Consider the following 144179-nt stretch of genomic DNA (forward strand, 5'->3'; position numbering starts at 1 on the left):
CTTTAACTTCTCTTTAGTGTCTAGGTCGTCCTGTGCTTTTTATGTTGGCGAAAATGGTGACTTAAGTAATTCTGTGACCTAAGGTGGCTGCATATGTGTAGTTCTAGATTTGTTTGTGACATATTCTGGTTTTTGTTTTTCAAAATCTGATCATCCAATCAAAGCTTCATCTTCAATAGAAAGTGTGCCATGAGCCACAATGTACACGGAAAATGTGACATTTATGCCTAGTTTTAAAAAAACATACAGAATTGAGATGTGTGATAGTTAGCGGTCTAGATGCCGCTGTGTTGCTGCACCACATCCACAGGCCAGGCGTGGCCTGCGGGGTTAAAAAAAAAAGCGAGCGCCCGGTCGTGGGCGTCACTTCTGGCACGGATCACTGGTGTGGCGTGATTCCCTGCGCGCTCTGCTCCTGCCCCCGCGCATGCCACAAACCTGCCCAGGCCCTGGTATCCCTGCAGCGCACTGGAGACGAGTGGGGGATTCCAACCCTTGCTCACTACACGCCGCGTTCCCCTCTTCGGCTAATCAAATAGCTGTTGGACACGGCCGCGAGCCGCACGACGAAGGGTGCAAGTGAGCCTCCGGCGTAAAGAAGCACACCCCCACACGCTGCATCGGGAGGCAGAGAGGTTAAGGCACCGCCACGCCAGCCCTACACAGAAGCCAGAAACCATGCCTGCACCCATAGTTAGGCTGCAACCCCGCAAGAGGCCTCAGCAGCGCGTGTAGCCAACAGAAGAGCTGGCAGGAGGCGCTCATGCCCATGACCGCACCCTGAAAGAGGAACACCACCCTAAGCGTCAAAGGCCTAGAAAGGAGCACCCCTGAGCCACCAAGAAGCTGGGCCCATTCAAAACAACGCATGGGCTAGGGTGCAAGACTACCTCTGCCAAGACCATTGTGCAAACAAAAGGCGAAGCACCTACCTCAGCACACCTACCACCATCTGCAACCAGAGCGCCATGGGGACAATGACCAGACAGCAGCTCCGGCCCACACACCATTCAGTGAACTGGAAGACTCTGCGACAGCCTCTCCCCGGTGGAAGATTTGGATTGAACGCCTCAATAACTATTTTGTCGCAACCCGGGAGAGGATGAGGTGGTGAAAAGATCCCTACTGCTACATTACGCAGGAGACAAAAGATTCAAACTATTCAAGCACCTGCCCAACACAGGTGCGGCACCTGATTATAATGCGGCGGTGACCGCGCTAGACGCCCATTTTGACCCACAGCTGAACCTCGATTTTGAATGGTTCAAGCTACGCCAAGCCCGCTAGAGAGAGGGAGAGTCTATGGACACCTTCTATGCCCGCCTTCGCGAACTCGCCAGTACATGCACCGAAGACGACCAACCGAAAGAGATCAGGGCACAGTTAATCCAGGGATGCCACGACAAGACCTTAGGAGGCCTCATCCTGCGCCAAGCGAAGATGTCACTCGAAGACATGCTAATACTGGCGAGATCACGCAACCTATCTGCAGCCAGGGCGAACGAGATGGACCAAGCACTAATCAAGCCCCAAGGACGGTCTGACACCATCAAGACAGAACGAGCCGATGCCCTCAGAGCCAGGCAAAAGGGAGACTCATTCCGGAGACCGAAGCCGGACATCTCCAAACCAAGATGTGGATACTGCGGACATGAACCACATGCTGTGAAGGACTGCCCCGCACAAGGAAAGACCTGCACCAACTGTGGAATACCTAACCACTTGGCCACGGTATGCCGAAGACGCACCAGGGGCTGGGACTTCCGAACTCAAAGGCCCCCGTCACAGGCGATACGACAACTGTCCGTGACAGAACCCGCACTATCCGAAGATACACAGAGAAAGAGCAGGAGACACCTAGAGATAGTGGAAGACTCCTCAGAAGACGATGACGAGGAGGTGTACCTAATATCCTTTGCGAGGGAACTCAAACAGCACCGCAGGCCCCAGCCAACGTGTGTGGTTCACGTCGCGGGAACAGAGATAAAGGCGGTCCTCGACACTGGAGCAACAGTAAACGTCATGGGCCTCCAGCTATATCGCCGTCTTCGGCCACGCCCTCCAGTAATGCCATCCAAAACCAGAATCTACGCCTACGGGGCAGACACACATCTCCTGCTAAAAGGAAAGATTTCTATACCCATTAAAGCAGATGATCTCGAAGTAACGGCGACAATCCATGTCATTGACAGGGAAGCAGATACTCTACTGAGCAGCCACACCACTGAAGACCTTGGACTCATTTCTTTCACAGGGAGGATCCAGAATTACCAGGTAGAAGAGCTCCTCAGCCAATTCCCCGAACTCTTCCAGGGGCTCGGGCGCATCAAGTGTGACCCCATCAGACTACACATTGACAAGACAGTCGCCCCAGTTGCCTTGCCACATAGAAGAGTCACGTTCCACCTGCGGCCGCTGGTGAAAAAGGAGTTAGAGGCCCTGGAAAAACAAGGAGTAATTGAAAAAGTTTTCGGGCCCATGCCCTGGGTGTCCCCAATGGTCATCGCCGAAAAGCCGAAACAGCCAGGAGCCATACACCTCTGTTTTGACATGAGGCTGCCGAACAAGGCCATTCGAAGGGAACGCGATATAACACCGCTGATGGATGACATCATCGCAGATGTCAATGGAAGCAAATGGTTTTCAAAAATCGACTTGAACGCAGGGCATCACCAACTTCCCCTATCAGAGGAAAGCTGTTACATCACCACCTTCAGCACCCATCTAGGACTAGGAAGGTACAAATGTTTGAATTTCGGAATATCCTCTTGCAGCCGAAGTGTTCCAGAACACGATACGAGAACTGCTATTGGGCCTACCCGGAGTCTTAAACGTGGGCGACGATATCCTGATCCATTCAGCGACAGCCGCGGATCACCACAAACATCTCCGCGACACACTGAAGCACCTCGGCGACTATGGAGCAACCCTGCACAATGACAAATGTCAGTTCTTCCATCCATCCCTTGAGTTCTTCGGGTATTTGTTCAACCAGGAAGGCATCCAAGTCGACCCGAGGAAGTTGAAGGCCATCAAGGATGCCCCCGCACCGACAGCACCAACGGAGGTACAGAGTTTTTTGGGCATGGCCACGTACTGCGGGAGGTTTATCCCCGGCCTGGCCGTCTGAGCTGAACCGCTGCAGACCCTCACAAGAGCAGATGCCACCTGGCAGTGGGGCGAAAGAGAGGAAGAGGAGTTCTAAGGCATAATGGATGCCCTTCTGGGAGAAGCAACGCTTGCATACTTTGATCGGGGGAAACGAACAGAGGTACTGGTCAACGCAAGCCCTGTAGGACTCGAAGCAGTACTGGCTCAAGAACACGAACCCGGTCACTGTGCAGCCCTAGCATTCGACAGCAAGTCGCTAACACCCACCAAAACGAGGTACGCTCAAATCGAGCGGGAGACCTTAGCCATCAAATGGGCTTGCAGCCATTTTCATCTGTACCTCAAAGGACAGCCGTTCACCATGGTCACTGACCATCAGCCCCTCGTTCCTCTCTTCAAAGGGATGGCGCCTCACCCGCCTCCACGCATTGAGAGCTGGGCAGTTCAGCTCCATCACCGACGAGTCACCCCACAGTGGCCACAGCCCAACGGCGATGTTGAACGCTTCATGCGTACCCTCAACAAGATGTTCTGCATCGCAGTAGTTGAACAGGCGGACCCGGAAAGGAGACTCCACGAGTTCTTGAGAGAATACCGGAGTACACCCCACTGCACAATCCAGAGAAGCCCGTGGGCACTCATGCTCCATGGCCCGAGATGAGACCTGATCCCGACCTGCCCGGGGTGGTCACCACCCCCACTGGAAGCTGAAAGTGTGCAGGATCAGAGAGTCCGCCGGAACCAACAAGTAAGCATCCGCCGCCATGCCACACCTAGGATGCTCCGCACAGGGGACACCGTCCTCCTGCGGGACTGCCGTTCGGGAGAGAAGTTCAGAACAAACTATGAACCGGGTACCTGGACAGTCACCGAAAACCGTGGAACCATGGCAACTGCACAGAGAGGAGGGGAAGAGGTGCCCCGGAACATCTCATGGTTCAAAGAAGTCCCGGCAGAACACCCTTGGGATCCCCTCGGATGATCAATCAAGTGCCACCGCTATCCCAGCGCCAGAGAGCCCCAATGGAAGCGATGGAGACAGGGAGACGTCGGAGACCACCACCCCACCTCTGTCCGGCCCACATCCAGAAGACCAGGGCCCTGATAGTACGCGGCTGCATGGCTGCCCCCAGAGATACAGCTTGAGGCCGAACCCTGGTCCGAGCCAGCGCCTGCGGATGTGGTGCAGCAACACAGCGGCATCTAGACCGCTAACTATCACAAGATGGAATGGGCCTCTCACACCCTGGGCCCCAGTGCCACAGTCCCTGTTACACCAATGTTAGCTCTGCCCACCCAGGCTCAAAAACTTCCTTAGCAGCCTTCACATTTTCGGTTTTCAGCAAAATCTACACGAGCCATCCGTGTGAGTAAATAAATAGGCGCCCATTCTTGACAAATTTGGGCCCCACCCCGCACCGAGGCGATTTGTGAGTAAAAACAGTCGCCTGCCACCCCCTTTCGGGGCTCTAATGTATGCAAACTACAGGCCGCAGTAACGTTACCTTAGCCGGCCCCTCCCGCCCTGCCTGCTTCTTTTGAAACGGTGATTTCTTCAGAAAGGCATTCAGAGAGGGCAGGTGTAACCACAGCGGGTGGGGCCCTGTCATGCCTGCTGCAGTTTCTCCCCTCCCGGAGAGAGAGATCCACCTTCTGGAAGCGGCTTGGAAACCGGTATTACAGGTACATCCGAAGACGAGGATGTCACCGTTATTTCTGCGCGCAGGCGCCTCCTCCCCTCCCTGAGCCGGTTTATAGCCTCTCTCCTATCACTAGTCCTGAAGTCAGGGCTCTTCCTGCTGCCTGCGACACTGCACGCCAGAGGTCCGGTCACCTATACTGCCGCGAGAAATAACAGGATGCTGCAAACCGTGAACCCAAGCAAGGGAAGCGAACAGTAAACAGAATTATATATAAATCGGGGTAAGAAAAAAAGATAAGAACGTGAAAGAAAAAAATGCGAAATCGAACGGAAAACAAGAGGAGACATTAAAAGAAGTGAAAGGAGAATATAAAAAGAAGTTAGAAGTAAAATAGAAGACGCTTAGCGGTCGAAAGAAAAACAAGAATAAAGAACAGAGAGTGAAAATACAAAGGTGGGAGAGGCAAAAAGCGGAGCGATCGAAGAGAAAACAAAAGGTGAAGAAAAACCTAAAGTTCCAGGAGTTGGAAACCAAGCCCCTCACAGAAGAGAAAAGAAGCGAGATGGAGACCGTGTAAAAAGTCTCACAAAAGGAGAGAGCGCTGCCTGGACCAGCCCGGTGCACCTTCGAAAGGGGCGGGAGCCTGCCACCCAACGCCTCCCTCCTGTGGGAACCTCTGCAGAGACTTACCTACCCCGGAGCAGGCGGCTGAGCACCCCGAGAGAGAGAGAGGCCGGGCACCCGCAGGGAAGGCACACACCGCGGCGAGGCACTAGATCGAGGGGCGCGACACCCCCAGTAGAAGCCCGCACACTGCCCGGCACCCCAAGAAACATGCCGCGGGCCTTCCTGATCAAGAAGTCCTCGGCGTCCAACAGCAGGAGGAAGTGGAGCGAGCTGCCGGACGAGGAGCGGGGCGAGGTCTACATTCCAGGTGAGCCCGGGCTCCGCCGGCTGGACACATGTTTGTTGCCTGGGTCTTACTGTTGGGAGATAGGGCTCGGGCGAAGGGTGGTCTGGCACCCTCACACCCAGGGCCGCGGTGTCACTGCACCTGCTGCACTGCCAGTCACTTCTTTCCTAGGGGAGTAACGGGGCTTCAGCTCTCTGGGCTCTGTGGATGGGGATGCCCTTGGGGGGTAGAGGGTCCGACATTCACGCTCCAGCCACTATTCCTATAGGGCTGATCGCAGAGATACAGATACAGGCTGTTGAAGAAAGGCTTGCGGGTGTGGGGACGTACGGTAATCAGGAAACGCTTGTAGGGTGTTTTAAAGGCAAATGAAACCTAACCTTTCTTACAGACCCTGCAGCCCTCAGATGATACCCGTTTAATGGCCCTAGGCCATTACTGCTCTTTTATGGCGCCAACCTGTATGCCTCACACTGATGTGTGCAGCAGGCACGCAACCCACTCAGACACCTAACTGTACCTGGGCCTGCTGCAGGATGCCCTGATCGGTTGGGATTTGGTGTCGTAAGTGATGGAAGTAACGGATTTCCTCTGAGGCTGCTCGGTTTTGGGGGAGGAGGGGTGTGCGGGGTCGGGAGGAGGGACTCTGCGTTGGGCACAGCATACACAGGAGTGAAGGGTAAGACGTTCCCGAGTGTTTGCGTCAACGTGTGCAGGTCATTCCGCAACCCGTCTTTGTCTCATGTACGCGTCCTGGCATAAGCAGGTCCCGCCATTTTATAACAGCTGACAGGTGTCACTGCGCGAGGAGGGTGCCCTGCAACAGGCACTGATTTGGTTCAGATAGAGGAGCACTGAGCATCCTGGCGCTAAATGTAGGCCTGCTGCGAAACGTTTAACTCCAAAAGAGCACTTTAAACATAGGCTTATTTGCTCTCTCAGAAATGTGTCGGAAAAGCATTGTCTGCCCTATCAGTCCCTGATTACTGATGGGGTTAATTCCCCGCTTTCCACTTGAAAGTTAATAATGGGACTAGGGAGGCCTTTCTCACACCTGGCAAATAAAGCAGCCCTTCTCGGCCCACTAGTAATCAGGACTTAAAACAGCCGGCGCTGACATCCTATGGCTTTGTGCAATGTCACAAAAGTTGCTCTGCAGTTTCAATATTCCTGTTGCAGAAATGTCCAGGAGTCTGCTCTGAGCGACTGACAGGCCGTGCGTTTGGAATCAAAACGGTCCTAACAGTAAGAGCGCATGACATCCCTATTGATGTTTTTTTTTTTTTTTTTAAAAACAGTGCAAGCCTTTTTTCTCAGCTTTAACGGGCCAAGCCTTTGCAGGTGTTTTTTTTTTTGCCAACGACAGAAGCACGCAGGGGCCGGCAAACTTGAAATGGGGTTTCTGTTAAAGGGCGACCTATACTGACCTGTATACTGTACCTTGTATATAAAACTCTTTCTCAATAAAATTCACTTGAAATAAAATAAATAAATAAATAAATAAATAAATACATTAAAAAAAGAAAACCTATTCCAAGATGGCTAGGGAGTTCATGCGTGCTTTATGGCAAGCGTGCCTCCTGAGGCTTGAGTGGGCATGAGTCATGAAGCATAGAGGCTAATTTAAACTTGCCAATCCAAAATGGCGGAAGGCCAGGCTAGGATGGCAAATTAAAATGTTAAACAAGTGAAAGAATGTTAGCAAAGCGGAAAAAAGGGACGCAAGCAGTCCTGCAGCACTTGGCACTTTATTGCGTGCCTGCCAGCTGAAAAAAAAACAACATACAGAAATAAAATAATTCAAACGGGGGGGGGGGGGTGTTGATATGAGAGCATGCAGAGCGCAGGGTAGGAGGAGAAAACAATGAATAACATGCACTTCCATTGAGTGTTGAGTACTTAAAACAAAATTAAAGAAGAGGCTCCTCCGGTTTTCAGTGGAAGAACACAACTCATCCATCAGAACACGGCAAGACCTAAACGCCCCTGAGCGAGGTAAACACAAGAATAACGAAGAAAGCCATCGAATCAGGAGCAGACAACTGAGATGGGCAAGAGAGCCATCCGGTTATGAGCATGGGGCTGGTCCACACTCCACTCTGTTTATGGTGTGTATGGGAAGAAAGGTCTGCCTACACACCTTCAAAGCTCTCTGTGCGGAAGACCTAAAAATAGATCTGGCGACAAATTCTTTTAATAATTTTGCAAACTGGCAGGTATGGTTTCGTTTCTCATGGAGAAGTGAAAGCTCAGAGTTACACCAAGAAAACTGACTGGAGCTAAAAAGCGAGGACGGACTACATTGTAAGACAAAATGAGAGCCATGCTGTGCACACCAATGAGCTGGCCATTCACATGGCACAAACCCCTCCCTTTGGAAGGTTCACTTCCTGGGCTTTGGTAATGGCTCTTGACCCATGGGTTTGGGTTGCTGAGAAGGGTAGATGAAGGGCATACTGTGCTTTCAAGGATGGCTCAGTTGAGCTAACAAACCTCAGTGAAAGCATCGGCTGGCCTATAGGACTGTCTGGCAGTCCTAGAAGGGCTGATCTGACAGGTCAGTGTGTGGGCTGTGTTTTGGGCTGCTTGTGGACCTGTTTCATGGTCTAGTGGGCTGATTTTTACTGATTTCTCTAATATTACCGCACACAGTGCCAGAAGCGTACTTTCAGGGGGGGGGGGGGGGGGGGTAATTAATTTGCACAAAAAAAGGTGTCAGGGCTGTCGTCAGGAGGCCACTGCAGCTTGCACCACACATTGTCCCTGCTATGCTGCCAATGATAGCAACAACACAACTACTAACCTTCACTCTCCTACAAGTGTGACAAATCGGACTATTCCAAGCGCCCGAAGCTATAAAAATGACTTGGGCGGCAGGTAATAGTCATTTTTAATGTATATTGAATTAACAATTAACTGTTGTTGTGGTCATCTCTAAATTTGCCTGACAGATTCACCTTGTGGCAGACTGTCACAAGCGCTGGTGTTGACTATTAAGTGCAAGTGCAGAGCACCAGAAACCACTGGCTCAAATTAAGCACTGGGTGTTTGCAGTGTTACAACGCCCCCCCCCCCCCCATAAATGTATTATTTAGTAAATATTTTGGTACAGGAGCTTTCAGTTGAGTATGGTAAGGTGTCTGCCGGATTACACATGAGATTTTTAAATACTCACTCAGACACAAACACACATAGACTCATCTGTTTTGAATGTCTTAAAACTGGGTATTTTAATTACCTTTCAAAATTCACACTCCTTTCCATTGGCCCTTAAGCCCTCCTCAGACGCTGCTTTTCACATGATAATTCATTTGATATCCCAGCCTGATTGTCAAAAAATCAAAAACTCACACCCCCTCAGTCTTACTGACCAAGCTACGCCCCTGCTTATTTACAAGTTCATGGGGGGCACTTTTAATTTATTATCTATGTGATTAGCTAATCAGGAACACTTTCATTTTGGTGTCTGGGCCTGCTTTCTGTCCCAGTCCGACCCTGAAGGCCTACTTTGGACAGTCTTTGCAATAAGGAACTGGAAACTGTTCCCTAGAAGCAGTGCCTTAAATGGGCTGGTACAGTCCGGTACGGAGTACCAGCACTTTTTTATTTTGAGAGGGAGAGTACCAGCACTTCTCAAGAGAAACGCAATACTTTTAATTGGAGAGTACCGGCACTTCTCAGAAACAAGCTGGTACTCTGGTATAGAGTACCTACATTTCTTTTTTTACTGTTTCAAGTACTGCCTAGAATGACCTGTATTTATTACATTTTGGAAAAGGGTAAAGTGCAGCTCTGCAGTTAAACTACTTGTAGGTGCTGCTAACCAGGAAATAGGACATAATAGTCAATTTTAGAGAAATCAGGCTGAAGGGACACTCCAAGGGGCCCTTTATTCCACATTACTTCTGAAAAGGGTTAATTACAATCAATCGTCCTCTACACGACCTACTCACCCCAGCAATCATTCGCATGAACTGCCGCAGCTCTAGCCTCAAGGCCACATCCTCTCCCCTTGCTACAATGGCATTAAGCCCTTCTACTCAGGTTTACACACACCTCTCAACGCAGCAAGCATTTATTTTTATTTAATGCAGTTTTATATAGCGCAGACTTTACCCAAAGGTGTCGGAGCGCTTTACATTAAAACCAAGACCGTTACATGAGGAAATGTACATACTTACAAGTTACAAAATACATGGAAGAAGACAAAGTAAAATAAAACCGTAGATGGCACTTACACAAAAGTCAAAAGGCTCACTAGGACTCTGAACGTACAGGCACAGATTACATATTTACAACATTTTAAGAACTTCCTTGAGTGGCAGGAAAAGGGATGCATTAATTCTGGAAGTGTCTTTGGAAAAGAATTAGTCGAATGTGGCAGAGGGCTGCTTTGCTAAATAAACCCTTTGAATGAAAGTGTCCCGTTTGCAGGAGCAGAAGGGGACTTCATCATAGGGTGACCAACTGGCATTGGTGCAAATTCAGGACGGTGAGTGTAAAAATTCAGGACAAAGGGTCAAAATTCAGGACACAAATTCAGGACAGGAGGTCAAAATTCAGGACAAAACTTCAGGACAATAGGTACGTTTTACAGACACATCAGAGGTCGCGCAATAGTATATAAGTAAGCCCAGCCATTTCCAAACATATTCAACCGTTTGCAAACCTATCCATCATGTATCCTTCCATCTATCATTTCACTCATCCATCCCTTCATCCATCCCCTCATCCATCCTTTCACTCATCTCCATTATCCATTCATCCATCCATCCATCCATCCATCCACCATTTCACCCTATCCATCTGTACACTTATCCATCCACTCTTTATCCCATCCATCCATTCACTTATCCATTCAGCCATTTACCCTTTCACCAATCCAGCCATCCTTTCACTTCCTAATCCTTCCACCCATCCACCATTTTAGTCATCCATCCATCCTCCCTTTCTCTCTCCATCGACCCTTTCACTTAGCCATCCTTCCTTCCATCCATCCATCCACCCACCCATCCATCCATCTACTCATCCACTCATGAATCCATCCATTGATCCTATCACTCATCCATCTATCATTTCACTCCTTCACACATCTATTCATCCTTTTGCCCATCTACCCTCCCTTTCACTCACTCATCCATCCTTACATCCACCCTTTCACTCATACGTCCATTCATTCACCCTTGCACTTATCAATCATCCATCATTTCACTCATCCACCTACCCACCCATCATCCACCCAACCATCCACCCACCCACTCATCCATCCTTTCACCCATCCACCATCCAAACCACTGATCCATCCTTTCACCCACCCACTATCCACCCACTCATCCATCCATCCTTTCACCCACCCACTCATCCATCCATCCATCCTTTCACCCACCCACTGATCATCCATCCATCTTTTCACCCACCCACTCATCATCCATCCATCCTTTCACCCACCGACTCTTCATCCATCCATCCTTTCACCCACCCATCATCCATCCATCCATCCATCCATCCGTCCTTCCCCTCATCATCCATCCTTCCCGTCATCATCCATCCTTCCCCTCATCATCCATCCATCCTTTCCCCTCATCATCCATCCTTTTCCCTCATCATCCATCCATCCATCCATCCTTCTACCCACCCACTCATCATCCATCCATCCTTCCCCTCATCATCCATCCATCCTTCCCCTCATCATCCATCCTTCCTTTTACCCACCCCCTCATCATCCATCCATTCCCTCATCATCCATCCATTCCCTAATCATCCATCCATCCATCCTTTCACGCACCCCCTCATCATCCATCCATCCACCCTTCCCCTCATCATCCATCCATCCACCCTTCCCCTCATCATCCATCCTTTCATCCATCCCCTCATCATCCATCCATCCATCCATCCATCCCCTCATCACCCATCCATCCTTCCCCTCATCATCCATCCTTCCCCTCATCACCCATCCATCCATCCATCCATCCATCCATCCATCCCCTCATCCATCCCCTCATCCATCCCCTCATCCATCCATCCATCCATCCCCTCATCCATCCATCCATCCATCCCCTCACCCATCCCCTCATCCATCCATCCATCCCCTCACCCATCCATCCTTCCCCTCATCCATCCATCCCCTCATCCATCCATCCTTCCCCTCATCCATCCATCCTTCCCCTCATCCATCCATCCATCCTTCCCCTCATCCATCCTTCCTTTCATCCATCATCCATCCTTCCCCTCACCCATCCATCCATCCCATCCATTTATCCTTCCCCTCATCCATCCATCCATCTCCTGATCCATCCATCCTTCCCTTCCATCCATCCACTCCATCCATCCTTCCCCTCATCCATCCATCCTTCCCCTCCATCCATCCATCCATCCATCCCCTCCATCCTTCTCCTCATCCATCCATCCATCCTTCTCCTCATCCATCCATCCATCCTTCTCCTCATCCATCTTTCCCCTCATCCATCTTTCCCCTCAACCATCCATCCATCCATCCTTCCCCTCATCCATCCATCCATCCTTCTCCTCATCCATCTTTCCCCTCATCCATCATCCAGCTACCCTTCCACCCATACATCCAGCTATTTACATTTTTTCTCAAATCCTTCCCCTCACTCATCAATCCATCCATCCTCTCTCATTAGCCATTTATTCAATCTTTCATTCATCCATTCACCCTTTCACTAATTCATCCAGCCATTCACCCATCCCTTCACTTACTCACTCGCCGACCTTTCCATATTAATTTTGAGCTGAGCCCTTTTGAGAAGAGGCCCATCAAGAACTTCACCCTCGCTGCAGGGGCTGTTCCAGGACTGGGACAGAAGCCACCCAGGGAGGAGAAAGAATCCACCACAGGGGGGACAAGAGCCTCCACAGGTGTGGGTGGACTGGAGCCACAACATGGGGGTACAGGAGCCATCCCAGGCGTGGGGTGGACTGGAGCCACCACATGGGGCCACAGGTGCCATCACTGAGGGGAGGGCAGGAGCCATCACAGGAGAGGGAACACAGGGGTGGGTATGCAGTATTCTAGTATCATCTTGGGCTCCTCTCCTGCACAAGACAACGAGAAGACAGGCTCTCTGTCCAAAATGCCACCCCCCACTGTGATGGACAGTACTTACAGGAGTTACTCTAAGAGAACTGATTTAACTGATTGTCCTCCATACTTTTTTAATCAGTGTGGGTGCGAATGTGCCATTTCTTTATTTTCTTACATTATAAACTGCATGTTTGAAGAACCGAGGTTTGCTTACATTTTAGAGACAGAAATTACGCTCTGTAAAGAGAACCACGTGCTGCCTCTGTGTATTCAGGGGTGTAATCTGGCCGGGTCTGGATGTTTGGGGCCCTGGGTAGAAATGGAATGTGTGAGCCCCCCTCTAAATAGCAGAGACATGACACATTCAGGGCTGTTTGCATGTGAATAGATGTCACTGCTCCTGAAGCTGCAGCCCCCTCCCTCTCAGTCACCTTCGAAGCACCTCTTAACAGCTCATCAAGGGCTGGAGGTGTGAGGGGTGTCTCCCGCTGTGCCTCTCCAATGCTGCAGGGCATCTGAGGAGCTTTGGTGCAGCATTGGAGTGAAGAAGGGATGTGGGTGCAAACTGTGCCGGCTTTAGGGTTGAGCAATCGGTGCCCTGTTAAAATGACGGACAAATGGCGTCCGTTAAAGATTCCTTCACGGACAACGGACAGACGGCCGAAATTACGGACTGTCCGTGAAATTTACGGACGGTTGGTCACCCTACTTCATCAGGTAATCGGGGGGGGGGGGGGGGGGGGCGATGTGCCCCCTAAACTAACAAAAGTGCCATTTGGGTTGAGAGCTGCGTTATCCGGTGATTGAACATGCCCGGGGGAGGCGGAGGGGGTTACAATGCCAGTAACTCGCACAGGCAGGCGGTGTTTGACTGGCCTCGCCCGTTAGCTTTGGCGCTTCCGCCTTTGTTCTGGATGAGAAGTTCGAGTAATCTCCGGCGCTTGGTGTAACTGGAGGAGGCTCAGATAATTGGGTTTGGGGAAGGGGAGGGCAGAGATGTGGGTCCGTTCTCACACAGGTGGGCCTGGAGGAACACTCCAGCCAGTGGAACAGTTTCTGTGGGATTTACTGGTGGGACGTTGGCCCTCTAAACCGCAGCAGTGCACATTTTCCTACAGCGAGCATTTTTTGACCGGTTGACGCTGGTAGCGCCCGTAAGAGTCCGAGGCTCACGAGTGAGCCCAGTTGTATTTTCTTTGCCTTGTAGGACTAGTAGCTCTGGTAAACCCGTTATAATATCTGAACTACAAGTCCCAGAATGCAAAGCAAACAACCAGCCTGGTCGAGCTACTGATGAATGCGAATAGAGCTGTAGAACTTAAACGCTCTGCACTGGTAGAACTGCACAGGGCGTCAATAGTTACATTGGTTTCAGCTTTGTAAACTAGATTAATTGTTACACAGTTTGAAGGATTACAAGGTGTAACTCATGACTTCCAAAGACAATTTAAGGTTATTAAGTTTGTCAATGACACCCGAAGTTTTCCAAGTTTAGGCTTTTCTCTAATGACCTCCTAGTGCTTTCTGCGCTTTCTAGTCTAGGCTCACGTCAACTAAACCCGTCTGCAGTGAGTTTTGTGTGACACCTTAATCGTGGACTGAACGAAGAAGTAATATGAGATATACCTCACATGTTACCGCTTACTTGATGAGCAATATAATTGTCTAGAAATGTTCTTAAAACAGCACCAGTGCTCCCAAAGTGGATATGTATAGTAAATATCCTATGTCAACTGTTCCGCTTGTTTTCTGTTACAGTTTTTTGATACCATTTTATAATGGGAAGAGCAAGAGTTATTTATCTTATGCAATCAAAAACAATTGACAAAGCCAATAATCCTGACTTGTAAGGTATGATGTTACTTGTACCATATCTGGATGCAATGACAGAAACAGCAACATACTAGTCAGGCGGCACACTATGCTTAGCACAGATTTTTAGCTTATGTGCTTTTAAGCCACGCCCTTATTTACATTGACCACGCCCCTTTGGGAGACTCACGCCCTCCCAGTTTTTTTCATCCCACTTAAAGCCCTGAGTAGGACTAACTCACTGGAATGCAGTGATTTGAAAAGGGAAGCTCAAAACTGGAATATGGGGCCCCTGCATGTATGGAGTCATCTGATAACCTTAGTAATGTTTCTGTCTCTGGAGACAAACCAAAACAGCAAAACTCGCGGAGGTCTCATGTTTGTGAGGTTCATATATGAGCAGCTCACCCCAGTCAAGGTTCTTGCTTTGCATTCTAGGTTTTGTAGTCCGGTTTATACAGTGCTTTGAATGGAAAAAATAAGTGCAGATACACTCCAAATTTAGTCGCAGACTATGGGTGGGTTTGGGGGGGTGGGGCTAGGTTGGGGTTACAGCTGTCTTTAGGGGCGTGGTTAGGGGTACACATTTATTAAGAATCAAAACATTTAATATTTTCCATTATGTACAATAGCAAATAATATGGGCTCTTTAAAATTAAACAGCATGTTAGCAGTCTATTTAACAAAAAGCCTCATCTGTTAAACATAAAAACTGGACACACACAGTGACATACAAGCAATCCTCCTGACTCGAATCAAGCGTTGGCTTACTCTGGTACACCGTCGTGTAGTCTTCATTTACAATGTATACGCGTCACAAGATGTGGCAGTCAGCAGGCCCTGTCACACCACTACATGGTATCGACTCCACAGGGTCTTATTGGACCCAGCGCCATTAATCATCATGTGACACAGGCCCATTCCAAACTCCTGGCAGCTCTGAATACATTCAATAAGCATAGGAGGAACAGGATTCCACTTAACATGTGTGAAAAACCCAATTTCCAGACACTATACGCATTACAGTTAGGTCTTTCCCTAGTATTAACCCCTGATTTAAACATACCGACTAGGAGCAGGAATACAATATTAGCTCACTAGTTAGGTATTTTTAACCCATTGTTTTGTCACTCCGCATTACTGCACCACACATATTTTCAAAACTAAGTGATCCTACGTAGTTTTGCAAGTCACAGCACGCCTCAATCCGCAGCGGATTGAGAGGACCCCAATGATGAAGCATTCCACCTAGGGGCAACCCTGGTGGGCGAGGGGACTCTAGAAAATAATTTGTCTACCTGGAAAGATGATTTTTCACACACGTTAAGTGGAATCCCTGCTCCTCCTATGGTTAGGTTTCTTATTCCGATATTCCGGATGTTGTGGAACTGTATTCAGTAAGGAGGGTGAACCTAACCTTAACCTCTACCTCCCCCCATTTTTTGATTGTAAATTCAATAAGCCACTGCTGAATTAGTTAGCAACAGCACCGGACAACGTAGATTGTCACTCGATTGTCAGAATGCAGCACAAAAACGGACACACTAATTCGTTGTCAGCTAGCGAGCAGCAGCAACTACGCTAATGTATATATCCACTCCACTAAGCTTGCCTTGGTGCCCCACGAGTACCCTTACTCTCTTTAGTAAAGGAGAAGTTCTGGTACTCAAGCGCAAAAAATCCAGAAGTGCAGATACTCGTACCAGTGAGTACTGGCCTATTTAAAGCACTAGATTTATACCATTATAAAATCAGGACTACAAATCTCAGAATGCAAAGGGAAAAAACGTGGCCTCAACGAGATACTCACGCATGGTTTGGAAAACCTGAGAGCGCCGTAGTCCTCACTGAAGAAGTTCCTGCCTGTGCCTGGGATCTGGATAGACATCCAATACAGGGAATGAGTCCAATCTCAACAAAGGCGGCTTACTTGCTCTGTGTATCTGGCACGAGAAGACTCAAAACCCTCCTTTTCTGTTCTTCTATTGACCACAAAGCTCATTTTCTACAGCAAGTTTCTTGTTACATAAACACATAGATGCCAAGTGGACCCATATCACGATGTGTGACATTTTCGGCCAGTCCTGGCTTTCTAGCCAACAAATCTTTGCATGCTGGGACTTGTAGTTTTCTTTCAACCATTAGAATTATGGGATTAATAATCACAGCATGCAAAGAAACTTTGGATAAAAGGCAACAACTGGCTAAAAGTGTTACTTGTGAGCAGGGAGCACTTGTTAGCTATGCTCCCTTCATTAGAGACATACCATCCAACCTGTCACTCTACCCCATACCTGGCATTTGCACGATTTTCTTTGACGCTCAATTAATCAATGCTTTACTATCCAAAGCTTTATTTGATGCAATGGTGCGAGCATGACAGGCAATGAGTTAATGTGGGTGGGGAAGTCTGATTCAATGTGACAGCTCCACACTAACTAAAGTAAACCCTGGGAATGGCACTCCTTTCAGACTCAAGTCCTTCTTCTATGATTAATACAATATAACGGCTAACCACCAACCACCCTTAAACCTCCCTCATAGACACCACCCACACCAGCAATCCTTGAAATAGCTTACAGTGCTTTAAGCCAAAACTGCTTGCGGCCAATCTACTACCTTAAAGTCGCGTTTCCTTTAAGATCTACCTGACCCTGATAAGTTTCCTCGGGGTCAGTGATTGGCAAGTAGCCTGGAACCGGTAAAGTGTTGTTGGCAATCACAAACTCCTTGTGGGAGGCGTTTTCCCTCTACTTGGACTGACCTTCGTACCCAGGTGTGGCTATAAAGTATTCTGATTTTGGGCAATTATGAAACAAAGACAATTCTCTCAAAATCCTCTAGAACAAAATGTTGAACCTCAAACAGATAGTAAGTGTCATGGTACTGTGTCGTTAACACACTTCTTGTTTCAATACGCCTTGAAAAAGTTCGAAGGTAAACAGAATCTGGGCGAAGCATGTGCCACCTGCGCAACACCTCTACTTATAATGCCCGAGGGAGAGTTCCCTGGAGGAGGTGTTTCAAGACAAATAAACGAAAGTTTTCTCCAAATTAAAGAATATCTTTTTGGATTCTGACAAGAAGGTGCTGCAATATCTAATTCAACATTCTGAGCATCTCACTTTGCTACCTTTCAACTCCCACAGAGTTCAAACTCCCCTTTTTACCAGAACATCTCATAAAGGGTGACCAGATGTATTCAAGCCTCCAAAGCGCCACTTTTACATTCCTGGACTCTACTTTTACATTTCATTGTTATCAGTTGTGCTGTTCCAATTGGCCCAATTAAATGAACCATCACTACAGCTCCCAGAATACACTGATATGTTAAATCCAACCCGGAACTGAAAGGTTGTATTCTAGTAGCAAGGAGACATATGGTCATCCTAATGACAGATCAACTCTACCCATCACCTGCTACAAGTGGAGGGAATTGTCATAGAAACAACATAAATAAATACATTATATTCAGGTTGATAACAGGAGGCATGTGGTAGTTCCTGGGTGATGACAGTAAATGTGTTTCTTCTGCATTTCCAACCCTTTGAATAGTGCCGCCTGATGCGCACGCGTGCTTCACCATCAGTAGGGGCAAGTTTTTCATGGTTCCTAGAAATGTCTCGACCAGACATGCCAACCCTCTCGATTCAGGCCGGAGACTACGGATTTCAAGGCCAGTCTCCCACCTCCTGCACCTTGCATGCATAAACCCGTTTCCTCAGCGGGCTCCTGCCAACAGGGACTGGTCTTGAGTGACTCGGAGTATGCTCTGCCAGTAGCCTGCTCCCACAGGCCAGCGCATGACATGTTTGTCGCGCCCTCTCTGCCTGCCATAGCGCTTTCTCCCTGCTTCTGACAGGTGTGGAAAAAAGTGTATGTTTGCATTTCTGATATCTGGTCTTGCAGCAGCATACGTCCTTCTGGTTATGTTTTTTTAAATCTCCCACTTCACCCTAAAATCTTGGCATGTATGCTTGACTGCCGGCCGGTATAGGCCGGAGCCGCCACCAGTGAGGCAACATCTGCGATTGCGGCGAGGGCGTGCTGTGTGTTTTGTTGATATCACAGCAGGTGTGGTCAGGGCCCAGAACAAACATATGGTAAAGTCCCTGCTTTCCAACCTCTTACTGCTGAGCAAACGTGCCAGTAACAGGTACACCAGGGTTGTTTCTTGCTCACCAGAGCTTTGTGAGAAGAATGCTGCTCTCCAATGATGTCAGTTAACCATAGAACTGACCTCCAGGCGCCCCTAAAGCAGCAGCTGAAGGGTATTGTATATTCTATGCTCCATGTACATATATATTTTTCTACAATAAAAAATTACAGAATTAAAAAAAAGACATATGAGGGGGAACTCTGATATTGAGTACAGTGAATTTGAAAGCAAGGCCGGAGACATAGCTAAAAAGAACAAAATGATCCCGAAACATTAATACAGACGACTGCATATTTAACTTAATTGACACAATTTTAAATGAAAAATAAATGCAGGTTAAACCTATCTGTTGGAAATGCACTGATCTGGTAAAAAAAAAACTCAAGTTGATCAATGCAATCGCTTCAGGTGCCTGTGATTGTCAATGGAGTTTCACTGATTTGAATCCTGGTTGGTGCAGTGGGGACTAGTGCCATGCGTATTTGTAGAGCCACGAGCACCGAGCCTAGTATTGAAAGCACTACAAATATGTTAGTCATTAGTTTAAAATATATGAAACACTGTATGAGGGAGGCTTCTACAGTTTAAAAAAAGTACATTCCTGTATAAGAGGCTGCACACAGTATAAGATAGGCTACCACATAATGTGAAAAAAGATTCAGCGCTTTAAGTGCTTGCTGTGCTTTCAACTGTTATATTTTTAGTAATATACAATCGGGCTTTACACAGTGCAAACATGTTTTCTTTATTTCAGCTTGCTGTTACAAGTAGCCATTTCAGAACTGGTAACATCCTTGACAGTATCTCTCAGAAAGAATATTTTTTTTGCCACCATGAAACTACAAATTATTCTATCAATTAAAGCCCATAGTGGCTCACAAGCAGTGTGTGCACTTGCCGATCAACCAACTGCATACATGTATAATTCTTTCAGGTAGCAGGCACCCTGAGAAGACGGGTTGTTCCTTTTTCAGCTGTCTGTCCCTTCTTTCAGGTCACGAGATCCTTTCCACCCCCTTCCATTTGTCAATGTTTGCCTCTCCTTCTCTTTCCCCCCTTTCTGCAGTTCACGTTCTTGCAGTGGTTGAAAGTCTGATGGTGAAAAACAAGTCCTGGTCCTTAAAAATGAGAGAAATTTCAGAAGGAGAAAACACTAGCTGAAGAATTCGTTTAAAAATGAAGGCTACCTAGGTGTTCATGGTCTTTGAAAGGGAGAGTTATTTTGATATGGTAAAAAGGAGTTGATGGTAAAATGTGTCAAAGAACCCTCTTACTAGCGCCTAGTACCAGAAGGAGGTTTCAATTGCTTTACTCCAACTGACCCTTGAAAGGTAAGGCTCAAACTCTTGGAACTCCAAACTAATAAATCCATAAAAAGCCAATTCTCAAAAAAAATATGCTTCAGCGCCTCGTGTGGGCTAGTAAGTGCTATATAAATGTTACTACAACCTTACACACTACAATCCAAAATAGAAAAATATTTTCCTTTCTGAATAATGAAGAGCTTTTAAATTTTCCACATGTATGTGTGAGAAGCTCAGCCAGATGAGATTTAAGCCGTACTCTGGGACATGGCGACCTGTTTATCCCATTATAAAATCAAGACTACAAGTACCAGAATGCACAGTGAAACCCTGAAGATATGCATGGACCTTAAAGAGACTCGTTCTTATCGCATCCCCGCTCTGTTATTGCATATTGTAAAAGTGCCTCTGCAAATCTGCATGTGCTGGTACTACTCCCCATTATACATAGATGCAATTTGTTTTTTTAGTACCCTTTACCACTCTCTGCAACGTCAAACTCATTTCCTTGTTTTCGGCAAGCTGGGATGGCTTTCAAGGAAACGGAGATGCTAGATTGGCCAGCCAGCTGCCACTTCCTTAATGGTAAATTACTGAATTACAAAAGTGCACCATTTGCTTTTGTACAAGCAAGGAGGTATTCGGTCCAATAATCAAAGCACTGGTCTTCAAAGTCCCTTCCACCCAGACTTTTAAGATTCTGTGAGTGTGAACACCTTAGAGAAGAGAAAATTTACAACACTTGCTTGTGTTTTATTTGTTCTAGTGGTTGCCGATGGCTGGCACCAACTCTCATTTTTGGCGACCTGGCTTATTTTTCGCAATCTACCAGACTTTGACCCTAGAACAATAGTAAGAAATAGAGGTAGACGAGTCAGCAGAATAACAGGGAGAGCAGAGCCACTCCGTGCACAAGCCAAGCCATGAAAATATTTGCAGCTACATCAAGCAACAAACATGTACAAAGATGTCGAAAATTCTTCAAAATTAAAAATAGTGTATTTCTTTCACATACAGTAGCGCTTCACCATAGTACATCAGATTATGTCACTGCACTGAGAGGTATTTATTAAACGGGCTAGTTTTTAACCCTGAACTACTCCACCCCATTCAGATGACAACGTCATTAGTGAACTAAAAGACATTCTTGTTATATCTGGAGAAACATTGTAGGCTATTAACCCGTTTCCTGCTTCGAACGTTCAGCGCCAGTGCTGAACGTTCGAAGAAACGGGTGCGGCCGCGTCGGCCGTTTGACGTGCGCAGCACCAGGGAGGTAGCTCGCGCGACGTCCAACGGCCGACGGCAGCAACGAACGGGTTAAATAAAGACAAGGGCCCTTATTTACAGGGATTTGACTTAGGGCAGCGCAGCAAGTCATCTTTCTGTGCTGCCCTATTCTAAAGTCAAAGGGCAAGAATACTCAGTATTTATGCAATACGGTGCATTCCAGTCCTTTCGCCCTGCTCTCGCGCTGTTTTGGCAGCCTGGTGCCAACGCATGCCCCCTTGCACTATGGTGCAAGGGTGCCAGTGTTGTCAGCAAGATTGTTTCTGTGCACGAAGGAGTACCTTCCTGCGCAGAAACAATCTTAAAGGCAGCACACATAGAAAGAAGAAATAGCGAGGACAATTAAAGAAATTTCTCTGCGTTACGCCTTACCTCGGAGGCGTATGCCTTTGGCACTTCCCCAGCTTTACATACTCTTGTGTATCTGGGGCAGCTTCAAAATCCATGGGTGCTGTGTGGGAAAACCCATCCCAACGCCCATGAAAGGCTCCCGAGCACAGAGTAGGGCAATGCTGCGATTTGCTCTGCCTTGCCTTACTCCCTCTCTATGAGGCCAGTCAAAGCCACACATAGTGGTACAAAAGGGGGTGGGATGGACGGAGCATCTGAACCAATCAAACACTCACACCCAGTCAAAAGATCTGGGTTTGATCCATCACCGTTCTTTAGCCGACTCCGCCACCCCAGTTCAGACAGAGTGGCTTTGCGTGGCTGCAATGCTGGAGCCTCATAAAAAGAAAGGCTCGGGTAGCGCAGAGGGCTCGTAAAAAGGCCCCAAGGGATTTTTGGTACAGGGCCCATCTTGAACACACATTTTTGCAGGTGGTCCTATATGTGATAATGAATTAATAAAGAGGCTCTGCAAAATAAAATATTTGCCTAGAATTGCACATGTTGTCAAACTGGGAAACTGAAATTTATCTCAGTTTTTCAAGTTCAGATTGCGCAATTCAACTACTAGATGGGTGTATCTTTCTCTCTCATTTTCACTTTACTTTGTCTTTAATTTTTGGCACAAGAGGTTGGCATGTAGGTGGCAAGTAGAAGGCACATAAAATCTTGGCTCATTTTGGGCTTCACGGTCCATAAGGACCACAAGGTGATCTAGAACCAGGCTTTTCCTGGCTCACCCGCTTCTAGTGAGAAATGCAGAAAAGTGAGAAAGAAATAGGAAGTGTAAGACACAAACCAGTGTCAGAGGAAGAAAGCACAGGTGAAAAGAACAGCAACAAGTCAAAGTTACGGGAAGTGTAGGGTGAAGGATGAAAGAGGCATGAAGTGGAATCTGGACTGGGCATCCTCTGTATTTGGCAGCTCCAGCAATCTCCTGAGTGAGCGGTTGGGGTCCTAAGAAAAACTTTGGGCCACTGTGCTTTTTTTTGTTTGTTGTTTTAAAAATAAAGTTAAGGGCTGGTTTATCCTTTGTGATGACGTATGTCAGCTCTGTCCTCACTGCACTCATGATTTAGAAAAACGTCCCATGTAGCATGTGAGAAGAGCTTTCCTACATCAATAATGATCGAAAATAATAAACTGCAAAATTACAAATCAAACAAAATATCTATATCCAAAAATATTAATATTCACACAGTATCAGCATCACGCACTTGTACCCAAAAATGATAGTGCTTTGCAAAACTATGGTACAGTGACATAGCAAGGGTGCCATGGGCCCTCATGCACGCTTAGAAAATGGGCCCCCTTTATCAGAGCTGTGTAGTAAGAGACAGCCATTGAGAAGTGAGTAATACAGGATTTGGGAATCTATTAACAGGTAGCCATTTTTGTAGCGACCTACTGCAAGTCACCGAGGAGGTCTGTGACAGTAGTGGCTGCTACCGGACTTGGGTGGTAGAGCGGGGTGGGCGGGGAGGGGGGTAGGTCGAGGAAATAAAAAAGATAACATTTTTAAAAAACACTTACCTGGCTACGACGGGTGTTGCCACCAACTCTCCTCCGATCCGCTTCATCTTCTTGTCTTCTTCCTGCATGTAGTCCGGCAGAAGGAAGCACCCAGGCTCCCCTGACCAATCACAATGCTGCAATGCAGCGTTGTGATTGGTCTGAGCGCCATAATTCGGCGCTCAGACCAAGGTTGGGAGCCTGGGGCATGTTCCCCACCCAGTCAGTAAAGCAGCCTGGATGGAGAACATGGCAAGTGCGCATAACTGTTTTGGACTGCCCAAGAGGACCGGTCAAAATGTCATGTACACTTGGAGTGACACCACTCCTCTCCCTGCAGTGCTCTGGCGTCACAGGGCCCAGCCCCGCCCCAGGATACAAAGGAGCCACTGCAGCAGGAAAAAGAAATGATAATAACGTTATGTTATTAACATTTCTTTTCCCCTTTTTCAATGCTCGGAGAGCAGTGGGGCGATGCTCCTCCACCTTAGCAGAAGAGCCGTCACTGGTCGGTGACCATATTCCTTTAAAAGGTCATCGAACTCTGAAGTGGCTTGCAATATCATTTCGTCGAATGGCAGATGTTATTTTCTTATAATACGTGGTCACACAATCACTCTTTCCACAAGCCTTCTAAATCACTGAGTTCTTGCTCCTTCACATAAAAGAGATATTATGGTGGCAGACATTAGTAATAGAATTAAATTCTGTAGGGCACAATTAAACACACTAAAAAGTAATTGTTACTTTGTGGCAAAAATATATTAAGATCAGCCTAAGGTAAACTAGGTTGAAAAGGGTTGTACCTCACAAGTGATAACACACTTAGAAATTCTTTCTTTGCAGTGTGCAGAAAATAAACATTACTTTAAATTTCCTTTCTACTAATTACTGTTCATTTTAGAAAAACAGATCATAAGAACGAAATTCCAGTACTCATTGTTTTCACTGTAGATGCAATGATGCCATTCACCTTGGTTGCTGGCTATGCCATTGTGATGTTACAATTCTACTTTAATATTACAGTTGAACAACTACTTTCTTATTACAGGCGACTAGATGCGTCGCAACTGGACTGTGATAAGGACGTTACAGACCGTTTTTTTTCTGGGAATGCAGGCTTCCATGTATTTTATTTGTTTTCTAGAAGATACATAAAACCAATTGTGGCACTTTTAATTCAAAAATGTTATCTTGTTTCTTCTTAGCGAGAACTACTGAATTATTGTCACAAGGAGGAAAGCAGCTTCTTCAAACTGTTGAATAAAAGACTGTGCGTGTTCCACACAGGTGCATTCTCTCGATGCTCGACCAGCTGCAACTCTTGAAAGAGTCAAATGTAAATTAAGATTTGAATTGAGGATAACATCAATGGAACACACGGTACTGGATAAAAAACAAACAGTGCTGAAGACAGAGCCCAAGTGGTGCTGTTTCCAGCACCCCATCTCCTGATGCGAGTCGAATATCATTCACAGGGAAATATGTATGTGACCTGGTTCTACCATTTCACCTCTATCTATGACAGCTCGATTTTCTTCTGACAATTTTGTGGCGCGGAAAGATGGGAAGGCTTTTAAATACAACAGGCTGAGGCAGACACACGAAAGCAGGCATTGACAGACCCGGGAAATGCATAGTGGCAAACACAAGCATGGACGCATAGGGCAAAATCACTGGGCCGCATTTAGAGTTTGACAGAAGTGATACTCCGTCAAAACATGACAGACATCCCATCTGCAATACTACCAGTGCCATTGGCTATAATGCACTTGTGTTACAACACATACCAATACCCTGTATTTTTTACTCTGCGAGATCTTGTACAATGCAGGGCTTTACACCGCAAACCATTACAACGCATTCCCCAAAGTAACGCCCCAGTGGAATTAGAATAGTAAATTGTGTTGTATTGGGGAATGCGTTGTAATGGATTGCGTTGCAAAGCCCTGCATAGTAAACGATTTTGCGGAGTAAAAAACATGGGATAATGGCATGTGTTATAAAAGCACGCGGGGTAAAGTGTCCTATTCGGCAGGCACTATGAAGACATAGGAAGACACAGGCTAGGACAACAACTGAAGAAACACAAACTGCACAAATTGTGAAGGTAGTAAACAGACTGAGCAGGCAAGACAAGGGAAGACACTGGGAGAGTCTCAAGATGGTCTGATAGTGACGCAGATGAACTGACTGGGCAAGGCCAACGCAATTTCATACTATTGTGCAGCAAACCTATGGAAATCTGGGTCACCATCAGAGCTTTTAGATTGAAACAATATTTTAAGTAAATGTCTTGACCTATTTCATATGTTGCAACAGTTGTTGGAGGAGGATTAGTTGCAACCCTCTGGAGTCCTTAAACAAGCCAACTGCCATACAACAGCTGTCCAGCCTACAGTCTGTCAGAACTGATGATAAGAGAGTCTCCTACGAGTTCCTAGGCAAGCTTCCTTCACGCACTCAGGAGTCTGCCGACGACACACCGAACAACCAATCCATAGGGCTGGGTCACACCTACACGGACATCTCCACCAGCAAGCACCGATAGGCATGACCCCCTCACACACCCACTCCAGACCCAAACCCTGTGAGAGTTCTCCACTGGGACAGCTCAAAACCTGTCAAACCACCGGGTCTAGGCCCAGAACTCGGAGATACCAAGCTCACACCTGGGTGAGGGCATAATTGATAACTCAGGTGCAGGGGTACCTGAGTCAAGGGATGGCAGGGGTCCATTGTATCAAAATTAGGGCTGTGTGTTTTTTTACTAACCAACCAGGGGACAAGAGGGCTTATTTTTTATGACGTGCATTGGAGAACGTGGCTACTTTATGCAATTGATCACAGCAATCTGAATCACAGGGACACTCATCACGAACCCCTCAGTACCTTTTTAAAGAAGCTTTATGCATCGTGTACAGTGGGGTTGCTCCTCCCTCAGAGACCACAGCTCCCATTTGATGGCAGGAAGATGATTTGTGGTGTTCGACGCTCTGTTGTAGACCTGTAGCGGTCAGTCTGTTTGGGTCCTCAATGCTGTGCATTCGGGGCTCTTGATGGGGGTGCATCTTACACGATGTTTTAAAAAGACCTGTACTGAGTACCGGCACTTTTTTTTTTTAATTTTGAGCGGGACAGTACCGGCACTTCTCACGAGAGATGTAATACTTTTATTTGGAGAGTACCGGCACTTCTCGAATGCCTGCACTTCTATTTTTGCTTTTCAAGCAATACATTTACACTAATTCGGCAGCAGTTCCCAGTTGTGTTCTTTTTCATCCCTTTGATGGCGCCGGGGGCGCGCGCAGTGCTCTTCCAGAAGTAGAACGAGGTCTGAAGCGCACGCAAGCCGACGCCGGAAACGCCATGTTTGGACGGTCTTTGGTGTGGCTCCCGTGCGCATTCCTAGGTGGTGGCTTGAGTAACAGGTTTTCCAGAGGCGTTGGTTCCTTTGCAAGGTTTCAAAATGTTATTTGGGATGCAAATGGTAACAGTAATCAGGGCGGCACTGCTACAGTAGACGTAGGACGAGGACGCCAACCTTCCCAGCACAGGTGTCGAAGGTGGGCCCTGATGGCTGCGGTGCCGGAAGGCAGTTAGAGGAACCTCAAAACAACATACATGTTACATGGATCCTTATATCACACCCAACACGCGCACGTTGAAATGTTTCCTTCAGTGCTGTATGTGAAGTAGGAGTCGTGTAAGATGTTCTTGTCCTGGCATGATTTCCCATTTTGTTGAAACTTCAGAATAAAAAAAATGCAACCTTACGTCTTTCAACACGGGAAACAGCCACTACAACGAAGCCGTTTCCACGCTGTACTTAACCACGCATGCTTTACTACGCATGCGTGGTTACCACGTAAAGCCTTTACCACGCATTTCCTTACTACGATGTTTCATCTTGTGAATGACTTTTAATGTTATGAGGAACGCTCTCTGGGTGCCCATTGGGCATCGCCAGTGCCCAGATAAACCCTGGATGGTCCATGTCTCCAGAGCTGCTGAGAACTTCAAATGCCAAACGCAGCTAGTTCAATAACCTGTGGGCTGGATGGGGGTCTCCATTCAGAGCCTGCTAAAAATGCCCAAATACATGGATGTTCTTTAAGCAACACAACTGTGGTTGCGTACAATGGAGGGTTAGAGGTTGGGCTGAGGCCTGCAGCCAAGCCACAATGTGCACAGGGAAAGCCTTGTGCAGAGTGAGTTGAATGCATGGTCGCAGGACCTAGCTAAAAGCCTGGTCGTGCGACCAACCCTCGCTGTGCACGACCAAAGGCAGCGATGGATGGAACAAAGGGGTATGAAGTATATCCTGAAAAACAAAATTCCATGAAAAAAAACTTTTAATTGTAAACTATGGTTTCTTCTGCTCATAAGATATTGATATCAAATACAAATAAAGTTAAAATGAAGTTATGGTTACTGCAACAAAACCTAAAGTGCCCTGAAATTGGCCAGTTATGGATAGGTGAGCAAGCTTCTATTAGGCATTTGATAGACAGTGCAGGAAAGAGCAATTCTTCCATTTTGCTGAAGACAGTCTGCCCACACCATGAGCATGGAGATTCGGTAACCCACAATTAGCACGGTTATGCATTTTATGGAGTTTAAATCCACGAAGTGATGAATTGCATTTTAATGAGGATTTGCTTTGATGCTGAGATGGTAAATGAGGGTTGTTTTTATTATTATGTGGAAAGGGTACCTCTGGAGGTTTATGCACATTCCTTTGAACTTCTCTGGATGATACGAACTGTAAAAACATTTTTTATGTATTAGAGCTTAATCTATGTGCATCGCTAATGTTTCTTGTGTCTGCTTCTGAACCCACTGAGAGCGGCTGGCTTACGCTTCCTTCTCCCTGGAAACCATTACCATTGGTCTAAGTTTCCACTCTTGTTTCCTTCCTCCATTGGCTTCTCTCTTTTCAGGCAGTTGACATTTTATAGTGAGAGACGGCACAGCACAGATCAGTGTCCTGGTCAGAGCCGGCTCTAGGGCGGTGCGACCGGTGTGACGGCACCGGGTGCTGACTTTTCGAGGGGGCGCCTATTTGGAAGTATTTTATGGTTTTAAAAGCACCTGCTGCTGCAGTGCTGGCCTCCGAAATTTTCATACAAAAATAAAAATGTCACGATAACTCGGTGATTAATGGTCTTCCTGGAGAGAGAAGGAGTTTTGTCTAGTGGGAGTTTTAACTCATTTTATGGTAGCACACGGGGTTAATGTGCCTGCTGCAAAGAATGTGTACCATGCATATCACGAAGTGCATTTAGTTTAAAGAGGTCAGTGCTTTTGGCAGAGGGATTCTTTTGTTTCTAGCAGTGTAGATGCTAAAATCCCAACATGGAACAGTGAGCTAATAACTGTCATCAAAGAGCTGCAAGCGAATTGCAAGGTATAGATTAGAGCCTAATGATGTTTTCCTCAGTCTTTCATTTTTCTAATGTCTCAAAAAGGGTCCATTTCAGTAAAACAAAATCCTTAATATTAAATGTAACCTCCAACCATGGGGTTTTGTTTTAAATTCTGAGTCTCTGCTTCTCCAGACCAAACACTCTCAAACTATACTGTCTACCAGTATGGATGAGATGTGACTCCTGAACTCCTACACCTTGTAACCCTCTGTAATATTTAACATTTCCTATACACTGATTTACATGACCTATGATTGATTGTCTCTCTGTAGTGTTTGTGATGTAAAGTGCTCTGACACCCTACACTGGTATAGGTGGCGCTATTAAATACATCTGAGAGAGAGTGGTTATGGAGACTTGAGGGGTACTGTTAAAGGGCAGCAGTGTGGGAGTTTGTGGGGGGCGCCAACAAACATTGTCACACAGGGTGCCACCAGCGCTGTAGCCAGTCCTGGTCCTGGTACCCTTGTGCTCATGACGCCCTGCCCCCTCCCTAAGCATGGAGCTCTGATCTCCTAGTAACCTGCAGTTAGCCGTACTGTGGATTTTATTTATTATATACAGATTAAATGGGATCATTAATCTCAATCTGGAGTTACACTGATGCTGAGATTGCAAATGGAAGAGCAGTTTTTAATATGTGGAAACAATGGGCCATATGTATGAACACATTTTCTCATAGACACAGAATGGGTAAAACCCTTTGATACATCTGACCCAATGTCTCTAGGTGTTTCTGAACATTCATTTGAACTGTCCTGGAATGATTTGAACTGCATTGTGTGTTTTAATGTACTGGGGTTTATGTCTGTCCATAGTTTGTATTTACCTTGATTGCTTTTTGACCACATGTGGGCCCTGACTATACTCCTGCTACCTAGAACACTGATTGCAATTACCGTCTGTCCGCCTTCCTTCCCTATCAGGCCGAAATATTTAATCCCCCCATTCAGAGCATTAAGTCCACCTGACCAGGTAAAGGGTAAAGGGGTTAAGGGTGGCTTCTTGGAGCCACTTCCCTGTTTACAATTGTTAATGCATGGAATAGTCCTAGGGCCAGAAAACCTGGTCCACAGGCAAGAAGCGGGGTACTCATCTCTTCCCCCTTCCTTTGTCCCTTAAGCTACCATCTTCCTCCTGCAGGTACCCTCGATTGAAACCAGTCAGTGCATGCAGGTAAGGAGAATTTCTCCATGGTATGCCCTCAAAACTTTACTTGTGACCTAGCAGTGCTTCAAGGGTTGGGCCAGTAGTGCTTTTGGGTGGATACCTTATAGTAGTTACTGCCAGTCTAACACTGCCTTGTGAGTATGTGCTGGCACTTCACCTGGGTGGACTCCATAAAACAATTAACAGTGGTTTCAGAGTGCTGCCTTTCGTCAGGCTCCTACTATTCCAGAGTAGATACCATGCAGTAATTACGAATGATCTAACGATGCCTCCTGGGGTTAGGCCCCATCGCGTCTGGGTGGTCTCCATAAAGTAGCTGTTGTTGGTTAACAGTGCCTCCTGAGGATAAGCTCCTATTGCTCCTGGGAAGACCCACATTTAGTCACTACTGATGGACTAAAAATGTCTCCAGGGAATGGACTCCTTTTGCCTCTGGGTGAAGTCCCGAAGTGATAGAAGTCTCACTGTGTAGGAGTCATCTTCAAAGTGAGTCTGCAGGCCCTACCGCTCTTGGTTGTGTTCACCCACCCTCCCACACTCCTCCCGCTATCCACTGTGTTTAAGCCACCCCAACCCTCCTCCCGATCTCTGTTGTTCAACATCCACCCCACGCCCTCCTCCCATTCTCTGTTGTCTTTCTACCACCCCCCGCCCTACTCTCACTCTCTGTTCTTTCAACCTCGCTGTTTTTTCACCCACCACCCTACCCTCTGTTCTTTCAACCTGCTGCTCTCCATTGTTTCATCCACCTTCCGACTTCCTCCCGCTTTCAGTTGTGTTTCCTACCCTACTCCCTCGTCTTGCTTAGGCCCCTCACCACCACCCCCTACGCTGTTTTTATACGTATTGCACAGCGGCGCTGGCTGCTGGCAACAAGGGTTAAAGGAAAAAAAGCCCCATTAGGCTGTCAATACTGGCTGCCTCATAATGCTTTTTTTTCTTTATCCATGTCGAACACCAATTTGCGCTGCTGTGCAACATGTAAAAATAATTGGCAAAGCCAAGAGCTTTCGCATATGCTTGCTTTTAAAGCAGCCTTGTCTCTACCCTTGACAGGGCTGCTTAAAAAACTGTAATTCAAACAAAATATGAATGTAGGAATGGAAGTCTGCTCCCTCTTGAAAGCCTCTATCACCTGCACTCACAGTCAATTGTTATGAGGGCTACTTCCTCATACATATTCATGCCACAGGAGTTTTTGCAAGCTCTTGCGAATGGGAATTTTGCGATGCGACTGATTAGTAAAGCAATTGCAGCACAAAATGAAGGTCTTGTGGTGTGCAAAAAACACACAACTGCTTTGTGACTTGCCCATCGTACTTCAGACACATTGTATGGCTTACTTTGTTGATGCATTATCCTTTGCTGACTCTGCACTTTATTGCTCGCAAACATTCTGCTCTTATCCTGCCTTTTTCAGGGTTAGAGGAGAACGGAATCTAGGCCCTCCCAGTGACCAGGATTTCTGAAGACCTCGCTTCTTAGGGCTAGGAAGAACTATCCCATCCACCCGTCCATACAACCTTTGCCCTACAACTTAGAATGTACGCTCAGATGTCTGGTATTTGTGATATAGGCATTTATCCATAAGCAGGGCCACTGTCATTCAATGGTGTAACACAAAATCATGCCCCCCATGAGGAACGTGACAAGGGGCCCCTAAGTTTCTCTTAACTCAAAGATAGTCATTGACCTTGGGCTAAATGGGGCCACCCGAAGGGGTGGGGCCCGATTAAGGCCAATTCACTCATGTCCCATTCACCCATGCGCCCATTCACCCATGTGCTACAGGGGTGTCAGGGGCTTTTGCTTCTCCACTACTGCAAATATGCGATTCTGCGGCCGCTGTGTTTTTATCACAAGAATTGATTTGCTGCATTCACCAATCGCTACATAAGCCATCATCTGCTGCATACAAAATTATGAAGTAGTTCTATCATAAAATGTGTCGGATTAGGTCACATAATTTGCCTTTTCTTGCTGCTTAATTTAGTCAACAGTGCCACATAAATTGATCCTCCCACCACAAAATTCCACTGGCCCTTTCCATAAGGAACTGAAGTGAACGTGGTCTAACAGTTCCCATACTGATTGCGCAATGGTCACCACGGGCCCTCACTGTTGCCAATCCCTCCCCGGGTGGAACAGAAACCAGAGAGGTGATACAATTCCCTCTACTTGCACCAGCTTAGTGAGTCATCAGCCGTCACTCCCGCCCTAGAGCACAATAAGGAGAGATTTAGGGAAAAGACTCCGGCGAGATTACTTGGAATGGCTTTGTTTGGGAGTATCTACCTGAAAGAAAACAAAGCGGCTCCACCCGTGACACAAACGCACGTCGAACAACTTTTAACAAGGTGTCACGAAAAAGGAGGAGGGAGGCGAGGAGGGAAGGCGATGCCCAACCCGTGGGTGGATTTGGAATTGGCAAGGACTGTCAGGTGTGTAACAGTCAACTTGTTCTGCCGAAGCTTGTAACTACTACCGGGCTGGCAGCCCACACCCCACCACCCGACAGAAACCGCTGTGGCGTGCTAAGGCAGCACGTGCTGGGCAGGGAAGCTTCTGGATGTGCGATGTGATCTCACCGCAGCGGCGCCACACAGCACAATATATTCAAGACACAGGTTGGTTCTAATATGTTTCCTTTATTTGAGATTACATGAGCTGGTCACATGTACGTCTGTCCTGTTGCTCGTCCTGGTCAATCTGTCCTCTTCCTGTCCCCTGGCCGGATGTGGTGTCCGGTGACCTGGTCACCTCGTCATGACCCACAGGGTCCTAGTGTCCTGCTGTCGGTCGCCCATCCCGTCAGGTCACGACACCTCCCCCCTTGTTGCAAACAAATGTTCATGACCCATTTATCATAATCACTGTTGCCCACCATTGACAGTCCTCGTTCACAGTTACACTGAGAGAGAGAGAGAGAGAGAGAGAGAGAGAGAGAGAGAGAGAGAGAGAGAGAGAGAGAGAGAGAGAGATGTTCTGTCAGTCTCGTCTGTCCTTCTCCCCAGTCTCTGCTTCCTACTTTTTTCTACGTAGTTTCTTGATCCCCTTGCACTCTTTCTTTGGTCGTCGTTTTCTGCCACCATCTTTGTTTCTGCTTTTCCGTTGTCCTCCAGCTGCTCTCAATTTGCCAGCTGCTCTTTTTCTTTGTCGTTGCCCTCTCTTTGCGGCCTTGTCTCTGTCCTTCCGTTGTCCTCTTTCCGTTCCCTTTTCTTCCGTCTCTCGTCGTCTTGACCATTGCTTTCTGCCCTCTGTTTTGCTTCTTGTTCCTTTCTTTCTACCACCGCTTTTTGTTGTATTTGTTTCCTCAATCATTCTCTTTTGTTCTCTTCCTCTTTCCTTGTTCTCTGAGTCTTCTCTTTGCTTGCTCTCAGACTCTCTGTTCTCGTCGTTGTATGTCATTGTTATAAGGCCCATCGTTTGTGCCGTGCGGTTGCTCATCAGGCATGGCCCTGGGACCTCGCCTTGTAGAACATGAATGTCCTCCTTCTTTATTCTGTTCTTGTATCTCAGTTCCTCTGTGAATTTTCCCAAATTAGTTATTTGTTTCCTTGCCCCCCAGGTAAAAACCTTTGTCTGGGACGCTCGCAGTGCCGGTTTTACTTCCATTCTTTCATATTCCGATATGCACATGACATTGCATGTTGCACCACTGTCCAGTATAAAGTCTGTTTCGTGCTCTCCTACTCTTATCTTTGCCTGGTCTGTCTTTCCTCTGGTGCTTCCGTCTTCTGGCTGTGTTGTCTCTCCTGCTTCTTCTTCCTCGCTCCGCTCAGTGCGCGCCTCCGACATGTGGTATAATCTTTCCACTTTCACTTCTTCCTCTTCTTCCTCTGACCCTCGTGATGAACTTCTCCTTTCATTGTCAACATACCTGACATGTCTTACTGTCGATTCCTGTCGCCTTCCCGTTCTCCCCTTGTCATCTCCTCTGAATTGTGCAATTTGGCACATGCTGGCGTAGTGATTTCTTCCACCACACTTTTTACACGTCTGGCCAAGTGCTGGGCATGGACCTCTGTGTGGAAATTCCATTCCACACTTGTAGCATGTTCTTTCTGGTCGTCTTCTTTCCTTTTGTTCCCTCCAGTCATTCTTCCATCGGTCCGTGCGATATGTCGTGAAGTGTGCGTTTTCTCTTTCAGCGCTCTTCCCTCTTTCCATTTCTTTGGCATGTTCCGTTGCTCTCGCCTCTGCTCTTGCTAGTGACAGGATGTTCTCCAATGAGGTTGGTTCCTTTAGTATTCTTGCTCTGAATCCGGTGTCGAGACAGCCTTCTATGATCCGTAGTCTGATCGCTTGCTCGTTGTCGAATTTGTCAAACTCACAATGAGTTACCAACTTTCTCAGCCTTGTTGCGAAGTCATCTAGTGTTTCGCTGACTCGTTGACATGCAATGGTAAACGTATATCGTTCGAAATCAATGTTGCGCTGTGGGTCGAATTTGGCTGTTAGACATTTCTTTAGTTGGTCATATGTTTTTGTTTCCTCGGTAGGCAGTGTCACCAGAAGTTCTTCCACGTCATCGCCTGCTAAGTTCAGCATTAATCCTAGCTTCTTTCCGTCTGCTACATCTGTATCTTGTGCATATCTTTCAAACCGTCGGATCCATTTCTCCCACCTTATCCCTGTTTGTGGCTCCGATAGGTTGAAAGGTAGTGGTCTCCTGTATTGCGCGCTGGGCTTTGGATCTGCCATTCTTTCCTTCTTTCTTTGGTCGGCTCTTTTCTTTTTCTTTCCTTTCTCTTCTTCTTTTTCTCTTCCTTATTTTATTTATTTCTTTATTTCTACCTCTTCCTCTGTGATTTCAGCGCTCTTCTTGGCACTCTTTTGTTGTTTCTTCTACTGTCTCTTTACCGTCTTTATTTTCTCTTATGTGTCTTTGTTTGGTCTTTGTATTTCTTTTTCTTGTTGTTTGTGCTTCTTTGTCTTTTTCTTCTTCTTTACTTCTATTACTTTTCTTGCTCTTTTATCTCCTTACTGTCTCTTTCTTTCTCTTTACTTCTATTTCTTTGTTGCTCTTTATCTCTCTTTTCAATGTCTCTTTTTCTGTCAATTTAGTCTTTTTCCTTTTTTTTTTTCCGCCTGGCCTTGTGATGGCCGCCGTGTTATTTTGGTGTCTTTTCCTTTTTTGTCCCACACAAAATGGCTGCCGTCGCTCTCGCGAGATTTCGATCGAAAATCTCGCCTTTCCTGACTCCAAGATGGCCTCCTTGCTGATGCTGTGCCTTGATTGGTCCGGCCGCCTGGTTCAAAGATGGCCGCCGAGACTTCTGAGCTCTCGCGAGATCTCGCGCGTCAATTCAAACGAGCTCGCGCCTCAATTGCAAGTGGTCGCGCTCTTACCGCGATCTGGTGTACGCTTTCTTGTCCGTCGGGGTGAGCACCCGCGTCGCTTCTTCACTCTTCGTCCTGGCGCATCCAGGGTGGGCACCTGGTATTCTTCGATGCTGTCCAGCCCAGACACGCGATGTTCCGATGTTTTCCGCGTTGGTTCGTTTCTGACCTTCATCGCCAGTTGTCGTGTTCTCCGCAGCGGCGCCACACAGCACAATATATTCAAGACACAGGTTGGTTCTAATATGTTTCCTTTATTTGAGATTACATGAGCTGGTCACATGTACGTCTGTCCTGTTGCTCGTCCTGGTCAATCTGTCCTCTTCCTGTCCCCTGGCCGGATGTGGTGTCCGGTGACCTGGTCACCTCGTCATGACCCACAGGGTCCTAGTGTCCTGCTGTCGGTCGCCCATCCCGTCAGGTCACGACAACGGCTAGACTGCAGACCTTGGAGCTGGGAAACCAAGGTTCCATCCCCGGGGTCGACTCCCCATCCTCTGATTCTGGGCAAAACACTTATTCTCTCTGTGCCTACCCCAAGAAAAAAAACAATGGGTTCTCGTGTAACGTAACTGGTGCTCAAGAGTAAAGTGATTCGGGTCGAGTTAGCGCTAAATAAATCTGGACAAAAGCGATTGGATGAAGAGAGTGGAGAGCTACATGACGTGTACCATGACGTCAGAGGTCTGTCTGCTCGGGTTCTAGAGTGGACTGCGAGTCAAGAATTCTGAGCACGCCAGCGCTGAGGCGTAACGCGTATTTTATTGTAATGTAACATTTGTGCAACTCTTCCGACGCAGAACACGGCTAGCAGGGGCTGCCTTAGGCATGTGCAAGCTGTGCACCTGCACAGGGCCACCAAACCCCAGGGGCCACCACGCCAATATATATCCTTCATATAATAATCCTCTGAGGATGGATACATATTTGTGTGGCAGCCCCTGGCAGGGATTTGATGGCCTCCGGCTCTGTTCCACTTCCAAACACCCTGACCCCCCACCCTCTTCACTGGCCTCCACGCTCCGCCCCGCCCGGACCCCCTCTTCCGGGCCCCCTACCAACGCTCCCTGCCCAGGGCCGCCATGAGCCTAGAGCCTCCCCTGCGGCTAGAACCGCTGTTCTTGGTGGGGTTTGGTAAGAAAGATTTCAGATGTAAAATAACTGATAATGATATTGATTGTGGTGCAGGAAATTGGAAGACAGTCGCCCCAAAACTTGGTTTGGACAGTTGAAAATATCCATAAAGGGTTGTGAGGAGCGCCAGAGGAGTCTCATTAGCCAAGGAGCATCATCCCTCTAGTAAAAACTAATAATAATAACATGCTTTAGCATATAAATGCACCGAAATACTGTATTTAACAAGTACTGGCAAAGCTAATAAGTCACACTTTTTCAACTTATGGGCTTTGCCTAAGTTTTTGGCTGACCCTGTGCAGCAAATTAAAAAACATGGATAAAAGAGCAGGTTGTGTATGAGTTCACATGCGCAAACATAGTATGATGTAGCCACCATTTTATTTATTTATTTACCGTTCCAAGATGGCGTATGCTTCATGGATCAGCAAATAAAAAATATTAAGGCGCGTGAAAGTTATTTTCACAAAAAAAAGGAAGATCTTGGGGAGGAGCAAACTCAAGACGAGGAAAGAAAACCATTTAATTAGAAGTAACAAATGATAGTGGCATGAAAGTCAACCAATAATTAGCAATGGACTGACTGCAAGCCTTCTGCAAGTTTCAAATATGGCCCATAAGTGGTCTTTTGACAACAGAGAGCTAAAAGCAGACTTAAAACAGACTAGTTTCAAATGGTGCTTGTGCTCATACATTTTAGTCAGCAGCTGATAGATCCAGCAGAAAGAAGCATTGGATTCGGAATCACCTCAATAAAATATGTATACAATACAACACTTACAATGTCATTTCATTTTTGCTGTATAAAATGTTTGTTTTGGCAGGTTCATACATATTGTTACTGAAGATTTCAAAGTATGACGGAATGGTATTGCCCACACTTCTGAAACACCTTAAAGACTCTGAAGTTAGCCTCAAATGAGGGTATACATATATATATATGTATATATATATATATATATATATATATATATATATATATATATATATATATATATATATATATATATATATATATATATATATATGTATGTATGTATGTATATATATATATATATATATATATATATATATATATATATATATATATATGTATGTATGTATGTATGTATGTATATATATATATATTACCTACTGGCGTTCGCCAGTAGGTATATATAGTTAGAATTTTTTCCCTATGGGACTTTTGAAAATTCTATGTCTAATAACTTTGGCGTTTGTGGATGGAATCGGCTGAAATTTTCAGGAAAATGGCACATTTTGTTTCTGAGCAGCTCCTGAAAATTTGGTGGGGTTTCGTCAAGGGGGGGCTGAGAAAAAAGGGGGGTCCCAAAACGCGTTTTTTGCATTGAGTTTTCCATAGGGCGGTTGGACTCACTTTTAGCTCGAACGGCTGAATGGATTTGCACGAAACTTGGCAAAATTGTAGGGACTGTTAGCCCGATGTGCCTTTGCTAGGTCTCAATATATGTGCTCCAGTAGTTTTTGAGAAATTAACGTTCAAACCAAGATATATATCTGTAACAGCGCTCTGGGCAGCGATCCGGTCCGCTTACTTTTCGCTTATCGGAACTTTGCGCGCAGAAAGCTGATTGGCTCTCCGGTGTCTGTCAACATTCTAAACAGTCCGGAGCGGACGCCATCTTGTCTCTCGGTAGGATCGAGAGAGAAGAAGAGGTGGAAAACGAAGGGGGAATTTAATGAAAGGGGGCAAGGTATCCCCCTCTTGACCTCCTAGGAATGTTGTTGGGGTTATTAAAGGGTCCCGTGGGGAAAATAAAAAAAAAATGATTTTTCACGGTAGAAGCGCGGCCGCGAACTGGTAGCGAAACGGGAATTCGCCATTTTGTGCTTCGTAAATTAAATTACTAGTTATAAGTGGGTACGGGAGACGTATCCTAATCCCCTATGTTTCCTGAGGGTGGGTGAGGAGGCTGATATATGTTGATACATCTTTTCCAGCGGCTGTGCGTGAGCTTTTTTTTTTTTTTTGCTGCGTGACAGTCCGGAGCGGCCGCCATCTTGTCTCTCGGTAGGATCGAGAGAGAAGAAAAGGTGAAAAACTAAGGGGGAATTTAATGAAAGGGGGCAAGGTATCCCCCTCTTGACCCCCTAGGAATGTTGTTGGGGTTATTAAAGGGTCCCGTGGGGAAAATAAAAAAAAAATGATTTTTCACGGTAGAAGCGCTTCACGGGCCGCGAACTGGGCCGCAAACTGGTAGCGAAACGGGAATTCGCCATTTTGTGCTTCGTTAATTAAAGTACTAGGTATAAGGGGGTGCGGGAGACATATCCTAATCCCCTATGTTTCCTGAGGGTGGCTGAGGAGGCTGATATATGTTGATATATCTCTTCCAGCGGCTGCGCCATCTTGCCTTTTTTCGAATGCCACAATTTTGTCGTGCACGGCAGCCATTTTAGATGCCAGGCTGGTCCCAGGCTATCACCTACCCCTGCGGATGTAGTTTATGGCCCCAGCTGTAGAGAATTCAGACATGCCAATTCTCCTGATTCAGGCGTGTGAGTACTGATTTCAGTGCTAGTCTCCCGCCTCCCGATTTCTGCAAGCAAAAACCCGGGGGCATATTACTAACAACTAGCGATAATTTTTGTCTATAACTTGTTTAGAGACAAAAATTATCGCCGCACATCGGCGATTTTTATCGCAGATAAACCTTGCTATTATCGCAGAAAAGTCAGCGATATTCATGTATTATCGACCTAATGCTCTTAGCCATGTTATCCACCTCCCATTGGATAACATGGCTAAGAACTGCTCAGGGCAGGTGTTAGCTTTTGGAGATATTCGCGCTTAGTGCGAATATCTCCAAAAGTTGGTAATAGAAGGTAGCGATGTTAGGGACTGTTTCCAGTCGCTAACATCTTGGCACGCCACTTTGCATGTCATTAGTGATAAGTATCACTGACATGCAAAGCCGGGCCCAAGATGGTCGCTATCTCCTTTTAGGTGTCACTAACTGGTGTTAGCGACAGCTTGATAATAGGGAAATAATTTTATCTCCGCTTTCATGGTTTTTAAAGCCAAAAAAGCGGAGATAAACCCCCTTGATAATATGCCCCACGATTCCTTGGGGGTTTCAGCTGATAGGGCTTGGTATTGTGTTACATGGTAATTTTTCCATGAAACGTCAGAGGGTCGATGTAGGGGTTCTAGAAGAGGTGATAAACCATTTAAGCCTCATGAACAAGCGCATGGTCTTTTAAAGATTTCTGAAGTACTCGGGGCGGCGGTGTGTGTGTGCCCTCTTTCAGGAGCGGGCGGGGGGGCACTGCCAGCAACTTGCCAGGTCAGGTAGTGTTCAACACGTGCATCACCCTTTCTCTGCCTGCTATTGCGCTCCATGCTTCGGAAAGGTAAGAAAAAGAACGTGCATTTGAGTTTGAAATGTCCGATCCTGCAGCAGCACACTTCCAAAGCCCACACATGACAATAACCCGATTCAAGGCCCCATTCACCCGTTTTTCAAAAAATAGATAACACTCCAACAAAGTAAGGTTATAAAACTTTATTAACTTTTAACGATAATGAACAGAACAAAAACTAAAAACATTTAAACATTTATTAACACAAAAAGCAACAATGGTTAGAAGCTGTCTTTTGTGCGAATAGTCCCAAGGCAGCACAACGTGCAGAGTTCTGGACGGCACCCAGGTGATGTCGCCTGGGTGCCGCACTGGTTTAGGGATCCTACAATGCTGCTCCGAAAATTGGCGTGGGGCGTCCCGGGTGGGGCGGGGGGAGGCCTCGTCAGTAGCGGTCTGTTGTGCGAATAGTCCCAAGGCAGCACAACGTGCAGAGTTCTGGACGGCACCCAGGTGATGTCGCCTGGGTGCCGCACTGGTTTAGGGATCCTACAATGCAGCACAGAAAAACAGCGTGGGGCGTCCCGGGTGGTGCGGGGGGAGGCCTCGTCAGTAGCGGTCTGTGTCCAGTGTCACATGGCTGACACAACATGTACGACAGGCACCCAGGTGATGTCCAGTAAACTGCCGCACTGGTTTTGGTATCCTACAATGCTGCTCCGAAAATTGGCGTGCGGCGGCCCGGGGGGGGGGGGGGAGGCGGCGTGAACGGGCCTCCCCAGGTGGCGGCCATTCAGCTGTTTACCGCCCGCTCTTGCGACTACAGCGTCTCGCTCACCATGTAGTTGAGTTGTTCCCACTCTTGCGGTGCAGCGATAGGCGGCTGCCACATGACTCTTAAAATGGCGGACGGCTCTTCGGTTTTGGGCCTGGTCCACTGAAATGGCCCTGGGACACCTTGGAAGTCGGATGCTTGCCTGCTAGGGCTTGGGCTCCATTCTCGAAAAGCGTCCCCTCAGCCGTGAAGATTGTATAAAAGTCTTGGGGGCTCCCGACTCCCGCAGGCTTTCGGTGGGGAGCGGCTGCCATGATTGCTCGCGGAATGACCACGACGGAGCCACGAGATGGTGGTGCTCTCATGCTGACGCCAGCTTCAGTCTGAATGATCCAGAAACAAGGTGGGGCTTTCATCGTTTGGGAAAAAAAAATGTTCTAAACCAATGAAAAGTGTTATTTTTAGGTCATATGACCAAGCCTTCCATCTTTAGGAAACCAAAAGTAAAATGAACCAATGAAAAGTTTTATAAACAAGTCACATGACCTGTTATGCGACATAGGGCTACAAAAAGCGTAGAAAATCCGTTGGCACGTGAGGCGGCGTCAGTAGCGGACCGATGTGCGAATAGGCCGAAGGCAGCACAACGCGCCGAGATCCGGATGGCACCGAGGTGGTGTCCAGCAAATTGCCGCACTGGTGTGGCCATCCTACAATGCTGCGCCGAAAGACGGCGTGTCCAGCTGAATTGCGGTCACTGTTGCGGTACAGTGACTCGAACGCGCCGAGATCCGGATGGCGCCGAGGTGGTGTCCAGCAAATTGCCGTACTGGTGTGGCCATCCTACAATGCTGCGCCGAAAGACGGCGTGTTCAGCTGAGTTCCGGTCACTCTTCCGGCACAGTGACTCGAACGCGCTGAGATCCGGATGGCACCGAGGTGGTGTCCAGCAAGTGGCTGCACTGGTGTGGCCATCCTACAATGCTGCGCCGGAAGTCGGCGTGGGGTGCCCCGTTGGCTTATGAGGTGATGTCAGTAGTGGACTGATGTGTGAATAGGTCGGAACCAGCACAAGGCGCCAAGATCCGAATGGCAAGTCCTGGATGTTGAGTGCCTCAGTTGAGATTTCTGAGCAGTGCGTGTAGAACTGTCTGAAGCTTATTTGCACCTGCTGCAGCTTCACTAGGTCCGGCGGAACTTGTTGCTTTTTCCTTTCTGCTTCTTTTCCTACAATGCGTTTCTTCTGAAGACACGACCAGGTCCCTGAATGTGTGCAGGGGGACGCTATTGAATGAATGAACGCGCCGAGATCTGGATGGCACCGAGGTGGTATCCATCAAATTGCCGCACTGGTGTGTCCATCCTACAATGCTGCGCCGAAAGTCGGCGTGGGGTGCCCCGTTGGTTTATGAGGTGATGTCAGTAGCGGACCGATGTGTGAATAGGTCGGAACCAGCACAAGGCGCCCTGCACTGTTGAGCCTTTTTCAATGTCTGTTTTTTGTTCTTTCCCTTCCATCAAAAACAAAACAAAAATACAAGGCGCCAAGATCCGAATGGCAAGTCCTGGATGTTGAGTGCCTCAGTTGAGAGTTCTGAGCAGTGCTTGTAAGACTGTCTGAAGCTTATTTGCACCTGCTGCAGCTTCACTAGGTCCGGCGGAACTTTTTTCCTTTTCCTTTCTGCTTCTTTTCCTACAATGCGTTTCATCTGAAGACACGACCAGGTCCCTGAATGTGTGCAGGGGGACGCTATTGATTGAATGAAAATGGCGGCTTGACACAAAGCTGACTCAAGCGTTACTGTTGGTGCTATACAGACAAAAATTGGTTTTCAGTTTGTACATTGTTCAGGTTTTTTTTTCCATCCAAGTCTGATTGAGAGTTTGTAGAAAAATGGCTTCAGATTTTCCACATACTACTCTTCAACATTCTTCCTAAATGTAACAATGTGAAACTCACTAGGAGAACGGCTGTTTCTGTTTCCTTTCAAAATGCTGCCACCAATATTTTCTGAATGGAAGACATCATCTTGTAACATAAAGGGCCGAAAGGGGTTCTGGTCTGGCCGATGGTTGGTGGAGACATTTTGACTATATCTTGGACCTGCCCGGCCTCGCCCAAAATGGCGCCGGTATAAATGGGACTCGTAACTCTTTGCCCGCAAATGTATATCTAGAAAATGTTATTGTAAGTGGCCCTGTCGTATTTTAATTACAAAATGTACGTCCACCGATACCGCAACTGTTAGACACCTTTGTTCTTGTCACCTAATGGCCCGCTCGTTACGTTCTTCTACAGTGTAAATGTCTCCTCATCATATACGATTTGAGTTTGCTCCGTGGCCGGCCCACGTGGTTATAGGCCCGTATTTGTATACTGACATTTTCACAATAAAGGTTTTTAAAACAAAACACGGTAGTAGTATTTTCATTTGTAAAGTTTTTACTTTTAGTGACTGTTTTCGAATCAGTAAAAGGCAAGTGAAATAAAGCAGTCCAATTACATGACGGATAAAAGGTATAATATGTAGGAACGCAGTAAAGATAAATGGTCAAGGGCAGTTGTGTTTTTCATGTCTGCAACATAAAGTGATCGATAAGAATCTGATAATCAGGCGTATCGGCGACTAAGACAGCAGGCCGAATCTCTTTTACTCAACGGCTCCGTCATGGAAGGAAGAAACGCCCTTTTTCTCGAAAAAGGAATATATTTTACTTGCCAGACAGTTGTAAATTTTCCGGGAAAGTACATTAGCCTGGAATATTATAACATATGTTTGAAAAAAAAATATTGTTCGAAAATAATAAAAAGCGTAATTTTTAGGTCATATGACCAAGCTTTTCATCATTAAATTAACAAAAGTAAAATGAACCAATGAAAAGTTTTATTAACAAGTCACATGACCTGTTATGCTTACGTTACGCGCTGCGCGCCGCGCCTCGGATCACTTCCGGGTGCGCTAACGCGGCGTGTCATAAAACGCATTACGCGACAACGTAGGTCAAGAATATAGTCTAAATGTCTCCACCAACCAGCGTTCAGAACACAACCCCTTTCAGCAGTCCAAAAAGTTCTGTTAAATGACAACAGAGGGGACAGGCAACAAGAACCATCAGTCAAAGAGGGGAGGGCAAGTTCTTCTCTTCCGGGTCATGTTGGGGCGCTACCGGAACTGATCGAATTGGTAGTCTACAGTGTTTCTGGATGTTTCAGACTAAAGCTGGCGTCAGCATGAGACCACTACCATCTCGTAGCTCCGTCGTGGCCATTCCACGAGCAATCATGGCAGCCGCTCCCCACCAGAAGCCTGCGGGAGTCGGAGGCCCCCAAGACTTTTGTAGAATCTTCACGGCTGAGGGGACGCTTTTCGAGAATGGGATCCAAGCCCTAGCAGACAAGCGTCCGAGTTCCAAGGTGTCCCAGGGCCATTTTAGTGGACCAGGCCCAAAACCGAAGAGCCGGCCGCCATTTTGAGAGTCCTGTGGCAGCCGCCTATCGCTGCACCGCTAGAGCGGGCGCATCTCAACTACATGGTGAGCGAGACGCTGTAGTCGCAAGAGCGGGCGGAAAACAGCTGAATGGCGGAAGAGGCACAGTGTAGCAAAAGCGGGCGGAATGGCAACTAAAACGATAAAGGGGCGCCTCACTACAGCTTGTCTTCAGGTCAAACGGATTGTGGGACAAGGTCCAGAATTGAAGAGTTATCAAAAGGCAAAAAGTACCGCCGGACCCCGGGAGCCGGCCGCCTATGTCGGGGGCGATCTCAGGCTACACCAGTGCTATAAGACTTGGGGAGGGTGTCGGAGCCAAGCGTCTTCTCCGAGTCCAAGGCCATCACAGCGCCCCTCAGGGGCCTCCGTCAAGCTGTTTAGGAAGGTAACATATCATATTGTTTTCTAATGCAGTCAGGTCCACAAACGACACTCACTTACTTTGAGAATAGTGAAGCTGCAGTAGGAGGAAATAAGCTTCAGACAGTGTTACAAGCGCTGCTCAGAACTCTTAACTATGGCACCCAACATCCAGAACTTATGCTATTTGAGAATGGTAGTGACATCGAAGCATCTCGGGGACCAAAACCATTAACGTACTTTCACGTATGAAAATCTTACTTGGGGAGGGGGCAGGAGCGAAGCGCCCCCTCCCAGTCAGCGCCACCACACCGTATGTTGAAAATCTGAAGCCATCGTTCTACAAAGTCAACCAAACTTGGATTGAAAAATCTAGAAAAATGTACAAACTGAAAACCAGTTTTGGTCTGCATAGCATCAGTAACAACGCTTGAGTCAGCTTTGTGTCAAGCCGCCATTTTGATTCAACAAAGCACAGGCATTGAAAAAGGCTGAAATTCAGAACTCTAAACTATGGCACCCAACATCCAGGAGCTTGCTATCCGGATCTTGGAGCCTTGTGCTGTTTTCGATCTATTCACACATCGGTCCACTACTGACATCATCTTATAAACCAACGTTATGTAAATAGTTTTTTAATAAAATGTTTTACCCTATTTCTTTGCTGGTGTGTTGTCTATATTTTTAATATTTGCATAGGGTTTGTCATTATTTTGTGCGGGATGGGTGATGGAGCCGAGCTGTCTTGCAGCCCTCATGGTGTGGAGCTCAGTTCATCTCACTATTTTCGTATTTCTCAAGAAGGGTTGTTCCTAATATTTCTATTTTAGCGAGGTCAAAAAGAGATCCAATTAGTGGCCTACTGATTTTGCTCGATTACTTTTATTTTTTTACACGATTTTTCACTATCTGCAAAGACTAAACAGAGTATTGCGACTTTGTGCTTGTTTGTAAATAGAGAATGATCCAAAGAGAACCAATTCTAAAACAGTAAATGCTTGGACAACAATCAATCAAATGGAGAGACAAGGAGGTACGACGGATTACAACGGGGGTAAAGGCCTGCGTTAACTACCCTTCTGTATCTGCAAAGAGAGAGTACTAACAAAGGCAAAAGAGGGGAGGGGGGGGGGCAGCGTTCAAAGCACATCAGCGTGCATAAATACGAAAATGTTTTTATCTATCACGTACTTGACATTTTAAAGCTTTTCATATTTGCTATTAAAAAACCAATGAAATTCACAGAAAAAACCATAGGTTATAGTGGATATATAGTTAGGAATTTGCATTTACAAAACCTTGAAAATTCAATGAAAAAACCATAGGTTATAGGCCATATATAGTTAGGAATTAGCATTTACAAAACCTTATTTTACTCGCATAAAACCATTGAAATTCCATATATAGTTAGCTAACTATAAGCGCTAACTATATATCGCGCACCCGCAATCCACTGCTGATGATGTCACATATTACATCATTCATGACATGGTCAGTGACATCACTGATGACATCACTGATGACATCTCAAATGACATCACTGATGACAACTCAAATGATATCAATGATGACATCTCAAATGACATCACTGATGACAACTCAAATGACATCACTGATGACATCTCATTTGTCATCACTGATCACATCACTCATGTGATAATACAATGAACCTCTTCAGACTCTAATATAACCTTACATACACTCAGTATAAACAGACACTCACAGACTGTCACTCATCCATGGAGTTACTCACACACCTAGTCAGTCATGCAAAGAATCAATCACACCTCCATTTCCTCAACTATACAGTTATACACATCTTACTTATTCAAACATATAATAACACATATTTACTCTCTTATATAATCCCTGATACAAGCTCACAGTGATCGATACAGCCACTCACACATTCACTGGGTCTTATGTTCAGTTATTTATATATCTCAACTCTCACATGTATTGTGTTTTACATATGTACTTACTTGCACATGTAGCAATGAGAAATCCATTCACTCACCAACACACCCATGCACAGTCAACCGCCCATATAGCTGTTTCCACATGCACTCTTGAACTCATACTCCTAGTGAATCAACTGCTTACACATCTATGCACAGAGTCATGCACCTCCCAGCCACCCACACACACACTCAGCCTCCCATTCAAATATTTGGGCAACCAATCAATAACCCATATGGCCACTCTTATAGCTACTGATCAACACATGCAGCAGCTTACACAACAACAAACATACTGATGCACGAATTAAGACAGTTTAGTCACTAACCCATGTACTCAGTGAGACACATTTAATCACTCACTCATACAGTCAGTCATGCACCTACTAAATTCTTCATCCAGACACTTATACATCCACTCATTCTTCAATATGTGAAACATATTTAAACTTTACAGACACATACAATCACTGGTTGTTTTGATCAGTGATGTCATCAGTGATGTCACTGACCATGTCATGAATGATGTAATATGTGACATCATCAGCAGTGGATTGCGGGTGCGCGATATATAGTTAGCGCTTATAGTTAGCTAACTATATATGGAATTTCAATGGTTTTATGCGAGTAAAATAAGGTTTTGTAAATGCTAATTCCTAACTATATATGGCCTATAACCTATGGTTTTTTCATTGAATATATATATATATATATATATATATATATATATATATATGGGCCATAGGTTTTTCTTAGGCGTCGGCTGCAGGGGCTGCGAAAGGCCTGGTTCCCGAATTCCAAGTCTGTGTTGTCTTGATTCCCCTAAGTACCTCTTACTTCTACCACTCTTCTACTTCAGTTTATTTATCGCATTCTTGAAAGTTGCTTTTCAACCCTGCTTTCTTTCTGTCACTGTTTTTCATCCTCTATTTCTTTTCTTTCTTCTTTTGCCCTTTTTTTCCTTTTTTTCCCCTCTTGCTCTGTGTCAAAGTTAGATGATGACAAATGCGTTTGGGTGCCCATAAATGAGTGCCGGTGCCTAGCACCTGGAACCACTTACACAAATTAAGTACTGGTTTTCTGTACTGATAATGAAATATAGACTACTGGTCGGGCTTCTGCTGTACTGTCTTGCAGAAAGTAGATCTGTAAAAAAAGAAGCACTTAAAGATCTTGAGACAACACTCTGGGTTAACAAAGGGGGGTTGAAGCTCTCCTCATGCACGTGGACGGTTGACATAAACAGAACCTCTAATAGAAGATGCCCTCCTATGTTAAACCCAATCCACCCAACTTCAGGTCTCACTGCAAGCAATGGAGAACTGTACTATCCCTGTGCATCTCTGCCAGTGCCCTTCTGCACTTTGGCATCGTGCTGAAACCAAGAGCATTGATGCTACATTCCATCTCAAAGGAGGCTACCTGTCCAAAGATCCAAGTACCTGATATTATGTAATGTGGTTCCTGTGCAGTGGACTTCACATCCATGGTGTCTCATGGCACTGGTAACATTGCCTATGCCAAAACAACAAGTGATGGACAGAATGCAGAACAATCTCATACATTCAGCCCAGTACAGAGATCTGGGCCTCAATCCATCGTTTTTTTGCTCACACTGTCATTCCAGTTTGAAACCAGCCATATGCAAATCAGTCTTGTCCCTGAACAGTCAATCCCAAACTGTCAGGCCAGGTACTCCTTGGACTGGAAACAAGCATCCTAGGACCATTTTTGGGGTTTCACCCCTCTTTAGCCAGGATAACTTGACTCCAGTGGCATATAGAGCACGGGACCCACGTCAGGGCATATCCGTCCCACTCGGGGTGCAAATGCAAAAAATACAATTGATGGACAGAATGCAGAAAAATGTCATACATTCACCCCAGTACAGCGATCTGGGCCTAAATCCATCGGTTTTTTGCTCACCATGCCATTCCAGTTTGAACCCAGCCATATGCAAATCAGTCTTGACCCTGTGCCCAACGGGAACAGTCCAGCATGAACTGCCAGGCCAGGTTCTCCCTGGACTGGAAACAAGCATCCTTGGACCGGTTTCGGGGTTTCACCCCTCTTCAGCCAGAATAGCTTGACTCCAGTGGCATGGAGAGCACGGGACCCACATCTGGGTATACCCGTCCTACTCGGGGTGACAAATGCAAAAACAACAATTGATGGACAGAATGCAGAACAATGTCATACATTCACCCAGTACAGAGATATGGGCCATCGTTTTTTTGCTCACCATGCCATTCCAGTTTGAACCCAGCCATATGCAAATCAGTCTTGACCCTGTGCCCAATGGGAACAGTCCAGGCCAGCCATATGCTTGTTTCCGCTCCAGGGACGACCTTGCTTGACAGTTCGGGCTGGACTGTTCCATCAAGGAACAGGTACAAGAAAAAAGAGGTCACAGAGGAAAGCTGATTGCAAATTCATGTACGTAGAACTCAATTAAAATACATTAAATAATTCAAAACGTCACTGCGTAAACGGATGATTTCTTGTGATTTAATTTGCATCACAGAAATAGATTTAATCAATACATATGAATATGAAATTAATCAAAAATTGGTTCATATTGGTGCCCAGAAAGAGAGGGAGGGAGTGAGTGCTCAGGGAGAGTAGAGTGATTGTGCGTAGGAGCGGAAAAGTAATGTGACTCAAATATAGCCAAGCTTTTCAGAACCAGTCCGGTCTCATTACTTGACAAAACAATGTAAAAATAAACATAACCTTTCTAGGCACAGATAAACACGTCTCTGTTGCCTATGCTTGAAATGGATAGAGATATGCCAACGTTTCGACCCCTATTATCATGAAGGTAGCTTCATCCTTATTGGGGGTCTTCATCAGGACTCAAGGAAAAGGAGGTGAAGGAGCACCATTGGGAGACAGCGCGAACATTCCGTCTGTGTTTTCGAAAATGAGGGCCCCTAAGCTCTTGAAAAATGCAAACTAATTCCAGTAAAATTGATTGAGGGGTGTCCCAGGTACACCCTAGTGTCCGGAATTGGTTGGTTAGTAAGTGCCGGCAGCTCCATGTCTGACTTGCAAGAAAGCTTCTTTCGAGTGAAGCAAATTAAATCACAAGAAATCATCTGTACATGCAGTGATCTTTTGAATCAATTATTGCATTTGAATTGAGTTCTACGTACATGAATTTGCCAACAGCTTTCCACTGTGACCTCTTTTTTCTTGTACCATATTTTTCCCGGGTCCATTGGTCCTACGGGTTACCCCATTTATAATAGTCTCCCTCAAGGAACAGGGTCAAGACTGATCTGCATATGTCTGGGTCCAAACTGGGGTGGTGTGGTGAGCAAAAGAATGACGGATTAAACCCAGATCCTTGGGACTGGGGGTAAATGTTTGCATTGTCCAGCATTCCGTCCATCAATTGTTTCTTTTGCAAGATTGCCATTGCCGTCAGTCTGGGTGGTAGGCTGCCAACTTCTGTTGGGTAATTGAATAGGCTTGTGCAAGTAGTTAGGTTTTCACCTCCCTTTTGTTTTTTTCTCTGGCAAAGCGCCAGTGAGTTCCACTGTCAGGAGTTGGGCACGAAATGGAGCAGCTGATCCTCTTGAGATGTTTATAACGTGGAATAAAAGTAGGGCTTAGGTGGCGAGTTTGTTGCAATTTGAACATATAACCACTCCCTTTTAATCTAAGCAGTGTCGATTTTAATTGCATTTTGTAGTAACCGAGGTTTATTTAACAGGTTTTTATTCACACGTAGGTACGCATTGTTTGAAAAGTCTACACAGGATATCCCCATTGGAAGAGCAGACTGAATTGATCTCTTGTCAATGTGTCTAACAATGAGTGTGTGGTGGGGTACACAAACATACGGGGAGCTGCTCACCCGATAATATAAAGCAAATGTGCTATGACCATTGCTTGAGACACAATGTAAGGGGACAGCATACGAGCAACATGGCATGCTGCCTCTGCCCACATAGCCTCCTCAAACGCAGATGCTGAAAGGTGTAGCTGTCACTTCAACTGTTGTGCTATATTTTTCAGTAATTCCTTAAAGTGCCAATGCGCAGTGCTACCTCCAAGGGTATTTATCTATCTTTCCAGTTAGGTGTTTTATTGTTGTGCAATCTGCTTCACAAAACTTGTCCAGGGACTTGTGTAGCGCTGGATGATTGGATCTCCGGTCCATCGGGTGAATATTGGGTTGGTCAATATTTATATTTTCTGGAGTGAAGGAGAGAAAGCAGTTAAGACGTCCGGCTAGCTGCATTCATGTGAAGTTACATGCACTGGTTGTTACCAGACCAAATGGTTTGCTTGCCTTCTTCCTAGATAATTCGTTTATTTCAAATCTATTCAGGCATTTCCGGTGCTGTCGTCATCATCCTTTGCACATTGCTTAGATTATCCCAGAGGTCCTTTCTACTTAACCCTCGCCACCTCCATGAAGAAAAATAAATGGATGACGATGTGCAAAGATTTTGCTGCCACTCACTCTTGTAGTTCTCCTAACTTACTATTGAGTTCTACAAGTAAGTGAAGAGTAAGCATGGAGGACTCCTTGCTTCAGTGCTTAATTTGGAAAAATAGAAATGAGTGCCAAGGCCCAAAGTATTTCCCGAGAGGCCGCAGCAGCTTGCATTCCCTACCAAAGCTGCCAAATGCCGGTGCCACCCTTGCCTTCTTACCATAACACTCCATCAGCTGTGCCAATTTGGATTATTGGATGTAACCAAAGCTTCAAAACCGACCCAGACATGGTATTGTTATTTTAGTTTGTATTGAATTAAAAAAAGCAATTTTTCTTAAGTATATATGCAGAAAGAAACACTGTGAAAGTCCTATGAAAAATAAGTGCTTAAGTTGAGAAATAGGCTCTGATGCAGTGCAGCGGCAAACTTAAGCACAAATTAAGCTAGCCCTGGAGCAAGCCAGCAGTGCCCCAAGGGTAGGTCACTCCTACCCTTTGCAAAGTCCTTATTAATCGGGACCACGGTGTTCCAAATCAAGAACAATATCTCCCTTGCTCCCAGCCGTCCCAGCACATTGGCCCAACATGTTAAACAATAGCCGAAAGTAACAAAACAGGTGAACAGTAAAGCACTGTCAAAACTGCCTTGACATCAAAGTCCGAGCACACAAGGCCTTTCCTCTCAGCTAAAATGTGTTCACCATGAAACCACAACAAAAGCCATGCGTCTAAAAGCTGCCTTCATTTATTGCACAACACAGGAACACATAGATGGGGCGGAAATCTGTCCCAGGTAGCATTAATTGAACCTGGTAAACGTATTGTATTTTGCCGCAGAGGCTGCCAAAATTGCTCTCAAGGTACGAGGGCAATCTGACAGAACTGACTCCAGCCAATGGGACTTGCTTATCACAAAACAATGCCCTCTATCCCTGCTTTCACCATTTCAACCAAATCTCAACGTCTACATGCAGCCACACAGGAATATAATATAATTTCTGTTGCAATTTAGGTAGGATGACCAGATCTTGAGAACCAAAGTAGGGACATTTTTCAAAAATAGAAGAAGGGCTACCATTTTCCATCAATAGAATGGCGCAGAGTGACAGCTCTCATCAACTAGGATCACAGAAGAGACACTGAGAAAATAAATAAAATATAATTTCTACATCCGGCATCATACCTGTTAATTAAATCCCTGACTTATAACAGCTTTTAGCTAGCACAGCTTTAGAACACCCAAAAAAGTGGCTCTCGCTGCTTTAAGTTGAGACCCCTCTAAAAACCGGACATGAGCCCAAATTGCCGAAATCTGCCGGACAGCTGGTGGAAAATCCTAGGAGATTATACCAAGCATCAACTATGATCTAAGCCACTTTATGATTAAATGAATTGTACTGTGTAACAATTGAAATGATCCTTTCTGATATAAGCTATACTTTCTTCACCAGACCATGAATTGTCATTGGATACATTCTCACAGATTACTCATAGGATAGCAGAGTGTCATTTATATTTATTGTATTTATCGTTTGTAATTAACTTAATATTGGACAATTAAAAAGTTCTACTTTCTTTTTGACATTTTACGGTGTTTGGCCTTTCTAGTTATGTGTGCATTATACTAGATATAAAGTGAAATATAGACTGCCTAAGGGTGTTTCTTGCATGCGCAAAAACCGGGGCGCCTGGTCACCTTAAAATTAGGGGTCTAAATTCTAACATACAAGCTTTATCCGGTTGAAAAGAGTTTAGACGTGGACGTGCCAAGTGTGTCACGTCCACGTCTAAACTCTTTTCTTTTAGAGTGGCAGTCCCTGATGCAGAGGTCTTGCCCGGGACCAGGGTTCAATTCCCCGCCTCGGCGAGTCTTGGGCTCAAAATTCCACGGACCTGATAATTATCGCCTCGGTGCCTATTCTAATCATGGAGTCCCACTCTGCAACTCTGGGCAATAGCTTGCTTAATCTCCACAACGGCCCCCACAACGCTAAGGATGCCTGGCCTCCACCTTGGGGGTGCCCAGGAGTGGACGCCTCACAGGGAAAGCCAGGATGGGTTCCACAGCGGTATTCGTACAAGCGCCTTGAGACCCTTGCGGGTGAGTAGTGCGCTATACAAGTATCAATTTACATTTTTACATTTTAGGTACATTAACACTTTGAGGAAATTGAACTCCATGCCAACCTTCCTAACTCTAACAGGTAGCAGGTGTAAGAATGTACCGGTAGCGGAAGTGTCAATGAGCCAAGTGCTCTTGTGTGTGTCTTTAGCAGATTGTTTGTCTACACATGATGAAGTAAGGCCACCTGGCTGTGAACATTTTACTAGACCAGGGATACCTTTGACCATTATATTCTACTCGGACTGTTGGAGGGAGTTGCCGGCTTCCATTAAGTCTTTCTAGAGCAGAGTTCAGACTGAGTGGAACACATTTCTACAGATGTTAACTCTGTGTTGTGAAGTTAAGGAATTTATAATACTCAACTTGGTGAATATGTGTAGGTTGTAGAGCATATTACCAGAATGTCAAGTTTTAAATATGTGGCTCTAAAAGCATCATAGACAGACCACTGACCACCAATTATTACAAATGACATTGTGGCAGAAGTGTTGAAGAGGTGATAATTATCCTGAAGTTATGTCGATCATAGTGTAAAGGTAAAAACTTCGAATTCTCCGTTTGCCCTTAAGGGGTCGATTACAAGTTAGCTCTTAATCCCGCTTCGGCTGGTAACTGAAGTTACTGGCCGAATAAGAATTTAATATGATGAAGGGGCTCCGCACACCCAAGATTTCTCTGTACACATTTTAGCAGGAGAAAATGGACAAAGAAATGACTAGTGAGGAGGTCCAGCATCACTCATAATTGAGGCAGAATGTCATTACCTCACATGGTCAAAGTAGTGAATTGTCATAGATCACACACGCCCCCAAATATTCACCTGGTGATTTGGTAAAGGAGGGTGGATGTGGTAGTTATTGGGGACCTACCTTAGAGGGCTCCTGTACAGGCTTGCATAATGCATTAAGTGTAATATAGTCCTATAATGCAGGATGTTGATATTAGAAAGGGTCATGACTGAAGTATCTCATGATACCTCCTGGATTCCAAGGCACTGTTACTCATCCTTTGGACTTTACTATGGAATATCGAATCCCAAATATTGACGGAACAGATTATTGTTTCCACAATATCGTGGGACAAAGTATTGAAGGATAAGTGCACAGAGAGGTAAAGATGTATTAGTTTTAACTCCACACCTACATACCTTGAAAATGTATATCACTATGGTACGTATATGTAGAGTTGGATATAAAAAAATCATAGAAATGTATCTCTTGACATTTTGCCCTTCAATATTGTGGAAACTATATCCTGTCTCGTCGATATTCTGCATTCGATATTCCCATCCTTCACCATGCTTGCCTTTCCTTTAACCCCTTAAGTGCTGCTGACGGCCAATGGTCGTCAGCAGCGCCACCTCCCCAGTGCTGCGCACGACCATTGAACGTCCATTCAGCACTAGTTCTAATGGACAGCGCAGCACTGGGGAGAAATGTTTACACGCAGCTAAGGTGTTAAGGAAGTATATACCCAGAGGGAGCTCCTGGATGTGAAAACTGCCCTCTGAGGATATTTAAAATATTGGTGTCCCAATAGCAGTGTGGTGGCTGGGTGGGGGAGCATTGATTGTCTAGGAAGGTCAGAGTACTAAACTATGAGATCTGCTGCCTGATTATCAGATTCCATGTGTTTTTGAGTTGTCATGAATCGTTGGTGGCACTTTCATCACCCCTTTAATGATGTTTGCCTGTTTTTGATCATTGCAGTTAGTCTCGGGTTTGTGGCCCAGGCTGTCCCCGCCTACACTGAGATGCCACCATCCTGCTGCGAGGCGATTGACCTCTCAAGACGAGACTCTGGTTATGGTGAAAGTAGTCCCCTCTACGTGTCACATGGACCAGAGGATGATGCTGAACGTGTCTCCGAGACCGACAGTGAAATTTCAACCTATCTGCATGCCAAGATGACGGTAAGGGTGCCCAAAAGGATCATTAAGAGAAAGGACAGGCTTACACCCACCTTAAATGGCTGCCCAGAAGTCTCCACACTGGCGGGCAGATCTTCCAGTGAAAAGACAATGAGTAATATTAGGGCCAGGAAACAAAATGGCTGCTTTTATAATGGCTGATGCTATACACCAGTATTAAATGTGACTGAAAATATATTTATGCTTCCGGTATCTAGAAAGGCAAAGCCTACTGTAGATGCCATTTGCTAATTCAGCTCTGCTTTTCATTGAGGTCCCCTGCTCAGACAGCCATTTCTCGCTTCACCAGGTTGTCAAGCATCAATGCTGCTTAAAACTCCTCCCTCCCTTGTGATCTCACGCCGTGTAGTTATTGAGCTGAGCTGCTGGAATTTTGGGGAAATGAAGAAAAAATTATGGAGCAGGCAGCTTTTTCCTATGCATTGCCTAGCCATATTATTTCGCTGTTTTATCACTTTAAGACATATTTTCACTTTACTGAATAGTAAATGTGTATGTGCAAACGGTTCACTTTGTTAATATCAGTTTAACCCCGGTTTACAATAGTCAATAACTGAGCGGTAATGGTTGAATGGAATACAAAAGTGTGGGAAGTAAGGAAACTGTTAACCTGAGTGCAATCCTTTACATGTCATCAAAGTACTAGCCAGAAAATGTAAACACCACCGCCCCACTTAAAACATACCTCTAATCAGACTGAGTGTGGCGAGAGGAAATGCAACAGTCCTTAGAAGAGTTCATTTTACCTTCCATCTATCCATTTGCCCTTCCATCTACTTATCCATCCATCTGTCCATCCAGCAACTCACCCATTTCCCCCTCCATTCATCCATGCATCTTTTCTCCTATCCACCTTTCAATACTATCAGCACTTTGCTGATGAAATCGCTAGGTCTTTGGAGGTCTCACCCAAACTCGGTTCTCAACTCTCTGATTTTTTGAGAGTAAGATTTGGGGCATTATTGCATCCTTAAAGGCTGCTGGTAGTAACAAAAGCATTGGCTCTCCCCGGTCAGATTGCCGAAGGGTATCTATTACCACTAATAGCAGTGAGGCAGTTTGGCCTCGAGTGAAGCCCTTGACAGTTCCTCCTCCATTTTCTTGCCTCATAACAGAGTTTCCCCCGTTTCATTGGAGGATGATTCTGAGCAAGCCCCTAGAGCCTGAAAGTCGCGCTCTTCCGACGATCTTTGCCCTCCCCGAATCTTGCTCGCTAATGCATAGGACAGGCCATACATTCCACCTTCAATGTGTCTCTAAATAGCTATCTGAGCCAATCCATTAATCCTAGCGGCTGGTAGAACGAAAGGCTAATCCCAATGCTAAAAAAAAACCTTAGCAGATAAGACCGGGACGGCCAACTATAGACCAATTTCTTTAATATCTGCCTGCTGTAAGATCCTCCAGAAACTAATTAACATCCAACTTTCCAGCTATCTCGAGGCTAACTACTTGTTGCACCTTTTACAATTGGGCTTTTACCCTGGATACACCAATGAGTCTTCTTTGGTTGAGTTCTCAGGCACTTTTAAAATGGCCGTGGACACAGGGAAGATAGTAGCCTTGATATTTTAGGCCTGTTGGCAGCGTGTGACATGGTGTTCCATCCTATCCTGTTGCAAAACTTGCAGGACATTGGGATGGATTGGACTGGCTTGGCCTGGCTGCGTTCCTTTCTGTCGAGCAGATGTCGGCGTGGATCCTGCCATTTGCATCAACTATTGAGTTTGGGGTCTAACAGGGCTCTGCCTTAAATCCGACATTATTTAATGTTTGCATGTCCCCTTGGGCAATCCTGGTGGAGTGCTTTGGAGTGCAGATGATCTCTTATGCTGATGACACACAGATCATCCTAACTTGGGATAATAAAATTTCTGAGGTCAATGCAGATTTAAAGCGTGTCTGTCAGCAGTGTTTCAGTGGATTTGCCAGAGCAACCTCCAGTACAATACAAGCAAGACAGAGGTACTGGATTTTGGTTCTTCCTCCACCTTTGTTGGGTTGTGAAGCTTGGCTTAGTTCTGCTCCTTCTCCTCCGATTCTAACTACAGTGACTAATAACCTTGGATTGAAGTTCAATAGCAATCTGTCTTTTAAACCACAAATGGAGAGCACAGTTGGGACCTACGTTGACTTTCTTCATTTCCTGAGGAAGTTTTGTTCCTTCTTCTAGACTCTTGTATGAAGATGGTAGCCCATGCTGTATAAAATCTCAGCTGGACTACGCTAATGCATTATATTAGTGCCTCTCTCTGTTCCAACTTTAAAGAATCCAGCTAGTGCAGAATGCTGCAGCCAGGCTCCTTTTTTTTTAATTAAATTTTTATTTCAGGTTGCAAACACACAGAAATTAAGACAATTATATGTTACATACATCCGCGTAACACAACGACATTGTCATTTTTTAGAAGTTTACACAAATGACTATATATATATACATGTACTACTTTGCCCCCCTTTTTTTTTTTTTTTAGGTCGTTTCCTCTTGAATCCATTGTTGTACCGGAGCCCATATTTTCGTCCCTAGTTGCCTCTTCTTCCTTCCCTTAGTAGCGTATATAGCTGATTCAAAATTAAGTTTTGCTAAGAGACGGGCTCTCCACATAGAAAACGATGGTGGAATTGAGTTAATCCACTCCTGAGTTATACATGCTCGATATTCAGCTAACATAATAAAAATCAAATGTTGTTGTTCCAAAATTATTGTATCTGATGAAAGTCCAAATAAAATCAGTTCTGGTGTAAGAGTTATCGATTTTCCTGTAATTCTTTCAATAAAACATTGTAATTGTTGAATAAGCCCATGTAATTTGATGCATGAGAAGAACATATGTATTGAGTCTGCTCCAATATGCATACATCGATTGCACACTATACCAGCCGTGCCCCCCCATTTCATAATTTTTTCCGGTGTGTGATAAAGGTTAAACATTGCCATATAATGCTGAGTTCTTGATCGTCCTGTAATCAGAATATTATTAGCCATTATAATTGATTCCTCCAGCATCAGATTATTTACATTCAACTTTCCTTCCCATTTGTGTTGAATTCCAGAGAGATCATCAGATAGAAAAGTCAAGAAGAGTTTATAATAATATCCTATTTTTCTTTTGACATATAGACTTTCTATCAACAAGATCTATTTTAAGTCTTGATACTTATTAAGCATTAACGGGGTTAGAAAGCTAGATAATTGTAAATATTTAAAGTAATCTTGTGAAGGAATTTTAAATTTCTGTTGTAATTCGGAAAAGGAGATTAGAGTATTTGCATTAGTCGGACATAAATCACTCAGAAAATATATACCTCTGTTATTCCACCTTTTCATCACTGCCTCTCTAAAAATGGGGGGAAAGCAGTGTGAAGAATTTAGGGGGGTATATCATAACTTTTGGGATCCCCGCCAATTTTTTAACGATTTTCCATGCTTTGAAAGCTGCTAATATGATCTTAAATTTTGTTTTTTTGTAATAGCTCGGTTCTATTGTTCTTAAGAAATGATTGTTAGAATCCTGGCCTAAAACTAATTCATAAATCGAGGGAGAGTATGCATTTGAGATGGGAGTTTTTTTGCCCACAATTAATGGTGCAATACACGGAAATATCGTAGCAAGATAATAAAATAACAAATGCGGAACAGACCATCCCCCTCTATCCCTTGGCAGTATCATTTTTTTATATGCCCTTCTGATACCCTTGTACCCCCATAAGAATCTTCCTGACATTCTTTCAAGTTGTTTGAAATACTCCAGCGGGAATTCCAAGGGGATTGTTCTAAATAAGTATATAAATTTTGGCAAAATTAGCATTTTTAATACATTATTTCTGCCGTATAGGGAAAGATGCAAATGGTCTATTCTTTCCAATGTTGAGTTCGCTTTACTCAAAACCGGGGCAAAATTTAGGTCTGGAATTTTTATTATAGGTGTAGTTAATTTAATCCCCAAGTATGTTGCTTCCCGGACTATATTAGCAATAGGAGGAGAGTCTTGACCAACATAAATTATTTGCGTCTTAGATAGATTTAATTTGTAGCCTGAAAAGGAGCCAAAATTATTTGCCAGATCTTCAATTCTAGGAAACGTCCTCTCTATATCCGTGGTAAGCACAACTAGATCATCTGCATATGCTAGGGCTCTATAATTTATACCCCCCACTGTCACTGGAGCGATATATTCATCTTGATTTAGTTGATTAAGAAAGATGTCAATGTAAATAGCAAAGAGGAGTGGGGAGGATGGGCAGCCTTGACGCGTTCCACGCTGGATAGGAAACAACTCTGATTTCATAGCCCCGATTCTAACTGATGACATTGGATTGCAGCCAGGCTCCTACTCCATATTCCCAGGAACTTTTCTGTTCAGGCCTATCTCATGGAGTTGCATTGGCTTCCCATCTGGGTGAGAGTGAAGTTCAAAGGACTAGTGCTAGCCCATAGAGATTTCTATGGATTAGGCCCTAAATATCCATCCAAGTGACTTCTCAATTATCACCCCTCCAGAACCTTGCGTTCTGCTGATGCATTGCTGGTTGCTATGCCTAAGACGAGGGGGAAAAGATTGGGGGGTACCTACTTTTCTGCTCTAACTGCTACAAACTGGAATGTCCTCCCTTGCATCTCAGTGTGACTAGGGATGCAGGTTCTTTTAAACATAGTTTGAATACCATTCTTTTTAATTATGCCTTTTAGACTGCGTCCCTCTGGTGGGTAAGACCAGCGGTCAATTGGATACTCTCTTGAGTAGTTGTGTGCTTTACAAGCACGATTTGATTTGATACTAGTTCATGTATCCATGTCTTTTAACCATCTATCCATTCACTCTTCTACATCTATCCATTCCTCCGTCTTTCCACCATTCACACTTTTACCATCAATCCTTTCACTCTTCCATTCACCATTCCATCAATCCTTTCACACTTCCATCCATTCATTCTTACACCCTTTCATCATACCATTCACTTTTCTTCCATCTTTCCATTCGCGTTTCCTTTCTTCCTGACACCCTACCTTTCACCGCAGGTTCTTTTTTCCTTTTTATATACCAGTCTTTTTTGCTCTCATCCTTACTTTTGCTTTCATATCTTTCTCATACTAAGGGCCTCATTAGGATGGTGGGCGGACTTTGCCCGCCCACCATCCCATCGGAAAGAGGGACCGCCCGCCTTAAGGGCGGGGCTCATGATGTTGGCATTAGGATGCTCACGCCACAGTGGCGGGCGCATCACTCATTTTTAACATTGTGGCGGGCGGTGCTCCCTGCACCGCACACCACAATGTTAAAAATGCATGCATGCATTTGCATACACGAAGCGGAAGGCACCGCACGGTGTATGCAAATGCTGGGGGGTACCACAGGTACCCCCCGTGTGCACCCTCACCCCTTCTTCACTCTGGGGGCCCGCAGGGGCCCCCCAGAGTGAAGACCGCATGCCTTTCTGTGGCGGCATCGCCACCACGGAAAGGCATCAAATTGGGCCCATCATAATATGGCTGGCGGTGTCTGATAGACACCACCACCATATTATTCCTTTTCCGCCCCGGCCGCAAGGCGACCGGGGCGGGAAAGCGGTGGACGGTCTTTCCGTCCGCCGACGTCCCCCCCGCCATACTAATATGGCGGGGGGAAAACGAATGTGGATGTCGGGCGGATTGCCCCCGCCTTCCTGGCGGTGACTACCCCCAGCCTGGCGGGGGCAATCCGCCCGACATCGTAATGGGCCCTTAAGTGTTTTCCTATGCCCTGCTCTCTCTCATAATTCTCCCCTGTTTGATTTTTCTCTTCATGTGTTTCCTTCCCTGTGCATGCCAGCTGAAAGCCCACAACCCTTTCTTGTGGTATTTCCTAGCCATGTTATTTACTAGCAATTTCTCTGCAGTCTTGAAGACCCAAGAGGCTCATAAACAACTAATTAACCTATTGCACAAATGTGTATTTATTTCCCGAAGCAGGCACCCTACTCAGAAGGCTTTTTTAGGTTTGTCTGTCCATCCGCTCATCTTCTTGGTATAGGATACCCACCTCTCCTTCCCTTTCCTCTTCAGGCAACTCAAGTTCAGTAATAACATGTAGGCAGCCGTGGCCCGTGCAGGTAAGAGCGGTGGGGCGGGTGGATTTTGACAGATGACGAGGGAAAATTGAATAAATAATTAATGTTCCCTCGTCGTCGTCTGTAGAAGAAAAAATAATACTTACCTGTGTATGCCGCTGCCTCCCTTTTGTCCTCTTCTCTCGGAACATAAGCATCCAGGCTTCCAGACTCTCGCTGCCGATCATGACACTGCCTTACAGCAGCGTTGGGATTGGTCTGAGCACTGCGGTTTGGTGCTCAGAGAGGGACTAGGAGCTTGTGCATCATACAGCTGGTGGAGGACATGCACAGTGAGCATGATGGGTTGGCCAGCCCAAGACGGCCAGCCAAACCGTCATGCGCACTTATGCTGCTGTCTCATGCTGGAGTCTCATGAGCCCAGCCCCGCTCCACTCTAACATGGAGCTTAAAGGCAGACTAAAAATAAAATTATAATAACGTTGTGTTATCATTTTATTTTTACTTTGCTCTGCTCCTAGAGCAGTGGGGCGCTGCTCCTCCGCTTTAGCAGATGAGCCACCCCTGATAATTATGCAGAAAAGGAAGCGGCCACAAAATCGCATCATTTCAGTAGCCCTGTTTATGAGAAACAATCCATGCTATTGCGTTTTTATTATAATATTGATATCAAGATGAAGCATATGCATTCCCTGCATCTTTAAGATATTTTTCCAGTCGAGTTAGTTTAATGTCAAAAGTTAATCTCAAAAGCAGGTGAGGATATGAAACGTCCAAGTCACAATATTGGGGTGCTAAGGAGAACAACCTCAGATCAATTTCAGAACCAAACATAAAATCATTGGCTAATCCTTGAGAAAATACAACATCATGATATGTATAAAAGATTGAGATATGTGTTTCTTCCCATGCAGGTAGAGACTGGAAATTGCCTAAGGGATCCTTTCCGATGCCACATATGCCAGAAGACCTTCTCCTTCCAGCGCATGCTGAACCGGCACCTGAAGTGCCACAATGACATCAAACGGCACCTCTGCAACTTCTGCGGCAAAGGCTTCAATGATACCTTCGACCTCAAACGACATGTCCGAACACACACAGGTAAGGGAGAGCTTACTGAAAATACAGGTGATATATGCATGCCCTTTCTAACATTTCAAGCACCAACAGCCAATAGCTTCATCACTGTCTTAAAGGATCACTCTCATCTCTCCCTCATGCACATCACCATAACACAATAACCGCACCTCAGTGGTCCTCACGCTCGACATGGAAATACTTCCTACATAGTATCAAAACAAAGACAAGACTCTTCTAACTACAGACCCTACATGGTGTAGTATGCTCCCATCCAAACGCTGAGATAGTAAGCGCGATATATATATAGCAATACAGCATCATTGTGGATTACCTAGAACTTGCCAAGAAGATGGGAAAATATTAACCCTTTTGACTTTAAAGCCGAGGCACTTTTTTTAGTAACATCTCTTTTCTACTTCCAGGTTAAAGTCACTAGTGTTCTTGTTGTTATTAATGTAGTACCCACACTTATTGCTAGCACACCAGGCCAGGGTCATCGATAATAATAAATATTAGAACATTGGAATGTTGGGAGCTTGACTGTTAATTTAAAGGCAGGCCTTTACGTTACTGGAAGCTTTTTTCTCTGGTGCTATTTAACAAATACATTGTTTGTTTTCGCTCATTGAAGGATTTAACGAATCAGACACTTTAAAAGTGAGCAAAGGCAGCAGACCTGGTCATCACAATGGAAAATGAAAGCTCTTGGTCAAGCCTAATAAAGTCCACTCAAGAGTTTCACCTTATAAAATACTTTTAATAACGTTTCTAGATTGCACTTTAACAACAGAAACATCTTTTGTCCCTTTCTTGTAGGTTACATTTTATGCTTGAACGCTCAGTTGTAAAAGGGAGTTTCTACTTTGCTTTCTGCTTACATGAGAATAAAACCCAGCGTTAAACCTTCCACAGTGAGCAAAGTTCCTTGGGTAGCCACTCTGTCCTGGCTCCTAAGATCTGGAACATGTGTCCCGAGGAACTAAAATCTATGTAATCTCACTTCATCTTTAGGAAATACCTAAAGTCTATCACTTTTCACTTTCAACGTTTCCTTTTGCTCACAGTACTTTCTATTGCGCCAATAGTCCTTTGGGTGATTTGTTTATGTTTTATAAATTCTAACATAGTGTAACACGTACAAAGGAGTAGAAGGTGAGGTAAATAGTGGATGTAGGGTAATGAGAAACTATAGAATAGATGATCTGCACACAATGGAAGCCAGGATTCAAAGTGTGCATTAGATGTGTGCTTTTCTCTCCTCCCAACTAATCACAATATAAACTGGTTACAGATCCTGCAAAAATATGCTTTCACAATATCTCTCCTTCTGTTCCTTTTGCCTTAGGAAACACTAAGAATTACACCCTCTCTTTTTCTTCCTAAAGTGGATAAATGTAATGCATTCAATGTAAGCTCTGTAAAAACCCTTGTATCCTGCATTTTGAACCAAAAAATATATTGCCAATCCTAAGGCTGAGACACTTCCACCATGTTCTTAATTTGTAAAAAAAAAAGTACAGGTCCCAAAGTTCTCATTACTGGTACTGGTACATTTTTGGGGTTGCTGAATGCCAGCGCTCCCTAGCCTGGATTTAACCGCTTGCCTTTTCCTTCCACCACCCTCACTACACTTATTGCATCTGTATCTCACTTTGTCACTGTGTCTGTATCCTTCTCTTCCTCCTTCTCCTCCCCTTTTCTGACTTCCTTTAATGATGAAAAAATAATCCTCAGTGACCGAAAAGAAGTGCTGGTGCCAAATATGTGCAACATACTACACACATAAAGGCAGTAACTTCTACACAAACCCAATTAAGCACGCGGACAGATCTATGTGGTATACATTTATAGACTGAAGCAAGTTCCAAGAATTGATACTGTGAAAAGTATAGCTGTGAAAGTTCTGTCTGTACTGTTGTAGTCTGAACTACTGAGAATGGACTACTCTGATATCTTAATATCATAGTCAAAATATTGAGGATCAAAATATGGAAAGGTACGTGCATATAGGGAAGTACAGATTTACTATTATCTCTATGTCTACACACTTTGCCAATATAGGTACTGTTGCCACTAGGTAGTTATAGTTAGGTCTGCTTTACCATAGAAAAATAATGTTTTGGTTTACTAATAACTTTGGTGCTGTTTGACGAATCTTACCAAAACTTTCCCCCAAAAAGTTAATCCACCTCAGATCCTTCCTGGAAAGATTCAGGGTGATCAGTCATTTAAGGGTCGAGTAAAAAGAGGGGTCTCAAAACATAAAATCTCCATGCATTTTCCATATGCATCTTTGAGTCGAGCCACAGCAAAAACTACTAAATGAAATTACAACAAATTTGGCAGGAAACTAGATCTTGGTCTTCTGATTGTGCTTTTTGTAATTTGGTGTAAATCCATTCTGTAGTTTTTGAGAAATTAAGGGTAAAAAATGATTGCATATCTGAATGGTTGGGTCTGCAAGAGACTGTGGGAGCGCCAGTTTAGAAATGAAGCATTGTGATCGGCCCAGGGAGCTTTATTTCGCTTGGGCCATCTTACTACCACAGGAGCTAGCGCTCTGATTGGCTGCCAGCAACACGAGAAATATGTTGCTGGCAGCCATTACAGGACTTGGGGACTTAGTCCCCTATCCTGAAATGTAAACAAAATTGGTTTAAGGGGGCATGTTAGGAATACGCTAATCCCCTAGGCCCCATCAGAGGGACACCCACCTGGGCCAAAAAAGAAAAAATAGGTAAAAAATGCCACAATCATGTGAGATTCTTGCAAGATCAAATAGCAAAACGGTGGCCGGCGCGCATTTAAATAGCTTATGCCCCGGGGAGCTCACCCCAGCACTGAGTTCATAGATGGGAAGGGAGCTGTGTGACCCCCACTCCCAGATCCTCCAAAAGCCCTGGGGAGTCCACTCACAGGGCTGAAATTTGTTTATATGGGAAGAGGGGAATGCAGCCCCTCTCCCCAAGCTACCAAAGGCCCCGGGAGCCCACCTATGGGGCCGAAATTTTAAATAACAGGGAGGGGACTATGCAGCCCCCTCACCAAACCTCCAAAGGACACGGGGAGTTCACCCTCAGAGCTAAAAGTTTAGAAAATGAGAAGGGGGGCCGTGCAGCCCCCCCTTAGCCATTAAAGGCGCCAGAGAGCACATTTCCAGGGCCAAGTAATTTAAGGATGGGAGCCCAGCAGCCCACCTCCATGAGCCATTAATGTCCCGAATACACCATCCCCTGGGGCCGGCTCAGTAGATATGTTCTTGGGAGTCCACCCCCCGGACATAGTGGTTTCCCAGACCATAACGGCGCAGGAAGGGAAACCTGTGTTAGCTCTCACTCTACAGGAGCATTTTTGATTTTACCCCCAAGCGGGTGCAAACACCAAGTCCTCTCCCAGTGGGTGGGAACTTCGAAAACGCTCCTGCTCGCTGGGAGCTGACTTTTGATTTGTTTCCCTGCCCACACTGGAGCGGGCAGGGAAACAGATCAAAATATTGCTACCGCCCAGAGGGAGCAGCATTAAAAGCTGCTACCTATGGGCAGGAGCAATACTTGCTCCCTTTCTATGTGAGGAACTGGCTGGGGTTGCAGGGGCATCCACCTTTAAGTTTGAGGTCCCCGGGTTCGGGTCTATGGCCTGAAATTAGCCCAGGGAGGGAGCCTGTGTGTCCTCATACCCCGTAAAAGCACTCTGGGGCCTGAGGTGGGACGCATGCCTTCTCCCCCTGATAATCATATTGGGACACAGGATGGAGCTCCACGGGCCGAAATCGGCCCAGGGAGGGGTAGCAGCTTTCTCCCCTTCCTCCTGATAATCACACTGAACCATCAGAGATGTCATAAGATGTAATATGTGCGGTCATAAGCAGTGAATGGCGGTGAGGAAGTTATGGTTAGCCCTGCTAACTATAAACGAGGGCTAACTATAACTGGTAACGTTCTGTGTTTTTTTAGTTCAAAACATTAAGGTTGTCACTGACAAATTGACCTATCTATAACATTACTTTAGCCCTTGTTTTTTTTCAGCGAATATATATATGTATCTGGAGTAGCCATATGAAGTCTATACATACTTACCTGTTGATAATGTTGTCTTTGACATTTTGGCTACTTATGTTAAGGTATAACGATATTCCCTATTAGATATTCTGTGCCCACACCGTCAGCTGTATCACTACTGCTTTAAGTGTATATTTAGCATATACAATGAACATTGAACTTTGGTCAGTTGCTTACCTGTCTTTCCCTTTCAGGTGTGCGCCCATACAAATGCAGCCTGTGTGACAAGGCCTTCACTCAACGGTGCTCACTTGAGTCCCATCTGAAGAAAATCCACGGTGTTCACCAGCAGTATGCCTACAAGGAGCGGCGCACCAAGTTGTACGTATGCGAAGAGTGTGGGTTCACAGCTAACAGCCAGGAGTCCAACTTTATGCACCTGCGAGACCATCACCCTGAAAGCCCCTTGCTGAGGAGAACCTCCAAGAAAGTGACAGTGGCTCTGCAGAACACTGTCAGCTCACTCCTGCAGAACAGCCACATCATGTGAGCCAATAGGCAATTGATCCTAGCTGCTTCCGGTGCTACTGGATGCTGGTTTCTTTTGGTTTCCTAAAGGAAGGCCTGTGCCCCCAGTCTTTGGGAGAAGGTGCAATGGTACCGCTTTACCATAAAAGTTCCAGTGCACCGCAGACACGACGAAAAATGTGTGTGACTATGCCAAAACAGACAGTAGTTTGGCAAATTCCACCGAAGAACAGCTGAAAAACTTGCACAGGAGGGTGGATAAATCCCAGTCGAACAAACTTTTACAGAATGTTAAATTGATGATGAGACCCAAAATATGTGGCTGAGAGTTCCGTACAAAATGTGGGGGAGGAGGGGGGGGGAGAGTGTCTTGACCTGAAGAAGTTGAGAAGCATTGACGTCTGTCTGCGTGCACAAGATCAAGTAATGCCAACATGACAAAGAAACAGAATTTCAAAAATGGCCTCAAGCTCTTTTATTTTTGAAGCATAGTTTAAAACAAAAATCACACTGCCGATTTACCCTTAACAATTCAAACTTGTTTGGGAAGAAATGACTCATGTTGAGTTTTTTTTATTTTTTTACATGTTTCAGCTCAGATCTCTACAGATCATTGGACCTGGCACACCTAAGTTTGGGGAAGTTATCTTGTGCACTAGACCTAGGAAAACGTCTCAGAATTGATCATATTTTATGCCAGACCTTCCCTAGGGTATCACTCATTGATGGAGCGCCTCAGTGCACATTGATATGTTAGTCTTGAATGAAGCAATCTCTGGGAAACCATAGACGGATAGCCAATACCCCATGTTTTGCTGCAGCTATGGACCATGGAGGGAATGCTGGCTAGTTCGCACAGGGTTAACTCTACAGCTCTGATTCAAAGAGAAGACAAATATTTCCTAGATTTTGCGGACGATGAATGTTGTTGATCGACATTTTTTATGACGAACAGTACTTTTTTGATAAAAATAGAACAACTTAAACTCTGGAAAAAAATCTGAAACCTGGGTCTTTCTTCTGGCTATTTGTGCAATCACTACAAAAACTGCTGCTTTTCTACAGACTCTGAATATATATTTTTGAACAATAATATATGTGGATGTTACAAAGCACACTCAGCTTTTTTGTAAGAGATTTGAAAATTAAAAACAAATAATCATGATGTTTGGTAGTGCATTTTAGAACCATTTAATGGCAGAAACGATGTCATTTCTTACAAGTGCTTTTGGGAGTGGGGATACAAAACATTAATATGCATACATATCTGTGTTCAGTAGCAGTAGAGTAGTGGTTCATACTGCCAAACACGCTCCTTGGGAGGGCATGCTAGCCTTCCCTAGTTGTTGCCTGTAGCTTACAGGGTGATCTTTACAGGATTTAGCTTTGACCTCTCAATTAATCAATCAATCAGGGATTTTTGAAGTGCTCTACTCACCCGTGAGAGTCTCTAGACGCTGGGGGGGGGGGGGGGGGGGTGAATCATGCAGCAACTTCTTACCCAAAGAGCTAGGTCTTGAGGTCACTCAAACATATCCTCGAAAAATGTACGTAAATGGTCGCCCACGTGTAATAATCAAGTGAGACAGAATCAGAAACAATATATTTTTAGTGCAATAATCTCATTCTGCCATGCTGATGTGGTTAGCTTCTAGGCACCAGGAACCAAGATTCACCATATTTTTTGTCCTAAGCAGGGCGTTTGCAGCTTGTAAAATTGTGAATTATGGTAGATTGTAAAAATGGCCGACTTCAAGAAGCCCACCCGCTCCTCCCATGGCTTGTGAGAATCAAGGCTTACATAGATACGAATCAGGTGCATGTAGGGCCTGTTCTAAGATTTTTGGGGCCCTGGGCAGAAAGGGAATGGGCGAAGCCCCTCTAAATTGCATAGCCCTGAAACATTCAGGGCTGTCTGTATCTGAATACATGCTCCCTGCTCCTGAAGCTGCAGACCCTCCCTCTCAGCCTCCTACAAGCACCTCTTAACAGCTCATGAAGGTATGAGGGTTGCTTATCTCCAGAGAGGGTTAAGACTGCCAGGGAGCTAAACAGCCGGGCAATAGTCCTCCCGCTGTGCCTCTGCTTGGGTAGAGGCCTAATTGTGGAAAAACCTGAGGAATGTGTTTTCTTGCAACTTGGAATGCGGACCCCATCACCTCAGGCTCCCCCTGCTACACCATAGCAGTGAGGCCAGGGGAGGGGGGCTCCTAAGGTGGCGCACTTGCAAGGTGTCACCTTTCAGGCCTGGTCTGACTCTGTCGCACTGGTGCGGGCCCCAACTTGGAGGGCTGACTACGGTACCCTTGGGAGCTGCCCACACTGACCATGCCTAGCGCCGGCCCTGGGTGCATGCCTCCTACTTAAGTATGCAAGGCAGGTGGGATAGTCAGGACTTACACCTTCCAATCGAGCCCTCCTCCTGCATACTGGTCAAATTTGTCACTTGGCTCCTGTGTGAAGAAAAGCAGCAGATGAAATGTTACAATACTTTAAGTTCCATCACACATGCACACGTTTTCTAGAATGTGGTCGTAGGTTCTCATCTGCCATGTTATCACAATCATGTGAAACACTTTCTGCTGTGATCTACTTCTATGTACCCTGGAACTGAAAAAAAAAACATCCACGTATTCTTTAGGGCATGGGTATTCACAAACATTTGCCCAGGGGCCACAAAGTACGGTCTTTGGTGTGACCGAGGGCCGCAATGATGCCAGCAGGGTGGCGGAAGAGGGCTTGGGTGGGTCAGGGACTGTGTAAGGAGATGTAGAAAAATGTTAAAGGGGCAAGCATTTATTTGCAGGTTAATAAATGCTTGACCGTTTATTTACTATTTTTTCTGAATGTTAGTGCTCAGTAATTAAACAGCAGCTTGTGCTGCTGTTTACTATGAGGGCAGCATGTAAAGGTCAAGAGGGCCGCATGTGGCCTGCGGGCCGTACTTTGAGTATCACTGCTTTAGGACTACCCGGACCCTGCTTTAATTTAGGATACAGCTGAAGATTCCCTTCTTTTAACAGCACTACATCACCACACACCAGCTGTCCACATCTTGACTGTAGCTTTGCCTTTGACCCTGTACTGCGTTATGCTTTCAGCTAGGTTCAAGCTATATAAATACAACATACTTAGATACTTCGATGCAGGTACTACTAAAGCGCTGATCACTGTCCTGCAGGTCAGAAGGTCCCATTAGGTGGGCAGGTCTTTTTCTTACCTGGCTCCTCTTTACTGGAATGTGTTACCTCTCTAGAATAATTTTAAATTGAGAAAATTGTCTAAGACAGTGCTGTTCTAATTGATCTGTTCCCGCTTTACCTGAGATTCGTTTTGCGCCAAGATACCCCTCCTGGGGAGATTTGTGTGCGCTACAAATTAAATTAACAGCATAATATAACAAGGGTCCCATTGTACAGAATGTGTGACAATCTCAGCCTTACGCCTAGGTGTGGCACTGGATAAATGGTTTACTTTATTCAAAGCAAAAAAAAAATGCACTGTTCGCCTCATAGGTAAGAAAACGCAGGCAAATGTATGTAAAAATCTAGCACTTACGATGTGTACATTTAATAGGTAATGTGATCAGCAAGTATGCACATGGTCTGTTTTTTATCTTGAAATTATTTATGACAACTTTTTGAGTATGATTGGTATATTTCTAATCTTGGATTAAAAAAAGTTTGTAATGTTTAAAATTTAACGAATGAATGGTTTGTGGTAAGACAAAAAAGAAGTAAACATTCAAGTATTATTAAGTTATCTATTAAAATGTTTTGTAGAAACTGTGTAATGTTGCTCTCGTGTAAAAAATGGGTTTAGTTTCTCCCATGTAGAGGAACACAGGTTAACATTTTTTTGTCGCAATAGATATTGTCCCTTTACTAACAAAATATTAGATTGTTCCAACAGGATTTCCTTCCTGAAATTCTCCAGGACGGCAGGATACGTTCCACATCACACCTACTATTAACTGTAGGCATCAAGATGATTACTTCTCGTTCCACATAAATTAACGTGACATCATACCTTGTTCGAAGTCTGCGTCCTTTAGGCTAAACCTTAGCAACTCTCCTTAGTATCTCTTCAGACGTTCTCTCATAAATGCTATTGCACAGCAGTACTAAAAATAAAAAAAAGTTACGATATGACCAGTGCTAGCCGCGTCATAGCAATTTTTTTTATTGCCTGCAAAAGGGTGGCAGGAACCATCTAAACCTTCTGTATTGTATGCCCTCACGCGCTTCCACCATCAACTTTTTTTTTAAAAGCACACTATTACATGCCCATCGCTGGGTCCATTATAGCTCCTTAATTTATAAACGTATTCAGCAATGTTGCACATCAGCCGCGCTGCTGTGCAACATGGCTAACAACAATGACAACGCCAAAAGCTGGCTTAGGAGAGCCCTTTTGACTTTGCCTATGCTTGTTTTTCTTTGCAGGGGCTACTTATTAAGGAAAAGCCTTTAAGACCAACGAGCTAGCCACATTACAAAAAAGGGCATACATTAAAAAAAATTATAAGAATTTTCTTCCTTGTGAAACTCAAAGACATGCTTCTTTTTCTCCTTTTATTTCCAGGATGGATATTGAATGCTCCATACATTTCCCAATGTGAGATTTTGAAGATGTCTTCTGTCCCGAAAGAAAAGTTTAGCTTTCTTTAGAATGAGCAGCCGATTCCAGACTTCACCATCTGGAGGCTTCACAGTCTGGAACCCAGGTGGGAGGTACTGGTAGCCCTCAGTAAACCAATAAAAACAACTATCAATTTGTTTTAAAAATAATTTGAGCATAGGGTTTAAAACTCTGATTATAAGGGACTAGTAGCCTCTTTTCATCCTAACGTATGCATATCTGTCTTACAAGAGTAAAATAGGAGGTACAAATCTAAAAAAAGCTAAATATAATAAGCCTGCTAATCTTGAATTGAGGATTTCATGGTCACGATTTTACAAATGATAATCGTACCCATGCTGGCTACTTCCTGATTCGTATTCCTCATCGGTTCCATTGTCATTATTTATTTACAGAGAAAGAATTAAAAATGTGCACATTATTGAAATTAAAGTTCTAATTTTAGGGACTAGCTCAGGGGAGGATACACAATCGCCATGACTGGTGGAAACATCCGCCACCGAAGAGAGATTAATGTATGTTTTACAGATTTCTTTGTATCAGATTTTGAATATATATATCAACCATTTATGAAATTGTTATGAGATCTGCACGACTGCAGTGAGCTCAAGGTGACTTCTGGAGTATTCAGTACACTACCTCCCATTGTTTGAAAGTTGGGATAAACTTAATTTTAGATGTAAATGATGATCAGGCTTTATCTTTTGTTTACAAATACAATGGGCCAAATTCATGTTTTGGAGGAAGCTTTTTCAGCTGCACTATCTGATTCAGAGACGTTAATAAGGGCACATTTGAAATCCCTCAAGCCATAATACCGCATGGCTCTAATTATGAGTGGACCATTAAATTCCACTCGCTGTCTGACCCGTTTGCACAGGGATTAGAATCATAAGAACTGTGGTAATGATTGGACCCGCAGATACATTTCAGCGCCTATATTCTGAGAGTGGAATCTTGAGTGGAAATCACAAATTCTGCATGCAATTCCTTATTTTTTAACACCTTAGCTGCTATGGAACGTCCAGCTCCAGTGCTGAACGTTCCATTGCGCAGGTGCAGTTGGAACGTCCAATGGCCGACGGCAGCACTCCCGAAGTAGTGGTGCCGTCGGCCGTTGGACGGGCGCAGCACTTATGAGGTTAAGCAGAAAACTTGAAATGTGAGGTTTGCACCTCACACAGTAAACACCATGCATATGAGTACTCGCCTATTCTAGCCCTCGTGTAAGCTCAATCAATCAATCAATGAGTTATAGAGCGCACTACTCACCCGTGAGGGTCTCAAGGCGCTGGGCCTATATCGCCAAATCACAATCACCAAGCTGTTTTCTTGAGATAAAGAATTACGAGTAAAAGCTTATAGCATCCAAACCATGTTATTACCGAATTAAAAACTTGCCTTAACGTTTGTGCATTAACTGTGTGTCTTTGGAGGCGGATCAGCATTACACTGGAAATACATGGCTTCTTTCAAGCCACAAGCAAGTAGTGGGAAGTAGAAGCCCAGCAGTAAAAGCAACAAATGAGCCAACTGTATATCCTGCTGCTATTGTGCAATAGTGTCATGGTGCCCATGTGCTAACCGCTCTGTTGTATTATTATGTTCTGCGTGATGGGAAAGGTTTGAGTCAATCATATTATATCATAGATCATTGTATGTCCGTTTGAATGTGGTAGTCGCAAGTGTTCCAATGGGTGATTCTGGGATTAGGATTTATTATTTCTGATAACTCTGGTCTGTGGCTTGTGATGTTCTTGTGGACCTGTGTAATTTCAGGAGCTTTACGCTACCACTTTATGTATTGCCTTGTTTACATTCCATTGTACATATGTCCTTTCAGGCAGAACCTCGTGGCTGTTATCCAGAAATGTGTGCACTTTTTTTTATCACTAAAAACAAAATAAAATAATTTTTAAAGCAATCTTGATCTGTCGCATGATTCAGAAGTTAACCACCCACCACAGTATCGCGGGTTTCAGTTATCTATATCTCTATTTTTAATAATAACTAACTTTATTGGATTTTTCGAAACAGGTGTAAATTGCTAAGAAAATTATAATGTAATCCTCAAACACATCACCAAGCACCACATCCCATTACACGATACCGCACCTCTGTGGTCACGCATGACATGGATGCACTTCCCACATGGACTCAAAGCTAAGACAACACCATCCAACCACAAATCCTAGCATGATGTAGCATGCTAATTGTGTGGGTAAGCGCTTTAGCACCCCACCTAGGGGTAGCAGGTGCTATAGCAGGGGTCTCCAAACCGGTCCTGGAGGGCCGGATCCATGCCAGATTTTTAGGATATCCCCATTGAGATACATGTAGTAATTTTAAAAATCTGGCATGGATCCGGCCCTCCAGGACAGGTTTGGAGACCCCTGTGCTATAGAAATGATAAAGTTAGGAACAAGTTGATGCACATATCTTATTAGGTATTAGACTGTAATTGTCAAAATACACGTCATTCTTTTTTGTTAGAAGAAGACGACTGAGCAACACTGAATGTACACATTTGAACACATATAAGTGAGAGATATTGTAGTAAATAATTGGTAGCGTAGTCCACGTTGTGTCTTTAAGTCGTTTATTTCCATGAAAGATGTTACAAGATTAGAAGAAGACAAACCCCACCAGGAGCAGCCTCCCTGCCTCTCAGCCCTCATCCAACTGACAGTCTTTCTCACTCAACATTCTAACTACCTCTCACACCAAACATTCTAGGCTGAGCAGCAGGAATACAACATATATATTAATTTAAAGCTTTTTGCAATAGAGTGTACATTTTTATTACTTTGTTTTTTAAGAATTGTGTAGCTAGCTAATATGGTGTGTGCATCAACTTGCTAGACGCATTAATACTGACTAGTTTTAACAGATGCACACTCCATGCCAAGCTTATTGTCTATGTAACCAAACAAAAACTGATTATTATTATGTACAAAAGTGGGAATACAGTCCTTCCCTCTTCACAGAACAAATGCTGAACAGCAATACAATACAGTGGCGGTAGCAACAGTGACATCAATACTCAACAGACACTCTAAATGTATTTTTCTACCTAGAGATATTGAAACGTCTCCTGCACCTTTGGTCCTCTCTGCAATCCATTGGTAGTGTAGGGAAATTGTTCCATGATTTTATTGCTAATGATATGGTTTGGGGTGCAGGGTGAGATGTGTCATGTTGTGGCAGTAATAACGACAGACAAAGTATGTGTGTATCTAAGAGCTTTATTTCTGCTTCTGCCCTCTACCCTGTCCCTACTCTAACTGCCCCTTTCCTGTCGTGGCCCCTCCTCTTCCCTCAACCCCTTGACTCCTCCCATCCCAACTACTAGACTGCATACAACATTACATCTCCCCCTTTGTTAACAAAGAAACAACGAGAATGGAATTGTTCCTAGTTCATTTCCTCAATTAGTCTTTTTGGCTTGATTATGTCTTGTCGTGGTCTGAGACTAGGTCCAGGGTCCACTGCCGCACTCTCAGGTGGACCTTCACATCTTGGAACGGGACTGGGTTGACTTAGTCCGCTAACGGCACATGGTGTTGTGCCCCTTTCAAGTGCTTCTTTCAGGCCTGGTGTGCACTTTTGGAAATGGGGCACGTTTCGAGTAATCCTTCTTTGTCCAGACTCAGCAGTGATCATGGTGCCTTTCTGCTGAGTGATAGACAGGGGCTCGTTTTTGAATCGACCGTCTGTCTTCCTGGACTGCTCCTGTTTCACTAGCACCCAATCCCCGGTCTGAAGAGAGGGAGACTTTGCGTGCCGTTTTGCATCTGCATACGTCTTCCATTCTGCTTTTCTCCGCGTGGTCAGTTCTCGCGGTCTCTTGATGGGTGCGAGTCGGGGACACCGGTGCTAGAGCTCCTTCCCACGTCGGGATCCTTGTCCTGATGGGTCGCCCGAGCATGAGAGTGGCAGGGCACTTCCCGGTGGTGGCATGTGGGGTGGTTCTGTATGCCCTCAGCACTTCGTTTAGCGCTGTCTGCAAGCCCCTCTTCTCAAGCGTGGCCTGCTGGAAGGCCTTTTTGAGTGTGGCCATAAACCTTTCGATGGTACCATTGGCCTGTGGCCACAACGGCGTGACCTTTCGGTGTCGGAAGTTTAGATGCTTCGCAAATTCATGGAACTCATGACTGTTGAACGGCGGACCATTGTCTGTTTTGAGTTCCTTGGGGACACCCCACGCAGCGAACACCTCATCCAGCACGGCAATTGTGCTGGACGCATTTGTGGAGGGTACGAACCGGGCTATCGGGAATCGTGAATACTCATCAATGATTGCTGCCACATACCGGCCTGATTGGAGAGGTCCATAGAAGTCCATGGCCAGTTCCTGCCATATTCCTTCTGGTAGTGGAGTCATTTGGAGAGGAGCCGGAGGTTCTCCGGGTCTTACTAGCTGACATTGAGGACAGTCTTTCAAAGTGAGCTCAACCATTTGATCGAGTTGCGGGAACCACACTCTCTCTCTCAAGGCTCTCTTGGTGGCAACCACTCCACGGTGTCCCTCATGTGCGAGGTTGATCACCCCTTGCCGTAGTTGTCTTGGAATTACCATCCGATGGTCCCTCAGTAGGAGCCCCTTTGAGGTGGTTGACAACTCATCACTGACGTGTCGGAAGGCTTGCATTTCTTGGCGTATTTGAGGGTCGCTTGCTTCATCCCCACTCTCATGTCTCCAACGGTGTGTGCGCAACCGGCGCATTACCTTTTGCAGGATGTTGTCTTGCACCGTTGCATCTTTGATGGCGTCTATGGGGACTGCCGGTGGTCGGGCTACGTCTACCACGAAGTGGATATACTCCTCAGCTATCGAGGGACGTGACTCATGAGATGTCTGCGGGTATCGGGACATGTAGTCCGCTGGATTCTCACCCTTCCCGGGTTTGTGAATGATGGTGAATGTGTACTCCTGCAGTCTCAAACCCCATCTTTCAATGCGGGGCGGCATCTTGGCTTTGGGGTCGCCAAAAATGGTGACCAGGGCCTGGTGGTCGGTGATCATGGTGAAGTGCTTGCCGAAGATAAATACATGAAAGTGTTCACAAGCCCATACTACCGCCAGGCTTTCCTTCTCCGGCTGGGAGTAGGCTTTTTCGGTGTCGGACAGGCTTCGGCTGGCATACGCCACGATTTGGCGCTGTTCTGTGTCCGCATCATACTGTGCCAGAATGGCTCCCAGGCCCACGGGACTCGCGTCTACTGTTATTTCTGTTTTCCGTTTGGTGTTGAAGTAGGCCAAATTGTCTGCTGATTCTACTGCTTGTTTGATCTCTTGGAAGGCTCTCTCGCACTGTGGGCTCCACTCGAATGATTGTCCTTGTTTCGTGAGGGCACAAAGTGGATGGCTAATGGTTGCATAGTCCTTGATGTATCTGGAGCAGTAGCTGGCCATTCCTAAAAATGATCGAATGTCACTGACGTCTTGGGGGCTCTTGGTGGTATTGAGAGCGGTGACTTTCTCAGGGTCGGGCTTCATTCCTGCCCCGGAAAATATATGACCGAAGAACTTGAGAGTGGATTGGTGGAATTCACACTTGTCTTTGTTCAATGTTAAGTTCGCCTCCAGGAGAGCATGGCACACTCGGTCTAGAGCTTGGTCATGCTCTTGGGTGTTGGAGCCATAGACCAGTATGTCATCACTGTAATTTAGTGAGTTCGGGATGTGCCTGATGGTTTGGCGTATGACCTCCTGGAATATTTCAGCTGGTGAGGAAATTCTGAAGTTTAGTCTTTTGTAGCGGAAGAGGCCCAGGTGGGTTGCAAACGTTGTGATGTACCGTGATTTCTCGTGAACTCGAGCTGATGGTAGCACTTCTTGAGGTCGAATTTCGAGAATACTCGGGCCCCATTTAATGCCGCTATCATGTCGCTCAGGTGTGGGCCTGGATGTCTTTCCCGTTCTATCGCTATGTTGGGAAGCCTCATGTCCACACACAGCTTTACTTTCTCAGGGGTGCCTTTCTTGGGAACAATCACGACTGGTGATACCCATGGTGTGGGGCCGTCCGTCTTTTCGATGATGTCTGCCTGGAGTAGTTTTGCTGGAGGTGGAAAGGTACTCTTCTTGGGTGTTGAGCGACAGGGCGCACTTGATCGTTTATGTGCAACCGAATCAGATATTTATTCATTTTGCCCAACCCACTGAACAGTTTTGGAAATTTCCGGACAATGTCTGGGTTGTCATGTACTCGATATAGTATCTCCACTAGTCTAAGTATTTCCGCTGTGGGCAGGCTGAGGAGGCAGTCAGCTTCAGGTCCTTCAATGACATGGATATATGCCGGTACTGCCGTGGATTCATGTTTGAGTGTTTTTGCAAACTTGCCCAGACAGGGGAGTGGCTTTCTCGCCATCCAGGTGAACACCCTGACATATGCGGGGGCTCAAGGCCGGCGGCGGCTTCATCTTCCTGTATTCAGTCACGGGCATGTAGTTTAGTGAGGTCCCACTGTCAAGTACAAATTTGGTGGCATGAGTCCCCACCTTAATGTCTAACGGAGGGTACTTCTTTAGCTGGTCCGGGTATTCATCGGTGTAGGTCATTTCTCTTGAGTTTGACCTCGACTCCCTTGATGATGACCTTCAGGTCCATTGGGATCTGTGCGATTCTTTGCTGGAGTGTGACGACCCAGATGACGACGGTGCTCGGTCTTGCACGGCTTTCGCGTAGTGCCGCTTTCCTTCCGGTCGGGATCTGGTTGTTTCACTCCTTCTTCCCTTGTTGAAAACTCTGCACATTACCTCGAAGTGGTTCATGCGCCCACATTTTCGGCACTGTTGGCCCATCGCGGGACATGAGTCTGTGTGTGGGAAGTCATATCCACATCTATAACATTTCCCTGGACGTTCAGGCTTTTTGTTGTAGTCCGTTTTCCTTTCTCTTCTCCGGGATTAGTGTCGTCGGTGACTTTGATGGCCGCGTCGTGACGCTGGACGAGACCTTCTCTGGTGATTATCTGGCATTCTCCGACTGTTGGAGCTTTGCGTCCAGTATGCTTGTTCCTTCCGATCGCCCCGACCGGTTTCCATGTTCTTGGCGTGTTCCTCCGCCTGATCGTATACTCTTGTCATCTCCTCAATCTCGTCGAGATTGTGACACTTCCGTAATAAGCGCCTGCGAAGGGTCTCTGAATGACAGTCCTCAATGACTCTCAGTCGAATGGCATCTTCTGTTGAGAAGGAGTCAAAGTTGCAGTACTGCGACAGGCGACGCAGACGTGCGATGAACGTGCTCATCATTTCATCTTTGTCTTGACTCGCTTGATGAAACACATACCTCTCATAGTCTACATTTCTTTTGTGCACAAATTTTCTGTTGGGCGCATCGTGCACCTTATCATAGGTCCCTTTGTCGTACGCCGGTAGTTCTTTGATGACCTTCCCGATCTCTTTGCCGACCAAATTGCGAAGTGAAATTAGCTTGTCTCTGTCTCCTGTGACTTTTGACCCTTCTAGGTAGTCTTCAAAGTCCTCTAGCCACTCTTGCCACCGGGGGCCCATGCTTCCTCCCGCCACTAAGGTCAGTGGCTCCGGGGGACGTAGGTGTGATACGATGGGCATGACCGGGGTAGTCGCAGAGACCGCTGCATCACCTCTGTTCCTGACGGGTGACGGTGCCATGGCCAAACTGGCATGTCAATGTTGCACCTTTATTATTATTTCTTTTTGGCTAGAGTGTTCTTGTGGTGTTTAATGTTTGTTTCCACCTTTCACTGTTTGTCTTGTTTTACCACTTGCACCCGCCAGTGCTTGTTTTGTCTTTTCAATGCTTGTTTTGCACTTGCGTTTGCACTCGCCAATGCTTGTTTTTGTCTTTTCAATGCTTGATTTGCTTTTGCGCTTGCACTTGCCAATGCTTGTTTTTGTCTTTTCCATGCTTGTTTGCTCTTGCACTTGTACTTGCCAATGCTTGTTTTTGTCTTTTCAATGCTTGTTTGCTCTTGCACTTGTACTTGCCAATGCTTGTTTTTGCCTTTTCAATGCTTGTTTTTGTCTTTTCCGATGCTTGTTTTGCTTTCTTTCTGTGGTGCCTGACCCCAAAATGGCCGCCCATTCACTTCACAGGGGTGTCCCTTGCAGTCGCCTGACTTCAAAATTGCCGCCCCCAGTCACCCACGAGGCTTGGTTTCTCAGCAGCATCGGTCACACTCAGTCTCTTGGGCACTCACCGAGGGTCTCTTCTTTCAACAGCAGGGACCTGGCAGCTTTGTCTTCACTTCTAGGCCACTTTCCACCATTCAGGTAGGCCAGGGGCGCGCTCCAGCGTCTCGCGCTTGCCGCGTGCCGTTCCTCACGCATCAGGGGTGAGACCCGATGCCGGCTCGAATTTGGCGCTTTATCCCGGCGCCTCCGCAGCTCTCATTTGCTTTCTGCCGCGCTCCTCACTCAGGCAGGTCACTGCAGGAAGGCTGGGGTGGGCTCCCAGTTCCTTCCTTCTGGTTTCGGTCTTCCGGACGCACTCCTGATTTTGGGCGCGAAACCGCGTCAGACAGAGGAGGTACAGCGCTTTGCTTTTTGCTGCTCCAGGGTGATTCCACACGATCTTCTGGTCGTGGGACAGCTTCTCCACCTCTGGCCTCGGACTGCAGGCGGCGGTGGCTTCAAGGCACAGACGTCGCAACGGCGATCTTGTCTTTCTGGTGCCTGGGACAGGGCAGTTCTCGTTCCTGTTCTCCAGCAGGACTGGTGGGTTGCTTTCATCCCACCCTCGTCGCCAGTTGTCATGTCGTGGCAGTAATAACGACAGACAAAGTATGTGTGTATCTAAGAGCTTTATTTCTGCTTCTGCCCTCTACCCTGTCCCTACTCTAACTGCCCCTTTCCTGTCGTGGCCCCTCCTCTTCCCTCAACCCTTTGACTCCTCCCATCCCAACTACTAGACTGCATACAACATTACAAGATGCACCCCCAAAAACGTTTTATCCCTGACAGCCAGGGATATCCAAATCAAAAACAGGCCTCCTAAGGTTCCCGGAATAAATTTACAGATTCCGACATAACTGTCCATAACTGTCCAAAACGCTCTAATCAATTTCGTCCTGCCTATTACACTCAGAGGAGAGACCAGCTTCCAAGAGTACTTGACTCAGAGTGTGGAAAGGGGGACAGTGAGCAGGGCAAGTGGTTTATATTTTACGACTTTTTGAACTGTCAGAGTAATATTTTATGATTGACTCATTTATCTCTTCATATTTGTGATGGACGTTTCCATTCTCTTATTAAATTTGGTTACGTTTTTTATGTTACAAGTCTCGACTGCTAAAAAACTCGCTTCCTCCACCTCACGAGAACAGCCACTAAAAACAGACAGAGGTTTAGAAGCCATTACACCATAATTCCGTCAGATGGCTGAGACTTTGCATTATGCAGCAAAGCAATATTTGCCAGTGTCTCCACCAGAGATACTCAGGTGGGGGCCACAGTTCCACAGTCCGGGTTCAAGTAATCCTTTCAATTTTCTGTGCTTTCTTGCCTTTAAGAACCCATTGGTTAGAAAGGCACTGCCTAAAAGCCAGCAAGTGCTCCAATTATCTTCCTAAACCTTCACTAATTAGGTCGGGATTTAGCAATCTGAAATAATAAGAGCTTCACACCTTTACTAAAGTGATTCAATCGATTTGGAAGGTATCACATGAAGCTTTCCAAATGCCTCAGCAAAGGGCAGCAGCGAAAAGAGTGGAGTGCTCAAGGAGGTCAGGCAGCAGTAGCTCCAAGTAGCAGGAGCGAGAAGAATCACTGCATGCCTTTAAATACCACCAGCGACCTCAGAAACGCGAGCTAGTTGGTCCTTCCCGAAGAGAACACTCCATCAGTCTCCCAATATTGTGGCAATCTGTGTAAGAATGAGCAAAATGTGTCTCTCAGGACTCCAGTTCTACTAAAGCGAACCTTGAAACATCAAACGGAAAACAACTAATATTAATTGAGACTATTGCTCAGATATAGCACATCATTTTAAATCAAGTTGATTTTCCATAATCGAGTTATCCTTAACTATTGATTCCTTACTCTCAGATGAGAAAAGCAGAAATAATAATTTAAACGGCGCAAAAAAGACTCCGATGAGGAGCAACTTGAAGAGGCTGAACAATCTGACACCACTATTCCAACTTTATTTCCCATCTCGCCATCTACAACATCGGATTATATATTAGGATCGTCATCTCCTTATTCTCTGACACCAGGGTTAGAGTTAAGATAGGTAACTGATTTAGAGTGTCAGTCGGCATGAATACAAACAAGCAGGGTCGGATTGGGATCACAATTCGGCCCGGGCACTGACGAAAAAAGTGGCCCACATTCAACAGGCGTGGCCCATATTTAAGGGGCGTGGCCCACATTCAAGGGTCGTGCCCTTTCATCAAACACTATTTGCACAGACAAGGAAAGAAAGTGGGAGGATACTGTTCTTGCACAGGACACAGGGCAAAGGTGCCAATGGCCTACATGCTGAGCAACCAAAAAAAATAGCAAGGCCCCTTTCTGTCAAAAAATTATTCCAGCCCTCCAGCACAGGAGCACCTGAACAGCAGCAAAGCCCCTGCTGTTACTAACCTACTTAGCCCTCCCCAGACCTTCAGCTCAGGAGCACCTGAACAGCAGCAAAGCCCCTGCTGTTACTAACCTACTTAGCCCTCCCCAGACCTTCAGCTCAGGAGCACATGAACAGGTAAGGCCCCTGCAATTAGTAAATTAATCAGCCCTCCAGGCCTCGGGAAATTGTCCTGGCAGGGGAGCACAAAACACAGCTTTCTGGGTGATCCAAGGTAGCCAGGTAGCCAGGGGGGAGGCTGAGGTGAAGCTGGTGCATGGGAAGTGCCTTCCCAGTGTGTTCTGGCAGTTTGAGTGTTTACCATTTACTGTAGTATTACCCTTGTACCTGTGTATGGTACCCTTTTGTAACTTGCACACGTCACTTTTCTCTGGTATCATACTGTATGCTACCTCTCACTTTTGTTTGCTTTAGATACTTGCACAAGTGCCACCATTGCCTACGTAACGTTTGTTCTTGTGCTGGAGTGTCTGCCATTTATTGCAGTATTACACCTCTACTTGTACTTTGTACGCTTTTGTAACCTGCACACATATCACTTTTTCCTCCTGTAATGTACCGATTGCTACCTCATGTATTTTGGTTGCTCACTATTATCACTTTTGATTCATGTAACTTAACGTTTGCTTTTGTAATTTGTCCACATGTAATTTTTCTCCTCATGTATTATTGCTGTTCCTTGTGTGAAGCGCTCTGACACCTTCGGGTAAAGTCTGCGCTATATAAAATTGCATAAATAAAATAAAAAAATTCCAAACATCACCTGGCCCTCACAGCAAGACCCATTCTTCCTCGTCCACTATGCCCTGAATGTGAAGGGCTGTGGGCGAGGTGCTAAGACTAACACTGTTTCTGGGCTGCATGGGCCCCAGGGGGGCCGAGGTGAAAATGGCTCAAAGGCCTGAGAAACACCTGGCCCCCAGGGAGGCCGATTTTTGCAAACAATCACCCCTCCCCAGCCCAGCCTCAGCTTGATTGCTTGGCAGGGCAGGGGTGAAGGAGAAGCCACAGCTGACAATCGCTGTCCGGCCGCACAGCGAGGCTGCTTTCATTTTCTCTGTCTGTCTCCGTGCACTCTGTGGGCCGTTTTTTTTTCTCCCCTTTCCTAGTCCACTCTCTGTGGACTGGGACAGGGGAGAAAAAAACGGCCCACAGAGGGCACTGAGGCACCGGCCCTTCGGCCCATTCCCGAATGCCCGCCTTGCCAATCCGCCCCTGCAAACAAGGGCTCAAACAAGGGTTAACTTGGCCTCACTACTATTTGGCCTGTATGCTGCTAATATATAGGCCAAGCTCTTTCTAGGGCTCATTCCCTCCCAGGACTGCCACACACCAGATTCTTTTTTACAATATACAGACACTATAGTCAACTTTAAAAGAATTACATTTGTACAATCAATCATAAAGCTGGTTGCTGACAAGTCAAAAACCAAAGATATGGTATTTGGGAAATATAAGAATAAGGGCAAAAAGTCTTGTTATCTAGGTTCTTCCACCCTGAGATATCTCATTACAGACACAGAATTTGGATTCGGCTGGTATTTTGCCTGCTCAAGGCGGGCTCCAAGCATGGTGCTCTTGGAGTGTTTGATAGGGAGATCTGGGAAGGACATGTAGCGTCAACACATATAGGGCCCGATGTAGGTGGCTCATTACCGGTCGGTAAACCCGAAATTCGGTAAATTTCAGGCTTACCGACCGGTATTGAGCCATTTGCCATGTAGGTGTTGATTCTGTATTTACCGAATCATAAGTTACCGATTCGGTATTTACCGAATCAGTAAATGGCATGTAGGAAGCACATTTGTGAGTGCTCATGTGCTTTAAGGAATCGTTATTTACCACCAACTATAAGTTGGTGGTAAATATCGAATACCTTTGAAAATGCAAATCTGTGCATTTTCAACTGTGCCATGTGGCAGACATACATGCCCTTAGAGCATGTATGTGTGCTACATGTGCACACAAGCACGACTCAGGGGTGCAACAGGGTTTAAAAGTGACACCCTGGCACCCTTGAATGTGTTCCCCATTTTACCGAATCAGTATTTACCGATTCGGTAATTGCCATTCATTCCTATGGGCCTCCAGGCATTTACCGATTCTAGAATACCGAATCTGTAAAATTCGGTATTCTAGTATTGGTAAATGTACTTTACCTACATCTGGCCCATAGTGGCAAGCACACTTTCAGTTGTGGCCGCTACCATAATTTGGGATACAGTAATCAGAAGACCCCATTTTTGCTGGAGGTGACCAATTTTACTCATTTGTGAGCAATACTGATTTTATTATGCCAGTACGTGGCAGTAAGTTTGGGGGATGGGGTCAACTTGATGGCTACAATCACGCCACAGAGCTTGAAATTCAGTACATGTTCATGCTATTGGAAGCCATGGAGTGTCTTCCACCAGGCATTGATTGCTCAGGGGGAGGGTCATGCAGCCCATGGCCGCCCTCATCAGCCTGAGTCTGCAAGGGTTTTGGTTGAGATTTTGGCTGGCAATTTGACCCAGAGGTGTGGAAGAAGTTCAGGCAACCCGGTGCCGGAGGTTGGGGGGACTGCTGCGGTGCCCCCATCTGGTGCTCGAAGGAAGAATAGCGAGTCCCGGTGCAGACAAATATTGGACAAGGAGTTCTGAAGGACCCAGGAACCAGTCAGAAGGCAGCGAAGTCAACCCTGGTGTGGGTCGTTGCTGAAGCAAGACTTCGGCAACATCACACAGTAAGTATGGTGTGAGGCCCCTGGGAAGTACACCTGTTGGGAGCCAAGAGAGATGGTGCATCAGGGAAAGAGTCCTGACGGAAGTCCAGATCATCTTAGTCCCCCACTGCTAGTGGACAAGAGAGGTGCAGGTGCTGATGGTACCAGCATCCTGAAGGCTGGGAATCAATATGGACAGCACCTCGGCAAAGCGGGGCGGGGAGCAGTGGAGTTTGCAGCTCCATTGTTTCTGGACATGTTGGACCCGGGAGCACCAGTCCACCTAGGGTAGCTTGGCACAAGTGGGTAGGCCTAACTCCAAGGCCTTTGTGTTTACTTGCGTCACACTCAACTCAGTAACACAGCGTACTTCCACCAGAAAAATTACACCACACCGTCTTTTAGAAAATTAGAAAAGCTTTATATTCTCTTTAAGTTTAGTTTCAGTTGCATTAACCTTAACACCTCACCATTTTACATATGGTGTACTTGACTCTGTGATTCTACAACATGACACAACTCACGAATTACTAGTGAGCTTCACTTAGCCTTTTGAATTAATTCAGTGCAATAGATTCAAACAGCACCCCATTCAGGTAATGGCTCAATTATATATGATCCTGGCTAGTGGTAGTAACTGAGACAGACCATTAGCATGACACTATAGCCAAAGTCAGTAGATGTTTGCCACTGATATCTATCAAGATAGGCCTAAATGGAGTTAATTGGTCATGACAACATTTCAACTTAAATTCAGTTTTCATTTACAATCACCTTCTTTCAGTTTTCACACTAGCTTTAGAAAAGAGTTGCAGCTTAGACATTTATTCAGATGAGATACACTTCCTAGCTTGTGAATAATCGTGCATTTACTTGGTACTTTCTCAAAGACTTGTACAGTTTAAGATGGTTCCACAGTTATTCCTCAGTTCGCTGGACCGTTATGCAGTGAGGGGAGAACTCCCTGAGACGTTCCTCTGACCCCAACTTCCCAGCCCACAGCCCTGCTTACTGTTGAATCAGGCGATCCAGCCGATAAAAATAGGCTGAAGGGCCAAGGATTTCTCTAAGGGAATTTAGGGGTTAATAGTGGCCCAGTTCGATGAAGGCAGGCTCAACTCCGCAGACAAGTCACCCTGTAATCCGAACGCTTTCAGCTGCCTGCACGTTTCTTTCTCCTCACGCCCACCGTGAGGTTGAACTCCTCCCCTCCCGACCTCTCCTAATCCCGCCTTACTCTTTCCGGGGCTCCTCTCACTAGCGCCGGGTCGGCTCCACTCAGGTCCCCTCCGTGGGAAATAAACTCCTGATGATGGGCCCTCCAGTTAACCCCGATGGTCCCAGGCTCTTCCTAGTCGGGAACCGAACCACCAACAGGGCCTGTCACCCGCCCCGCCTCCTGTCACTCCAACATGGGCTCACGCCGGAAGGCGCTGCCGGCTCCAACACTTCAGCACAGCACACCCTCACCTCACAAGTTACCGCAGACCTGCAGCTGTGAGCCACTCAAACGCGGGGAACTCGGGACCACCTGGAGTCTATCAGAGTCACAGTAAGTTTTTGGTCGCGGAAGAGGGTAGACTCAGTCAGGTCTCGTAGTTACAGCTGGGAATCTGTTCGCGCCGGCCACTAATGTCAACAAAGACAGGGAACCAACTCCACGGGGGCTTTACCCCAAATAGGAGGCAGACGTAGCCGCCCTCACCTGACAATGCTCCTCAGTCCTCGTTTAGCGGTCCCTACTTGGGGTAGGCACACTCCTCTTGAATATTAGGTATATCACCAGTGAATGGTTCTGCCGGGTCAGATCCACGGTTAAAGGATAGCATCAGACAGTTAAGGGAGCAGCCCCAAGACTCAGTCAAACCCTCCACAGCGCGCCCACCTCCTCGCTCCACAGCCTGGACTCCAGCTCATTCCACACCTGATGAATACCTCTCTCCTCAGCTCACCCCACAAAATGGACGCACAACATTCTGACTTATATAGCCTGGGCCTAGAGTGTCTAGAGTGGACCAGAAAGTTCTGGAACTCCTCATGACAACCCTATGGCCTTAGCCTGTGAGGTAATCTGGAGTCTAAGAGAAATGGATATATTAAACCATTCGATAGGCGCAACTGTAATTAAATCAGTTGAGAATACAAAAATTCCTATTGAGCCTAAACGTAAAAGACGCAACAATGAACTGTGATCAGGAGCACAGGTGATTATCAGTGAGACTCAGTAACAATGGATTCCCATCAAATGTCTTGTGATGATCTATATTCTCATTTGGTCATCCATGGCCGTGGGGCGGTCTGTCTCTAGATCATTGAGACCATCTCCACTCCCACTCTCCAAAAGGAGTCTGTGAGTCTAGCCCACAATCACTGTGCTGACCATGAGGTAGATAGAATAAATATGGGAATCAGTGCAGTGCAAAGAAAGGGAACGTGGTGCAAATAAAATAGAGTGGCAAAAACAGAAAGAAGGACATTTTATTCTGTAGACTGTATTACCCTCTAATTAAAATCAAGAACAGTGCAAAGAACGGCAGTCTCAAACAAATATTTGACTACCAAAAAGGGGCCAACATGTTTCAGCCTCTGGGGGGATAGTATCCCAAGGCTTTCTTCAGGGCCTCTGTTCTAATAATTTGCTACTACTGGTGTGAATACAGAAAATAACGAAAACAGATGAAATCTTATTATTCAAATGTAAAGGATATAGATGGATGTTTTAGTCCATAATCATACTCCTCCGTGTCAAAACTGGTGTGTCTCACATCTAGAAAAAACAATCACAATAGTCTTAATCATGTGTACATTGTATGCGTAACAAATTTGTAACCAGAATTGTAAATCAACACTCACCCAGATTGACCGCGGACTAGACATCACCTCTCCTGGACCCTGCTCAGGAAGATGGAGGCCCCGCTCTATGAAAAAGAAGCGTGTAGTGTCTTGAGTAAAAGAGCTAGCTCCTTTGACGCATATGCCTTCTCTAACCCAATCCACACTCATTTTCACTCCTCTTCCATGGGTACTCATCTGATCTGGTAAAAAGAAGGCTCAAACAGAGTGATCAATCATCACTAAATCTACATTTAGTACAACCCTTAAAAACAAATCTATATCAATGCTCTGTAGCTGACACAAGCCTAAGTCTAAGGTAACTAATTACAGAGACTCCTATTTTTAAAGAAAGGTAACAAGTCAAGTCAATAAATGAACAAAAAAAGGGGTAGAGTATCTCCTGACCTGTCCGTCGTTACCTTTGTGCAGACGCCGAGTCAGGGGGGAGGCGTTTGTTTCCCTGTATCCTGGAAGTTTAAGCAATTCTAGTGTTTGGGGTCGGAGTCTCGTTAGTCCAAAGCCGCCTCTAATACACGTATCTCCATGATTCAAACCAAACCGCGTCCTGCGCCTAGCACGTTCCGCTGGCAGCACACTCCGAACACAGTGACCATGAACAACAAAAGGAAAGCGGAGTACTCGACCACCTCACCGGCGCCGCCGGCTGTCTTAGTCAACATCGCAGGATTTGGGAGAACTACAGAATGACGTCACACGGACTCGTTCTGTAGTTCAAAGAACTTCTGCAGTTACTATCAGCGGTTTGAGAGGGGTATGGAGGTATAAAGAGACTCCACGTCAAAGGAGTCCAAATAGACTGTCTCTAGATTGTACTCTATTTCTGGTATCACCCGCAAAACATCTTTAGTGTCTTTTAGGTATGTTGGCATCGTGACACTAAGGATGAGACTCTAGATACCATCATGTCCATCCTGGAAGACTCAGTATTAGAGTCCACAACACCGGTCCAATTCATTATGTCTCTGGCCAGAATTGCTATGAAAGAGAATTTCTTTAAATATGAGGAAACAAATTACCTCCAAGTGTCAGGGACCAGTATGGGGAGTATTTTTGCTCCATCCCTGGCTAATCTCTATGTTCACACCTTTGAGCAACAGCACGTCCTATACTTACTAATCCATTTTTTCCCTCTATCATATGGTGGAAACGGTATATAGATGACGTGCTGTTGATATTGAGAGGAGATCTGGATACCATCTTACTGTTCCACCAGTGGCTTAACAATCAGAATCGATACTTACGATTCACGGTTGAGATCAGTAAGGACTGATTGTCCTTTCTTGATCTCTCAATTTATGCTACTCCCTCAGGACTTGAGAGTGAGTTGTTCCGTAAACCTTTGGCAAGGAACTCTCTGCTATCATACGGAAGCCAGCACCCGGAATCACTACCAGACAATTCGCCTAACGGGCAGTTCCTCTGTGTTCGGCGGAACTGCTCAACCAAAGAGACCTTTTCAAAACACTCACAAGGCTTATCCCGACAATTGGAGGCCCGTAATTATCCTAAAAGTTTGATCAAGCGATCACTCAAGCGAGCATTGAACAATCACCGAGATGTTCTATTAGAACCCCCACAAGAAAAACCTGCACTCAATCGACTTACTTTTGTGAGTATCTTTAGTACTAAGTCCAATCAAATCCAGAGGATTGTCAACCGCAATTGGAGTATCCTAAATGCGGGTAATGAGAAAATTGAGCCCCCTCTGTTTGCTTTCAAGCGTTCTAGCAACATACGTGATTGCTTGGTACACACCTGTCCGAAAGAAATACCTAGATATATGATAGGTACCCTCTGGGACTTACCAGCAGCTACTGGACATCATCCTTGTGGTTGTTGCTCAGTGTGCCCACAAACTAGACACACCACCGAGATTGATATCGGAACAGACCGTCCCTGGGAACAGCGACATTTCACTAATTGCAATAGCACACATGTGATTTATCTACTAACTTGTCTGTGTGCTATTAGATATGTTGGAATAACAACACGTAAGGTTCGTCTTAGAATGCTCGAACACAAGAGTGCATTTAGGTGCAAAAAGACTGTAACCAAGCTAACCAGACATTTTGTTGAGTTGAAACATACAGAAGAAGATTTCACATGGACAGTACTGGAAAAACCCTATATACCATCACATATGGGGGATGTATCCAAGTACCTATTTATTAAAGAGCAGCGATGTATTTATAAATTATCCACCAATTCCCTTGGACTAAACGATGATATTCCATGGGCTAGTCTCTGATGATGGAATCATCTGTATCATAGCCCTCTTCTGAGACTGCTTTTTTGGTTGACATAAGATAGTGAAACCACCTTTTATTGTATCACCAATTCCCAATTCTCAAGATAAGACTTAACCTTTAGGAACCCATTGTATAAATCCATGGATGAAAACCATTGTGTACTATACAGCAAGTTTTTTCTAAATATATACCAAGTTTTATTAATACATGTATAGATCTTCACTATTTACATGTTTTCAATAGTCTCGAGATACACATTACTTGAACTCTAGAGTCATCATGCTACACCTATTTCAGTTCATGCCTTGCAATTTTCTGAAAGAAAATCCTCCTTTAAAATGTGTTTTTTCGGATTTACGAGGGGTTTAGAAATTCAGTTTCACGCCTTTTTGCATTTCTCTCAAACCGCTGATAGTAACTGCGGAAGTTCTTTGAACTACAGAACGAGTCCGTGTGACGTCATTCTGTAGTTCTCCCAAATACCGCGATGTTGACTAAGATAGCCGGTGGCGCCGGTGAGGTGGTCGGGTACGCCGCTTCCCTTTCGTTGTTCATGGTCACTGTGTTCGGAATTGCCAGTCGAGCATTTCTGAGATGCACGGACGGATTTAGACCCAGTGTGTACTGCATCCATGTGACAGAATACAATTAGTCAGAAACAAGATCACCCAAATCATTGCGGCTGTTCTTCTAGAAAAGGAGTGCCCTGAATATCATTGGGCTGTATGTTTTTTAAATATACGATCAGCGGTGAAGTTCTCTTAAGCATCAGCAAACGAACTTCCGAGAAGCCGGATGGCTCATTTTGAAGGGTGATTATTTCGAACGCCCACCGGGTTCCTATCCAGGAAGGGCCCCTAGGCGCCAACTCACTAACCCACCCTCCTAAGTCCTGAAGAAGACTCGCCCCAGACCCACAATCAAGGCGTCCAAGGGTCGAAACTTCGACGATATCATAACCATCGGACAAGTACAGAATATTCAGTTACTAAGGCCAAATGAAGTGGCGTACTGAATGAATTACAATTAAATATCGAAACTGGCCTGTAAAGTGTTCACGATAAACACCCAAATCCCTTCCCCTTTCCTTCACTCACTTGTATATAATTCACTTTTTCATAAGTTCACTATATGTCACAATGCACGCACTTTATTTATATGCGCCGTTTATTACTAAGTAATTTTGGATTTTCAGATTAACTTACATGTATCATAAACAAGGTACTCATGAATGACACTAATTCATTGATGTAAAATATATTTTTACTCTGTTTTCCTTGGTACAGGATTTGCTGTTTGATTATGCTTTCATTTGATGATCGTTCAAAGTAATTTATGATCAATTAAGAAGTGATTTTGAAAAAGGAATATGCATTTTGAAGCAATCAGTTTATATACCCGACAGAACCATTGTATATATTAAACTGTTCTGCCCAGGTTCTGAGGGATACTGGGTTACCCCATAGCGATTTATAATTCGGAGTGTGCTGCCAGTGGAACGTGCTAGGCGCAGGACGCGGTTTGGTTTGAATCACAGTGATACGTGTATTAGAGGCGGCTTTGGACTAACGAGACTCCGCCCCTAAACCTTCCATCCTGGGGAAGCCTCCTGGGAGTCTTTTCCCATCCATCTTTCACCAGGCTGAGAGGTCCCCTAACAGGGTGTCCATACAGAAGTTCAAAGGGGCTGAAGCCCACTCCTTTCTGTGGCACTTCCCTGTATGAGAACAACAGACAGGGTAGGAGGATGTCCCATTTCCTCCGCAGGCTCTCAGGCAGACTTCTGGTCATGCCCTTCAAGGTTTTGTTAAACCTTTCCACCAGACCATTGGTCTGGGGGTGGTAAGGGGTGGAGAACCTGTAAGTAACTCCACATTCCTTCCACATGGCCCGCATGTATGCTGACATGAAGTTGGCCCCCCCGGCAGACGCAACTTCCTTGGGGAAACCCACTCGGGTAAAAATCCCCATCAGGGCCCGAGCCACCGCGGGTGCAGTAACGGTCCTCAAAGGAATAGCCTCTGGGTACTGGGTTGCATGATCCACCAGAACCAGGATAAACCTGTGACCGGCTGAAGTAGGTGCATCTAATGGCCCAACAATGTCGATGCCCACCCTTGCAAAGAGGGTGCTAACGACGGGTAGTGGTTCCAGAGGAGCCTTTAGCTTAACCCCTGTTTTTCCACTAGCTTGACAGGACAAACACGTCCTACAAAAAGTGTCGGACGCAATCCTCATCTGAGGCCAATCGAAATGGGGGACACGCTGGGCAAAGGTCTTGTCCTGTCCCAAGTGTCCTGCCAAAGGAATCTCGTGAGCCAACTCCAAAAGAAAGGCTCGGTAACGCTGGGGAACTACCAAGGCCCATGTCGAACCGTGCACCGGAGCCTTAGGTTCGCTATAGAGGAGGTTATCCTCCCAGTAGATGTGAAAGTTCCCTGCAATGTTACTTGCTGCCTGGGCTTCGGCCTGTCGCCTTAGACCCTCAAGGGTAGGGCACTCCTTCTGCCCCCGACAAAACTCTTCCCTAGTAGGTCCTCCCTCCACATGCCAATCTGCAGGGATAGGTAAGTCCTCCAGGGAGACAACACCCCCCTCCGTGGACTCCGGGACCACCACCTCAGGTGCCCCATCCATCTCAAGGGGTGTGGACGCCGAGTCAGGTTTTCCCTGTCCCCGGATCTTCCCCTTTTTGGCAGCTGGCTATTCCTTTGTTCCAGGCTCCAGCCCTTGCGAACTCCCCCTCTGGGCAGTCGCAGACCGTGTGCTTGCATAGGTCCAATCAGGTGTGCCCAGCATCTCTGAATGGGTCCGGAATTCCACCTCTTTCCAAGCATCGTGCTCCAAGTCATTCCCCAACTGACAATCGACTGGCACGGCAGGGCTCACCGCAACTCGTAGGAGACCCGCGACCCCTCCCCACTCGAAGGGAACTTCAGCCACAGGATAGTGACCTATTCTGCCGTCAGCCATCACAGCTGGGTGGAGTACGTTTGGACTCACCTGCTCTGGGGACACCAGCTGACTCCTTACCATGGTCATACTGGCACCTGTGTCCCTCAGAGCCTCCCCTCTCTGGCCGTTGATGGTGACCCACTGCCCATACTTGGTGGTATTTGGGGGCACCTGGATCTTAGGAACCATCTCGCTTTCTCCCAGGGACACTAAGGTTATCCCTGCCCACTCACCTCCCTTATCTAAGGGCAATTCCTCCCCGAGCACTACACTAGCCACTCCCGGGGTTTTTCTTTCAGGGTGAGGGGATGGTCTCTTTGGGCACTTGGTATCTCCCTTATAGTGCCCAATCCCACCACACTCATAACAGCGGACAACCCTTGGATGCTGACTAAGTATGGGCGAATTTTGCGAATCTGGCGTTCGCGAATTTGCGTATTTGCGAACTCGCAATCTGCAAAATCCGGGAATTCTCGCAAATTTGCAGATTTTTTTTTTGTGTTCGCAAGGGTTTCTGCCAGTTCGCGAGGGTTTTGTACCAGTTCGCAATTGCGAACTTACTTGTCGGCTCGCAACGGTCACGACTATATTGTTTCTACGTCTGGTTCATCATCACAGGTTCCCAGCACCCTCTGTTTCACCACTGCCACCCTCTGTTTCACCCATGCCACCCTCTGGTACATCAATGCCACCCTCTGGTTCATCATCACTGTAGATTATGGGGGGGAAAAGCAAGCACACCTGCCCTGCTTCAACTGACATGAATTAATTTGGGGTTGATTTATTAATGTGTTACTGTTTTAAAATTCCAGTCTGGCACCTGCTTCCTTATCTGTAATTTGCTTTCTGTTGCAGTGCAATTTTTTTTTCCAGGACCTTTGTGGCCTACTTGTAGCTATTCTATGAGCCTGCTGTGAGGGTCAGAGCAGGGTCATAGAATTGTTGCAACTAGCAACTGAACTCTGGAGGGGCCCCAGTCAGGAAGCACTACAGGGAATGGTTACTATTACTAATGATGAGTTTGAACTTTTGCACCTGCTGAGTGCTTTCAGTTTAGCAAAACTCGTTTTTCTGCAGAACAGCAACTGTAATGCCCCAAACAAACATAGGCAACTGAACTCTGGAGGGGCCCCTCAGGAAGTACTACAGGGAATGGTTACTAATGATGAGTGAACTTTTGCACCTGCTGAGTGCTTTCAGTTTTGCAAAACTCGTTTTTCTGCAGAACAGCAACTGTAATGCCCCAAACAAACTTACTTGTGAAAGTTGATTTCTAATCCAAAAGTGATCCAAAGAAAGTCAAAAGGCCTCAAATCCCAAAAAGTGCAGGCAAATGTCAACCTGAGGAGTTATTCTGATAAAAATCATCATTTTCAGAAGGTCTATGCTTCTTGCTAGTGGATTTCTTGTGCAGAATTGCAAATTTTGTAATTTCGCGAGTGCGAGATTGTTGCTGCCCGCCGCACCTACATGTTCGCAATTGCGAACTCTCGCGATGCGTCGCCAAACTCCCGCGGGATCTCGCAGCAAGATCCAAAATGGCGCAGCACTCGCAAAATATCGAGAAAAACAACTCGGCAAACGCTGAATGACGGTAAGTGACCGCCGCATGCCGCAAAATTGTATCACCAAGAAAAAAAAATCCGCTGCGTGTGAATTTGCGGATTTTCTGTAAATTCGCGAGCGCTCGCGGATTGCGAATTTACCGAAAATCCGCGAGCGGAACGGATTTTCCGCCCATGCTTAATGCTAACTATGGTCAGGATAGGAGGATTTTTGTTGATTAACTTTAGGAGGGAAACCTGATCCCTTCCCCTGCGTGCTATTTTGGGGGCCTTTAGGGAACTCCCTCTTTTTGTCTCCCCCCTCTTTCTTCTGGGGAGCGCCCACCAGTCCTTTGGGAATCCCCTCCAATCCCCTTTGAGGACACCCGGGTACTAGCCCAGATGTCCGCCACCTCTGCAAGCTTCCTAGGGTTAGTCAGCTTGCTGTCCACCAGGTGTTGACGCAGCTCCAGAAAACATTTCTCGAGGAGATGCTCCTTCAGGAACAGATTGTACAACCCCTCATAATCGGTAACCTCACTGCCTTGCACCCAGCCCTCTAATGCCTTCTTTGCGTAGTCCAGAAAGTCCACCCAGTTTTGTGTAGTTAGTTTGTGGCTGTTCCGAAATTTCTGTCGATATTTTTTAGGGGTCAGCCCAAACTTTCTGATTAAGGCAACCTTCATTGTGGGGTAATTGGTCGGTTCCTCCGGCTCCAGAGCTAAAAGAGCATCCCTCCCCACTGGAGGCATGTACTTGTACAGGCCACCCCCCCAATGACTTTCCGAAATCCCATGGGCTCTTAGCGAGACCTCATAGGCAGCCAGCCATTTGGCAATGTCATCCCCTACACTAAAACTGGTGATTACATCTTATGGCAAGTAGGATCTGGGCTCCCTGGTAACCTCCTTATGTACACTGCCACCAATAGGATTGCTGGGGGTCCCTATCTGTAGGGCTTTGAGGTCTGAGGTTCCGTGACAATCGTGATGGTGTTTTTGACTCGGTCGAATATGGACGAGTTTGGTATCTATGAACCGCAAATGACGAGTTTAGTGGGTGTACGCGTTTTCGCTACGCTGGCCTGAACCGTTCATCTTATTCGTGGGTTTCTCCATCTGAACCCATGGGTTCCATTTTAGATACTGCAGCCATTTTGTCTCTTGCCCTCAAGTAGCCAGCGAATGGACACTGTCCGCTTCGTGACCCTGGGATTCCCAAGCTCTTGCGGAAGACACGTGTTCCTTAGAGGGTGTCTTTATGATGAGGGGGATGACACTGCAAAGGCAGATGGCCCAGCTCGAGGCTCATCTTGCCGTGCCGGTCTATTGTTTCAGCCGTGCATGCATTAGGCACGGATTCTTTGATCCTGCAATCGTGTTTCCGATATTGCCCCCTACACTCTTTTCGATCTGTTGTCTGTCTTCCTTGCACCTGTTTCTGTCTCTTCCTAAACTCGTTTACAGCCGGAATGGAATGTACTTAATGATGAGATACGTACTTTTACAGTTGGGAACCGGCGATGCTACTGTAATTATGTTCCGGGACCCTGAATACATGAAAGCGACCCTTTTGAAGTTTACTGTGGGAACTGAGTTGTAACCTTTTGTTCGCCATGTTGTGCTATGACTAAAATCTGTATAAAAGGAGCGATCCACTGTTGCAATTTGAAGCAGTCTCCTAGAACCTACACGTGTTGTACTTCTTGTGACTTCTGTGTTCCCTGCAGTAAATAAACCTCGATCTTTGACGCCGAAGGAAGTGTTCCGTGTCTCTGTAATTTGTACGCCGGAACAGGTAACCCACGAAGGTTTCAGGTGTTGTCCCCTGGCACCGCTGGGCCTTAGAATAGCCCAGTCCTTCAGTTGGCGCCCAACGTCGGGCGACACCAGCGGTACCGGTCCAAAGCCCGACGATCGTGAGGAACTTCGTGTGAAATCTCCGAGGGAAGGTGCACCCCGCTTCATCGATCCTGTTGTCGAAATAAGTGGCCCGAAGGCTTTTCCCGCGAAGATTCCCGCCTCCTGACGGTTGCGACGGACTGATGCCCTGACTGTCGACCTGTTTTTGGCGCCTGGCGTAGTCCTTTGTACGGCGAGACCATAGACGGGCCTTCCTGGTGACGCCATTGTTCTTTCAGTTAAGTATTTGTGGGTAGCTCCCAGAGTCCTTGGTTGTTGTTTGAAACTTGGTTGTTTGCATGGTTCCATTGCATTTGTGGTTCTTAGTTATTGGTTCTTAGTTGTTGGGTTTTATTTGACGATTGCAATTGCCAAAAACCAAGGGTCTTGCATTTTTGCGAGGACAGCGTAATTCGATAACCCTTGAAGTTTGTAAACTCGGTTAGTGTGCATGATGCCTGGCCGTAGTACTTTGTTTGGTTTCTTCAAATGTTGCGGTACGGATTCCCGATTGGAGGACTCATGTCCGATACCTCCAGTTGGAACTCCGATCTATGAGCTCTATAGTCGCCACGGAGTGGGTCCTATCGTGTATAATGATTATTGGATCCGCTACACTAAAGATGACGGTGTTCTTAGTTGGCCACCTCATGGTAGTTTCGAAACAGCAATTTTGGATAATCTCGAAGCTAAATTGTTCAAAAAGAAATCTAGGCCGGCCATGTTTGATTCCTTTCGGTTATGGCGCAAGGAGGCCAAGCAGAAAGAAATCAAACAGATAAAGAAAAATAAGAGAGAAGGTATCATTACGGTGATGAGAAATGCAGAGCAGTTTCAGCGAGACAAAGAAGAGAAGGAAAAGGAAGTGTTCGCTAGATTGCAACATATGGCGGTGGATAAGTGTTATCCTGTTTTACCGTCGAGTTCTGATAAGAAGGGAGAAGAAGCGGTAGGGGACCCTTTGTTGTCCTATCTACTGAAATCGCCACCTCCATACGCACAGGATACTACGGCTCCTGTGGTTCCTCCAGTTCCTCAACCCGTTGTTCCGGCAGCTGCTGGTCAGCCTGTCGCTGGTCCTGTTCCTCCGAATCCTTTTGTTCCTCAAGTTGTCCCTGCTCCCTTATCTGCCCTTCTTCCTATTGCTCCACTGTCTATACCTTCTCAGTCTGCTGTTCCCGCTACTTCTGCTCTTTTGGCTACTCCTACTGCTCCTACTGCTTCTACTTTCAGTCCCTATGTTGTTGCCCCTGTACTTCTCTCCTCTTCTCCGTCTGTCCGTAGTCGCATACCTAATGCTCTTGCTAATCTTTACTCTCCATTCGGACCGATTCTTGGGTCCGATGTTTCTGATGTCCCTCAAAGACGAAGTCAAATTCCTGGTGGTAGGGAGAGTGAGACGTTAGTGAAAATGACGCGTAAATGGATTAGGCATCCTGCTAAATACACCCCGCGCATGGTTTTCGACACGTTCTCTCAATTTAATGAGCCCACGCAGAGATTCGTGTTTGAGGAAATGTGTAAATCCCTACGAGAGGTATGGGATACTGATGAGGTAGACAACGTACCTGCCGAAATGACTGAACTCCAGAATCAGTTTTCAAACGGTATGATTGTGGGTAGTAATGTTCGACGTGCTGTAGAGCGTCTTCTATCTTTTCGATCTACCGTACTACCCCGAGCATTGTTTAAGGACGAAACCGAGGAGTGGATGGCAACACCGGGTCAGTATCCCATGCGAGAAGTCCCCCCCAGTGTGGATGCCAGGTGATGCACAGGCTAATCCTGCTATTCCGCCACACTTTCAGAGAGTTTGGATACACCTCCCATGGAAACGATCGGAAGTTTTGCAGGTGAAACAGACTTTGCCTGACCCCCGCAAAAATCCGGCTGGGTATTATAAAGAGTTATCCCAATTAGTGGATGCTACTATTATGAACCTTACCGATATCGATATGTTGTTCGGTAACGTAGTACCGCAACCAATTTGGGCAAAAATCCGTCAAGAGGATCACGTAGCCGAGTTAGGCGGTGATTTGGCTGCCCTTGTGGCGGCCGACGGATGACAAGTTGGTGGGGCTAAGCCTGAACAGATTATTGAGAATTTGCCCCAGAGGATAATTACATTTATGAAGACACTTATGCCAGCAATGAAAGTTAATTGGGATAAACTGTCTGCGTGCAAGCAAAAGAAGGATGTGAGTGTCTCCGATTTCTTTACGAGATTTGAGGAGGCATTCATTGATCACAGTGGTCAAAATATGAGCACTGAGGGAGGTCAGCGATTATTTGTAGATAAATTTGTATCGAATTTGTTGCCTGACCTCAGCAACAAATTGAAAAATTCCGAAAGTTTGTGGCCTGTTTCTACCTCTGCTCAAATATTAGCCATGGCTCAATATTACGAAAATAGAGAGAAGGAGGAAAATGATCGTGCGGATAAGAAAACAAAGGATCTTAAAACTAAAGTTCTGTTACAGCAAGCGTATCCTCCGCGCTCGAATCAAAATGCCTCTCAGCAGCAAAATAGATCACAATCACAGTCTTCTAGGACGCAGTCGCGTATTGACTCTTCAACACCGAGATCTATGCTTGGCTATAATCAATGCGCATACTGTAGGGGTGAGGGCTATTTGAAGTTTAATTGTCCTGTTTTACGTGACCGAAATAATGGTGTTTCGGCTCGAGGAGGTCGTAGCGGTCCTCAACAGGCTTCACGTGGTAGAGGTCGTGGTGTTACTCAGAATCAGAATGATCGTTCTAACACTTCATCAGATTCGAACAATTGCTTTGATCAGCGTGGTTCATCGTCAGGTAGATCTGCACAGTATCATGTGGATGATTATTACGTCGAGCATGATATTGATGATGGTAATTACTAGGACAGCCACAGACAAAGAGAGGGAGTAGTATCAGTTCCGGTAGATCAGAGAGGGCCTTACGTCGCAGTTGCCACATCGGGCGTAGTTGAGCCTTTTCTGTTGGACACTGGTGCAGCGAAAAGTTCCATCATGCATTCGAAACTCCCTGGCGCACCTTTGTCTGGCTTAACGAATGTTTCCGTTGGATTCTCTGGCGCCCCCGTTAGCAATCCAGTTTCTAGCCCTTTGCCCCTTACAATTGGGCCTCGTGAGCTAGAAGCTCCATTCATTTTAACTACTGGTTGTGGTGAGAATCTTTTGGGTCTGGATTTGTTGAAACGGTTATATGCAACACTGTACTGTTCTCCTGCGGGAGTGGAGCTTACATTGGGTCAGAGAGTGATCTCTCCTATGTATTTGTCAACTGATAAGCTCCCACCGGAATTGAGTTCTCTTCCTAAGTCTTTGTGGGCAACAGGTCCCAATGATGTGGGCCTGCTGGACATATCACCTTATGTTGTCCAATTGAAATCGAATGTGCGATTGCCACGTATTCCCCAGTATCGTATCTCTCTCGATGGTGAACGAGCACTATTAGCAATCATCTATGACTTGATCAAGAAGGATGTTATCGAGGAAACACGGGGAAACGTGTGCAATAGTCCTGTGTTACCTATTCTGAAACGAACTGATCCATCCAAGCCTCCTGTATACCGTTTTGTTATTGATTTGCGGGAGGTGAACAAAATTGTGATCCCACAATTTCCTGTGGTGCCTGACATTACGGCTTTACTGACTCTGATTCCAGCATCTGACTCTTGGTTCTTAGTGATCGATCTGAAGAATGCTTTTTTTAGCATTCCGATTGCTGAGGAAAGCAGAGATCTATTCGGCTTCTCATTAGGTGGTCGCAGCTTCCGGTTTAAACGCGCTCCTCAGGGCTACTGTGAGAGTCCATCGATCTACAGCCAAGCCCTAAAGAGTCAACTTGATGCATTTGTGTTACCGGCTGGTGCGGCCTTGATTCAGTATGTTGATGACTTGTTAGTGGCCGCTGACACTAAAGAGATCTGCAAAACTACTACAGTATCGCTGTTACAGCATCTCTGTAACTTACATCACAAGGTGTCACCTTCTAAGCTACAATATTGTTGTCAAGAAGTAACCTATCTAGGTCACTTATTGTCAAAGGAGGGAAGAAGGTTGACCCCAGAGAGAATTGCAGCGATCGCTCGAATGACTGTGCCAACAACTCAGAGAGATGTGCGTGCCTTTCTAGGTATCACGTCATACTGTAGGCAATGGATTCCGAATTTTTCATTGCTAGCGAAGCCATTGGTAGCCCTCACGTGCAAGGATGTTCCGACTCCTTTGCCATGGACTGAAGAGTGTCAGAAAAGTTTTTCTGAATTGCGTGATGCGTTGTGTTCGGCCCCTGTGTTAGGTACCCCTGACTACAGTAAGCCGTTTACACTATACGTTCACGAGAGAGAAGGTTGTGCGTTGAGTGTCTTGACGCAACAATTTGGTGGTAAGCAGCGTCCATGTGCATATGTTTCCTCGACCTTGGACCCAGTAGCTAGAGCATTGCCGAGTTGTCTAAGAGCGACAGCGGCAGCTGCGGTGTCCATTCGACAATCTGCAGGATTGGTCATGGATAATATGCTTACAGTGATGGTTCCGCATGCAGTTGACACTCTCTTGAATCGTACAAAAACTCAACACTTGACGAGCGCAAGGTTGTCCGGTTATGAGTTGACGCTTTTGGCAAGTCATATACAAATAAAGCGCTGTAATGTACTAAACCCGGCGACATTGTTGCCGACTAATATGGAATCAGATGATGTACCACCACATGATTGCTATTTGCGAACTGAAGAAGAAACGAAGGGTCGTGTTGACCTAAAAAACACCCCATTGGCAGATCCCGATGGTACTTTGTATGTTGATGGTTCATGTTTCAAGTTGTCGAATGGTGATGTGACGACTGCGTATGCTGTGGTGACGTTGAGTACGGTTGTGGAAACTGCGAGATTGAGCCAGAATTCCGCGCAGGCGGCAGAGTTGATTGCGTTGACGAGAGCGTGTGTTTTGTCTAAGGGAAAGCGAGTGAATGTGTTTACGGATAGTCAGTATGCATTTGGCGTTGCACATAGCTTTGGTCGTCTGTGGAGAGAAATAGGATTTATGACATCGCATGGCACGAAGATCCAACACGGACAGCTCGTGAACGATCTTTTGGACGCACTTACATTGCCTAAGCAGGTGGCAATCATTAAATGCAGCGCGCACCGAAAGGTTACGGATGATGTTGGTCGTGGTAACGCATTTGCGGATGAGATTGCTAAAGAGACAGCCAAGAACCTTGCAACCCGAATGTACGTTACGAGTTCAGTAAGGTGGCCTGCAGAGACTGGTATGTGTGAGGACACTGTTGAGAGCGTGAAAGCGATTCAGAATGAGGCCACTGAAACTGAAAAGACTAAGTGGAAAGAAAGCACGGGAAAGTTAGATGCGCATGGATGTTGGATTGATTTGTCGGAATCTCAGAGGTGGATGTTACCGGATGCATATGTGCTAGCCGTCGTGACTATGGCTCACGGCTTGTCACATATTAGCGCGAAAGGTATATGCAAGTTGCTGTCCCCTGAATGGAAGAATGATGGTATCGCTAAGTGTGCTGAGAGAGTGGTTAAGAATTGTATGGTATGTATGATGTACAATCCCGGCAAGGGCACCCCCACTCCACCTGGCCATTTTGCTCCTCCTGCATGTCCCTCTGAGGTTATCCAATTGGACTTCATCCATATGGAGAGATGCAATAACCTGAAGTACGTTTTAGTTGTGGTTTGCGCGTTCTCCAGATGGATTGAGGCCTACCCTCTCAAAGACAATACTGCCCTGTCCACAGCGAAAGTCCTACTGAAGGAATATTTTCCTCGGTATGGAATGCCACGGATTGTATGGTCGGACAACGGAAGTGAGTTTGTGGGGAGTGTGATGAAGAGTGTGTGTAAGGGCCTTGGAATTCGACAAAAATTCCATAGCGCCAATCATCCCCAGTCAGCGGGTTTAGTTGAAGGGTACAATGGTACTCTGAAACTGAAACTTGCTAAGATTCAAGCTACAACTGGTCTGTCATGGCCTGATGCCTTGCCTCTGGCTCTCTTGTCGACCAGGGCGACTGTGCACTCTCGAGTAGGGCTTAGCCCATATGAGATTGTGTACGGCCGTCCTGCGAACATTTGGGGAGTCCCGAGGCCTAAGGCCTTCGATAGTCTTGAGTATCCAATGTTAATTGATTATCTTCATGATCTGACTGCTAAACTGAGGTTAATTCATCAACAGGTCTTTGAAGCTCTACCGGCACCGACAGAGGGTCCTGGACATCGGCTGCAACCGGGTGACTGGGTTGTCACCCGCAACTTTGGCAGAAAGCGTAACCTGGAGCCGAGATTTGTGGGTCCCTTCCAAGTCCTCCTAGCCACAAGAACTGTAGTTCGTTTGGAAGGCAGAAAGAATTGGGTGCATGTCACCCACACTAAGAAGGTTCCTATCCCTTTGCCAGCAGATTCTTGGATGAGGACTGGGACTGCCGCAACGGAAACGGAGACCCCAACAAAATTTGTGCCGTTTAGTGATGCTCAACCTGTAGGAGACACTTCATTGCAGTCAGATACATTTGTTGAACCTTCAGCATTGGAGAACTCGAGGCTTGAACTGTTATCTGATCGACAGGACGCTGTTTTACAACCTGAACAATTATTTGAAGAACAAACTCGTCCTGGAAGAAGCAGATATTTTCTTCGTTCTCATAACCATGACTAATAAATACAAACGTTTTTGCCTTTTTTCCCCTTTCTGAGTTCATATTACCCCCCTTACTGTCATTTTGAACATTATGAACAATTGCATCCTCTATTAATTCTTGAGTTCTTTTTCACGTATGTTTTTCTCCACAGCTAAGAGATTCGCATTGAAATTGAATGTTTGATTAAAGAAAACCTTACATCCGGGTTGACCGTAGGGCTGTGCGGGTACTTCCTTCTGTTTAGCAGGTTCCTGACACTAGGTTGGTACTTTTGTCGATTCCTGGGAACTCCTGGGAATTGATAATCGCTACTCAGAACGAAGTGCGTCAAGAACGTTGCGGACGGTTTTTAGAGGATGGAATTCTCAAAGTTGTCGGAAGTGGAGATGATGTCAGCTCAGAGATCGACACTGTGTAGGGTTGTACAAACAAAATGCTTTCTGTTTCAGGTATTCCTGCTGTTTCTGACTGTTTCCATGTTATTGGTGGGTGGAGTGTATTTTGGAATACAATCGTTATTGCCTTCTGCTTTACCTACTTCTTCTTCTGAACCGAAATCTATCCCTACTATTTCTCCACATTCCTTTCATCCTCTGCCCCAACACGAACAGGTTAGACGTGCGGAATTCATGAATAATTCTTTTGTCCAGCTTCTTCATCAACATCAGTTGGTGATGAATACTACTAACTGTTGGGTGTTTGGGTTAATGCCACATACCATGGATAGGGGTATTCCGTATCTGGTCCTTCCTTACAGCTCCCATGGGTCAGCTCGAGCATTCCAAACTATGTTTCGTAGCGCACTAGATTCCTACCCCCATCGAGAGCCACGCACTGCAGACCATGGTCCCGGCCCGTACCACAAGCCTTTGGCAAGAGCAATTGCTGATTTAGATAGAGATATTTTTGATGCATCGCTTATTCCAGACGAAGAGGTGCGAGCATACAAGGATCGGAGTGAGGCTGAGTATAGTATATCAGTAGGTGATAGACAGCTTAAAAGCTCGTCTCCGATCTGGATCGTACCCCATCTCGGTAACTTCTGCTTGCAAGGCCTTGGTCGAAATCCGCGAGCCCAGCTTGGGAAGAGTGCTTGTAGTGAAACGTATGTTTTACCAATGCTCTCTTCCCCTGTTTTCCTGACTGCCAAGGGTACATACTTTGTATGTTACGATCGCGCATATACATGGTTGCCCCGTGACTTCTCGGGCACCTGTTATATTGCGAATCTGTTGCCACCGACCTTCACAGTTGCCTCGGACTATCACAAGACTAGAGTTGTGAGAGGCGTTATTAGCAAAGAGGACACTGCCGGTCAAGAAGCAGGAGACTTCTTTAAGGGTTTCCTGCCGTTTTGGGGACCTATGGTTAATAGTAGGAACCTGAGACAGTTGACTCGTGTGGTCGAATCGACTGCTAATATAACTGCGAGTGCTCTTGGTAATCTGACAGCAGAGCTTCAGGCGGATAGGCTTATGACGTTGCAGAACCGTATGGCTTTAGACGTTGTTCTTGCAGATAGAGGTTGTGTATGTAAGGTGATCCATTCGAGTTGTTGTATTTTCATCCCTGATAACGCTCCAACTGTCTATCAAGCCATTTCGAAGTTGCATAAAATCTCCAAGTCCATACACGTGGACGTAGGTGATTGGACGCTACTAGGATGGTTTTGGGGCCTGATGTCGACGTGGGGTTGGAAGATTCTGATGATCATCGGAGTTGTTGTAACGTTTCTGTTCACGTGTTGTCTTTGTGTACAGTGTGGTCCTGCCTTATGTGGCCTCTGTGCTACAACGTGTATGAGACGGCCATCTGTTACCAAGGAAGAATTGATGAATAGAATGATGTTGCAGCAACATCTGAATGATTTGATGAAGATCGAGATCGATTCTGATATCGACTAGTGCTTGCCTACATGAGGGCAAAAGGAGCGTCTGAGGTTCCGTGACAATCGTGATGGTGTTTTTGACTCGGTCGAATATGGACGAGTTTGGTATCTTTGAACCGCAAATGACGAGTTTAGTGGGTGTACGCGTTTTCGCTACGCTGGCCTGAACCGTTCATCTTATTCGTGGGTTTCTCCATCTGAACCCATGGGTTTCATTTTAGATACAGCAGCCATTTTGTCTCTTGCCCTCAAGTAGCCAATGAACGGACACTGTCCGCTTCGTGACCCTGGGATTCCCAAGCCCTTGCGGAAGACACGTGTTCCTTAGAGGGTGTCTTTATGATGAGGGGGATGACACTGCAAAGGCAGATGGCCCAGCTCGAGGCTCATCTTGCCGTGCCGGTCTATTGTTTCAGCCGTGCATGCATTAGGCACGGATTCTTTGATCCTGCAATCGTGTTTCCGATATTGCCCCCTACACTCTTTTCGATCTGTTGTCTGTCTTCCTTGCACCTGTTTCTGTCTCTTCCTAAACTCGTTTACAGCCGGAATGGAATGTACTTAATGATGAGATACGTACTTTTACAGTTGGGAACCGGCGATGCTACTGTAATTATGTTCCGGGACCCTGAATACATGAAAGCGACCCTTTTGAAGTTTACTGTGGGAACTGAGTTGTAACCTTTTGTTCGCCATGTTGTGCTATGACTAAAATCTGTATAAAAGGAGCGATCCACTGTTGCAATTTGAAGCAGTCTCCTAGAACCTACACGTGTTGTACTTCTTGTGACTTCTGTGTTCCCTGCAGTAAATAAACCTCGATCTTTGACGCTGAAGGAAGTGTCCCGTGTCTCTGTAATTTGTACGCCGGAACAGGTAACCCACGAAGGTTTCAGGTGTTGTCCCCTGGCACCGCTGGGCCTTAGAATAGCCCAGTCCTTCAGGTCTAACTCCCTTAAGCTAAGGTCATGGAGAAACCTCTTTTCCTCCCGCTCCTTCTTCAATCGGGCCAATTCTAATTGTAGTTGTCTCTTCTCCCTCCTGTGCACTAGTTCTGCTGAGGACAGGCTCCTTCCATACACACTACTGCCCGCCCCTGAAGGTGTCCCAGGACGGTAACAGATTCCCCCCCTCGGTTTGGTACAGCATGTCCACTTCTATGATGGTGTCACGATCCCCTTCTTCCTCCCCTTTTCCCCATCTGGGTGATCTGCCACCCAGGCTCTCAAGCTGGTTTGGAGTTCCACTTTCTTCGCACCACGCTTGAAGAACACCCCTTTCTCCTGGCAAAATTCCCTAAGTTGGGCCGCTGTGTAAGTCTCTAACTCAGCCAACTCAAACTCCATTTTACCAGGCGGGCCCTGAGACATTTATTTGGGGTTTCTTAAGAGTGAGGTGTCAAATAAGAACTATTTATCACCACCACAAGAAAGGATTTTGGAAAAATCAAAAATATCCAATTAGGGAGATCAACTAGGAGAAAACTCTAACTAAACGAAAAAACAAAACAAAAGTCCAGGTGTAAGGTGCGTGGTGCACACTGAGCCACTGTTAAGTGAATGCAAGCACAAGCCCTGATCCCACCACTGAACACCAATATGTTGGACCCGGGAACACCGGTCCACCTGGGGTAGCTAGGCACAAGTGGGAAGGCTTAACTCCAAGGCCTTTGTGTTTACTTGGGTCACACTCAACTCAGTAACACAGCGTACTTCCACCAGAAAAATGACACCACACCGTTTTTTAGAAAATTAGAAAAGCTTTATATTCTCTTTAAGTTTGGTTCCAGTTGCATTAACCTTAACCCCTCATCATTTTACATATGATGTACTTGACTCTGTGATTCTACAACATGACACAACTCACAAATTACTAGTGAGCTTCACTTAGCCTTTTGAATTAATTCAGTACAATAGATTCAAGCAGCACCCCATTCAGGTATTGGCTCAATTATATATGATCCTGGCTAGTGGTAGTAACTGAGACAGACCATTAGACACTATAGCCAAAGTCAGTAGATGTTTGCCACAGATATCTATCAAGATATGCCTAAATGGAGTTAATTGGTCATGACAACATTTCAACTTAAATTCAGTTATCATTTACAATCACCTTTCTTTCAGTTTTCACACTAGCTTTAGAAAAGAGTTGCAGCTTAGATATTTATTCAGATGAGATACACTTCCTAGCTTGTGAATAATCGTGCATTTACTTGGTACTTTCTCAAAGACTTGTACAGTTTAAGATGGTTCCACAGTTATTCCTCAGTTCGCTGGACCGTTATGTAGTGAGGGGAGAACTCCCTGAGACGTTCCGCTGACCCCAACTTCCCAGCCCACAGCCCACAGCCCTGCTTACTGTTGAATCAGGCGATCCAGCCGATGAAAATAGGCTGAGGGGCCAAGGCTTTCTCTCGAGGAATTTAGGGGTTAATAGTGGCCCAGTTCGATGAAGGCAGGCTCAACTCCGCTGACAAGTCACCCTGTAATCCGAGCGCTTTCAGCTGCCTGCGCGTTTCTTTCTCCACACGCCCACCGTGAGGTTGAACTCCTCCCCTCCCGACCTGTCCTAATCCCGCCGCACTCTTTCCGGGGCTCCTCTCACTAGCGCCGGGTCGGCTCCACTCAGGTCCCCTCTGTAGGAAATAAACTCCTGATGACGGGCCCTCCAGTTAACCCCAATCGTCCCAGGCTCTTCCTAGTCGGGAACCGAACCACCAACAGCCTCCTGTCACTCCAAAGTGGGCTCACTCCGGAAGGCACTGCCGGCTCCAACACTTCAGCGCAGCACCCCCTCACCTCACAAGTTCCCGCAGACCTGCAGCTGTGAGCCACTCAAATGCGGGGAACTCTGGACCACCTGGAGTCTATCAGAGTCACAGTAAGTTTTTGGTCGCGGAAGAGGGTAGACTCAGTCAGGTCTCGTAGTTGCAGCTGGGAATCTGTTCGCGCCGGCCACTAATGTCAACAAAGACAGGGAACCAACTCCACGGTGGCTTTACCCCAAATAGGAGGCAGACTTAGCCGCCCTCACCTGACAATGCTCCTCAGTCCTCGTTTAGCGGTCCCGACTGGGGGTAGGCACACTCCTCTTGAATATTAGGTATATCACGAGTGAATGGTTCTGCCGGGTCAGATCCACGGTTGAGGGATAGCATCAGACAGTAAAGGGAGCAGCCCCAAGAGGCAGTCAAACCCTCCAGAGCGTGCCCACCTCCTCGCTCCACAGCCTGGACTCCAGCTCATTCCACACCTGATGAATACCTCTCTCCTCAGCTCCCCCCACAAAATGGCCACACAACATTGCGACTTATATAGCCTGGGCCTAGAGTGTCTAGAGTGGACCAGAAGGTTCTGGAACTCCTCATGACAACCCTATGGCCTTAGGCTGTGAGGTAATCTGAACAGTTAGCAGGCCACCATTTTGTGAGAGAACAACCTTCCTCCATTTTAAAGGAGCACCTGCACCTCATTACTAATAGGTAATAGTGAGGCGCCCAGAGACCTAGGGTCAACACCAAAAATGTAGTGGACACACACAAAAAACAAAAATATAGAAGGCAAAAAGGAAGAAAAAAAATTAGGAGGGACCACCCAAAAGCTGACAGGTCTAACAGGACAATCATCAGCAAAGTGGGAGCTTCAGGGCCCAGGGACATTGTGGGTAGTTGGCGGCAACCTTCCTTTGATAACATCAGTACAGGGCCCCTGGACAAGCATGGGATGCCCCCCAGAGACTTCTCCATGGCAAAGAGTTTGCGGTGTGGGGATAGCACCCTATTGTGGGCTCACTCTCCAGGCGAGGTGTTCTTGGGTTCTTGAACAATAATTTGAAAGTTGATGAAGGCCTTATGTGGCAGGAGCAGGTGTATTGGGCAATAAATGGTGCAGGGGGCACGGGAAGGGTTGCAAGTGAGGAGTGGAGGGAGCAAACAATTCTGTACAGGTGGTGGAGGACAGGGCTTCTCCCAGGTCAGTGGTGGTAAGAATAACAGAGCCAGCAGTGTCCAATGATGGCTGTGCCGGGGATGTGTGGCAATTATTGAGGGGAACAGCGGTCCCTAACTACCTTTGGGGGAGGTGTGGCATAGCATCATGTGATGCGCTGGCTATGGATTCGCATATGTCTGTTCAAATTACATTGACAGTCGGGGAAATGTAGTCCCCCCCCTCCCTGTAGGGGAAGGAGGGTCAGATACTTGCCTTGGGCAAGCTCAGGACAATGGCAACCATAGTCCAGAAGGGGAACAGGTGGAGGGGGCGTCCTCTGCCAGAGGGAAAGGAGAGGTGTTCATCAGGGCAAGAGGCGCGCGCAGGAATGGTGGGAACCAGATCGACATGTTGAAGGTGGCACACTGCTACGGAGTGAAGACAGCTGGTACCCTGGAGAGAAGGGCCAGGAGGTGAGTATGATGAGGATGGGCAGACTCATGTGGGAAGGAGGCTAAGTGGAATGAAAGAGGGGGTAATGGATATCTGGGCCGGGGGTCTTGTTGGTGTGGGGGGTTCAAGCGGATGCAGGGAGTATGGTTGAGGATTGTGGGAGCACTTTTTGGCAGCGCAGCGGACGTGGGAAGCAGAAAACCAAGGCACTAGGGTAGGAATCGTTGCTGATGACGTTCAGGAGCTGGGTTCAACAGCGGGGTCAAATGTGGGTCAGACTGCAGTGGTTGGTTCAATGGTGGGTCAGGCTTGGCTTCAACACAGGCAGGGCAGAAAGGGAATAACACTGTGGACGACGCCTGGGTGGGGGTCTTCGCAGAGGCTGCAACAACGGCAAAGAGAAGTGAGGTGGTATTGCCTTATATAGGCATTGGGGTCCCCTTTGGGGGTCACTTTATGCAGATGGATACGATTTGGGCTAATAAGTATATAGATCTGTTCAAATTGCTGCATAGGGAGATCGTAAGTAAAGAAGGCTCAAAAGCATTGGAAAGGAATCTAGCTAAGAACCCTAAGGTGCCCATTAACATTGATTCCTGGATGGCACCATGCACTATTTTCAACAGCATTGTATGCGAAAAGTCCCCACAACAGAGTGCTGCCTTATGACAGTATATGGACGTCACTAGGACAGTGTGCATTAGCTTTGGGAGCTTGGCATTGTTTAGATATGACCATTGCATCCAACCTCTGGTAAAGGCTACTCCGTTGTTTGTCAAGGACACAACAGATGTACTCCGCCTGTTGGAGAGGGCCCCACATCCAGAAGAAGTTGACACCCTGGTCACCCTGTATGTGGAGGCCCTCTACACTAACATTCCGCAGAGGTCCACCCTTGAGGTGATTGAGTATGCCCTGAGTAACCAAGAATGGAGCTCACTGACACCAGTGCCTTTTGTGATGAAATGTGCCACTTTGGGGTTAACTGAGAACTTCTTCGAAGATAACACCCAACTTTACCACCAAACGCAGGGCACATCTATGGGAAGCACGTTCGCACCGAGTCTGGCATGTATGTACATGTTAGCCTTTGAAGAAAGAGAGATTAACAACTCACAGAATCCCTACCGAGCGAACGTGCTGCTCTGGAAACGCTTCATAGACGACATTCTGATCCTCTGGAAAGGAGATTGCATGAAGTGTGAAGAATTCTGCAGGTGGATCAACACACTTAATCCATTCTTGTGATTCTCTCACACTATTTCAGCAACTGAAATTCCCTTCCTTGACCTTTTGATCAAACTGAATGTAGGTCATATCACTACCTCCTTATATCGGAAACCCACCGACAAAAACAGCCTATTGCTTTTCAGCAGTCACCATCCGAGGGCATTGCGACAAAACTTACCCGTCTGACAATTCTTGCGCATCAGGAGAAATTGTAATGCCTTGCAAGACTACCAGCGGGATTCAGGTACTCTAATGAGAGATCTGATTAGGCGTGAATACCCGAAACAAACAGTTGCCTTGGCACGCAAACAAGAGAAGCATAACAATCGTGAGAGCCTTTTGGAGGACGTCACACGAGAGTCAGATAATACCATGACATGTCTGACCACCTTTACGTCTGATTCAAGTCGGATCAGGAATATAATCTACAAACATTGAGATATCTTGAACATAGGCACTTTATCCTCACCTATTCCCAGGTTTGCTTACAAGCACAGTAGCAACCTTAAAGATCTGCTCGTACACACTAGACCTAAACAGCTTAACACTAACCCACCAAAGACCCTCTGGAGTCTGCCACCTGTAAAAGGCCACCACCCCTGTAGTTCACGTTCTGTGTGCCCCCAAGCTAAAATCACCAAAGACCTGACTTTTCCCAATGGGGTCACCTGGTTGATCACGACACGCACGAACTGTAATTCATCCAACTGTATCTACATGCTGACCTGTCCTTACGGTCTCCTCTATATAGGTATGACGACAAGACAGGTCAAGGTACGCATGATGGAACATAAAAGCAACTTTAGGTGCCACAGAAGCAACACTAAGAGGACTACACACTACCTTGAGAAACACCACACCCACAATTCATTTGAATGGGCTGTACTTGAATCACACCCAGGCATGTCTAAGAAGGCACTGTTTCGGCTGGAACAGCAATGGGTTCTACACCTATCTACTGACAAGGATGGTCTTAACGTAGATATTCCTTGGAGCCTACTGACTTAATTAGATCCAACATAGGCTCAGCACCAGTACCTCATACCACTTTCTCACAACAATCAGGGTAATAGTACATTGCATTAACACTATGGTCGCGTTATCATTATCCTTCTAATACAGACCATCGTTGAGTGTCGCTAAATGTACTCCCCACGTGCATCCCTTTGTACCACAATCCCCCAGATAAGGGTTCGTGACAATGATCCGCACCAACAGAACTCCTAGGATCTCACCAGCATTATCCCCTTGGAGACCTTGCTCTATGCTATGCCACACAATGCAGAGAACACACTGTTAGCGGGGTGATGATATCTACACTAGCCTGCACCAGTAATTGCCTGCACCAGTCATGGAATACTGATCCCTCCATCCTCACTCCATATTAGGGAGCCACCTCCTACTTGTTATGCACTTACTTGGAATTTTGAGACAGCCTCCATAACTTGACGGAGGGGGGGGGTCCTATTAATCTCTCCCATGCCATTACTTCGGTGGTTGTTCATCCTACACCCTTGATACCCCAACATGGCGCCCGCAATTTGGGTTAGCGATCTAGCCTTCAAGGCACTCAGCTTTGGCAATACCGGAAGTACCATACCACACTGTCGACTCCCACTGAGTATAACTGCTCCATCTGCCATGAGAACGGAGCGACCCAGTCTGGTAGCAGCGCAGGGGTAGGATACAAATTGTCTTTTTCACCGCTAACTGTAAGTATTTTAGAGCGTGCTTGTCCCGGGCACCCCGTGTCCCGCCCCCCAGATTTTCCAGGACTCCCCAGCGGGGTAAGTGGGATGAGAGTGGTTTTAATCCCCCGTGACCATCGCACTTTACCGGTTACCGCTCCCATCGTTCAGGCAGCGCCGGGACTGGTGTAACTGTCGCTAAGTTGCATGGCATCCTCAACCAGTACATGTTTGCCGAGTCACTGCTTGACTGCATTTAACCGAGATGCTGCTTGGTTGTAGTGGAGCGGTCCCGATGGTTGTGACATTGGCTTATTGTTTTGTTGTGTTTTAACAGCGCGTTTAGTCACTGATCCAAGCGAGGCTGAGTGCACCCAGTGCTGGGCCGTCACTTTTCCTTTAATCGACAATTGAGGTTGTTGGGAATGAGACCTTGCCACGCTGAGGCTGCAGACTCTCCGGCCTTTCGGCATGTGACCACGCTTTGTTTTAATTGTAACAGGCTGTTTCTGTACCCACTGCCCTATTTCCTGTGCTGGGGGTGTCCCGGGCGCCATAAGTGGGTACGGAGTCAATCACAGACACTACCTGAGCATCATCTTGAGATTACTAGCCTCTCAGTCTTGTTGTGTCATGTTGTGCACTTTATCCCCATCCAACAGGACACTACAATTTAGTGTCTGCCTCTACCAGAACTGGATGCCACACACTCTTGACTTGACTAGGGTGAGTTTACTTAAGTAGCATTCCTGCTTTGACCCCACAAACGACAAGTGACACTTTCTTTTCTTCTTTTTAAATTGTTTCCTACTATTGTTCATGTGATAAGGAATTCACACAAGTCAATGATGACGCATGCCACAGCTCATCTGTGTTCTACACGTGTTTTACACCACACATCTTGGATGGTGCACATCACAGACAATTACCTAGTGTTTATGATATCCAATTGTTGTCATATTATGTTTCTCTTGCAGTTTGGGCTTAGATCTACCAGTGCAATTTTTAGGGTGCTGTACGGGTGGTTATACTTATACCTCAATGAGGTCCTGGCCACCACCAAAAATTGTAGGTAGATCCCTTTTGTTTGGTCTTGAAGAATTGCCATCATTAGATAACAGGCAAGAAACATGTTGACCTATTATACAAGCACACATTCCCACACACCTTAGATTTGGAGGGTGCGTCTTTTAGTTTTAACCAGGGTAGTGACCAAATCTCATTAAAATTGTTCTGAGTGGACCACTATTCCCTGTTTTAATTTACGCATACACCATATCAACACCTACACTCATATTACACATTAGGGCTCTCACACGCACTGCACCCAACCGCTTATGGAATAAAGATCTCCGCCAAGTAGGCCCCATTACGGGCGCCTGATTGGGTATTGCAGCGCCAACACGAGTAGGAGCAGGACCAATGATGGAGCAAGACACCTGCTTTTTGGGTGTGTGAGGGTCTTTTTCCAAAAAGGAGGAATCCCTTCTCCTGGCCTTGCGTTTACCCACACATTAGGGTACACTGTCAATATCACTGACCTCCACCTGCATGTCTCAATAAGAACTACATACCTTGTTGGTAACAATTGTTTAGATATGACAAGCAGTTCAGGGTATGGAAGACCACCACACCATTGAAATCACGGAGGAATTTTGTCTAGGGTCTTTGGCTGTGGTAGATGACACCTATAAGACTGATGCAAATGGCACATATGGTGAGTGTACTATCTATTCCACACAAACTCTTTCCTAGTTGCCCCACCCACCATGGGGGGAGGTGGAGGGGCAGGCAAGCAGACTCTATTGGTGCCTGTTGACATTTTAACAGAAATCTCTCTCAAAGGCACCCCCACAGGCTTTGCCATGACTGTTCCATGTGCAGTGGCAGGCACTTCCTGTTGCCCCTAGTGGGGCAGGGCTGGGGAATGGCAAAGTAGTTGCAGCATAGGGAGGATACTTCGGTTAAACTGGAGGCAACACTACCATGGTTGAAGCAATACCCTGATGGTACAGTTGCGACTTGCTTGTGAGAGGGTTTTTGCATGCCTTACAGGGGTCCCTGAGCGGGTCGACATGCTAACAATCCAAAGTGCCCCACAGAGATGGGGAAGCTAGGGCGGGATAAGCTGGGGAAAGAAGTGAGCCTGGGAAGAATGCAAGGTCCATTCTGTTTCCGCCACTGAGGATCTTGATGTGACCCCACTGAGGGTTGTGCAGAAGACGACTCAGGTACAGTTCAACCTGAAATATCATGTGTCATGGTCTGAGGGAGATCTGTAAATAATTTGACCAACCAGGCGGGATGTTTCATGTCATAGGCCAGCGTAGACATGGCCATTAAGTTAGTGCAGAGATGCGGGGCTGATGCAGAAATGGACACGGCATACATTAATTTGGATTTTTGCCTTCTACCAGTGCACCCAGATGATTTCTACTTATTGGGAATTCAGTTTTAGGGTGAACAAGTGCATGCCTATGGGGTGTTCCGCTATGTGGGCAGTGATTGAGAAATTTAGCATCTTCCTGGAATAGTGGTTTGCACAGTAGCAGCATCAGAGCAGGTTCTTCATTAATTTTTGCAATTTCATGCTGGTTGGTAGAGCAGGGATCCTGGGAGAGTGTGCAAGTTTGATTTAAACATTGGTGGTCATAGCAAACTGATTTGGTGTACCACTGGCAGCCAAAAATACAGAGGGGTCAGCTGCGACACTGACATTTTTGGGGATTGAGTTGGATTTGGTGGCGATGGTGTCTCGCCTTCCAGTTGGCAAGTCCAAAGTGCTGACTCTGCTGATTGATGAGCTACTGCAGGGGCAGAATTGTTAGCTGACACTGCTGCAAAAGGTGTTAGGTTAGTTGAATTTTGCATTTAGGACAGGGGCCACTAGGTGTGCTCTTTGTAAGAGCATTGCATTTGCGATGCGGTGGGAGGTGAAACCACATCATAGGATTCGATTGTCCAGCCAAGTGAAGGATGACTTATTGTCATGGAAGCATTTCTTAGGGGGGTATAACGGAGTGAATATGTGGCTTCAAAATGATCGGATGATGTGGAAGGTGGAGCTCTTTATGGATGCCTCAGGTGTGGGGTGATTCGTTGTGGTTCCGGAGGGGTACAGGTTCACAGAGTGCTGGCCCACAGCTTGGAAGACCAAGAGCCACAGTTTGCCTTTGTGGAATATTTTCCATTGCTGCAGGCTGTGCATCTCTGGGGCAATCAATTGAGAAACAGGAGGGTGATGTTTGTGTTGGACAATGCAGCAGTAGAGCAGGTGGTTAACTGGATGACTGCCCCAGATTTTTTGGTTTTGAAGATTCTGAGAGAATTGGTCTTGGTATGCTTGGAGAAGAACATTATGTTTTGTGCTAGGCACATTGTGGGTTTGGACAACGGTGCAGCAGATGCACTTGCTCGTTCACAGTGGAAGAAGTTCAGTGGTTTGGCCCTGAGTGCAGCAAAGGAAGATCTCCAGGTTCCAGAACACTTGTGGGACATTGGGCTATATACTAGTAGAATATTCACTGGTGGATTTCACAAGGAAAACAGAACAAAATAGTTGGAGGGAGTTCATAGCATTGGGTGCTAGATGGTGCAGCTGCAACAGATGGGAGTTATCCTTGAGACATGAGGATTTTCTGGAATTCATTTTAGTGCAACTAGAGAAGGGTTTTTCTGCCATTACCATAAGGGGCAAGCTGGAAGGTATCGTATTCTTTGGGAAGATGTGGTGGGGTTATTGTGACACGGAGGTAATATTCATGTTAAGAAATGCCATCTTTACATGCTCACGTTCTTAAGTTGCCTTTTCTCCCTTAAAAACAATGACATTTGAAACACATTAATTTGCGTGCACACACAGGATAACAATACTTGAACTCAATTTGCTTCCAATACCACTTCATAGGCACTATATTAAAACACCTTGAAAACTCTGTACAAGGGCTAAATTCAGCATGCAAGATGTTTTGGGTTTTTGACCGCTTGGTGACAGAGCTATCACAATAGAATAAACAATAGCGGTCTGACTGGAGTTTTGGCATGGTAACATGGAGGATGTTATTATATATATGACATTAAGGCTTTGTGTAATCAGATGAGCATTTTTCTGGCACTGAGAGGTCAGCCCATGCCAGAATTCCAGCGTAGCTGATTCTTGTCACCTTATGCGAGCAATGCTGTCCAACTGTACACCAAGATGGACAACATGCTGACACTTGCCCACAGGTAATGGGGAGTTAGACCATCCGACAGGGATATGGCAAATTCCCTTACCTTAAACACGATAAGGTAATGCGTTAGGTAGGAGTACACTATATATTACGGTACTTGTATGCAAACATATAGATTTCTATAATCAGCAAAATGGTTAAATTGTTCATCTTTTTCACCATTCTCGCAATTTTAATCACATTATTCTGTTCCCTTCTGTCAATCATTGCAGCACAAGTATTTTCTATAAGAATAACTATGCTTCAATAAATATTGAAATGCTTCACTGCTTACTTCTTTTGTATCTCTTTGGGTATGGAGAAGTTACTGAGTGAGAGTTCTAGATATGATTCCACAATTTCCTTGGGGAATCAGGGTTGTCGTGTTCTGAGGTTGCACATTCATTTGTTACTTTGTACGGTTAGGTGTACAGATGGTACACCACAAGCTAGTAGGTCTATAGGCCAAGATATCTTGAGGGATGCCCAGAATCAGTCTTGCACCAATCCAACATTTATGTTGTCCAGCAAATGCACACTTTTACTTGAGAAAGGACAAGTCGTACGACATGGCACCACCAACGTTCCAGGTTGGGTTCTTATTTAATGGATTGCCTGAGTAGTTTTCTTTTTGGCACCCAAAAACCCCTACTCAGCTACTAACAGGAGACGTCCTTGGTGTTAGGGCATATATCCTCCTCTTCTCAGTAAGTAACTCCTATGTATTGGCTGTAGATTACTCAAGCTTGAACCTTTCAAAGGATCTCCCCATAGAGGTACTCCGCACCAGCAGTTAACATACAAGCTAACTGCTGACAGGCGGTTATACAAATGCTGTTGCAATGTTTCTGCCCAAGACAGGTGGAGACGCTACCTTTGTGGTTGAGGCAAATGAAGCATTTAGGACAGAGGTATTTGATTAATGGATTTCATACCCAGCTTTTAATACATCTACAAGACTGTTTCGCACAAACACTACCGATACAGTTCGTTATAACTACACAGCTTATGAAGCAGTAGAAATACCATTCACTTACCAAGAACACCAAAACTAGTTTGAAGGCACCCCACCACCTACATCCAGCAGCAGCATTAGAGAAGGTCCCCTTAGAAATTAGGGAGCAACATGGCCATTCTTAGGTGGATACACACCATATTCAGATATAGAAAATCTGAGTTCTCCAGAGCTACGTACATCGTACAAAGATCTGGTCAAAACATATAGATCAGGGGTCTCCAACCTTTTCGGTAGTGAGAGCTACTTCTGATCAGGGAAAATCGTTGTGAGCTACTAAAGGTGAAGCAATGCGCACATTTTTTTGAGGGACCCCCCCACACCCAGCTTCATTGAGTTTAAGTATAATTTCTTTCGAGCTCATAATGCAGTTTGAACAAAATACTAGTTCCCTAGAGTATATGTTCATGTGGCAAATTTTACTCTAGGGCACATGAAACGCTTAAAAAAAGTCTGCTTTATTTCAATGATTCCATAGTACTCATCCCATCTTTGATTTCTAAAACATCGCAAGTCACCTTCACACTCAAGTGGTAAGCTCTCAGTCCAGTTGAAACAAAGCAGAGAGTGTTGGAGGGGAAAGAAAAACACCTGGATGCTGTTATAAAGGGACAAAAGCTCCCCCCTGATTAGACTGGGCAGCGGAGTATGGGGTTCCGATCACTGGCAATAGGAAGATGGAGGCTGGTACTGAACGTGTCTCAGTATCCCTATATTGAGTTTAATGTGCTCTTAAAAACAATATCTTGGAGCACAACACTTATTGAACAGCTGGAGAAATAGGGTTTTCCATGTACCCCTCAGGTACAGCCTCATGCGTATTACAAACCAACAATGAACCTAATCATTATTAGATACACCAAAATCTATGTATCCAACACTGGAGGGGTAACCTAAACCTTTCGTAACTCTCATCCAGACCTATCTAAGTTGCTGTGTTGTGGTGTATCCTAAATAAAACATTATATCATCATAGAACCACCCAAGTATCAAATGAAAAAAATGAAATAAATGTGTGGAACAGAGAGAAAGCACCTCACGGTAACACCACCAAGAGGACCACTGACTGGTACTCGTCAGCAGGTCCACTTATCATCATCGGTTACTTTCTCTCTGAAAGAGAAAGAAAAGTAATGTGTGTGTGCGTTAATAACAAAATCTCAACCCCATGAAATCAAAATCACTATAGAAACCTAAATGTGAATATAGTATCAATACATGCTATTGCCATGCATGCCCTTTGGACCCTGTGAGGATGTTGACAGATAATCCTCACATCTAAAAATTGGTGAAGCTAACTAGCTAGGGATACCTTTATTCAGTGCTGCTAGCATCCCAATTTAAAAATGGTTCACCCCGACTGATGGTTGCAGGTACGCAGTATGGACGCAACCAGATGGTTTGATGTGAACCTCCCATGAAGGATTGATTTTGAACCCCAGTAGCCCTGACAAAGTTGCCCAAATTGTATCTGGCGACGAAACATGTTGGCTCTTAAAGAATTGATCACGGTTTGAAGGGAACCATTTTTAATTTGGGAAGCTAGCAGCACTGAATAAAGGTATCCCTAGCTAGGTGGGGGCGGCCTGCCCGTTTTATCCCCCTGTAGCTCCTATTGTGTGGTTGACAGCCTCGTGCGTGCCTGCTCCCTGCATCTCACATGTGATGCCATAAGTTTGTTCCCCGTATCTTACATGTAGTCGTCTGATTGCTTCCTGCTGCTCACACGCAAAGCATCATGCTAGTCTGTACTTGTACCTCAAATCCATAGCCTCATGTATACCTCCCTGCTTTGCACATGTACAGCCTCAGTAGCTGCACCTCACTCACTGCCATGTAAATGTGTTCCCTGCACCTCACATGCACAGTGTCATCTCCGCTTGTCATCATCGTGTGTGCCAGCCCCTCAACGGCAGATTCTTAAGTGATCCCCCTCCCTGTGCCCCACATTTGCAATATCAGAGGGTTCCCTACACTTCACATAGCCTCATGTTTATCTGACCCTTCACCTCGCATACAGAGCTCCCGCCCTCTGCTGCAAATAATCAGCCATCACGTCTGCCTGTTTCAGAAGCCAGCAGCTCATGTGCAGAATGGCATGTTTGCCTATTCATTGCATACATTTTTTTAATTCACGAGTGCATCATCAATCTCTTCTCCCCCTCCTCACCCTCTCCACGACATACCCTCTCCTCTTTATTGACAGTGGCTCTGGTAAAGAATATTTTGGGCGCCTGGGGCTGAGAAAGACTAAGGCTAGGGCAGGGGTTAACAAATATTCATCAATTAATTCAGTGGCCAGGGTGCAGCAACTAATTCAAGACGGGACTTACCTACCGAAATACTCGAAGTCGGATTGGAAAAGACAAGTGGTGCAGGCACTGATAGGGGGGTAACTGTTTAATCCTGCCTGTGCCACGCCACTTGCACTGCAATAAGCTTTTCAGCCCCTGCTGCTCCGCACCGGCAAAGGGCACTTCGCGCTGGATGTAAGCGAGGAACAATGCTCCTAAAGGCAGTGGGAGCAGCTCCATTCCTGCAGTGCACACGTTGAGCATGATGATAAGCACGGTGCCAGGATCTTAAAGGCAGGGGAGTGGATGGGCTACGTCGATGACTCGGATACGTATAACGTCATCCTCTACAGCCCGCCCCAGCTAAGCTCTTAGGCCTATCAGAGCAGCTGGTTAGGGTGAGGGCGGGCAACGACTCTTGAAAAACGGCCCAAACAACGATAAAGACTTTAAAGGGCTTAAAACTGAAAATGCCATTGCGAGCTACTCACGGGGCCTCGGGGAGCTACCGGTAGCTCGCGATCGACCGGTTGGAGACCCCGGATATAGATGTTTCACACAGTTTGTCATTCAAACAATGACAATAAAACATGTGATGGCTGCTTAAGCTGCACAGCCACAATTGGCTACACCTGGAATTAATCCCCAAACAATAAATTCAGTCATGGGTAAGATTCCAGTTAGACAGGAGGAAATGCTGTTCTGGATTGCACACAAACAAACCAGCCTGAAGCAGTGTTTCCCCATATTGGACCCCAGGAAAAACACAGAATTCTTACAATTTGCTTGCCAGTGGGAATGGCTCCCCCGGTGGAAGACTGCATTACTTGAGGTACAGTCTTTGCTGCAGTATATACCAGAAAACACGCTACACACTCATTAGCTGTTTTGCCAGAGGTGGTTAAACAGATCCAAAATGAGTCGCTGCCCTGTATTTGGGGATGAAACTGATGGGCAATTTTGCAGCAGTATCCGCCATTATGTTGAGTAACATTAAAAGAGTAGCAGCAAGGTTGGCGGTACGTCAATGACTCTCTAACTTAACTCCGAGAGAACAGGAGCACAAGTTACCTAGAAGTTTTGAGAAAATCTATTCAACAATAGGCTGAGATAATTTGGGAACCAGACCTAGTAAACCACAAATTAAGGGTAATTCTCAAAATGATAACTCAAAGCAAGAGTCTGAATTTTCTAAGAAGAAGTGGGATAATAAGAAACATAAAAAAAAGTAAGTCGTGGGTTGGATCTCCTCAACAGAAGATGACCAAAAAGTGATATAATTTGCATAACCGTGACAATATCAAGAGGCCTGACAGTTTTTAGGATGCTGATACATGTTGACCTCGTTCCTTTCAGGATTCATCCGAAAAATGCTCGGAGAGAGAAGGACGGTCAGAGAGCAGATCAGAAGAGTATGAGAAACCAAAGAAGGACTCGCAGCGCTTTTCTGGCTACATAATAAAAAGGAAAATTAACCTAAACAGTCCAAACCTCAATTCAAAAAGAAAGTGGCTAGCATAAAACTCAAGCATGCTGCGGATATTGAGGACAATGCTTCTGAGAAGAGAGTGGGCTCTGACCATGCCGGACAGCGTGGCAGAAGTCACGATAGTTCGCCGGAACCGGATGGATTGTCTGGTGGCAGTAGCATTAAGTGACTATGTCCAGGTAGAAACATCAAACATGAGAGTGAGTATCCCACATCGATTATATGTGATGCAACACCAGTTGGAGGGGGACGTACCAAGGAACATCAATGTTAATTTTTGGGAGAACTTGTCATTTGTTTACGATATTCTCTTGGCCGAAAAGGATTGGCCATCTGAATTCATGATGGAGGAAGAAGTGTTAATTTTACCTGCCTTTCCGACCTGGTCCCAGAGACTGCAAAATATTGATACGCCAAGGTGTGGGCTTTAACGCTATCTCCTGTGTTAGACCCTAACCATGTGGGGTGGGATGATGGTTCCCCTTATCACATTATACCCTTAAGGTCAACCCCAAACCTCAAAGACAATAACTCATTAAACATGGGGCTAAAAAACAAGTTAGAGTGATACTCACACAACTTGAATACCAAGGTGTAATAGAAAATTGCACCTCCCCTATGAATAATCCTTTGTTTACAGTGATCAAACCTGACCATTCATGTCATCTTGTATTAGATTACAGACACCTGAACACAGCTACATGCACATTTGCTGTACAAAAGTCACATAGCGTGGCACTAATCAATAACATAGTGTGAAAGAAATACAAAACAACTCTAGACATCTCAAATTGATTTTTTTTCACAATATTGCGCCTAAAAGCATATATTTCACTGCATTTAGCACTCTGGGTTCTCAAAAACAGTTCTGTTGTTTGCCTCAAGGGTATAATAATATCCCATGGTTGTTTTCAGCCCGGGTTACAGAACTTCTGCAAGAATATGATGACCAGACAGTGTCTTATGTTGATGACACCTATCTGACGAGTGATGACCTTTCAATACATTTGGCAAGAGTGGATCACACAGTATTGGGATTTGTTCACATGGGCTACAAATGTAATAAAATAAAATCTAAAATAGCCCACCTCAAATTTTCGAATATGAGCTTTCAAGTGAAGGCAAAAGCCTAGCGACACATTTCCTCGCAAAGTGAGTACTACTGCAAACACCTTAAAGAAACTCCAATCGATTTTGGGTTTCCTGAATTTTGGCAGAACTTACATTCCAGATTACGCAGAGTGGGTAATACCGTGTTATGACTTAATAGGTGCAGACTTTTCAAGCGCACATTGGACAACTGAACATACACAACTCTTACGTTCAGTACAAGCTGACATGCTAGCTCCAACACACTTACACATAGGTGTAAACACAACAAACCTGATGATTTGTATAATTTCAGGTGCATTAGGATATACCTATGTTACATGTAACAAAGGGGACACTGTACCAATTGCATATAAATCGCATTTATACACCAATGCTGAGCTGGGTTTTGTACTGACAGATAATATTATTATGGCAATACAGGCTGCTGTAGTGAGAGAAAGATTCTTGGCTCAGGGGACAAGCATTGTTGCGACTCTGGTTCTGGCCGTTGAGGTTGTCACAAAGGCCAGCGTTCCTAACACTAAGAGGGACTTCATAGAACTGTGACATAAGTGTTAGAGTGTAGTGGAGTGAATGCAGGTTTAGGATGTTGAGTTTGCTGTTACACACAGATAAATAAAGACGTGTTATACTAAGCTCCATGTGTGGCGTAGTCATCAGTGGGAACCCTGGCAAGGGAGGACAATACAGCTCCCACAGATGCAGAGTAGCGCACAGGAAAAAACATTCTCTTGGCCAATCAGATCACTCTAATATTTAAAATGACATGCTTGCGGGGCGTGGTCAAGAAGGCGAGCGGGTAGGACGTGTGATGCTTCGTCTCCCCGCCCACCGATGGCTAACTCGGCCCCAATCTAACATATTCCTCCCCCTAAAGCACCTAGGGAGCAGCGGAATTGCTCCCTAGCCGAACTACTGCTTCAAGTCTGTGATTTAGCGGCTAGGGCTGATTTTTGGAGCTTTCAAGGAGCGGGGCAGCGGAGCGAGCAGGGAAGCCAAGATGGCGGTCGGGCCCTGAGAGCAGTCGGAGCTTGGCAGAGGGTGCGGCCAGGCCGGCATTTGGCACTTACTTCTTCCGGCGTCCGCAAGCAGCGGGATAGACAGCAACCCAGACGACACCAGCGAGGGGCACCAACACCGGGACCTCGGAAGAGGGACCCCGACGCAGCCAGCTGGGTAAGAGGCCCGTGGGTTGCTTTGCGGGAGACGTCCTGGAGCGGAGAGGAGTGGAGGCCTGTGTTTCCCACGGGCAGCGTAGACTGGAGGCGGGCGACGGGTGAAGGCCAATTGTCACTCCGGTGCTGCGGGTGCAACAGCCTGGGAGCCCCAGCACTCATCTGCGACTCTGTCCCCATCTCCTACGTCCCTGAAGGGCGTAGGAGATGGGGAGACTGGAGGGACGCTGAGCATTGCGGCGGCCCTACGGATCGACGAGGGTGAAGTTGAGCAGCGCCTCCAGCCTGGAGTGGGGACCGGTGAGTGGGCTTTCCAAGCACTTGCTGCCATCGTGACCATTGATTGACATAGGCTGACACTGGCGCGAAAGGTCCAGGGAACTGTAACGCACACGGGCCTGCCACAGCGGTGCGGTGTAACCGCCAGGCAGACTGGAGCATTGGAAAGAGCTGGGACAGTGCTAACCATTGGGGGTATTGGCCAGGGTGAATCGTCTGGCAATGAGGGGAGGTAGAGGCGCTCCTTTGGTCGCAGAAGCGGTTCGCATTGGGGTACAGGAAAGCCCTGATTATCTGCAGAGGCCTCCGATTCAGACACAGGCGGCAGCCGGCAATGAGACAGTCCCCAAACTGGATGGTTGGCGAGGGATTCTCCATCATCACTAAAAGTGGCAAGTGGAGCCTGGCCCTGAGCAAGGGGCCTGCATTCCGATATTAGAAACCCTATCATAATTTGCTATATGGGGCTTTGCAGGCCGGCTGCCCACCTGTTAGGACTACTGGGGGCTGAGATTCTTTCTTGAGCGCCTATTGAATCTCTCTGGGGTGCGTCCCTCTCCAGACCGCAACGTAGCCCTTGGTCTGGTTAGCATAGAGCCTCGTGCTGACCGGCACCCAGTGAACCCTCAGCCCAGGTGACGTCATGTCCAGCCAAAGAGGTAGGAAGGAACGCACATTGAAGGAGATGCTCACCAAGGGCCCTCAAGCTAGTGCAGGTCATGAAGATGAAGATACTTCCATAACCAAATCCTTCCTAGAGACATCATTCAATACACTTCCCGAAGACTTTCACACCTTGAAAAGCGAAGTAGCGGGGGAGGTGCGCGAACTCCGGAAGGAGGTAGATACCCTTGGAGACAGGGCGGCGGCTATCGAGGACCAGGAGCGGGCCAACGAAGAAGAAGTCACGCAATTGCAACAGGAGGTGATCCGCTAGAAGGACCAACAGATCGACTTGCAGGCCCATGCCGAGGATTTGAAAACACTCTTGGCACAACAACATTTGAGTCCGGGGGGGTACCATCGGATGCCGAAGGGACTGATATCACTGGGTTTTTGCAGTGCCTAATCTGTGACATTCTGGCAGCCCCCTTGGAGATGGAGGTCTGCATGGACAGAGCTCACAGGGTAGGTTTGCGTCGAGGGGCTAATGCTCCACCACCGGACATACTGGCCTTCCTGCCAGACTACCCACTGAAGGAGTGCATTATTAGGGAAGCCAGACTGAAACACACTGTGCAATATTAATACCTGTGGTGTGTTGTGTGCATAAAATTTAATAGACAATAATGTAGGTAGTTGCCAAAAAAGGAATTCTAACAATTCTAAAAATTATATTTCACTTTTAATTGGTTTATCAAGTTAAAATAGACAATTATTATACAGAAATAAAGTTCATACAACAATTAAACACATATCCATCTCATATAAAAATTATTACATATAAAACTTAAACAGTAATACATTATTGTTTAAGTTTTTTATGTAATAATTTTTATATGTTCGGTACAGTGTGCGTGGGACTATTTGGGGGGACAGTTCTTTTGGTTGAGGTTAGGGAGGGGAGGGAGGGTAACTGGTATGCTCATACCGGGATGCTGTTCTTAGGCACTTGCAATTTTGGGAGGTGCCGTGGGGGGGGTTTGGGTCTCATGCGACACATTTGCACTACAGGTTTGGGGGCGCGCTGCTTATCATCTCCAGTCATGAGGGACACAGAATTAACTGTCCTTAAACTTAATGTTAAGGGCCTCAATAGCCCCAATAAGAGACGCTACATACTGTCCTATTTAGAGAATTCTGGAGCAGATATCAGTCTGTTACAGTAGACTCACCTGCTTGCACAAGACTGGCATAATGAAATCCAGGGCAATCCCCTTTCAATATTTCTCCTTTACGGTAGATGAGAAGGCGGGGGTGGGGATCCTAGTATCACGGACATTTAGAGGGACAGTGGGGGACAAGGTAACTGAATTAAGAGGGAGGTTATTAACATATCGCTTTTGGATTAATGGCCTAGCTTTCATGATTGGGACTATATACTCACCAAACACAGGACAAGAGACAATCCTTAGAAATGCCTTATCAGCAGTTCTGGAGTCACAAGACCGCTTCATAATGGTGGGAGGTGACCTGAATCTAGTTATGGATACAACTGCAGACAGATTCGGCAGTCGCAGTTCCCAAGTGGGGGAGGTCTCTGAAGTAGGCAAACAATGGTTGGTGGAAAGGGGGCTACTAGATTTGTGGAGGGAGGCGCACCCTCGACCTTCCAATTCTCCTACTATTCGCATGTACACCACAGCTATGCTAGATTGGACTACTTTCTTGGCTCGTCTGAGGTTCAGGCAGCTATTAAAGATATCTATATCACAGCAGCGGCACTGTCAGATCATGATGAGGTGGTGGTAACTATGGGGGTCCCCTATATAGCTAGACCGTCCGGAAGTTGGAGGTTGATGGAGACTATGCTTCATAAAAAGGCGGTGCAGAAGCAAATCCTCAAATGCATTACAGACTATTTAGACGTCAAAGACTCTCCGGACACATCCATTGCTACGCTGTGGGGGGCACTTAAAGCAGTAGTACGGGGTGAGCTGATTGCTGTATCAGCGGCAGAGAATAAGGAACGCAAGGTCAAGCGAGAGGAACTTACCGCCGAAGTACTAGAGTTGGAGAAGGTGCATAACCGAACAAGAGCGCCTAGGATCTGGCGGCAATTGAAAAATGCGCGAGCCCTGCTGGTGGGGTTTGACTTGGAGAGGGCAGAATATGCAGCCCTCTGCCTTAAACATTCATATTACATAGGGCAGATAAGACAGGACGGATGCTGGCTAGTAAATTGAGGGCAAAGGCGCAACAGTATAAAGTAAAGGAGACTGTCGGCCCTATCCGTGATATGTTTACAGATGACATGGGAATAGCATAGAGTTTTCGAGATTTTTATGCTACCCTATATGCGGGCAACTCCTCGTCCACTCCACAAGTAGATGCCTACCTCCGTAACGCACATAAGACTGCATTGAATCAACACAATGGTGAGACACTTGACATCCCCATTCTCATAGAGGAGGTGGTGGGAGCCATCTCCCACCTTAAACCCCTGAAATCTCCAGGGCCGGATGGCTTTTTGGCAGGGTTTTATAAACAGTTTTGTTCAGTGATAGCTCCAATACTTACTCGTCTTTTTAACTCCTTTACTGGCCCGGGCACGATCCCTCAGGAGATGTTATTAGCTTCAATAGTGGTGCTTCTCAAACCGGGTAAGGATGCCTCAAATTGCGGCTCGTACCAGCCAATATTGTTGCTTAATGTTGATTTAAAATTGTTTACTAGTGTACTGGCGAAACGCCTGGGCCCCCTTATGCCAGGTATAATTGACCCAGACCAATCTGGTTTTATACAGTCCCGGAAGAGTAGTGATAATACTAAGCGCATCTTTCATCTCATATACAAGGCTCACCGTACCAAGTTAGACGCTCTCCTCCTGTCAGTGGATGCTGAAAAAGCATTCCATCGCGTGGATTGGCGCTTTCTAGATAGGACTCTAGTACACTTTGTCTTTGGAGATAGGTTTAGAGCGTGGGTCTCGAGTTGCTACACTACCCCCAAGGCTTCAATTAGGGTGAATGGGGTAACTTCCATGCCCTTTGAGATTCAGAGGGGGACCAGACAGGGATGCCCATTGTCCCCTCTCCTCTTCGCCCTTTATATTGAACCATTGGCTTAGAGGATTAGAGACAACCCGGAGATAGTGGGCATCCCCTTTGGGGGAGAGCAACACACTGTTAGTTTATACTCTGATTATATCATTGCTTCTCTGGAATCCCCAGCTCGATCGGTCCCTGCCTTTTTGAAGGAATTGGATGATTACGGTCAGGTCTCAGGTTTGTGAGTTAATGTGGGGAAGTCCTCGATCCTTAGATTCCGAGCGGACAACCAAACGCTTCCCCCATAGACTTGACATATGCGGGCATACCGACGTATTCTTCTATCCCCTACCTAGTTATTGAATTGGCAGCATCGGTGGCCCAGACTCTATACCTTAATTACTCTAAATTCCTGCAGAGATCCACAAATGACCTGATTGAATGGAAGCGCCACTCGCTTTCCCTGCTGGGCAGGGTAGCAGCAGTTAAGATGTCTCTTTTTATCTCTTCTAGACCATTCCAGTCTGGCCGATCCCAGGCACTACAGGCCTTACAGTGAACAATCAATCATTTCATATGGGGAGGGAAGAGACCCAGAATACGCCAATTATCGTCCAATATCACTCTTACCCGGAATCAGCAAGGTGGCAGAGAAGTTTGTTAATCAACAGCTCTCCACCTTCCTTGAATCCAACGGTCTCCTGCGCCTCTCCCAGACAGGATTCAGGCCAGGGCAGGGCATCAACACCGCCCTCATAGCAGTGGTCGAAGAGGCGAGATCCATCTTGGACGCAGGGGGATCAGTGGCAGTGATCCTCCTGGACCTCAGCGCCGCATTCGACACGGTGGACCACGCCATTCTTGTCCACCGGCTAAGTAGGGCTGGAGTCACTGGCCTCGCTCTGGCCTGGCTCGAATCTTTTTCAGAGCACAGAACCTTTGAGGTCGCGGACGGACACGCCCGCTCCAGAGCGTTGCCCCTTCAGTGTGGGGTCCCCCAGGGCTCCTCCCTGAGCCCCACACTTTTTAACATGTATATGTCACCTCTGGAGGAAATCGTGACACCTTTTGGCATGAAGGTAGTTATGTATGCCGACAACACTCAACTTGTCTCTAAACCAGTCTGCCCAATGTCAGGAAAATCTAGCTGCGTGCCTCAAGAACATCTCAAAATGGATGAGCGAATCTCTCCTCAAACTTACTGGGGAGAAGTCAGAGATCCTACTGTTGGGCAATCCATCTAAACTCCCCACTAAGTTTCTGTGGCCACCCTGCATGGGAATACCCCCCCATCCCATAAAAAAAATAAAGAGCCTAGGTATCTGGCTTGACCAGGACCTCAATTTTAAGACACAAGCCAGGAAAACCGCTGGAATATGTTTTGGCCTCATGCGCACTGCACGCAAAATTCTTCCCCTCATACCCTCTCAGTCCAGGAAACTTTTCATTCAGGGCCTTATTATATCAGGGCTGAACTATGGAAACGCCTTATACCTGGGCGTTCCAAAACTGGTCATCAATAAACTCCAATATGTCCAGAATGCACAGCCAGGCTGCTAACTGGCACTAAACGTAGATGCTCTGCAAAACCCGCTCTCAATTCACTACACTGGCTGCCAATCCAGGAAAGAATCACATTTAAAACCCTCTGCATCACCCACAAAATCCTTCACGGCAAGGGTCCCCCAATCTTGAGACCCCTCGTCAAACCACATAAAGCCAATAGACAGCTGAGATCCAACATCCTCTCCTTGGCTAGCATCCCCAGAATCAAAAGAGCACGGTCAGGGGGTCGTCTCTTCTCATACAATGCCCCTAAGTTATGGAATGCCCTACCTCTCAACATCCGGAGGGAAACTAATTTATTAGTCTTCCGTAAGCTATTGAAAACCTGGCTGTTCCCCTGAATCATCCCGCCCTGGATCTAGTCTGACGAGTCACAGCGCTGGGATGCCCACGGGTAGCTACGCGCTTTAGAAATCCAAATCAAAATTCAAAGATCTGGGCTACTTGAAACCGGACGAGGGGGGATTTGGGATTCCTAACGTCCTAGAGTATTTTCGTGCGGCACAGCTATGGTATCTTGTTGAATGGAAACGCCCCGAATGTGAGAAAAGCTGACTCTTCCAAGATAGGGTGATAGCTAAGCATGGGCGGAAAATCCGTTTCGCTCGCGGATTTTGCGGATTTTCGGTAAATTCGCAATCCGCGAGATTCGCGAATCTCCCGCAAAATCCGCAAATCCGCGAGCAGCGGATTTTGCTCGCACTGCTCGCACTGTTCGTGTGAGTTCGCGGCTTCCCAGTACAACTTCGCGCCCCGCGAATAAGTGCAAAATTGCAGAAATACGATCTTAGCAAAACTGAAACTACTTACCAGGTTCAAAAGTTCAGGCTCATCATTAGTAGCCATTTCCTGTAGTGCTTCCTGAGGGGCCCCTCCAGAGTTCAGTTGCCAGTTGCAACTATTATGTGACCCTGCTCTGAACCTCAGAATAGTTACACATATGCCACAAAGGTCCTGAATTACAGCTAAGGGAGACAAGCAGGAGCCAGGCTGGCAGTTCAAATCCATTAATCAGCCCCTAATTCATTATTGTCAGTTGGGGCAGGGCAGGTGTTGTAACTAATTTTGCAACAATGAAAGCACTTAGCTAGTGCAAAAGATCACTAATCAGGAAGCACTAAGGAAGCAGGTGCTAGCTAAAAAAATATTCTGTGACACATTAATCAGCCCCAAATTAATTCAGGTCACTTGAGGCAGGGAAGGTGTGCTTGCGTTGCCACAATAATGTACACTGACTGGACAACCAGAGGGTGCTGTGATGAAACAGAGGGTGGCATGGGTGGGCCAGAGGGTGGCATGAGTAGTCAGAGAGTGGCAGTGGTGACAGAGAGTGGCAGTGATGAAGAAGAGTGTCCCAAGCAGGCTGGACACGTAGAAACAACAAGTTCGCGAAACTTGCGACCCGACAGGTAAGTTCGCAATTTGCGACATTGTACAAAACCCTCGCGAACTGGCAGAAACCCGCGCAAACACACAAAAAAAATCCGCAAATTCACGAGAATTCGCGGATTTTGCGGATTGCGAGTTCGCAAATCCGCAAAATTCGCGAACGCGAGATTCGCCAAATTCGCCCATGCTTAGTGATAGCTCAAATGGATCTATGGAATGTCCCCTTTCTTAAATGGATACATAGAGCTCCCAGCCTCCGGGTCTCCCCTACTACAAAGACTTTACTGAGGGCCTGGGAAGGGGCGGCAGTAAAAAGGGGTCTGACAACGTTTCCCTCCCCCATGAAACCTTTATTTGATAATAAAGAGTTCTCCCCAGATGCGGACACGAGGGCATTTTCAGTCTGGAGGGCATCTGAATGTCGGTCAGCAGGAAAATGTTTTAACCTGGAGGGCGTCATTCCCTTTCAAGACTTGAAGGATGACTACGGGCTTCTGGACACAGAATGCTTCCACTATTTCCAGCTTTGACACTGGCTCCCTCATGCCGACTTCCACCCTGGGGTAGCCAGGAAACTCACTAAGTTTGAGAAGTGGCTGTACACTAAGAATACTGATAAGGCATAGATTTCTGAGCTTTACGATAGGCTTAGAGGTGGGACCCCGAGGGAACACACTGCAAGCCAGCGGAGATGGGAGAGGGAACTGGGGAGAGAGTTGTCGAGCAAAGAATGGTTAGATATCTATCACTGTGCGAATCATACAGCACACAACATAGCCAGTAGGGAGTCAGAGGTTAAGGTGGCCATGTATTAGCATCTGATTCTGACCCCGGCCCGCTTACATAAAGGGAATCCAACGCGAAGTCCGTTGTGCTGGCGTGGCTGTGGTGAAGATGGTACTCTGGCACACATATTGTGGGATTGCAGAGAGTTGCAGTCTTATTAGAAAGATGTTTTGGATGATATTGGTCGCCAATTCGATACTGAGATACCACGACTCCCTGTCTATGTGATTTTGGGGCTGCTCAACCTCATAACATACCCATTTAAGTCCAAATGAGGCAGACTTATGGGGATTGCAAGGAGCCGCCACACAGAACATCTTATCACACTGGGGCTCCCCTATGAGACCAACCAGGTTGGGATGGCTACATAAATGATGGTATATCATAGGAATGGAACACATTCAGGCCTCCCTATCGAATGCTATGGCCAGTTTTTCAGATACTTGGCAACCATTGCTTTCTCTCTTGTCAATGGAGATGAACAAAGTCACATGTCCCAGATATCTCTGTCTTCTCCGTCTCACAAGCTTGGCTTCCGCACCACAACACCTGAGTGATGACCCATGACTTCACCTTTGTCCAGCTGCACCTTAATACCAAACGGTGCACAGTATAAATATCGATTCCGAAATATCGACCCACAGAAATATTGAGTTGGAAATATCGAAGGTAAAGAATATCGAGGACAAGAATATCGTTGGACAGAATATCGACCCTAAGGTAAGTAATATTGAATTTTTTCATATTGATGTAAGTAATATCGAAGTTAGTAATATCGTTATCAAATATATTGATGTTACTAATCTCGATATTTGTATTATTGTTATGTATTTTATTATGTCTTTAATTTGTATGTGTGATATGTTTTTTGTTAAGTATTCTACTGGTTTTAAATTATATGTATACTGTTTTTATATGTTAATAATGTTATTTCTAGTATTAAATCTTTTTTATTGAAGATTACAGCACACACGAACAACAGTAGCCATTGCGGTCAGAACATCATTTCCATAAAACATCAACAAGTGGAGAAAATGTCAATTTTGTGTTTTAGTACCGGAGCGGGTTGTGGGTTTATAAGGGAATAGGGTGGGAAGTAATTTAATAATAATAAATTAATTATCAATTTTTACGAATTAGAAATTAATTTTAATTAATTTTTGTGTTTAAGTTCTGTAGTGGGCTGTGGGTTTAAAGGAGAATTGGGTGGGAAGTAATTTAATTGTAATTAAGTAATGATTTATTTTTATTTATTGGTATTGATATATATTTTTTAAAATAATTATTAATTGGCAATTCATTTTTTTATTTGAAAGTAATTTTTTTAATTGGTAATTAATGTTTTCAATTGGCAATTATTATTTTTAGTTGATAATACATTTTTTAATTGGCAATTCATATTTTTAATTGGTAATTCATTTTTATTATTTGGAAATTATTTTTTATTAATTGGTAATTAATGTTTCATCAAAAGTATTTTTTTGGTATAAAAAATAATTTAATCGTTTAATATTTGTTAATGGTTAATCAATTAATATTAATAATTGGTATGTTTTTTGCTATGAAAAATATTTTATTGTTCAATATTTAATATTTGGTACTTAATATTTATTGTTCTTTATTGTTAATTTATTGTTAATTAATTATTCAATTGTAATTATGTTTTTAATAATTATTAATGGGTATTTGTAAATGATGTAGAGTCATTTAAACATTAAATTATTATTATTTTAAATACAAACATTATTTATAAGTATGTTATGTTTAACTTTTACGATATCCAACACTTTCTCTATTGTTGCACTCTCTGGAGTTGGAATAGTAATTTTTACCCCTACCCTATCCAACGCTTTCCCTACTGTTGCACTCTCTGGAGTTGGAATAGTAATTTTTACCCCTACGCTATCCAACGCTTTCCCTACTGTTTCACTCTCAGGAGTGGGAATAGTAATTTTTACCCCTACGCTATCCAACGCTTTTCCTACTTTTGCACTGTCTGGAGTGGGAATAGTAATTTTTACCCCTACACTATCCAACGCTTTCCCTACTGTTTCACTTTCTGGAGTTGGAATAGTAATTTTTACCCCTACGCTATCCAACGCTTTCCCTACTGTTTCACTCTCTGGAGTTGGAATCGTAATTTTTACCCCTACGCTATCCAACGCTTTCCCAACTGTTGCATTTTATGGAATGGGAATAGTAATTTTAAGTCCTACGCTATCCAACATTTTCATTACTGTAGTTTTTTGGGACTTTGAATAGTAGTTTTATTTCTTTAGCTATTTAATATTTTTTGTATTATTTTAGATAATGTAGTATATGATTAATTTAAAAAATATTGAAAGTATATTTAATTTTTTTAATTTATTAAACATAATTATTTACTTTTTATTTATGTTATTGTTTTATGTGTGTAGATGTATTTGTAATTTATAATGTTTTTAAATAATGTATAAGTTATTAAAATAATTAATAAAACATTATTAAGTAAGTATATATTATATATTCTATGTATATGTTTAATTAATGTTTTATTATTATGGGGTCAATTCGGATTTGGGAAAAACTGCTCCGAATAGCCGTTCGGAGCGTTTTTCCCGTACGAATCGTACCCTGCAACGTCCCCCGTACATACGACAAAGTACGATTCGCACCAGGAGCTGTACAGAAACCATACGAATGAAATCCCCGTACGATTCTCCCTCGAAACCCGCTGTACGCGACATCTGTATGGTTTGCGGCTAGTTTTTCTGACCCAGCAAGTACGATTCGTGTCGGGTACGCACCGTACGACCATTTTCCTACGAGAGCCGAAAACAGCCGTAAAAGCAGAGTTCGCCTCAAAACAGGTACGGAACGCCCCCCCCCCCCCGGTTTTGGTGCGTACCCCCCATGATCGCAGGGGTACGGTGCGTACCCCACCGATCATGGGGTGTATGCACAGTACCCCACAATCATGGGTTGTACGGACCGTACCCCATGTTCGCAGGGTGTACGGTGCGTACACCCCGCGATCGCAGGGGTACGGTGTGTACACCCCTTGATCGCAGGGGTACGCACTGTATCATGGGGCGTACGGACCGTACGGTGTGTATGTGATTGTGTGCTTTTCCATACGAATCGCCCTTACCCGACGTTCCGAATCATACTCGTCGGGTCGTACAGCATGTGTACGAGTCGTACGGTTCACGGTTTCAGACTTGCAATACGTACGGATCGCGACGATTTGGACGGATTCACGAAATATGGATCGTACTACGCGACTCGGACGGACGGGTACGATTCGTACGGAGAGGGCTCCGGATACGAATCGTACAGACGTTTTTTTACCAGGATCGAAACGACCCCATATATGTATTATTTATTCATTTTAAACATTAATAAATATTTTCAACTATGTTTATTTTATTTCTAAGTATAATTTACTTAATTTTGCTATTTTGTTTTACAGAAAAAAACAATATTTTTAATTACGATATTTTTAACGTCAATATTTTTTTCTCAATATTTTTGTACTTACCATGTTGTAGATAGGATGTCGATATTCTTGCCTTCGATATTCCTGTGTTGATATTTTGTAGGTCGATATTCTGTCAGCGATTCATACCAAACAATGGCACACCATTTCGAGGGAGGGAGGAGGGAGTTGGGATAAGGGAGTTTCTTTTATATTCATCATAAGGCAATAGATCACTAGCTCTTAACCCCTTCGGCTCGTCTTGAGGCAGTGCTCGTGTGCTCATGAGGAGCTGAGCTTGTCATGACCACACCCATTTCCATTATGGTCCAGCACAGCAGGGGAATAATTCAGACAGCGATGGTGTTAATAATGGTTTGCTGCATAGGGGCCATCTTAGCAGCACAAGAGGGGCCTAGTTGTAGCCACGTTCCTAGAAGACTATTATAAGCGGGAGGGGCCATAGTTAAGATCTGCTGTGCCAGTGCCTGATATTTGTATTATTGATTATTATTTGTACAACTTTGACGCAATGCCAATGAAAATTAAAATAAAGTTAATTTAAAAAAAATTACATGCTTTCTGGAGTCCTGCAAACTCAACCATCCAGAAATCTATAAAGTTTGAATCTTAGTTTCTCAAAACTTACTGAACAGATTTACATCAAATCTCAAAAAGCACCCTTCTGGGTGAAGTTATTGCTTTGTGCCAAATTTGGTTTACTTATGTTTAGCCATTTTGGCTGCAGCGCTGTTCAAAAATCCAGATGGTAATTACATGGAGAAATTGTGTTTTGGGACTCCCACTTTTTCATTCACCGTGCTTGATGGATCACCCAGAAACTTTCCAGGAAGGAGCTGACATGAATGAACCTTTCTTCTGGCAAATTTATGTGAATATTTGTAAAGTAAAGCGGTGCCAAAGTCATTAGTAAAACAAAAAAATAATTTCCTGTGGTAACTAGCACCTAACTATATGTACATATGTATATATATATATATATATATATATATATATATATATATATATATATATATATATATATATATATATATATATATATATATATATATCACCAGTTCCCAAAGCACAAAACCAATTTATGCCGATGCACTCCACTCCAAAAAAGGTTTGCCACTCCAAATTCGTAGTTGCAGAAAAGAGAGTTTATTTAGCAAAATTTAAGCATGATATATCGAGTGATGGAAAAAAAACACCCAACGCGTTTCGACGATGAACTCGTCGTGCTCACGGGTAAACTCAATGCAAAATTTGCTGTGTTAAATAAAGTTCATTCAAAGTTTCATCACACACCAACACTGTTAACATAAACAAAGGACTTAACATCAAACATATTTGCGAACAGCAGCCATATTTGAAAGATGCTCTATTTAGTCTGAGACAACCAAAGGAACACAGTTTCCTATATTAGAGACTGGTTATTCTTAAATTAGGTAAAAAGAGGAATTATCAATTCACTGAATCAAATAATATATGGTCAGGCGCGACTGAAATCATATTTCAACCATCTTATCGCTGATTTAACATATGCAATTAATTAAGTACAGCATATCACCATGCATTATATTGTCATCTAAGGCTACAGTAGTTCATCGTGACATTATTTGTTTGTATTTTCGTTTTTCTAGAGTAAAAACGACCTTAAGCATTTTTAATGGCGATTCAACAATTAACTTCGCTAACGTGCTAGCTCCACACTAACACAATTAAAGTGCATATCCCCAGTGGGCAACGACAAACAAATAAAGTATCTATGCTTTTAAACTCCCAAGTGGGAAAACTTAAATGTGTAAAATACAGCTTTTAAGCAACATAGTTGTCTTGATTCTTCGGTCGAGTTGATCCAAAAATTTGCAATATTCCATAATGTCACCACTTGTTTACTACCTTCGCCTAGACAGATAAAAGAAGAAAACCAGCCTAGTCAGACCCATTTAGGCTCAAAAAATGTATACTTAGGCCAAAAGGTTGCAAAAATACACAAGACAAAACAGTGATCAACATAGTTACGTGGAAGTTAAAAACAGTTAAAGGAGCACATTGCAGGAGGCTCAGCAAAGGACAAGTTAAAAACCAAAAACACAGTCAACATTATTATTCATGAATTGAAGAATCAGTAATCAGCAATTAGTCATATACGAGATCAATCACCCAGATGCCAGGCTAGCTCCTCTTCTGAGTTAAGCCCTCCAGGTATCTTTGTATCTAAGTCTAATATATAGCGGCTCTCCAATTGTCGTAATTTTCGTATCCTATCACCTCCTCTTTTCATCGGGGGATACGATCAATGACAAAAAACTTTAACAGATTGCGATTACTTTTGTGAAGTTCTTCGAAATGTCTCGCAATTGGAGAGAGTTGATCTTTATTCTGGATTGCCCACATGTGTTCAAGAATACGTTTTTTCGCAGGGAACATTGTGCTCTCAACATACTTCTTAGCACACGGGCAAACCAAAACATATATGCAGTAGTCTGACAAACAGGACAGATGTTTGTTGATAGTTCTGTCTCTGTCTTCCACTGGAAAGTGGACCTTTTTAACATTGGAACTAAATTTGCACGCCTTGCAGGCCATGCACGTAAAGAAGCCTTCAATGTCAGATTTCTTATTCTTAGAGGAGCTTATATCATTTTTACTTAGTTTATCTTTTAGAGAGTTCACCTTGCGATATGTGATGTCTGGATTGCATCTCAATGCATCCTCATGTGTAGGTTCAGTACTAAGAACTTTCCAATGTTTTCTCAGACTTTTCTGTACTTGCCATGATTTCGAATGATAAGTAGATACAAACCTGACTATGTTACCCTCTGTTATAGATTTTTTCTCTTTGGGTGTCAGTAATTCAGCTTGACTGATTTTGCCGGCTTTTTCAAACGCTTCATTGACAATATTAGCCTGGTATCCTCTCTCAATGAAACGTGCAGTCATACATTTCCCTTCCTCAACAAAATCATGTTCAGAACTGCAATTCCTCTGCGCCAGGCGGAATTTGCCAAACGGTATGCTTCGGGCAAGGGATTTCGGATGCCCACTGTCTGCATGTAGTAGGGTGTCTCCAGCGGTTTCTTTCCTGAAAAGTTTAGTGACAAGTTTCTTATTCGACACCTGGACAGTAAGATCTAAAAATTCCATGGTGCAATCACTAATTCTTCCCTCTAGGATCAAATTCAGATTATTTTGATTCAGTACCTGAATGAATTGTTCAGCCAGACTTTGTGGACCATCCCAGATGATAAAAAGATCATCTATATATCGCAGCCAGATTTTCACATGGCTGCGATATAGATCTTGAGTCCGGGCCACTTGCTGCTCCCAGCTTGCCATAAATAAATTGGCAAAACTGGGAGAAAAACAAGTTCCCATCGCTGTCCCTTGTCGTTGCCTGTAGTAGATATCATTGAAGATAAAAAAATTGTTTTCCAAACAAAAGGTCATCATCTGAAGTAGCATCTCAGTATGATTCAAAAAAGAGATCGATCGAGCTTTCAAGAACTGACGACAGGCTTGAATGACGTTATTTTTAATATACCTGTTACTTTCATTTTACCCTGCACATATTTTCTCTGTGATCGATGAGATTTCCTGCCACAGACACCACAGTGTTTGTCCTTGGCCTCCAATCTTATCAGACTTAGTCACACGTGTACCTAGAAACTAATTTGAAGGACGTAAGCCACAGCCATTACAAAGCGTGTTCGTCAACAAAAAAACTTTATTAAGATTATGCGTTTATCATGCGTGGTAAATGCATACTAGTTGTAAATGCATGTGTGGTAAAGCGATATGCATGCTAATGGTTTTGTGGTGACGATCACGCGTTCTTATGAACCGGGTCTGGGCGTGGTGGAGTCTAGGGCACCAGGCAGAGGGCCACGCAGCTCCACTTATACAATATAGAAGTAATATAGGATTTTTAAAACTTAAAAAAAATATTTCATTATTATCCTAGATTAAGTCTTCTGTTAGTATGTTCATTAAATACATGAATATATGTTTTTAAACAATTGAAAACATTCTCGTCTTTTTTGTACGGGGCGCCGTACATGGCGTCACACGGAAGCCTTGATGCGACGCGTAAAGTCAAAGCGTATTCGTAGCATATGCTGAGAATGATTAGCAGTACAAACTATGGTGCAATCACTCTCTCACTGTCAAATCAGAGCACAGGGCGCGCTATGAGAATGGTTAGAAGTGGTCTCTCATTGGAGATCCAATTCAGGTGTGTGGCTTATCCACAGTATCATAACGTTATTTTTTAACCTATTTAAGTTTGAGGTTTGCATGACATACTATGCTATAGGCAGATATGGATGTTTAGGCAGCGCTTATCTCCATGAAGCTTGGTTATTACCATTTACATATAGGTGCCTGAGGGAGGGAAAAGAAGTCTATGTGAATGGCGAGGATTGCACACTAGCACCAGATCACTCCTTAATTTGTAGACACATACAATTGCATGGCTCTTGTAAACAAGATGCGCCTAATTTGGACTGAGTTTTGAAAGGTAGTCCGACACGTGCTATCATAACAACGTTCAGTTTACTGGAAATGGGAGTTACTTACTTTGAAATAATGGAGATTGTTGTGCAATGTTAGCAGGCATCGCTTACATGATTACGGTAACTGAGCGTGTGGTTTGATTAAAATAAAGTTGTGTTAACTCCTCTCAGGCCTGGACTGGCCGTAGCGGGCAACGGGCAATCCCCCGGTGCGCCGCACGGGTGGGGCCCGTTTTGGGCCCCTTGGGGCCGTTTTTGTTACAGGGCCGTTTTTGCAGCATAGCTGCAAAATCGGCCCTGTAACAAAATCGGCTGAAAACCGGCCCTGGCAAAGCGCTGGGCGGACCCCCCCCTCCCGGGGTGGGGGGGGGATGGCCGAGCACTTTGCCAGGGCCGGTTTTGGTTCCCAGTCCAGCCCTGACTCCTCTGTATGGGAAGCTGGATGTTTCCATCTGGCTGTCGATTTCGACCTTGAAAGCAGAGTCAACCAAATGAGTCGTATAAGAGCGCTATTGTCTCAAAAAGAGGTTACGGGGTTACCTAACTTTTTTTAAGTTAGAAGCAGTGGCCTTGTGACTTTTATAGAAAGTATATTTGGTGTCTTTTCGGGATTTTTTCATTCAATTTTTTCCAGCATCTTTGGTGGATTGGGCTTAATACTCGCATAAGTTGCCGGTGTGCTTTTATTAATTTGTTTACATAAATATGGATGCACATCCTGCAGCAGACAACAATGTGTCCCGGCTGGTAATGGTTCACAACCGGATGCTTAGTTATTACGGAGCGCTGCCTCTGGCTACATTGAGTGCAGTTTATGGATTATCGTTTCGATTTTTCTTTTTCACATGCGTTCAACCTGTGTTCCATTGCCTGAGCTGCGATTTCGACTGGGCCCTGGATTTGTGTCTCTTCAGTACGGTGTCTCCCAACGCAGATTATGACCAGCTGATGAGCCCCTTAGTGGTTCATGACGTGGTCTGTTCTGGCGGCGGGATTATGGCCTTAGCAGCTATACATGGAATAATGGGACGTTGGAATGTTTTTGCAGCGGCGCTTGAGTTCTTGGCACGCAGTTACATTGAAGATGACCCGAGTTTTCCTCCGATGGTGATAGAGGCTCCGGTCATTGAGAAACATGTATGTTCATTCCCACTATTGAATTGGATGGCTAAAATGTTTTCAGATGAGAACAATGACTTCCTGTTGGAGGCTGTTGCTACATACTGTGTTTACACGCTGTTGGATTAAGACTCTTTGATTTTTCAATGTATTCTTTAATATTTAGCTACTGCTTTCCTATCAAAGAGAGAATAACTTTTTTTTGGAAATGTGAACTTGACTCTGCTTTTTAGGCTTGGACTCTGCGTTCCTAATTCGCTCACGTTTATATCACGTGCTTCGATCAAGGAAGGGTGCCGTGGGGCTGAGCCTTGCACTCACACCCTGTTAAGTTAGCATGGGTTTATTAGAAGCTTGCACCCTATTTTTGCTTTCCTGCTCTGCTTTACACACAACACATACTTGTGTTACTGTTTAGAGAAGGCTGAGTATTTTGCTTTATATGAGAATAATTTGGTATGCTAGATTTGTAAACTGCATCGCTAGTTTTGTATGTATAGCGAAAGCATGGAACATCAAGGTTATCTTGAATACTGTGTCTGTTATTCAGAATGAGCCTCACACGTTTGAGCCAATACACATATGCAGCTGTGGCCACCTCTGATCCTGGCGCGTTATATAATGCATTGTGGAGGCAAAGTTACACACAGTTGGAGAACATTCATATCTTGACAGTTTGTGGAGCACTGAATGTGATCCACTACTGCTGAGTACCAGAGGTATGGGTCTGTCCATGTAATTCTTTAGTTATAAACTAATATGCTAGGTAGGGAGGGTGAAATGTAGGTATATTTTAAATTTGTTTACCTTTAGCATTATAGGATGCTTTTTCCGTTTGTATTTCATAGAATAGTAACAATGCTGACAACCTTGTTTCTGATAATATGTTTGGTTGTATTATCTAAGGTACTGTGCATGAGATTATGGCGTTAGAAATAAACATTTCAAAGTTGCACGTGTCTTTATTTACATCTTGTTTTGGACTGATGTAGGACTATAATGAAAGAGTGCTCTTGTTATCCACTTTACTTCATGTAATCTAAGTCGCATGTTCTGGGTTGACTAGTCATTGGTGTTTTTGGTCTAGGGCGAAGAACCAACGAGTCACAGATTGCTAGTCTGGTAGGGGGTTTGTGTAGTAAGGTGGGTTTTGGTACACTGTAATTCACTGAGGTCCTAAGTCTTTATGCACAGTTCTGTGTATGAGCAGAATTCCTGGAACAGTAGTTACAACAAAAAGGCTCGATAAAGGGCTTGCACTTTGAAAATGAATCTAAAATATAAAAATAGTTGATAATCACAGCTAAGGAATGCAGCAATTAGATGTGTGTATGTGTGGATGATGTGTAGATTGAGTGGAAGATGAAAAACGTGAAAAATTAGAAAGGGTGGAGAGACGCAAACTACCCACTGTATTGTCAGTGAAGTGGATCTTTGGATTTCCAGATCGTTACACAGATAGGGTGTTGGATTCCGCAGTGGGAGCAAGAGAAACTAGTACCACATCTAAGGAAGAAAGCTAGTGCATAAAGTACACACAGTTGGGCAGATTTACAAGCTTGTGGGAAAAATGATGCTAAAGTGGCGCATATAGCCAAGTTCTGAGCTGGGATGGTGCAGTGAGCTAAAAAGCGGTGATGGATCAAGCCCTGATCTTTGGACTGGGTAAGAGTGGTCTGCTTAATTCAGACACTCTGTTCATCACCACCCCCTTTTCTGAATCAATTTTGTCCACCATAAGCGTGGAAGGGTATACTCAGATGTGAGTCCCTTGCTCATTGCACCATCAGGATTCAAGCAAGCCGGGCCGAAGACGGCTAAAATGCCAGAAACCGGTCCCCGGTAGCTTGTTTCCTTCCCAGTATAAGAATTGGCTTGGTAGTTTGGTCTGCCCTGTTCCCATGATGCACTGGGCCAGGGTCAGACTAATTTGCATATAGCCAAGTTCTGAGCTGGGATGGTGCAGTGAGCTAAAAAACGGTGATGGATCAAGCCCTGATCTTTGGACTGGGTAAGAGTGGTCTGCTTAATTATGACACTCTGTTCATCACCACCCCCTTTTCTGAATCAATTTTGTCCACCATAAGCGTGGAAGGGCATACTCAGATGTGAGTCCCTTGCTCATTGCACCATCAGGATTCAAGCAAGCCGGGCCGAAGACGGCTGAAATGCCAGAAACCGGTCCCCGGTAGCTTGTTTCCTTCCCAGTATAAGAATTGGCTTGGTAGTTTGGTCTGCCCTGTTCCCATGATGCACTGGGCCAGGGTCAGACTAATTTGCATATAGCCAAGTTCTGAGCTGGGATGGTGCAGTGAGCTAAAAAACGGTGATGGATCAAGCCCTGATCTTTGGACTGGGTAAGAGTGGTCTGCTTAATTCAGACACTCTGTTCATCACCACCCCTTTTTCTTAATCAATTTTGTCCACCATAAGCGTGGAAGGGCTTACTCAGATGTGAGTCCCTTGCTCATTGCACCATCAGGATTCAAGCAAGCCGGGCCGAAGACGGCTGAAATGCCAGAAACCGGTCCCCGGTAGCTTGTTTCCTTCCCAGTATAAGAATTGGCTTGGTAGTTTGGTCTGCCCTGTTCCCATGATGCACTGGGCCAGGGTCAGACTAATTTGCATATAGCCAAGTTCTGAGCTGGGATGGTGCAGTGAGCTAAAAAACAGTGATGTATCAAGCCCTGATCTTTGGACTGGGTAAGAGTGGTCTGCTTAATTCAGACACTCTGTTCATCACCACCCCCTTTTCTGAATCAATTTTGTCCACCATAAGCGTGGAAGGGTATACTCAGATGTGAGTCCCTTGCTCATTGCACCATCAGGATTCAAGCAAGCCGGGTCGAAGACGGCTGAAATGCCAGAAACCGGTCCCCGGTAGCTTGTTTCCTTCCCAGTATAAGAATTGGCTTGGTAGTTTGGTCTGCCCTGTTCCCATGATGCACTGGGCCAGGGTCAGACTAATTTGCATATAGCCAAGTTCTGAGCTGGGATGGTGCAGTGAGCTAAAAAACGGTGATGGATCAAGCCCTGATCTTTGGACTGGGTAAGAGTGGTCTGCTTAATTCGGACACTCTGTTCATCACCACCCCCTTTTCTGAATCAATTTTGTCCACCATAAGCGTGGAAGGGCATACTCAGATGTGAGTCCCTTGCTCATTGCACCATCAGGATTCAAGTAAGCCGGGCCGAAGACGGCTGAAATGCCAGAAACCGGTCCCCGGTAGCTTGTTTCCTTCCCAGTATAAGAATTGGCTTGGTAGTTTGGTCTGCCCTGTTCCTATGATGCACTGGGCCAGGGTCAGACTAATTTGCATATAGCCAAGTTCTGAGCTGGGATGGTGCAGTGAGCTAAAAAACAGTGATGGATCAAGCCCTGATCTTTGGACTGGGTAAGAGTGGTCTGCTTAATTCAGACACTCTGTTCATCACCACCCCTTTTTCTGAATCAATTTTGTCCACCATAAGCGTGGAAGGGTTTACTCAGATGTGAGTCCCTTGCTCATTGCACCATCAGGATTCAAGCAAGCCGGGCCGAAGACGGCTGAAATGCCAGAAACCGGTCCCTGGTAGCTTGTTTCCTTCCCAGTATAAGAATTGGCTTGGTAGTTTGGTCTGCCCTGTTCCCATGATGCACTGGGCCAGGGTCAGACTAATTTGCATATAGCCAAGTTCTGAGCTGGGATGGTGCAGTGAGCTAAAAAACGATGATGGATCAAGCCCTGATCTTTGGACTGGGTAAGAGTGGTCTGCTTAATTCAGACACTCTGTTCATCACCACCCCCTTTTCTGAATCAATTTTGTCCACCATAAGCGTGGAAGGGTATACTCAGATGTGAGTCCCTTGCTCATTGCACCATCAGGATTCAAGCAAGCCGGGCCGAAGACGGCTGAAATGCCAGAAACCGGTCCCCGGTAGCTTGTTTCCTTCCCAGTATAAGAATTGGCTTGGTAGTTTGGTCTGCCCTGTTCCCATGATGCACTGGGCCAGGGTCAGACTAATTTGCATATAGCCAAGTTCTGAGCTGGGATGGTGCAGTGAGCTAAAAAACGGTGATGGATCAAGCCCTGATCTTTGGACTGGGTAAGAGTGGTCTGCTTAATTCAGACACTCTGTTCATCACCACCCCCTTTTCTGAATCAATTTTGTCCACCATAAGCGTGGAAGGGTATACTCAGATGTGAGTCCCTTGCTCATTGCACCATCAGGATTCAAGCAAGCCGGGCCGAAGACAGCTGAAATGCCAGAAACCGGTCCCCGGTAGCTTGTTTCCTTCCCAGTATAAGAATTGGCTTGGTAGTTTGGTCTGCCCTGTTCCCATGATGCACTGGGCCAGGGTCAGACTAATTTGCATATAGCCAAGTTCTGAGCTGGGATGGTGCAGTGAGCTAAAAAACGGTGATGGATCAAGCCCTGATCTTTGGACTGGGTAAGAGTGGTCTGCTTAATTCAGACACTCTGTTCATCACCACCCCCTTTTCTGAATCAATTTTGTCCACC

The 144179-nt window shown here is 45.6% G+C and overlaps 1 protein-coding gene across 1 annotated transcript; it reads left to right on the forward strand.

The window, feature by feature from the left end:
* Positions 1-5189: 5189 nt before the first annotated feature.
* On the forward strand, positions 5190-67488 carry OVOL1 (ovo like transcriptional repressor 1). Its single transcript, XM_086938324.1, has 4 exons — positions 5190-5688; positions 54449-54651; positions 61632-61818; positions 66050-67488. The coding sequence occupies exons 1-4, from the start codon at positions 5589-5591 to the stop codon at positions 66343-66345; spliced, it is 786 nt and encodes a 261-aa protein (XP_086794450.1). The 5' UTR covers positions 5190-5588; the 3' UTR covers positions 66346-67488.
* The last annotated feature ends 76691 nt before the right edge of the window (positions 67489-144179 follow it).

Source organism: Lissotriton vulgaris, chromosome 9 (genome assembly GCF_964263255.1).
Source record: "Lissotriton vulgaris chromosome 9, aLisVul1.2, whole genome shotgun sequence".
Taxonomy (NCBI): Eukaryota; Metazoa; Chordata; class Amphibia; order Caudata; family Salamandridae; genus Lissotriton; species Lissotriton vulgaris.

What these genes read in the sequence shown, in the direction of transcription:
- OVOL1 (XM_086938324.1), top strand. Translation starts at nt 5,589, where the DNA reads ATGCCGCGGGCCTTCCTGATCAAGAAGTCCTCGGCGTCCAACAGCAGG. An exon ending in GGGCGAGGTCTACATTCCAG is followed by an intron (nt 5,689 to 54,448) that starts GTGAGCCCGGGC and finishes TGATCATTGCAG; the next exon opens with TTAGTCTCGGGTTTGTGGCC. An exon ending in ATCTGCATGCCAAGATGACG is followed by an intron (nt 54,652 to 61,631) that starts GTAAGGGTGCCC and finishes CTTCCCATGCAG; the next exon opens with GTAGAGACTGGAAATTGCCT.